This window comes from Protopterus annectens, chromosome 17.part0 (genome assembly GCF_019279795.1).
Source record: "Protopterus annectens isolate FY-2018-M chromosome 17.part0, PAN1.0, whole genome shotgun sequence".
Taxonomy (NCBI): domain Eukaryota; kingdom Metazoa; phylum Chordata; order Ceratodontiformes; family Protopteridae; genus Protopterus; species Protopterus annectens.
The window spans coordinates 479,512,421-479,656,599 of NC_056751.1; positions in this window are offsets into that span (position 1 = coordinate 479,512,421).

Consider the following 144,179-nt stretch of genomic DNA (forward strand, 5'->3'; position numbering starts at 1 on the left):
TCTCGGTGTAAGTAAGCTGTCCTCTGTTATATTCTGATGGACCTTCAGGAGAGCTGGATGATGATTTGCTTGGGTAGCTATGATGTTCCTACATGCATGGACCCTCTGATTGTCGAGCTTTTCTGGATTTGTGGACTGTGACCATGTGGTGTCCTGTAACCACTGTACAGTTTATATAATGGGATCAGCCTCAGTATTTTAGTCATTGTGCTGTGAGACATGTTGGCCCTTAAACCATATTACTGTGTCATTAATTTTGCACTGTAGGCTTTATTGCAGCTTGTCTTCACATTGTGGACTCAAACTATATTCTCGTACATAGAAGACAAATTCCTTTCACACATGTATCTGTTGACTGCCTGTACCTTTACATAACCCTGTCATTCAAAGTACCGTTTTTCCTTCATCTCTATTAGCGTAAGTTGTAGTCGACTGTTTGTCACCCTGGTATACTGTTTTTCATATAGAACTATTTCTGTAATTAATTTGGTCACAAAATTCTTGTGAGAGTTTTATCATCAAGAGTACCAAAGATTTGGTTACCTTTACTTGGTAAATCCCAGGAAAGCTTTATGAAGGTTACACTTTAGTCTTCCCATTTATGAATTGCAGCACATCTGTTAGGGTAGGCTGACAGTATCAATGAGTTTCGGCACTTTCTTTCATTACGTGGGGGGAAACATTTGTGAGGATGTATTAGTACTTTTTTGCAATGTTCAGTGAAATGACTTTTCTCTCCTATTTTATTAATTACATTAAAATATTATACTAATCTCCACTTCTAGTGGCTACATATGACATCTTCTCCCTTCTACTTTAGTTCTCATATGAATTGTCTTTTATCCCATTATTATGACATATTGTGATTAAAGTTTCTTGATGATGCAGACACATTACTCTTACTTGTATTCTTATCACTATTACTGTTTCTGTTACTAATACTATTACTGTTACCCAATCACCTAGATGGCTAGTGAAATGAAACATAATCATTTATGGAAATGTGTAGCCCTTTTTGATCTACAAATTTAACATTGGTTAGCAGTATTTTATCCACTTACTAAAGCAATAGTCAAGTCTAATATAACAGAAATGGAAAAATAATCGATAGATCAAGGGTTTAAATATATGTGATGTTTGGATATCAATCCAACCCAATGTTATGGTGGCTAAAAATTTAAATAAGCTATGGAATACCTTACTTTTGTAACTTCCAAATAGAAGAATTTGGACTTACCCTTTGAGGTCTCATTAACATTATCAAAATGAATGCCTTGCCTCAAATTCTGCCTCCTACATTTTTTGACCTCAGCTGATTCAGGCTGTATAGAGTTGATTTGCCTATTTTCTATGGAATGATAGGATACTGGTAGGTAGCCATACTCTGTTATTATTAGCATAAGAGGGAGGGAGGGTGATTCATTTACCTGAATTCTGGATCCATCTTTAAGTGCCAGGCTAGTTTAGCAATGTTGGGATCAATGTAAAACTATGGAAATTATTCTGTATTTAGCCGGACTGTAAAGGTATACATTTCAGCATTCCTTGGCATCTCCGTTAAAGCCCTACCTTTTTGACTCACCACCAACTTCCCAAGACTGTGCATAGGGTCATAGATGAGTACAAGCCTTGCCAAGTTTCTCTCAAAGGCTAGAATCAGGTCCTGTACCTTGTGCATGTAAGGTGAGCACCTTAACCATTATAATAAAAAACAACCAATATCTGCCAGGTAGAGCACCCTCAGTACGAAAGACCACAAATGTAAAAAGATAACAGAGGAATGCACCATGAGCTGCGTGACTGAAAAACTTCAAAAGAGTCCATAAAATCCCAAATTTAATGCAGTAAAGACAGAGAAAAGGACTGCAGTAGGTTAGCGCTTTCACGTTAGCATTAACGCTTCATCAGACATCAAGAAGGCAGTCAAATCACATGTGTTTAAATACAAGAGGTGACATCACTACTAATTCAAAAATAACAAATCACAAAACTATGACTAATCAGAACACCATCTCTATGAACTAATTAAATAAATTAGTATAATCATGTAAAACACATTCGTAAAAGCACTTGTAAAAACTATAAGAAAATCTTTAACATGCACTTTTAGCAGCACAGACAATGTTGTCAAATCTATAAAACAAGCTTATAAAAACTAATATCAAAATCTACTATATAATTGTAAACAACACAAATAATGTTGTCAGACCTATAAAACACACTTATAAAAACTGATATCAAAATCCACTGTATAGTTAGTGTCTCAATGGTCTACTAGCTAAAAAAGGTTTAAGGGTGATCCTATCATTCAGCCCATTTTTATGGGCTTGTAATTTCAAAATCCATTTGCCTTCCCTCTCCTCAGTATAATTTCTGATGTTGCCCAATCTACCACTTCTCATAACAAATTCTAAAATCCTAAATCTAAAAGTGTGTGAGGATCCATGTTCTGCAACATGTCGCGCAAAGGCATTAGTGGTGTTACATCTCTCAATGGCATAAACATGCTCCCTTATCCGCTCACGTAAAGATCTATTGGTCTTACCAACATAAAATTGCTTACATAGTTGACACTCAGCAACATATACAGCATTGATGGATCTACAGTCTGCATAGTGTTTGAAAACATAGACACGTCCAGTAACAGGATGTGTAAAACTATTGGAGTCGGCTATATACCTACACTGATTGCAGGAACGGCATGGAAAGGTGCCATGCCTTCCAGATTGTCTGTTGCTCTCATGTTTCCTATCATAGCATAATAACCTGTTAAGTGACTGCATGTTCCTATATGCTATGTGGGGTCTGTCATCTATCAGATTCTTAATTCTATCGTCCATCAACAAGAGCTTCCAATTGTTATTAAGAACTCTTGTGATGTGGCTGTTCCTGTTGGTATAGGGGATTGTTATCCTATTAATAGGAACAATGTCACGGTCCTTATTGGGTAGTGAATGAAAATCTGATCATCTGATCAATGGGGCACCAGAACCTGATCAATGCCGGTCTCCTTCAATGATATCATTGTGGACCTCAGACCTATTGTATCCTCTAGAAATAAAATTCATGGTCAATTGTGTCTTATGATGCTCATATGCCATATTTTGGGTGGTCAATCTGGACATCCTCATGATTTGATTTTTCACTATATTCTTGTGAACATGCTTGGGATGCATGCTATTACGGTGCAAAAGATTATTCTTCCAACAGGGCTTCCTGAATAATTCTGTGTCAAAGCCATTGGATACCTTGATAATTTTGACATCTAGAAAATCAATTGCATTTGCAGAATGAGAGCATTCAAAACAAAGAAACCCTGTGGTGCCATTCAAATATGTCACAAAATCCAACAACTGTTCAACAGTGCCTCCCCACACAATAAAAACATCATCTACAAACCTATTGTAATACTTTAGGTGCATTTTGAACTCAGTATTGTTATTAAGGACAAAAATGTCTTCCCAATGTGCCAACACCAAGGTGGCATAAGCATTGGCACATGGGGTGCCCATTGCCACCCCCTTGGCTTATTTAATTAGTTCATAGAGATGGTGTTCTGATTAGTCATAGTTTTGTGATTTGTTATTTTTGAATTAGTAGTGATGTCACCTCTTGTATTTAAACACATGTGATTTGGCTGCCTTCTTGATGTCTGATGAAGTGTTAATTCTAACGTGAAAGCGCTAACCTACTGCAGTCCTTTTCTCTGTTTGTCTTTACTGCATTAAATTTTGGATTTTACGGACTCTTTTGAACGTTTTCAGTCACGCAGCTCTTGGTGCATTCCTCTGTTATCTTTTTACATTTGTGGTCTTTCGTACTGAGGATGCTCTACCTGGCAGATATTGGTTGTTTTTTATTTTGCTGTTGTTACTTTTCTGCTGGGACATGGCTGCTACATCGATTAATTGACCTGGCGTTTTTGGAGCTGATAAATCCTTTAATTTGGAAGATTTAGTTGCCATGACTGTTAATCCACTACTCAAGCTGACAACCAGCAACTTGAATAGTGTGGAAGGCACCGCCAACAATTTTAGACAAAATATGAACGTTATACTCGTTACCAGGAAGTTGGAGAACAAGCTGCAGAAGCTGCATAATGTGCAATGGCAGAAGTTGCACATGGAAGCGTGTCTCAGCTTCAAACTAGTTCCTAGGGGCTTAAGGGTTTTGAAAATGCCCACGTTTGGTACAACGCAACCTGAGCTTCTAGCCAAGTGGCAGAAATTGAACTTGGACACTAGCTTTTCATATATTAAAATTCTCATTGAGCAATATGAGATTGCTGCCAGTGATTTGGTCGCTGAAGTTAAAAGCCTAGAAAACGAGCTATTAGAGCTTTTGGGGCACCAAGAACTGTCTACGCTATCTACTGACCTTAAGCTTATGTTAACATCTATCGACACCAAGTCCTTACAGGACAAGAAAAGGAAGCTTGAGAGAGACTTCTTGGATTTTCAAAAGGGTCAGGTCTTCTCCTGGCCCCGTGACAAATTTCATTCCAACACTAACAACGCCAATAATGTTAAGAATGCTAATTCTGTGCCTTTAAAACCGGCTATTATTCATCGAGACCCTGAACAGGGACCCGCCCCCTTGACGACGACGTTAAGAAGCCCATGTGAAGTGATTCAGTCACCTATCTCAGCGCGCTCGAATTCTGATGACAGGAACACCACTTCAGTGGCTTTTAAACCTTGACAAGTAGTTGTCTAAGCCATTGTGCATGCTGAGAGCCATGTTAACACTGAAATTCAGTCGATACCAGATGTCCCTTTAGAACACAAGGGGAATGATGTACACAGGAAGCAGTTATCTATAGACCCCTTTGTCATTCCAACAGAAGATGAAGTGTTTGGTGTGGGTGAAGGATTTCCTTCTTTTCTGCTGCCTTTCAAACCCTTCGAGAGGAGGACTTGGTCTCCACAGGGCAGGGCAGTAAAGAGGAAGAGTACCGAGGAGGTCTTCCAACAAATGAAGAAAGCATTGAAGCCACTTCCCAGGACTTAGTAACTAATATCTCTAGGTATGTTTTAAGTACACATGAACTATCTGTTTTAAATAAAGGGTTGGGTTTTATACCCTCTAGCTGCAATGACCTTACAGACGTCATCATTGACATTAAGTTTTTTACTAGGAATTTAGGCTTGAAGTTGCTATACGGGCAGGATGCCCACAATACTGGGGGAAATGATTTTGATTTGTTTAAGAAACCTTCCACTTTTATGCCCCAACAACATCCTTTATTAGAGGCATTTGAGCAAGCCTGTGAGAGTGAGATTTTTGAGTTATATAATAATAAACATGTTAAACCAGGTTTTTTTAACACAACATTAGAAGAAAGGGATGCAATAGTCAGCTTGAGAAATAATGATGAAATAGTGATCAGACAAGCTGACAAGGGAGGAGCCGTGGTCATTATGGACAGATCTGTGTACTGTAAGAAGATGGAGTCTATGCTATCGGATAGTGAGACATACCTTCCTTTACACTATTATGACCTTAATAACTTGATCAAAGGTGTACATGGGTGCTTATATGATTTGTTGATAACTAATGCCATTGATAATGATCTCTACAAGTATTTTTTAATTGATAATCCCTTAGTTCCCTCTTTTAGAGGTCTCCCTAAGATTCACAAAGAACCTCTAGATCCACCACTGAGACCGATCGTATCCAGTAGAGGATGGCTCACTGAGCCCATGTCCATCTAATTAGACAAGATGTTTAAACCAGTAGTTACAGATGTTAAGCAGATCCTGAGAGATACGACTCATTTCTTGGAGAATCTTTCCATCTTTGTTAGTTCTCCTTTCTTTTGTAGTGATGACCTTTTAGTCGCACTCGATGTTAAATCTTTGTTTACCTCAATACCGAATGACATTGGTAATGACAAAATTTAATGCAGTAAAGACAAACAGAGAAAAGGACTGCAGTAGGTTAGCGCTTTCACGTTAGAATTAACGCTTCATCAGACATCAAGAAGGCAGCCAAATCACATGTGTTTAAATACAAGAGGTGACATCACTACTAATTCAAAAATAACAAATCACAAAACTATGACTAATCAGAACACCATCTCTATGAACTAATTAAATAAGCCAAGGGGGTGGCAATGGGCACCCCATGTGCCAACGCTTATGCCACCTTGGTGTTGGCACATTGGGAAGACATTTTTGTCCTTAATAACAATACTGAGTTCAAGATGCACCTAAAGTACTATAACAGGTTTGTAGATGATGTTTGTATTGTGTGGGGAGGCACTGTTGAACAGTTGTTGGATTTTGTGACATATTTGAATGGCACCACAGGGTTTCTTTGTTTTGAATGCTCTCATTCTGCAAATGCAATTGATTTTCTAGATGTCAAAATTATCAAGGTATCCAATGGCTTTGACACAGAATTATTCAGGAAGCCCTGTTGGAAGAATAATCTTTTGCACCGTAATAGCATGCATCCCAAGCATGTTCACAAGAATATAGTGAAAAATCAAATCATGAGGGTGTCCAGATTGACCACCCAAAATATGGCATATGAGCATCATAAGACACAATTGACCATGAATTTTATTTCTAGAGGATACAATAGGTCTGAGGTCCACAATGATATCATTGAAGGAGACCGGCATTGATCAGGTTCCGGTGCCCCATTGATCAGACGATCAGATTTTCATTCACTACCCAATAAGGACCGTGACATTGTTCCAATTAATAGGATAACAATCCCCTATACCAACAGGAACAGCCACATCACAAGAGTTCTTAATAACAATTGGAAGCTCTTGTTGATGGATGATAGAATTAAGAATCTGATAGATGACAGACCCCACATAGCATATAGGAACATGCAGTCACTTAACAGGTTATTATGCTATGATAGGGAACATGAGAGCAACAGACAATCTGGAAGGCATGGCACCTTTCCATGCCGTTCCTGCAATCAGTGTAGGTATATAGCCGACTCCAATAGTTTTACACATCCTGTTACTGGACGTGTCTATGTTTTCAAACACTATGCAGACTGTAGATCCATCAATGCTGTATATGTTGCTGAGTGTCAACTATGTAAGCAATTTTATGTTGGTAAGACCAATAGATCTTTACGTGAGCGCATAAGGGAGCATGTTTATGCCATTGAGAGATGTAACACCACTAATGCCTTGGCGCGACATGTTGCAGAACATGGATCCTCACACACTTTTAGATTTAGGATTTTAGAATTGGTTATGAGAAGTGGTAGATTGGGCAACATCAGAAATTATACTGAGGAGAGGGAAGGCAAATGGATTTTGAAACTACAAGCCCATAAAAATGGGCTGAATGATAGGATCACCCTTAAACCTTTTTTAGCTAGTAGACCATTGAGACACTAACTATACAGTGGATTTTGATATCAGTTTTTATAAGTGTGTTTTATAGGTCTGACAACATTATTTGTGTTGTTTACAATTATATAGTAGATTTTGATATTAGTTTTTATAAGCTTGTTTTATAGATTTGACAACATTGTCTGTGCTGCTAAAAGTGCATGTTAAAGATTTTCTTATAGTTTTTACAAGTGCTTTTACGAATGTGTTTTACATGATTATACTAATTTATTTAATTAGTTCATAGAGATGGTGTTCTGATTAGTCATAGTTTTGTGATTTATTATTTTTGAATTAGTAGTGATGTCACCTCTTGTATTTTTACACACGTGATTTGACTGCCTTCTTGATGTCTGATGAAGCGTTAATCCTAATGTGAAAGCGCTAACCTACTGCAGTCCTTTTCTCTGTCTTTACTGCATTAAATTTGGGATTTTATGGACTCTTTTGAAGTTTTTCAGTCATGCAGCTCATGGTGCATTCCTCTGTTATCTTTTTACCTTAACCATTATGCCAACCCCATCCCCATGTAAATCTCCCCTGTAAATGCTGTAAATCAGACTCTCCGGTATAAACATTTGTGTTCTGCAGAAACTAAGAATGTGGTATAAATTAAAAGTCAATGGAAGTAATTGTCCTCCCTGTTTTATATAAGAAATTATTGTTCTACCTTTACACAATCTCAGTGGCTTAGTTTGAGTGACTTAACAGTGAATAATTTTTAATGGATAACATATGTTTATGCCTATAAGTTACAGGGGAGCTTTTGTCATCAAATAATTTCTTGATTTAACTGGTATTAGTGGATGATGCTACTGCTTTCAGCAGTACTGCCCTCCTACACACACACACACACACACACACACACACACACACACACACACACACACACACACACACACACACACACACACACATACACTCTTACTCACTCACTCACTCACTCACTCACTCACTCACTCACTCACTCACTCACTCACTCACTCACATAGCACAGCTGCATAGTGGTCAGATCTGCTTGCTACTTTAGATTTCTAGAATTCACACATGTTGTTATACCATTTCACACTTAAACAAATCCACTTCAAAAGGCAGCTACTATACTTGCAGAAAGAGTATGGAGTGAGTGTTACTGATGTTTTGATATTTGGAGAATATACATGGTGGTACTCAAACACATCCACATTGTCTGCCCATGTTAGACTCTGGCACAACATTTATCACTCTTTTGTTGATCAGTCACATCAAAGCAGAGGGGATGGCATGCAGCAGATTACATGGAATTTTCTGAAAATGCACCCTTTACATAAAGAGTTTAATATGGACATGTAACTGTGGGTTATTTTTGAGATGCCATGAATTATTGAAATAAGGGAATATGTATCTTGAAAATGCTCTAAAAAAGGATATCCCAAAACCATAACAAGTTTCTGTCCATATTAACTTTCTCAGCATACTTGTCTGTTCTACAAAAAAAATGACATTGGACTTATTCCTCATCAGGGATAGCTGGTAAGGTTGAGTTTTTACATGATATAAGAGTTGTAGACGCAGAGAGATTTAGACTCTTTGCTGCTCTCACCATGATAACACCTTTCTGAACAACAACTCCATACTGCAAACAGCCCTAAAAAGAAAGAAAAGTTACTGTTAGCATATAGACTAAATTGTCTAAAGCATACAAAAATGTACACCACAATTTAGGTAGTGGATTACAGTTAGGGTCTGACATTTTAGCTACATGCAGTCTGCTAATATAACAATGCAGATTCATGTTGAAGTCCTTACTTAGAAATTCTATTGCTGAAAAATAATAGCTGTGACCACTATTTGCATCTGAAGCATCCATTTTTATTCCAATCTAGGTAATTCTGATGGTTTAGATATAATGCCCAAAATTCAAAAATTCTTATCTGTCATCAATGGAATTCTTTTCCTTAAGGCATAGGATGCTGCACAATTAACCTTTGTCCATATCACACAGCATGTACTACATATCTAGATCAAATGCAAGTAGCCTGCCACCATGTCCTCACATTCTTAGAGTTTCCCATTCCCTTGACCTCTATGCTTCAGCTGAACTAGGGTAATATGCCAAAAGTTTAACTAGTTGAAGTGCATAAAGTAAGGTGGATGGGGCAGGTGCTGAATGATGTGTTCAGCAGTAGTTCTTACCTTCCAGGTGGTTGCATCTATTAGTTCAGGTGGGGGGAATTGACCACTCAACCTTGTCTTTCTAAAAATGTGTCTGACTATAATCATCCATGTCCTGGCAGATGATATAACATATGCGAGACAATAGTTTGGTTTCTTTTTTCACTACCTTTATTCAGTTCCCTGAAGCCATCGATTGTGTATCTATGCTGCTACTAAGTCTACATCACTGTAATTATTTGGGATCTCTGATTTTTTGCTGAGGAATTGCTAACGTTAATTCAGATTCAATCTCTGGTGCCTTTGCTGTCCTAGTTCAAGTAAAAGAAATGTCCCAGTGATACCTTATTTCCTGCATTTGCACTAAACCAGTCTGTACTAATCCCTTAAAATATACAGTATTTAACGAGGCATGCAGCTGAAAAAGATTTAGTGTTGACTATCCACAGAATAATAGGTAGCATTAACTATCCAATGCTAAACTTTAAATATGGCCGTAATGGCAAATGCATTTCCACATATTTCCAGTCATGCCATAGAATAAATGATATCATATCTCATCTAATATGTAGAGTTTATGCATAGTAGCTGCACATACCAATTTTTAATATCAAAACAGTTAACACAAGCAAGTGGTGCCTTGATAGACGTTCTGAATTTAAGTATTTTATACTGATAGTGGATGCATTTGGAGATGGTGCCTAAGACAAGTCAGGTATTTCAAAGCCATAATCTGGCACATCTGAAATATCAGGGGACATGGAAGAGTCATGGATTAGATAAATATATAAAAAGCAGTTGTATAATTTGGAAACAGTCTCTTTACTAGGCACTTGTCCCAGTTTTTGTTACAAATTCTCTGCGTATGGTAGCCTCATTGGATAGTCATATCTCGGTACAGACGGCTGTGCAGTCAGGTACAGACATCTTGTAAGTATCAGCCTGTCTAACGACCAAGCTTTGTACTGCTCTGAGTGCTTGCCATGTGTGCGTTACAAATTCAAACATATTCTGGCTTAAGTGCAGATAGTTTGCTTCTCCTCCACATCAACAATTGAGAAGGTGACAGCCTCACTAGCTGCAATGGAGAATTTCTGTAATAATGCAGAACTAAATAACAATCTTTATTGTGTCTGGTAGGAATTTTTTTTTGTTTTGCTGTTGCCTGTTGTCAGTATGCATAGCTCTCTGAACTTTTGGTTCTTCACAGTTAAATGGGTTGCATATTATGCCTTAATTCCAAGTTCTGTGAATATAAATTAAATTCTTGACTTGAAAATTTGTATCATAGCCAGATATAAGCTTGTATGGAATATTCCAATAATTTCTTTAAGAAGGATTATAATTGAATCTGATGATGTATTGTGCAACTTGGCAACATTCAGGATACTAAGAATAGAGATCACATTGTCTTGATTAAAATCAAAACTCACTGAAAATTTATCTCTAAATGGATATCTGACTTTCTTCACAGGATACTAACATATATAGCAGGAATTAGATAGTATAAATGTTTTTAGTAAGATAAAGAGATGCCACAGACAGTGTTCGAGAGCTCTCAAATTGAGGTTAGATGTTTTATCTCCAAAGTGTTCACTATGCCAGCATGCAGGATGCTGTTAAGGCAGATAATTAGAGAGTATGACTGTTTGCACTATTGAACATGGGAGAAGTGTTTAGAACTTGTAGGAAATTGATTATACCAGGCAAAGAAACCATCTTTGTGCTAGGACAGATATCATCTTATTTCAGAAAGGACTACTGTGCTCATAGCTGGGCTGGAAAGGTTAATCTCATTCATAATACCTTAAAACTAAGAAGAATGGGAAGGCTGACTCACAGGAGTAGTAATGATGATAGGCAGGCATTTAAACAGTAGACAAAATGAAAAAATAGGCATCAGATATAGCATGTGGATAAGCAGGGGTGACGATGCATGGTTGGGTGGAAGTGCTGAGCAGTGTGAGGGTTGAGGAGTTGTAGTAGAAGAATTTTGGAATTGCAAGTTATAATGGATAAAGATAGGATGAAGGGTATTTGTTAACTCAGTCACATCTATAGCACCTTTTCATATACTTTTTAACCCTGATTATTCCTTATGTCCTCATTCTTTCCATCTAAAAAAAACTCCAGCTATACTCTGTGGCATATCGTCTACTCATAGGTGTTCTCTGCTTAACATACAAGGCCATGTCAAACCCTGAGCTGTTGGACATGCTCCACATAAAGAAATCCCAATCCCTCAGAGACACATGCTCCAGGGATCTAAACATTGTCATCACAATAAACAAAACATGCTGGAGGGATAGGTTCCTGACCCAGAGACTTCCTATACTCTGGAACAGACTGCCCATGCATGTCAAGCAGAGCATCTCCTTGGCCCTCTTCAAAAGGAACCTAGATGATTGGATGGGAGATAGGAAATTCACCCCAGTTATCATGTCAGTCGCCCTGCTAGACAGGGGTCCAGGGAAGTAACTATTGTGGGAAGAAATATCCAGGGAATTGTTATGGCTAGGTTTGTATAGGCCCTAGGACCTATAGCCTAGTACCATCCTATGAACCTTTGAACCTATGTTATCATGTATTGGGGATGGCTTAGCAGTTAGTAAGCAGCAGCAGAAGAAAGGGCATGGCATAAGTAATCAAACAGCACTAAGACTGTGAACACATGCTGTCCAGTGAAGATATTATTCACTGGTTATTATAATTTATTTAGTTGTCACATTTGTCAAATTTATTTATTTTTTTTTTCATGTTTGCATTCATCTTAAATGAGAGAGTTTGTAATTGAAGGGCATCATATAAAACATCTTGGTGGAAGAAAGAACATTTCATACTCACTGTCCGTAGTAAACATGCAGTGTTGGAAATATTTATATTTCTTTGTTAGTAATTAAGTAATGCGGCATTTTCATATGTAAATAAATATATCAGAAACCAAGCAACGTACAAACAATTGTATGGTATCTGGTGAAACCATAATTGTTGTTGAAGAAAATTGTTGTTCATGTTTGCATTGTAAGTTGTGCATCTTGAGAAATATCTAGTGCTATTTATATCGCTAATTATGCAAATAAGCATAACATTCCTTATCTTTGTAAATATCTCAGTAAACAAGTACTGAAAAAGCAAAGGCTCAAGTCAGCTTGAAGAAAAGTATCTCTGACATGGTATATCTAGGTGGGAGGGAGGCCTGTTTTCAAAGCACTAGTTTGATAGACACTCATTTTATTTTATTTATTTTATTTTATTTGCATTGTGGTTACTGGGGTAAAATGTCTTGTGCAATCTTTAGTATGAGACTGACAGGGTTGGTATAATAACTAATATGTGACCACCCACCTCTTCTCTAGAAGGGCAAATGACAGGTTTACCAGGGATATCAACCCCTTTGCCTTTAATGATGTAAGTAGGGAGATGGCATGTATAAATAGCAAAGGAATGAGGAATACAGCTTTTCCCATATCAGGAGTGGAGTGCTGGGGAAGGGTTTGTCCCCAGAAATATCACTTTCCCTGTGTTTCTTCTACTCCAAAGTGATGTTCTCATTCATTATATGGTTGTACAAATAGAAGTATTATATATATGAATACAGCACAGGTAGAGAATTATGCAGCAGTTTATGCAAGTCTGTACCAGACAGGTTAAGTTTAACTAACTGCATTTTTTAAATTAATGATAAAGATTTTTTGGAAACACATACTTAGATTACACATTTGAAAATGAGAATGTTTATCTATTCTCCACATAAATTTTACAAGTAGTTTCAAAGACATGCAGTGAATGAACTGGTATTCTTCCCAATTTCATATAGGTCTGAGTAGGCTATTTGAGAGTGGACGTGTCCTAAAATGGATTGGGGCACTATACAATATTAGTTCTTCTGTCTTGCAACAACTGATTGCCAAGAAATGCTCCGGATCGCATGCAACCCTGATCTGGATTAAGTAGGTAATCAAAACATGGGTCAATGAAAGACTGATGAGGACATAATCCTTTATTAAATGTGGGAAACATGGGTTTATTAATTATTTCAGTAGACAATAAGTTCAAAGTTGCTGGTGCTGTTTTACATTTAGAAAACCTTTTCAAAAGCAGAGTAGATCAGGGCTTAATATCAGATATGTTGCTGGTATCTTAGAAGTTATTGCAATGAATAAAACTGCAGCTATTGGCAAGACAGGGCAGACATTCAGACATAACAGATGATAAAGCCATGAAAGGAAAGCAGTATGTCTAGTTCATTAAGAGGAAGGTAGCTAGGACTTGAAATTATTATGCAACGATGTTGGACACAGGCAGAACTATGAATCTACACATTTTATTTAATGTGATCTGGAGAGTGGTTTAAGAAGTGTTAAGTATGATTAAGGTAACGGCATGCATAGCTTCATCATCAGAACAGTATAACCAATTATTCATTGTAAATATGCAGTTATACTAATGGTTTTAAAAGTTTTAAATTAGAAATTGAAAGAAGATTTTTTTACTTGGAAATCAACATGATAATTGAATTCTAGAGGTGGGCAAGAGTATTAAAAGGCTGGATAAAAGAGGTGAATTCACACTGGGGTATGTTAATTTTGGGGGCAGAAGCAAGACTTCTGGAAAGTCTAAAGGGCTTTGATTTTTTTTCCATACCATTCACAGTAAGTCTGGATGTACTACTGTAAGGAAAGAGATAGTTAAGACCGGATTGTATCCAAGCTTGCATCTGTAGAGAGGCCATGTCTTCTTATAACATAAAAAAGTTATCAATGCAATGTTTCAGCTGCATTTTGTGAAGCACTAGCACAAAAGTACTAATGAATATAGAAAAATGCAAGGGATCAAGGACAGTCTTAGGGGACTGAAGCACAATGTAGCTGGATCGGAGAGAGATTTATCAAACTACATTGTATATGCCAAATGAAAGTGTAAATTGAAAGCCATAATTAGCACCTAAAGAAGTTATCCTGCAAAGGAGAAATGGAAAGTTCCAAGCATCAGGGGTCTGAGATCTACAAACAATGCTTCCATAAGCATAACTTTGCCCATTTCATGCTCATGAAGATAAAATTGATGACCAGGAGACAATAGTTAAACCAAGCCTGTAGCCATGCTAGTCATTTAGATGAAGACTATTATCTTATACAAATGAAAGCATTTGTTAGTATGCATTATTTTCAAGAATTTAAGCAAGGATATGGAAATTATCTATGCATCTATAAACTTCAGGGCTTGCAAATATATTGCATTTTTGGCAGTGAGATTATGGCTACAGACTTCTAGGTACTAAAATAATCCCCACCCAAACAGATAAGTTGAAAAGATAAGACAAGTGTCCTACATATGTAAGCAAAACAACATAATCAAGATGGATTAATTTTTAAGGACTGACTTGTTAAATCATGTACTGGATATTGCATAGAGGTGAATTTGGGAAAATGTTTGCATTTTTCAAAGAAAATGGAAGACAAGGAGAACAGAAGTTTAGTAAATACAAGATGAGACAAACCTGTAAAGTGAAGAAAACAGTAGGTACTTCTGTACTCTTGCAACATGCAGAATCAGAGTTTCTTCCAAATAAGGGGTTAAATAGAGTTTTTCCAGATTAGCCCAACAGATTCTTAATTTCAGCCCACTGTGATTCTAGTTTGCCAACAAGCTGTTTTTGACAGTTTTTATAAGAAAAATTACCCTATTTAACTTCTTTTCACATCAAACATTATAACTAAGATGGGCAGCAGTGTATATCAAGAGCCAAGAACCTTTCTAAAGTTATGAACACGTGCCTCTTGTATATGATGGCTGTTTGAGTTCACTAGTAACCAATAGGCACCTGCTTCCAAGGCCACAGTGACTACTGGATAGATTACACTTTAGATGGGAAATAATACATTAGTAAAGAGTTCAAAAGGTTTTAAAAATATCCAGACTGCAAAAGTGAGACTATTCAAAGGATGTAAGGAAGGGGGTATCAAGGAATTCTTATTTTGAGGAAATGGGTAACCAGTTGCCATCACTGGGAAATTATGGGAGATTTGAATGTTAGAGTTGATAAAAGTGGGCAGTGTTCATTGAGAGAGTTAAGGGAATCAATGTCCACTGGGAGCTAAAAGCCCTTATCAGAGTATTAGGAATGATTATATCAAGGATAGAATATTTGGCTGTAGCTAGATTCAAAATAAAAGAAGACTGGACAATTTTAGTGAGTCTGTCGAATGATTTTTGTTGAGTTTATTACTAAGGAGAACAAGGCAATTGGGAGTCAAATCTCTTAAATATAACATTACTTTTGTTAGCCTGGTTAGAGTTTTCAAAAGATTATCAAGGAAAACCACAGACCAAGTACAACTAAATTCAACAACTGGAATGCCCATAGAGATACCTTACTAAATGGATACAAAATCTAAAGAATATGGCCTACATGGACCATCTGAACCCATCACTATAGTTGGTACCTAACAGGCTGCTATGAGATGACCTGTGTCTGGCAAACAAGGCATTCTCTGACCCAATACTGATGGATTTACTGCACATCAGGAAGTCAAATGGCATTAGAAATACTTGGTCTAGGGATTCTAAACATTGCAGAGAATGTTGTTTATTTAGCTACCTGCTCACTATGTTCTGCTTTTTATATAAGGAAGTGTAGTAAAAAGTTCAAGGATAGAATTATTGAACATATGTCAGATATAAGAAGAAATGTTCCAAATAATGCTTTATCTAAATATCATATTGAAAATAGTGTGCGATATAATTTTTAGTTTTAAAGTTGTACAGGTAATTTAATCTAATGTGAAAGGGGTGATTATGAATAATAAACTGGAACTTGCAGAATATAAGTGAATTCTGAGATTAAATGCAGATAAAGTTTCTGGTCATAATGCCTCTATAAGCATTAAATCAGTACTGAAAAAAAACAGATGCAGACATAACTTTTAGTGTAGGTAATCCAAGAAAAAAAAGAGACGGAGACAGCTTTGGAATCCAGAACAGGCCTTTACTTGGTGCAAACACAAGCACTTTCACAATTAAGCTTCTTCAGGTGTATACATATTTGCATGTACATTGATGCATCTGCCCTGTTCATACATCCAAACCTGATGGCCTGTTGCCATCAATCAACCCTGCATGTTGTTGGACTGTGTATTGCTGTTCAAAATATGCATGTGTTATGCTTGCTGTTCAATGGTTTGAATATCTGGGTGTTTGGTTAATGGGAATACTAATGCATGCTGTTACAACTAATTGTGAATGGTATTGTACGTTACTAACCCAAACTGTCATGACATAATGCAAAACATAGGACAACAGGGAAGGTAGGTTCCAGCGGACCCACCTCTCCCTCCTCAGCTGGCGAGTGCACCTGGCAGTAGTGCCCAGGCTGGACCCTCCCCCGGTGGCCCTGTGCCACCTGAAGGTGGAAGCGCTGCACGGGATGGGGCTCATCCCCCCTCTGCAAGTGTGGCCGGAGGAGAACATCCACTCACCCTCCATAATGTCCGGACTGTGGTGCGTAGGGAGATCCAGGAAGCTGCTCTTGAGGCCCTACGCCAGCTTGAGGCACGGGTGGCACAACTAACGGGCGTGCCTGCTGCCTGGCCTACACAGCCCCCAGCACAGCCCCATCCTGGGCAGTGAAGGCACAGTTGCAACTGCTCATGGGTGGGGATATCAGTTCCACTGTTGCCATCTGTGGGCTCATGGGCTCTAGATATTCAAACATCCATCCCCGTCAATTGTGTAACCCCCCCCACATGTGTCATACACCGCCCCTGTATGCATCTTGTTTGTCTTGTCTGTTAACCAACCCAACCTACCTCCCCAGCTATACTGACTTCCTATACCTGGCATACCACTCTCACCTAAAAAAAAAAAAAAAAAAAAGGGCATTCTGTACCCACAAAAATATTACGCCCCATACATAGCTGCCCATTTTGCACACATGTCTGCTGGACATGGAAACTGTCAATTACAACTGGCTGTACAACAAGTATTATTGTTGTCCTTACACCTCTCATAGGGGTGGAAGGTTTCAAATGTCACACCAAATTACAAACATATGCACAGCTGTTGCTGATGAAGAAATGGGCAGCTATGGTCCTTACCTACATCCCTCCTGCAAAACCCAAGCTTGTTTCCCTACTGTCTTACCCTCCTTGTGACCCCTTTTTCACCACTTTCCTGTCTCCCCATTTTCATTTCTTTCAAAGAAATTAGCGCGTGTGTGCGCAAGAGTAAGCACTTTTAAGCAGTTTTAAGCGGGTGTGCGCGGAGCTGAACGCCAGTGCGAATGCATAAGCTCCGCGCAAACCAGCGCTAACCCGGTTACAACTGCTTAAAAGTGCCTTAGTCACTCTGAATGACAAGGCCTGTAGTCTGCTCAAAAGCAAAATAAAATCTCACTGTCAGTCCTGAACCCAGGACCTTGGAAACAGTAGTCTGCATGACTTACCACTAAGCCATGACTGTTATATAAAAACTTTGTGCTACAATAAATATATCATGTAATAGTAGAAGTGAATGTAAAGGGAATATAGGATGTGTAGTACACAAAGCATGTCATGTATATTTACTGTCAAATGTAGTGGATTTCTATAATAGTAGTGTGTGAACAGAAACAGCCATGCTAGTTGGTAGCTAGTAGGTAATAATGTCACTGTAGCACCTTGCAAGCCACACACATACTCACAGCAGGATAATCACTGCCCATACCCCACAAACTCTTACAGCAACACATCTGGACTAAGTAATAAAAAATGTGGAGCAAAGGCCCAAAAACAGGGACACATTCCAAATATTGCTCCAACAAACTTAGACAGTTGAGAGAGTAACAGGTTTTCCATTATGTTGGATGTTTGGAAGGGTATGAAGTCTGAAACTGAAATGTTTGTCACTATAGTCTGACTTGAGCCCAGAGTGATTTGCCAGAAAAAGCTGTTTATGAGATATGGAACAAAACATGAGGCAAAAATGTGGACATCCTGCAAATATCTGTACACTTGAGAGGTCTGACACTGCCATATCTGAATAGTTAAGAGCCTAGACATAGCAACAGTGACTGAGTTACAGGGATGCCCCACAGACTCCCTGTGAAATGTGCAAACAGTAGGCAGAAAGGTGTTACAACACATGCAATGGTAACTATGAAGCACTGAAAGTATGCACCACTTGCACGTAATACATATGCTCATGCTAGCCCACAGTCACAACTGCAGAATACCAGGCAATTTAATGGGTGTACCCCACTGATATGTACCATTCCATGAGGCAGATAAAAGATGCACCTGAGAGTCTCTGGGGCCTGCTCAGCAGCATACTCAAATACCCTAATAGATGTCAAGGCCCACACCATGGCCAGACCACACTGCATGCAGTAACACCCTAGCAGATATAGCAAGCATTCCAAGGTGTGAATGTACATGGAAAATAGGAAAGCCACAGCAACACACTACAGTCAAGACACCTAGCAGGCATACAAGTAGTAAATGTAAAGGGCAAATATTGAAGCCATAGCAACAAAGTGCAAGAGCCACTGCTATATACCAGTTACACCACATGTCCCACAGGAAAGCACACACACCCACATTAACAGTAGTAGTAGTAGTCTTAGGTGTCAGTGTACATACACACTTAGTACAGGAAACTGGAGAAATGAATGGAGAAATGTTAATCTACAATACAGCCAGAAATATGAGAGAGATACTAACCTTTATACTCACAGAACAGTGTCCACAGCATACCAGCATGGTCCCTGCCCTTAAACTCTGAAAGGGCTACACCTATCTCACATACTTTTTTATAGCACTGTCCTGGAGTCAAAGTGAGAACTGCAATCAGTACACAACTGGCTGCATGCAATTAGCAAATGCTGGCTAACAACTGGTGCAGAGGCCATCACATGGACATATGCAGATACCTACAAAAGCATGCTGTACTCCCAGTCCACACATGCAATACTTTCATTGCACCCTCTGGAGGTAGGGAGAGAGAGAGAGAGAGAGAGAGAGAGAGAGAGAGAGAAAAAACATACACAAACAAAAACACTCATCAAAACCGACAAGAAAGCTGGCATCTGCCAACTGGAGCAGCAGCAGGACACCAAACCAAACAGCAACACAAGCAGCTGTGACAAACACAGGTAATGTAAAGTAATACTTTAAAAGTCTACATACTGTGAACCCTCCATATGTGTCATTGGTCTGTATCCATATGTATATGAAGATGTGCATAGGGCAGGGAACATACAGCAACTGTCAGTGAAGGCTGTACATACATATGTATGTGAGGGCATCTATGTGCACATATCAATGTAGGTTGAATGTAGGTTGTAGTGCAATGTACAAAGTAGGTTTCACAGTTATGTATGTTTAGCAGTATGTTAGTGTGTGTATACAGTTTTGTAAACAAACATGTTGATATACCTATCTATCATATGGATACATATGTATGTCAATATATGTATGTATGTGTATATATATATATATATATATATATATATATATATATATATATATATATATAATATGCATATATGTATGCATACATAGAGAGGGATGTAGGAATACACAGACAGATGTAGATAGAATATGTAGAAACATATATATGTAATACACACATACAGATATAGATATATGTAGATACATATACATAGACAGACAAATCTGACTATCTACAGATATGACTGTATATGACGATTTCACACTCCCCCTGTCCCACCCCTCTGTCACTCACCCCTCTCTGTCACACTCCCCCCTCTCTCCATATCTATAGCAATATATGTACATCGAGATATATATATGTGTATATGTATACAGATATATATATATATATATATATATATATATATATATATATAGACATATATATATAGACATATATATATATATATATATATATATATATATATATATATATATACATACACATATAGATATATTTATATATATACATATATATATATACATATATATATATATATAGAGAGAGAGAGAGACAGAGAGATGTATATATTTTCTGAGTGAGGCACATGTGTACAGATGTATTGCAACAGGTGTCTGGTGACAAATGCATGGAGTGAACACCAGTGTCGAAACTGGAGTACCATATCCCATTTCAAATCACCTACACCAGTAACCACCAGATATGTGATTGGCTGCCCACCACTGCATGTGTCAGGGGTGAACAGGGTCATAAATGTGTACAATAGTCCCCCCAATGATAGCCACAGTCGCACACTATTCCTGGAATACCTGCACATGGTATGTGTCAGCAGACATGGTGTGTCAGCTACGGACATGTAGGTCAGTGTATCCCTCCACACCACACAATGGCTGCCACTGTATGTACCTCACATGACAGCTACAGATATGGAGAAGGACACAGTGACATGTACAACACTGTGACAATGCACTCAAACAACATTACCAATGCACAGTGACTGACAACACCACAGAGTACACACATACTACCCACATAGAGGTTACCACTCCTGGATTTACATACTTAAGTCACACCCATGACAGATGTCCCACTCCTGGATTTACATACTTAAGTCACACCCATGACAGATGTCCAACAACCATAGTAACACCTCACACCATCCACAACCTAAATGACTGCTGTGTGTCGTCCTTGACACCACAGTAGAGAGCACATGGCAGAGGTACATGTTCCTACCAACAGATAAGACATACCCTGCAATAAACCACACAGCGTTAAGAAGCAAGACTCCCCATGAGTACATGTCACACATACCCCTGCTGAATGTTAGTCAAATACGTAATATGCCATATGAGTCACCCTGTGTAACTGTTTGACAGGAGCAGGTATCATCACATCACATGTGTCACAATGGTCAGGGTAGCAGAACAGTATGCTGCTGTAGTCCCAGGGGCAATTGCATATTGTATTGTATTGTATTGTAATGTATTGTATTGTGTTGTATTGTATTGTATTGGTATGTAGAGGTGCCTTCTTCATGGAGTGGAACCACTGCTGCTGTATGCCAGTGTACAGGTACATATCCTGCAGTCAGGCTAGTGTTACATAGCACTTCTATATGTGTGTTTAGCTCCTCTTGGAGTTCATGTAGCATGCAACCGGGGATACCATCAGGTCCCATTGATGCTGTGTTTTCTGCTTTTCTGTGGGCGGCTCCCACTTGGACATCTGTGATGAGAGGGAGGTTACATTCAGCTGGGATGAGTATGTCTTAGTTTGGGAGAGAGGGAGGGGGGAAACTTGCAGTGAACCTGTCTGCCACAATGTTGCCAATATCTGTGGGTTCAGTGAATTATTTGTTGTTGTGTACAAACTATGAGCATATTGGAGGGTTTCTGACCAGTTTTCTAACATAACTGAAGAAGGCCTTGTGGTTATCTGTAGTGTCCCCGGTGATTTCCCTCTCAAAGTTGCCCATGGATGTTTGTATGAGAGAACATAGCTCTTTACTAGTGCTGATCAGACATGCCTTCCCTTTATGGAATTATGCTCTGTCTTGCAGTAGCTTCCATCTTTTGTTATACAATTTGTCTATGGCTGGGGTCCACCAGACAGGATGCTTTCCCTTTGTGGAGAGTGTCTTGGTCTTATATGGGATTGCATGATCCATGCATTCTCGGAGATGTCTGCAGAAATCATTTGTGAAGGAGTCAGCATTGTGGGTTGTGTCTTCCACTGGCCCAGTGGGCTTAAAGGATACCATCTCAGTGTTATGAAGTGTAAAGTTTGCATTTGAAATGTTATTCACTGTAGTCGTTTGTGCTGGTGGTGGAGGTGGGATATGTATATCCAGGGCAATTAGTTTGTGGTCAGATCACAGTAGTTGATGATGTACCCATACAGTACCTCAATACAAACCCCCAGAGTGAGGAGGTGCTTTGGACCTGAATCAGTGTTCTGACTGCTGGGGTTTGGTAGTATGTCGTATGGAGTGTGCCAGGTACTGTTGCACAGTTGTTGGCTGAGCACTGATAACTGGCCATTTACATGTGTATCCACCAATAGACAGACAGATGCTATATATGTGAGATATGTTGTATCACAACAGTCGAGTAGCATAGGCACGCATAATAGAACATATGAGCAGGTACGACATCACTGCAGTGATTTAATCAGAAATGTCCGTCAGCGTGCATCGGATATCCACAGCCAACAGGTTGCCACAGGTGGTGGGGTGGCTAGACATCCCCCACTCAACAGACTGGGGGGACTACTCATAAGTGTTGTGGCTCCAGCCTGCCAACAACAACAACAGCAGCAGACCTGCATTATGATGGAGGCTGGAGCCACACAGCACCAAGACTACGAGCGTGCAGGTAATATGCCATATGTATAGTTGACTGTTGTGTACACTGGTAGTTAATGCATGTGTGAGGTGTGTCCTTGGTTTGTAGCTGTCACCATAGTATTTAATGTGCAAGTGTGATATTCTCAATATCAGCAGCTGACCTGTGAAAGGCAACTGTTGTACTACTGACCTGTATCATACTCAGTAACAATGGCACAGTTGTGCCCACTGACATTAATTTCCTCACTTCTGCAGGTCCCTCCGGTGTAACAGCAATGCAGCCTATGCATGCTGGTGAGTGTGTATTAACAATACCTTTAATAGTCTTGATAGTAATAGTAATATTAGGCTCACTTAGTAGTGCTCTGTGTATGCATGCAGGTGTGTCTGTGTCTGTGTGTTGATATCTCGCATACTGAGTAGTGTGCCAGTGTGCAGCTGTGTGCAAGTGTGCAACTGTGTGCATGTGTGCATATGTGCATGTGTGCATGTGTGTACCTGTGCATGTGTGCACCTGTGCACGTGTGCATGTGTGCATGTGTGTACCTGTGCATGTGTGCAAGTCTGCACCTGTGCATGTGTGCATGTCTGCACCTGTGCACGTGTGCATGTGTGTATCACTGGTAACATTGTGTTTCCCTCCCACAGGTTCTGGTGCTGCTCTGGTGTCATGCAGCAGGGAACCTGAATCAGGTGCCACGGGTACTGATAATGATGACATCTGTGTAATGGCACAGGAAGGTGTGCCAGGGTCCGTCATTGGTCAGCTAATTGATAGTACACAGCTGTCAACCCCATCAATGCGCACAGTCATCCTGCCAATATACCCTTTGTCACCAATGTCCCTAGGTGATGGACAGGATAAAGTGGGCATTGACCAGGGTAATGTGGTATCTGTGGCACATGCTTCCCCACACAGCAGCCATGGGCATGGCCCTGAGATGGTACCACACAGACAGATGTCCAGGGGTTCTCGTGGGAGCATCCGTGGGCATACTGCCCCTGTCAGATGTGCCCACAGAGGTCTTACAACCTCAGCTATGTTTCGGGCTGTCATGCAGGCACAGTCACATATGGAACGGTACACCAGACAGGGTCTGAGGGAGCTGACAGCATGTCGCACAGCCATTACTGACAGTATGCGTGACATTGCAGCTGCCATCCGTAATTTCACCGATGTCATAGACAGACGTTGTGGAGACATATTAGATCAGTTCCACAACTACATGTCCATGAGCCAGGGCAATGGTGGATGGTTGAGGTGTCGACGTGGGTGTATGCCAGCAACAGCAGCAGCTGGCAGTCATCGCAGATGACAACAGGGCCGTGGCCGCCCCCATAGTGCCAGCAGCAGCCCCAGCAATGCTGGGTCTGTGCTGTCATCAGACCACCCCAGGCGACCACGTGCACGTGGCTCTGGACAGGCCCAACAGGGATCTGTGTCCAGTCAATGAACACCTGCTTCTGATGACAGTACCTAGTCTAGATTGGTACTGGATACGGTCCATAGCACCCCTGCAAGGCACAGGTACCGTGTCTGTGGCCAGAGACACTGATCTGTATGACCTGGCAGGTACAGTCTGTGGCTGTCCACAAACACCGGCATATGGCAGCCATGAGGTGGAACTGTGTGCATCCATACACACATGCAAATTGACAACACCTAGGGCTACCGCATACACGCACACACTGCATCAACATTGCCCCACCTTGTACTGCTGTCCCTCACCAACACACATACACATACATGTCAATTGGTGGTATCAGTGGCAGACACAGGCATACCATGTTCACACCCTGTGCATATGATGAAACTGTGCCACCTCCTGCAATCTGTAACATCAATGCAGGTACAGGTTAACATGTTGCTGATGCACAGGGTGACTACATAGACGTGTAGTAATAGTATCATGTTGTTAACAGTACTGTGTGCTGATATAATTGTGGGTATATCCCAGCATGGCTGATGCAGTAAGGGTATGATTGTCTTGTACTGTTTTCCACACCCATGGTAAGTACCATAGTGTATCATCTGCACATGTTGGCATAATGGTGGTAAGGATGTCAACAGAAAGCTACATACATAGGTAGCACAGGGGATAAGGTAATGAAAGTATTGATACGCAATGATGGACATGTAAACTGCAAGTGGCATGTTGCCCACACTGGACTCTGCAATGTGGATGTTTGAGGATGTTGATATGTGTGCAGTACTACACGACTGGTACAGGACACACAGGAGCACCCTAGCACTGCAAGCTCACATCTCATACCATGCCAGACAGCCCCGACACACAAAACTAACTTTCACAGGAGGGAGAGTCCCCATAAATGTCAGAGATACTGTGGTGGTAGGACAGGTAGCATACATCCTACTAAGTATGGAACCACTGAGTGAAGGCTCAGTGTCTGTTATTTGACATGTGTATTACTGCAGATATGAGCACCTGGGTTTCCATCCGGTTATTGTACATCCTGACGGTACATGGTCTGTACACTTGTGTGCGCTGAGACTAGACCCTGGCCATCTGACCTGTGTATTTCCATGTACATGTGTATAGTGCCTGCATATTTGCACTGTTACCTGCTGGAAGTGGTACAGCTTGTTTGTTGTACAATGGACTACATGCAGCCCTGCTTACTGTAGCTTTGTTTGCATGCATGTTTGCTTGCAGTTACCCTGGAACACTGATCCCACCTGCAATGCAGATTTACAGAGCTTCTGTGGACTCCTAGTGACATCTGCATAGCTTACTATATGTATGTCCATGTCTCACTTGACAGAACATCACTGTTTGTCCTGTTCGCATGTACGTTGCCTGTGACACATTGCATGTGACTTACCTGGCATTTGACCACGTGAGCAGTCATATATGCCAGTGCTAACTAATCACAGGCACTACACCTTCACATATTCACCTTCTGTACCTTGTTCCCCATTGGCCCTATGTGCTGTTAATCAGCATGGCAATCACAATACTATGGTAGCATGTGCAAAGGTCACTTGTCAGTCACCTCTATGGTACAGTTGTGGAATATGTGAGTCATGTGGCAATGTCACAGCTGCCACATGTACACAGTCAACCCTCTCCCCTACACATGGACGTACAACACATGTATGAGATGCAACCACATAGCCAAACTGGGGACTAAGCACTCTAAACCCAGTACTGGCATAACCTGTCAGGTGGCATGAAATACTACAGTGACTACAATACCAGTCTGATGTAGACCTACACTGACAGCAATCCAAACACATGAACACACTGGGGCATTCGTGGATCCTCAGAATAGCATCCTGCCTGAGCAGCAGACACCTCTGCAGCTGGCACACAGGCATACGTTAAGCCAGAACACAGCACGTGCAACACATAGCACACAAATCCTGTGTGCCAAAAAGTCACAGCCTGTACGGCTAGACAACACACCTGCTACAGTTGTGTTAGGTACCTTTATTGTCTGGTACAGTGAGGTCCCGCTCACCAGGCTGGACAAGGTGAAGGTCACAGTGATATGCCCGTGGGGCACTATGGTCCACCACATTACACAAGCATACAGGTCAGTCAGAGTCATGGACACATATGACTCAGTCATTGTCCATGCCACTATGGCTGACCTGTGATGTACCTCCCTGGACTACATGATAGGGAACATAGAAGAGCTCTCTGAGCATGTGGCACAGGCTGGTATGACCCTGACCTTGGTTGGCATCATACCCTCACCAAGAATGCTGAAGTATTATTGAATGCTGATGAATTACTGTAGCTACAACACCCTAGCTGAAAGGTTCCTAGCATGTAGTCACTGCATTGCTATGGAACAACTTGTTACCACTCCCACAAGAGGTGAAAACATGCAGCACCTGTTCATCAACAACATGTAGACTATATGCCCCAGACCAGATGTGTATCCCTCGCTGCTAGGATGATACCATATACAGTTCACACTGTATATACACATACCACATGCAGCACCTGCACAGAAGACCACAGTCATAATGTTATCCAGTGCAAATACCATATATTCACATGTGGCAGGCGTCAGACATGGGAACTATTGAAGGTCATAGGTACATATGTGTATTTGGCACACACATACATCATCTGTGTCCATTGCCATTACTGGTTTAATTGATGTCATGCATTATTGTGAACAACAACCCACACACATGGGCATTCTGTGTGACAAAAACACACATGGCATGTGTGGAATTCAAAGCCATAACTAACTGTGCTATGACAGTAGTGAGAGACGCAGTAGCAAAGTGTGCTATTTGCATTACTGGGAGATTTTCCCTCTTCTGCTGTACTTGTAGGGTGCTGACATCATCTCTGTGTAGAGATTGGAATATGCACCAGCTGGTGTGTTGTACAGGTTGGCAAAAGGGTCAGTTCTCTCACACATGTAATTGCACACACCCTACTTCCACCCCCACACATGTAATTGCACACACCCTACTTCCACCCCCCCACACACACTTGCAGGATTCAAACCCCTACCTAACTATGTTATGAAACGCAAGACGGATGCATTAGCGAAGCATGCTATTCGCATTACTGGGAGGTTTCCCTTCTCCTGCTGTACTTATAGGGTGCTGACATCATCAGTGTTTAGAAAGGGGAATGTGCATCCTGTAGTGTGTTTTCCTAGTTGCCAAAAGGGACATTTTTCTCACACAGAATTGCACACACACTAACCCCCCTCACGCAAACACACACACTTGCCATTTGCAGGATTCAAACCCCTACCTAACTATGTTATGACACTCAAGATGGACGCATTAGCAGAGCGCGCTATTTGCCTTACTGGGAGGTTTCCTTTCTCCTGCTGTACTTATAGGGTTCTGACATCATCAGTGTTTAGAAAGGGGAATGTGCATCCTGTAGTGTGTTCTCCTAGTTGCCAAAAGGGACATTTCCCTCACACAGAATTGCACACACACTAACCCCCCTCACCCAAACACACACACTGAGCATTTGCAGGATTCAAATCCCTACCTAACTATGTTATGACACTCAAGATGGAAGCATTAGCGGAGCGCGCTATTCACATTACTGGGAGGTTTCCCTTCTCCTGCTGTACTTATAGGGTGCTGACATTATCAGTGTTTAGAAAGGGGAATGTGCATCCTGTAGTGTGTTCTCCTAGTTGCCAAAAGGGACATTTCTCTCACACAGAATTGCACACACACCAACCCCGCTCACCCACATACACACACACACACTGAGCATTTGCAGGATTTAAACCCCTACCTAACTATATTATGACACTTGAGGGAGACGCATTAGCAGAGCGCACTATCTGAATTACTGGGCATCTGTTCTGCACCTGCAGTATTTATAGGGTGCTGACATCATTATTTCTACAGAGGTATGTACATCTTTTACTACCTGTCAGGTGGGGGATAGCATATATATGCATTTGCAGCCACCTACTTCAGGGTCAGATATGCACATCAGCACTGGCAGGTTATGCTCTATACCATGCTTCATGACCACAGGACCTGTAACACACAACACAACCAGTTTGGACCACCCCTCCCACATCCAGGACATACACTTTGCTTCCCTGGGAACAGTGCCAAGATATGAAGGTGTTCACATACACCATTCCAGTTGTTAACGTCAGGTACAGGTATATTGTGTGTGGGAACTACTCAGGCCTCAACAACATTACCCTACAGCCACTACAATTTGTGAGTCCATGTGCTATGGCAGGGCCACTCACCACAGCCACAAGGGGAAATACATATTGCACCTGACCATCTGCAACATGGGTACTCACTGTTCCACACCAGAGGTAGACCACCATTGTTGATATCTGATCATACCCACCTTTCCCTGGACATCCATATCCCATCCCCACCCCCAGGCAAGGTTGTCACTGCAAACAAAGTGTATTTATCACAAGCAGACTTTACACTTGTGAAGACTGGGGTGGAAGACTTCAAAGGACCCATGCTGGTGGAGTATACCGGCCACTCTGCATAATCCTTGACAATTGCATTCTATGAGCATGTGGAAGGTTTGCATTGATCATGCTATCCCAAATATACTCATGACTCCTCCACAACAGGACACCTGTCAGGTCTACACCATCCATATATGAGCTGTTCAACAGACAGAGTGAGCTAATACATTGCAGAGCAGTAGCCCACAGAGGGAGGACATCTCTGAACAGTACTGGCACGACACTTCAATCCCTCATAATCATCACAACAAAGTGTTGACAGTGAAATTGTCCAGACACTGCAGATAAGGCTCCCCTCAGTCTGTTATTGACGCCCACTTACTGTTAGAGGTCCTCACCAACCCTCTTCCAGCACACACCAACAACATGGATGTGGCTTAGCAAATTCAACCCCTGGGATCTCCACTGTGTCCCTGCTTGACGGAGGCACAGCACACTAGCCTCAAACGGTGCCTTATGTAACCTACTTTACAGTGGCACAGTAGCCTACTGTACTGGGGAGGCAGACGCCAAGCACACTCTGGCTAAGCTTTCATTCCCTAGGGCAAACAGCCTAGTGTTTACCTCTACACCCATATGTTTAATTGTCAGATGCACAATATTTGTTGCTGATAGACTGTTTGCAGGTCTTTATTGCCATAGCATTCCCTGTTTCTATGAACAACTTGTGTATCTTTGGAAGATGTTTGAATATGAGAGGGATCCACTATATCACTTATGTCTCTGGAGTCACTTAACTGTGTGCACTGGGCAGATTGCTGTAATGTGGTTGGTTCCTGGAATAACACGTACAAATACCAGATATGTGTGACCAACTGCTAAACTTGATAAATGGCCTAAGTGTGTGAGCATGCCCAGTTCAGGCTTTCCATGGCATGTTGTCTGACATATGTCTCATTTATCAAAGTATGCGAGCATGCCCAGTGTGAGCTTTCCATATGTTGAACTCTGCAGTCCACCACATTTGTGGATGAGTGTGAACTTCAACAATATCTCACGTTTATGGTTGTGTGTTGTGTGTCATGTTGTGTACTTACTGTCCAACTGCTTTGTGTCTGAACACAACAGGGATTATACTGTGCCTGCAGGGTTTGCATGGGATACTTTGCATACAGTTGTCAACATCCTTTCATACTGACCTAACACTGTAGTACCGTATAGTGTACTGGTTCAGTACTTTCACTGTGGTGGACAGTATCCTGGGCTTTAGTCCTATCACTGCTTTAAATTTTCATAGTGAGCACAACAGACTGGTTAGGGGCCAGTTGTGCACATATGACCATGTTGCATTATGTTCAGATATGAACTACTTAAACCAGGCTTGTCCAACACTGGTAGTGTATTCCACAACATAGGTGTACATTGGCAAACACTAACGATGTGCCCTAGGCCATTTCTAATGCTAGTCAGAGAGTGTGTTTGTCCTTTGACACACATTGTAACTGGAGTTTGCCATGACATATGTCATGGTTAGTATACTGTGCCTCCCTCTACCCGTGACATAACAGTGATACCCAGGGTAAACCTACCATCTCCCATCCACTCATCAAGATTCCTCTTGAGGAGAGTCGATGAGTGACTCTCTGGCTAACCTGTACTGGGAGTTTACTCAAGAGTGGGGGTGGCTTCTGTGTTATGGATCATTCAGTACAGCTTGTCCTATGTATGTCAGTGCTGGGGTTCAGGTCTCTTATGTGCATAGCTCACTGCCATTCAGATTGTACAAGGTGCAGCATGTTCATTGATTCCAGCTTGGACATGGCTTTATACATCAGGCACAGCTTGCCTCTGGGTGGGCAGTATGGCAGTGTGTGGAGCTGCAGTTTGTTTAATCAGGCAACACATGGCATCTGTTCAAGCTCTTTGATACTCCTGGTGAGGTACTTTTGGGGTCTTTCCAGTTGATGGAGGTGTCTGCTGAGGTACATCCCACAGGGGTCATTGTAGTCAATTGTAACGCTGATGAAGGATGACTGCAGAGCCACAATGACCTCCCCTGATCTATGTCTGACAACCTTCATGATTAGGTGGGTATATGGTATGTTTCTGTAACCACTACAGCCACATGCTTGTCCAATGCAGGATATCTATCAACTTGTGTCCCCAGGTCTCTTATTACATGTTAAGTACTTAATGGGTTAACACCTCTGTGGTAATTGGTGGGCACTTACTGTATATCCACAGGGGATGACTATACACTTTTCTGCAATTAGCTTGCTGACATGGCTATGGCACCAGTTGTCTGTTTCTATGTGGCCCTTTTGTGGGATGCTTGTGTCAGCTGGAGTGTCAGATATGGTGGCCAGTTTGTAGTCCTCTGCAAACTTGTTCAGACACAGTCCTTCCATGTTGGCCTGTACGTATGGGACATATATACCAAACGAGGGAGGTCCCAGGACCATGCCTTGTGGGATGCCAGTTATACCTGGTTTGTAGTCTGACATGGCTGCAGCATTTCTGACCATGTCAGTTCTGTCCTTGGTCTGGTTTGCAACCCCTCTACTGACATAGGGGTTTATATTTCAGCTGGTGAGCTTATCTATAATGAACACATGGGGTATTGTATGGAAGCCTTTTGCAAGGTCCAGCTATGCTGTGTGGACCGCATTCCCCTCATCAATGACCTTAATGACTGTTTCAAATGAGTCAAACATGTTTAAGGGGCAGGATCTGCACTTAAGAAAGCCACACTGGGTAGGGTCCAGTGTCAGTAGGTCCCCAATATCTTTATGTCTGCGGTACATGCTGATCCTTTCCATAGCTTTGCAGACCAAGCTTGTCAGGATTCTGGGGTGGTAGTTTGCAGTATCCATTCAGGCAACACAGTTGTGGAGAAGGACCGCTGTTGTTGTACACTGCTCTTTGGGTACATATCCTGTGGTAAGGCTGACATTGAGCAGTAGTGTTATTTGGCATTCCATTCTTCTTGGAGTCCATGTTGGACTCAGCCCAGGACACCATTTCATACCACTGATGCTGTGTGTTTTGCTTTGTAGATGCTGGCTGTTACCTCAGCATCTGCAATGTCAGGGGGCCAGCACTCTGCTGGGATAGATATTTTGCATTTTGGGGGGGAGGGAGTTGCACTGCACCTGTCAGGTTGGATGTTGGCAATATGTGTGTGTGTTTGGTATGTTGTTTGTAATATTTGAGTGATTCAGAGCATATCTGTGAATTCCCAACAAGGTTCCTACCATCAGTTAAGAAAGCCTTGTGATTATCCTTAGTGTCCTGTACAATTTGTATCTTCATAGGTTCATAGGTTCATACCAGGCTATCCGCCCTAGGGCATTTATAAGCCTAGCCAGAGTGTGTGTGGCTTTTGCCACCCCTTGCTATGTGAATATTATGGCCATTTATGATTTACTTTACTGTGCCTCTGTCTGGACGTGACACAGTGAAGACCCCCAGTGTAAATCTATGATCATCCATCCACTTGGCAAGATTCCTGTTGAAGAGAGTCAGTGAGGGGCTCTGCCTAACATGGAGTGGGATTCTGTTCCAGGGTGTAGGGAGCCTCTGGGTTATGTATCTGTCCCTCCAGCACATCCAATTTCATTATGTGTTGAGGTTGACATCTCTCACTCTCACAGCTCCGATGGATTTGGGTTTTCTGGGGTGGAGCATGTCCATTACTCCTGTGTTGGACATGGCCTTGTACAACAGGCATACAATGCCTCTGTGTAGGCAGTATGCGACTGCATACAGCTGGGGTGTCTACAGCCAGGCAGCATATGATATATATTTCAGACCCTTTATCCTCTTGGTGAGGTACCTTTGAGGTCTTTCTAACTGCTGCAGGTGTCGGGTAAGGTACATCCCAAATGAGGCATTGTACTAGATTATGGGTCTGATAAGAGAACAGTATAGGGGCACAATGACCTCTGTTGACGTAGATTTGAATCCTTTCATGATACGGTGTCCAATATCGACAGTCTTCCTAGCCACGTTGGCAATGTCAGTGTCACATAACAGGTTACTGTCCACTTGTGTCCCTAGGTCCCTGATTACTCCTTCCATACATAATGGATTACCACCTATGTGGTAATTTGTGAGTACCTTGTTTGGTATTTGGTGAGACATTCATACTGTCCAGTGTCTTCAGGATGGCTGGGTGGGGTTCTTGTGTGTGAGAGTGTGGTCTGTAGCATGCTACAGACTGTACAGCAGTTTTGCCTACGGTTAGTTGCACATGGGTGGTCTCTGATGCTCTGTGCATTGTCAGTTACCTGGATGTATGGGTGTCTGTGCTGAATATGGATACTCCCCCTCCTTTTATGTTTTGGTCCAGGTTTTGGGGCCATAGCGCATGATATGAGGTATAACCTGGTAGTGCTGGTGTGCTGTCAGGAGCCTTGCTGCAGGTTTCTGTCACTGCACGGACATGGATGTTCTCCATACTGGGGAGGGCCTAGAGAGCATGCATATTGAGGTTTACATGTCTGGCATTGGGCAGCATTACCCTTATGTTTCTTTCCACTTATGTTTTCTAGGGAGGTGGGTTAGTCTTTTCAGCCTTGCCTACAAAAGGCTCTATGGAGGTGGCAAGAGCCTTATCCAATATCCAGATGCCCAGGGGTAACATGTGCAAGCCATCCCTGGAACAGCAGCGTGGCTTGTCAAGCATGACATCCCAAGCAGACAGACATTGGATCCCCTTGGAATGACACCAGTAATTGTGCCACTTGTTAAAGCTGATCATTCTGTGTTTGTACTGTGGCATCATTCTTGGTGAGGGTAGGATGCTGCACACGGTCAGTGTCATACCGGCCTGGACTACATAATCGGAGAGCTCATCTATGTCTCTTTTCATGTAGTCCGGGAGGTACATCTCAGGTCATTCACGCCAGCATGGACAATGACTGCATCATATTTCTACTTGCTTTGGGGTGACCTGCATACTTGTGTTATGTGGTGTATTGTAGCAGCCTACAGGCAGCTTACTGTACCCTTTCCCTTGTTCAGTCTGGTGAGCGGGACAGCAGTGTGTCTGACTATGGAGTCACCTATTACAACTGTATCAGGCATGTTGTTTCTCCTTCTGGCCTGTGACTGTTTGGCACACCAGCTTTGTGTACTATGTGTTGCATGTGCTATGTTTGGAGGTAGTGGTTGCTTGGGTGTCTGCTTTGGAGGCCTCTGTTGATGTGGTGTGTTTGTAATTAGGGCCTCCGGGAATGTTTTTCTGTGTTTATGTGTTTGGTTTGCAGTTGTGATAGGTCTATGTGAGACTGGGTTTGTGGTGTGTGTGGTTACCTTCTCCTCCTGACTAGTTTTGACAGTACTGAGTTGAGAGAGCTCAGCCTCCGGTTTGGATAAATGGTTGCATCTCTCACATATATTTGTATTTCTTGGGGGGAGGTGAGGGTTGTCTGTGTACATGGGGCAGGTGGAACATTGCCTCAAGATTCACAGATTCAACTTGTTGTAGCTGGCCTTAGTGGATTGTATGTGTGGACATATTTTATTGCCATACTACTGATCAGTGATTACTTCCCTTTTTATGTTTGCTCTATCATGTAGTAGCTTCCTCATTCTCTTGCATGGTTTGGTAATGGCTGGAGTCCACCATGCCAGATGCCTGCATGTGTGGCATTGTGTCTTGGTTTTATTTGGGATTGCATAATCCATGCATTCCTGGCAGTGTTCATGGAATGCCTGTATAACAGGTTCTGAGGTGTGGCCCATATTTTGCACCTGCACAGGGCCTTTAATGGATTCCACATCAGTTTGGAGGAGTGCAACTTTTGCTTTACACATGTTTTTCACTGTGGTTTTCTGGCCAGGGACTGTGGTCAGGATGTGTATATCTGGTGTGACTACTCTATGGTCTGGTCTTACCAGTGAGGGATACACTTCTCATCTTGCCATCCAGTACCCATGTTGCTGATTATCACATCCAGTATGCTTACCCCTCTTGTGGGAGTGGTACGTTGTTCCTGGGCATTTTGGTTTATGGATTCTAGGAACTTTTGTCCTACAGTGTTGGAGCTAGTATAATGCTCCCAGTCTATGTTTGGGTATTTTCAGTCACCCAATATAATGTGGTTTGGAAGGCTTGATATATTCATGTATTCCAACATAGGCCAAGTGCATTCCTGGTGTTAGGACAGTAGTCTGTAGCAGGCTATAAACTGGGAGGCAGTTTTAGCCACAGTTACTTGAACATGGCTAGTCCATGCTGCTTCTTGTTGTGGTACCAACATGGGGGTATGGTTATCCTTGACAATTTTTGCTAGTCACCCTCCTTTTGTAGCTTGTTCCATGTTTTGAGGCTGTACAGCACAGTATGAGGTGTAACCTGGTAGTGTTAGGGTGCTGTTGTGAGCCTTGACCCAGTTTTCTGTTACAGGACAGATATCAACATTCTCCATACTGGGGGAGTTTAGACTGCATGCATCTTGCTGTTTAGACTTCTGGCATTGGGTAGCATTACATCTAGGTTCTTATCCCTTGTGATACCTATGGAGGTGGGTTTGTGTTTTGAGCCTTACCTATTCAAAGCACGCTGTGGGTAACAACAGCCTTTGCCAGTATCCATAAGGCCAGGACTGATAGGTGCACACCACCCCTAGCAGGTGGAGCATCATGTCATGCTCAGCATGTCATCCCAGGCTGGCACACATTGGATCCCCTTTGACTAACAGCAATACTTCAGCCAGTTATTGCAATTGATCATCTCATCGTCATATTGTGGCATCATGCTTGGTGAGGGTAGGATGTTAGTCAGGGTCATCAAGTTTGCATATACTACATGGTGTTACATTGCTTAACACGTGGCATTCATGCCTCAGGTGGTGCTGCAGGGCTGCCTCTGTCGGATGCACATACTACACTCCTTGTACATGTTTGAGAGCAGGTTATGTCATTTTAGGCACCCCTGTTATTATATGAGTGAGTCAGAGAGGGGTATCATTCCCAGGGTTCCTACTGAGCCAGTGTATGTGCTATACATTGCCTCTTTGCCAAGGCCAGGGCATACTGGGCATGCCTCCTTCTGCCTACTGGGGCAGGCTCAGGTTGTTCCTCCTCCGAGTCACGCTCTGCCTGTGATGGCCTTGGCAATGGTTGGGGGCTGTTTGGCCCGGCCCTATGCTGGTCCTGCTGCAGCTGTTTTCGCAAGATCATATTATGTAGCATAGCGCATACCATGACAATTTGGGTACATGTAGTTGGTGAGTACTGCAAGGCTCCACCAGATGTGTCCAGACACCGGAACCGTGACTTGAGCAGCCCAAACACATGCTCTATTATATTACGTGTTTGTGCGTGTGCCTCATTATGGCATTCCTGTTCAGGTGTGTGTGCATTTCTGATGGGTGTCATCAGCCACGGCTCCAGTGCATAACCTGCATCCCCGACTAGGTGTCCATGTGGGATGTCCCCATTGGCAAATGTCTGGTACAGCTGCGTCAAATGCCAGATATGGGAATCATGGTAGCTCCCAGGGCAGCGAGCTCCCACATTCATTATTATGCCCTCGGCATCACACACAACCTGGCAGTTGATGGAGGGGAAGCCCTTGCAGTTAATGTAGGCCCTACCCCGCTCACCGGCTGGTGCTTTGATGCGTATGTGCGTGCAGTCTATTGCAGCCACTACCTCAGGGTATTCCGCTATTTGCTGGAAGAGACGCATATTGCTGGCCAATACCTCACGGGCATTGGGGAAATATACATGATCACCAATGTGCTGACATGGCATCCAGGAACTGGTGCAGTACCCTGGAGGCTGATGCCTGTGATATCCCCATCATATCACCAGTTGGTCTCTGGAAGGTACCTGTTGCTAGTATTCTTAGGCCAACACATACCTTGGTTTCCACTGGGATGGGTTCCCCTCTGTTGGTTCTGTGTGTGAGGCATGGCCTGCACAGCTCAACAATTTGCTGCAGGAGGTCTCTGTCCACTCTATAGTGCTCCACTATCTCTAGCTCATGTAACCCGTGGTAGGTGACCCTGGGCCTGTACACTCTTCTCCGTCTCCTCACTGTGGATTGTCTGGCACCATTTGCATTGTCACCACCCTCAGCAAGTCGCCTATGTCTCCTTATGACAGCTATGGCAGCCCCTAGCATTTCTGTTCTGAGTTCAGCTTTTTCAGTTTTCACTTCTAATAGCTTACTCCTGTCTTGCAGTGTCTCTTGAGAGAAACATCCTGCACTGCTGTTTGCAGAGTTTTAAGTGCTTGGCTGGGCTACTATTCTGCCTGTGTAATTGCCTACTTCTAATTGTTTTCAAATGCTAGCTCCAGCAGTATTCCCTGGTAGCTTCCTACTAATTCTGTTGCTTCCTTTTTCCTCTCTATTTCCTCAGTGGGGAGCAACGCGCATACCAGCAGAAACACGCTCACAGTGGCTTACACGCGTGCACACATGCTTACACGGTTTAGAATCTTCTTATTTGGGTTAAAACACCCGCACACCAGCACAAACAGTCTTACAAGTCTGCCAACAGGCTCCCACATGCTCAGTCTGCCTTACACGCACGCACACTGCCCTACTCGCGCCTCATGGCGCGCACAAGTGTGCATGCATGCCCAGCAAGAAACTTTGGTGTAAGCAACAGTGTACACCTTCCATTTCTTGACTTTCCCATGCTTATCTTGTGGCACTCCTCTTTCCATGATATGTGTCTGACATCTGTCATGTAACACTGACCTCCAATGATCTGCATTTCTTTCTGCCATTCCCCCCTGTGATGTCACCTATCTCCTACTTTGTTCCTCCCCCTTATGTAACTCTTACACTACTCAGAATGTGCTCATTTGCTATGTGACAGTGGGATTCAGTATCCTAACACTCATTTACATCAGATTGCCTACTAATGCTTAGTTACATGTCTTAGACTTAGCTTCCCCCCTTAGCAACCACTAAACGGTGGCCATGTTGTTTTTGGTCTGCTGGTCCCTGCATTGTAAATCCATGTATTGCATAAAACCCACATTTGTGGGTTTATAACCTTCATTTTTATGTTTTATATAGAGCAGCCCGTTTGCGCGGGGCTGCGCTGCGTTTAACCATCGGCGATCGCCGAAAAAAAAAATATTTATTTCTCAAATTTGCATCAGGGTACCTTGCCAGTGGCCACATATTTGGCCATTGGCATGCTGCCTGACACATATGCACCTTTTATTTGGAGCTGACATGGCTCCATTGTGTTTTTTGCAGAAACGTACTCAGTTGTCAACTGAATACATTTCTGCAGCTAAAACGGCTCTTACACGGGCTTGTTTGGGCTTCGTGGATCGCTAATCTACCTCATTTGCATGCCTTTTGGCTGCAAGTGAGGTGATTAGCATATCCACGCCCACTCCGTGTAAGAGACGTTTTAGCTGGTCTCTTACACGGAATTTCGGGCTGTTCCTGGATCGCGAGGGCTGCATGGAGTCTTACACTACTCTTAGACTCCGTGCAAGCCTTCGTGAATCCTGCCCATTGTCTGACAAGTTAAAAGACTGCAACCCAGAAATATTTGCCAACAATATGAGACACATAGATGGACATTGTGTATGAATCTGGATACTGGAGAAGTGCTACGCAGGGTCAATTAAAATGGGCAATCCACAAACAAGGATGGTGACACATGAAAATGACAGCAGTCATGACATCCCAAGTCAAAGGTAGCCATTGCATGCATTAACAGGTGCAAAGTCAGCCACATCGTCTCATCAGAATAATGTGAAGAACATAACGTGGACACATAAACACCAAACTGGACGTCCACTAATACTTCGCACCAATAACCAAAGGCAAACACAGAGCACTTGACAGTACGCTTTAATAAAGAATTATGTGTTGTGTTTTATTGTTTTTATTATTTTATTGTTTTTATTGTTTTCATTCTTTATTAAAGCATAGTGTCGAGTCCTCTGTGTTTGCCTTTGGTTATTGGTGTAATGTGGACACATACCAAACAGAATGGAAACAATAGAAAAGGAATGATCAATGACAATGTGATGATGGATGGAGGATGGGTGTAACATAAAACGTACCTGAGTAATGGCACAAAACTTGTTAGTCATACAAAGCATGGAACATTTACATATCAGAGACATCTAAGGCCCATTATGTCAATATATCCCATCTGTCATATATGGGAAAATATGTTCACCGACAACCTGCATCTGTAACAGAGTACCTGACATACAAAATTATACACCCATATATGCCTACATATACCACATGACACACAGCAGGTGACTGCACTGTCGAACCTGAATTACATACCTATGGAAAACACTCCCAGTTACCTGACTATTCACTGCAATTGGTAAATATTCTTCAAGTATTACAATACTAGAACATCATACATTTACCTGTCCAATGCAGTAAACAATAGTGAAAATGTAGTCACAAAATCCACACATGATCAGATGAAGATATGTTTAATCCACAATGGGCAGCACTGTCCAAGCACTGATGGTAATAGAGTAATGAATGCAAATTAACAAATCTGCAGGACCTCTTCATATATCACATCCACAGTGAGCATAAGGCCATGTTGTCCGACCATAATAGCAGAACTTCACGTGTCCATATTAGATAGCAAGGCAAAGAGCCTAGAAAAAATAATGCCATGCACACACAGTCTCCACATTGAAATATGCTTTGGACCATTGTAGACAGAAAAATATTGTTGAAGGGATTCCACTGAAGAACCATACTGCAAAAACAATATGTGGGGGGGAGTGATGTCCTGTGGAATAATATAACTTAAGGTACTGCAAACCTTAAGCATTAGCTACTAAGGAGCTAGAAATGATAATAATTTACTAGAGTGTAAGGTCATGAATGGCCTAAATACTTAGATGATGGGAGAAAAGTCTTCATGAAATCAACAGCACTGTATTTGCCCATCATTTCCAGTATCTGGCAAAGGTAATCTCTTCACTATATTCATCAACTCCTCTTTGGTGATGTTGGTAAGCCATGCAACACAGTCACACTGAGCCTGTCAACATGGTCTTTTGCCATCACCAGGATGCATATCAGATGAAGCAAATGCACTGTGCTTTCTCTGCAAAGTGCCCTGAGACAACAATGCTAATCCTCAGTATAGTTCTGCATGCATGACAGTGATATGGATGCAAGTCCTTTCAAGGGCCAGAATGTAGGCAGCAAAAGTGGTGAGGAACAGTGAGCATGAAATGTATGGCTGTCAGAATCTTGTATCTTACCATGGACATAGTGGAAAATGAATCACTCATGAAGTCTATTGAATGTTTGAGAAGCAGGAAAATGCAGGTTTTGTAAAAAAGAACTGGAAACAGTTGTGATTCTTGTTGCTGGGTGTGATACACTTATGGCAGAGGGCCTGAATACTGATAGGTACAATAATGTGGCATCGAGGATTATGTAAACATTACAATATTGAAGAAGTTGAGAAGCATTGAAAACATGAACCACAAAGCATTGTAGAAAATGATGAAGTTTATATCATGTGGGCTCACCCATTGCCAGCAGTTGAAAAATAGATACAAGAAAACTAGATATAGTAGTCCATGAAAAATAGCATTAATCCTCGAAATTTCATCACCCAGTGATTACAGTGTCTTACATAAAGAGAGAGACTCAAACTTATAAAATACCAGGATTTTCAGACAGAAATGAGAGCAATGCAGAAGAAAGATACCCAAACACGTCCAATGGTAGTAGAAGCAGCAGGTCTAATAAAAATAGAATTTAAAAGTCATATTTAGATATACTACTGATACATGTAACTCAATATGAATGACATAAGTACTCAATTCCAAGTACTTTGTGGGTACTGAGGAGAGCACTTTGGCTGACATAAGAGATTGAAACAATGCTAATTTCATGAATTTTCATCAAAACTTGACTTAAGAATTGGGTCCATTCCCTACATGATATTAGAAAGCCAAAAGACTTGGAAAAGTTAAACAGGGATTGATTTACCTGTGCACTGCTCAAAGAGACTATTATAAACATCACCTATCTCATCTGGTGGGAGGTAAGCCAAGCCAGAAGCTGTTTCACATCTGTAGTCAATGAGAGTACAGTCTCATAGCGAATTTGCAGATCTAACTGCTGCACATGATGCCATAAGATCTGACCCAGGTGGAACAGGCATCCATCTGCATTGGCCTAAGGATATTCCTGATGTTTGGCATTAAATGAAATCCACAAACTCCATCATGACAAAACATGATTGCAATGTACACCCACACCCTCTGACAATATCTACTACCACACGAAGCAATGACTCATAAGAAGGTTGGCTTTTGGTGCTCATGAGGCAGCTATTATGACAAAATCACCCACACCTATACTGCCATGGATGGCATTCAATTGCCTTCACACCATTGTTCATGTTGGAGATACTCTCTCCATAAACCACATCACACTTGAAGACAGATTTTCCATATTTTTCATGTTGGTCAATACACAAAGATGAAGTTCCCTGCCATCATTTGAGGCATGCCTCCATATGCAGCTGCTAGCCTTGAGTTGGATGATATCCTCAGAAATGTCCCTTATGGCATGAAAGGTCCTATTCTCTGTGCTGTCTCCTTTATGATGTGCTCTTTAAATTAAATATTGTAAGTCTCATTGCCTGGGCATATGTTGCAGTTCAGCCTCATGATCCCAGTTCACAAATTGCTCAACAATAGCAAAAGGAATGTTACTGGATGTTTTTACTTCCTCTTATGCTGCTTGTGTGATTTTTGCAGCTGACACCTTGTCTGAGAGTGGTAAATAGTGGTACGCTATGCACATTAACAATTCCTTGCCTTGCTGTGTTGCAATTGTCATTGCTGTTTCATGGCAGGCAGCTTTGTTTTCGTTTCAACACATATCCTCAGTATGATATGCTATTGCTTTGCCTTTCCCTTTGGAATATGTACCCATCCATCAATAGCACTGGTTTCCTACTTTGACTCATAGTTATGCCATATATATTTCCAATATCACCAAGAATGTTTGCATTGCTTTCAATTTTAAAGTCAGCACTTTCTGCCTTACTGATAGTACAGAATGGAATATGGGACAACTTTTTTATGTACTATCTTGGAGGGGCAGTGAGTTGCTCATACTTGCTGCATGTATCATGAATGTCACAGAGGACAGATGTGCAACCAGTTTTAAATCAGATAAATCTGTTGCTCAGGCTGCTGCAGAGAGATTGACATATCGCCAGCTGGGATATTGAGAAAAGATAAGTATTTATTCTCATTTTTGTCTGCATTTTGATTTAATATCTCTGTAATCTGTACAACTGTACTTATTCTTCTTCTTGTGTGTTATAACTGTATATCTCTTAGTGTTGACTTCAGTTGTAGTAAAATCCTTTGTCTGGAGGCCTTGTCTATTTTCTTAGTGGCAGTAAGTTTTCAGAACTAGTTTCATTCAGCCAAAGTATTCCTGCATCTGTATTGTTTGGTTTTTGTCCTGTGTTTTAAATCCGATATACCTGTTTCTCAGGCTGCTGCAGAGAGATTGACCTACTGCCAGCTGTGATATTGAGAAAAGATAAGTGTTCGTTCTCATTTTTTGTCTGTATTTTGATTTAATATCTCTGCAATCTGTACAACTGTACTTATTCTTCTTGTTGTGTGTTATAACTGTATACCTCTTAGTGCTGACCTCAGTTATAGTGAAATCCTTTGTCTGCAGGCCTTGTCTGTTTTCTTAGTGGCAGTAAGTTTACAGAACTAGTTTCATCCGGCCAAAGTATTCCTACATTTGTATTGTAAGTATTGCAAGAATTATCAGCTCATTACATATGTTTTAGTTCTTTGTCCTACTTAAGCTGTGTTCAGTTCTAGTCTCCTCTCCCTTTCACTTTCTTTCCTCAATTTCCATGCATAATCACACCTGCATGCTTTGCTAACCCTATTTTCAGGGTTTTATGACTTATTTACTTCTTTACTTCCTCAATTATTAATCCTCCCTTATCGCTCTCAATCACTGTATTCTAATAGTTATCCTTTTTTTTCTATTCTCCTTTACAGCCTGCTCTACAGTAGTCCTACCATCACGAGCACCTCCTATTGCCCTAAAGAACACCCTGCCCCTTAAAGCTATAACATACAGGAATGCTGCACCACCATTAAACCTTAGTGTTCCATCTAGAACAATAATTGCTGGATCCTTCCTGTGTCCTGACAGAGTGCTCATCAAACTATCTGGAGATATACAGAGCTGAGTATATTTTTCTGGCACTTCAGAGTTGTGTACTGGTAAATGTTGTTTGACTAATTTTATATAATTGCTGGCTGACTTCAGAGTTGTGCACTGTTATTTTTGCTTCACTGTATAGTTTTTCAGATCTCTGCTGAAAGTGTTTTTCCCCCCTCCCCCTATTTCTCTGTGTCTTAAGTTGGTATAACTGGTTTTACATACTGTGTGTTATCTATCTCAAGGATTACTTGCATAAAATTAGACCCTCTTAGTAACAGCCTGCATATCATTGCTGGAGCCTTCCTGTGTCCTGACAGTGTGCTCTTCAAACTATCTGGAGATATACAGAGCTGAGTATATTTTTTCTGGCACTTCAGAGTTGTGTACTGGTAATTGTTGCTTGACTAATTTTATACCATTGCTGGCTGACGTCAGAGCTGTGCACTGTTATTTTTGCATCACTGTATAGCTTTTCAGATCTCTGCTGAAGGTGTTGGTTTTCCTATACCCACACTCCCTATTCCTGTCTTGTTGTTTAAATTTGGAGGCTTTTGTAGTTGCCCGCCCCCACTGTAGATTTGATCTGTGACACTCTCCCCAGTCTCATCTCTTTACCTCATTCTACGTAATAGACTCCTTCTGCACTTGTTTTTAGTCATTTTTAATTTAATTGCATATTTTAAACTGTTTGCTTATTCGTGATCAGCACTTGTTCAAAACTTGTAAGCATTAAATAACCTACTAATTACTACAGCACTTAACCTTCCTCATTACCTACAGGAAAACTGTTTTGGTACTTACTTTCCTCACTTGCTTAGAGAAAAACAACTCTTGTACTCACTTTCTAGAGGAAAATTGTCTTTTTATTCAGGCATGTCCAAGGGTCCGCTCCCAGTGTTCTCTCCTGTCTATCTGATGAATCTGGGCATCTTGGGGAAATGTAGAAATTGCCTCATGTACACAGACAACCCTCTCGTCCTACCACCCAACACTACAACCTGTGAGACATGCACTTATCTAGCCAAACTGGAGGTAAAGCTCTCTTCGATCAAGACTGAACTTGACAGTCAAGAGGAGAAGGTAAACACTTCCACCACACCACATTCATCACATAGTCTCACTAAATCTACACCACCAAAATCCACACATAGAAACACAAAAACATTCACGGAGGCTCTCAATAATAATCTGCTCAAGCAACAGAGACCTCCAAAGCAGAAATGCAAGCAACCTCAACCCCCCCTCCCCCAACATGACCCAAATGACACATAGCCCGCAGACTCAGTGTGCCACTCAACCACAGCCATTAAGGCAAAATAATGTACCCAACACACTAGTCATAGGTGACTGTATAGTTAGGCACACTGATGTCCCACTCACCAGGCTAAACAAGGAGAAGGTTACTGTCAGCTGCCTGTCGGGTGCCAGGATCTGCCACATAATGCACGCACTCAGGTCACTCCACAACAAGTACAAATATGACTCTGTCATTGTCCATGTTAATGTGAACAACCTGAGATGTACCTCCCTGGACTACATGAAAAAAAGACATGGAAGAGCTCTTTGATCTTGTCGCCCAGGCAGGTATGACCCTAGCCCTGAGTAGCATTCTGCCATCACCCAGAATGATGCCACAGTACAAGGGCAAAATGATTGACTTTAACAATTGGCTAAGCTTCTGGTGCCATTCTAAAGGGATCCAGTATCTGTCTGCTTGGGATGACATGGTCAACAGACCACAGTGCTTTGCCAGAGATGGCCTGCACCTGTCACCCCTGGGATTCCAGATACTGGTTAAGGTTCTTGCCGCCCCTATAGTGCCTTTTTTAGGCAAGGTTCAAATGATAAATTCACCACCATAACAGGAACAGGAGCCGGCATCGGCTTCTGAGGGTGTTTTCAGGCCTACACAGTTATATGTGAAACCAACTTCAGCTTCAAAGGCAAAGACTAAGGCAGCCCTGATGACAAAGAAACAAGTGCAGCATTCTCCTGGACAGGCCACCATGCCTAAAAAACAGATGCTTAAAATGGCTGAAGACCTAATTACTTTGATCAGGGGTTCCCATTCCCCTCCTGACAAGAGGCCTAGGCAAGAGATAGAATATGAATCTTCAGATCAGGTTTCCATTTCCTCTGATTCCTCTTCTGAACAAGAATATTCTTTTCCTCCCTATGAGGATTCTGATGCTGAAGAATCTACCCCTTCAGCCTCTCCTGAGGATTATTCTTTTGGGGAGACCCTGCATACTATGAGGGAGCATTTCCACTGGGAAAGCCAATATTACCCAGAATCCAAGAAAAGGCTCAGATACTTCCTTTTATTACCTCAGCACAGGCCCTTGCTATTCCTCCTGTTTTAGACATTGTAGATGATGTATTTTCAGAGTCCAGCCTGTCTCCTGACTCTTTACCACCAGCTCCTGTTAAGCCAGACAGATACTACAGGGTTCCTGATTCACATAAATTTCTTCATAAAAACCCTGCTGCTGACCCAGAAACTCTCTCTCAGGGTCCCAAAGGGGTCAAGGCTTCCACTGCAAAAACCCTATCCCCTCTGATAGGGATTCAAGGGCCCTGGACAGATGGAGGAAAAAGCTTTATACTTCTGTTACCTTGGATGTAAGAGCTCTAAATTGCCAGTTTCATATCCTTAAATATCAGCAATATCTTATGTCACTGCTTAAATAGAAAATGTTGACAAATTCAGAATGTGCAGAAAACAAATTAATGCCGGATGTATTGCATGCAGCTGAACAAGTGGGAAAGCATACTTTGCAATGTGGTTTTGATTCTCTAGAGGCCTCCTGCAGGGCTGCTGTTACAGGTTCTGTCATTAGGAGGCATGCTTGGTTAAAAGAACAGAATCTGCCTGATCATGTTAAAGCAAAACTATTAGATGCTCCATTACAGCATGATACCTTGTTTGGTGTTAAAGCAGAAGAGTTGTTGAAGAAAATGGAGGACAAAGCTAAGTCTATGCAAACAGTCAAGTATTTCTTGCAGGTACAGCCTCCCAGATTTAGCAGGAACTTGCCTACAAAGAATTGGTCCTTTCCAGTGTCAGACAGGCCACAAAGAGGCAGATACAGATGCCCCAGAGGCAGATCACAACCCCAAAGCTCATGCAGGCCTAAACAATGGGGTGCTTTTACCTCCAAAAGTGAAGAGGAAAAATCACAACCATACAGGAAACAGTCTCAATGACTTTCTTCTGCCAGCGCCAAGGACTTATCTTCTGGCAGCCTCTTTAGGGGGAGAACTAGCACTTTTTTCACAAAATTGGCACATGATCACCCAGGACAAATGGGTCTTAAATATCGTATCACAAGTCTAAAGGTTCCCCTTTCACACCCTGCCAAGTCCAAACGGTATGCCAGACCTGCCACTCAATCAATGGGCAGAGGCACAAAAACAAGTTTCATCCCTCATGGACATGAGAGACATTCAGCTAGTACCACAGCAAGAGCAGGGACTAGGATTCTACTCAAAGCTATTCTTGGTGCTCAGAAAGGACAAAGCCTGAAGACCAATACTGGACCAGTCTATCCTAAACACATTCCTGTATATTCCAAAATTCAAAATGTTAACTCTGCAGCAGCTTCTGCCCATGCTGGGCAAGAAGGCTTGGCTTGTGAATTAGACGTAAAAGAGGCATACCTGCATGTCCCAATCAGACAATCATGCAGAAGATGCCTCAGATTTATAGCTGGCTCAATGCACTACCAATTCTCTGCACTGCCCTTTGGCTTATCTGCTGCGCCCAGGGTCTTCCCAAAATGTCTGGCACCAGTACTTGCATTTTGCAAACAAAGAGGAATACAAATATATCCTTACTTGGACGACTGCCTTATTCAAGCAGAGAACAAGGACATTCTACTACAGCATCTGGCTTTTGTAAAAAGATTACTAACAGGTCTAGGGTACACAATAAACGTAAAGAAATCAAAACTCATACCCTCTCAAGAGATAATATTCCTGTGTGCAAGCTTAAATACAACTGCCCAGATGGCTTATCTCACGTCAGACAAACACAGACAAATGACTACTTATTTCAAAATGTTGGCAACAAAGGCCTAGTTATCTGCAAGAAAAATTCTGCAGGCCTTGGGTTTCATGGCATCCTGCATTCTGCTAATTCCATATGCAAGACTGCATATGAGGAAACTTCAATGGTATCTAAAAAGTGCTTGGAGTCAACATTGCCAAAGCCTGGAAACAATAATTACCCTCATTCCCTGCCTGCAACAGGATTTTCAATGGTGGCCAAAAGCTTGTCACCACAACACGGGACAATCATTTACCTTACCCACAGCCAGGCAGACATTGACAACAGATGCATCAGATTATGCCTGGGGGGCCCATATGGCAGGAAGATTTATTCAGGGCACATGGTCCGCAAGTCAAATGCATCTACATATCAATCAAAAAGAGATGCTAGCTGTTCAGAATGCCCAGACAGCCTTCAAGGATTTACTTCATCTAGGACAATTACTGATAAAGACGGACAATACTACAGTCATGTGGTACATAAACAAGCAGGGAGGCACACATTCCTACTCCCTCTGCAGGCTAGCCATGAACTTGTGGGTCACAGCATTGACTTACCAAGTACATCTGCAAGCACAATTCCTGCCAGGAAGGACAGATACTCTGGCAGATGAACTAAGCAGAAACCTAATGGATCCCCACGAGTGGAAATTGGATCCACAAGTCTTCGGCATGATAACAAGGACCTGGGGATGCCCGGACATAGACCTATTTGCCTCCTCTCACAACTACCAACTACAGAGATTCTGCACAAGGACTTATCACAAGCAAGCATGGAAAGTGGATGCTCTATCTTTCAGCTGGAAAAATCTAACAGTATATGCCTTTCCACCTCTGCCTCTCCTCCCCAAGGTACTCCTCAAGGTCAGACAAGAGAAACCAAAAATGATACTGATTGCCCCAGACTGGCCCTGCTGGCACTGGTACCCAATCCTAAACAGCTTGTCTCAATGCCCAACTTGGACATTACCTCAAATTCCTCACTTATTGACCTAACAAGACAGTCAGATACTGCGCAGCCAACTCAGGACCTTAAACCTGGCAGCATGATGGATAATGTAGCCATTCAAGACATACCTCTCTCTAAAGCAGTGATGAATGTTATTATGGAGGCCAGGAGGCCTAGCACCAGAAAATCTTATGCAAAAAAATTAAAGAGATTCTGTGCTTGGAACCAGGCACAAGGTATTGACACGGTTGTTCCAAATATTCCTCAGATTTTGCAATACTTAACTGAGATGCTTGATAAAGGCCTTTCCTTTTCATAAATTAAAATTCATGCCTCTGCCATTTCAGCTTATTACAATACAGAACCACCTATTTTTGTCTCATCCATTACTAAGGCAGTACCTCAAAGGGGCCAAAAACATAAGACCTCCAAGGAGAGCACCAATACCTGTATGGGACCTCAACTATGTCTTGGAAAAACTCACACTGCCTCTGTTTGAGCCAGCCTCTGCAGCTGATATAAAATTCTTATCCTGGAAAACAGCTCTGCTCCTAGCAATAACCTCCACTAGATGAGTCTCAGAGTTACAGGCACTCATGGCTGTGGAGCCTTTTATCATTTTCCATCCTGACAGGGTTTCTCTGAGAACAAACCCTACATTTATGCCTAAGGTAGTGTCCACTGTGGCCCTTAATCAAGCAATTGATTTGCCTAACTTTTATCCATACCCACAGAACAGGGGTGAGAGAATTCTGCATTCTTTGGACATTCACAGGCAGCTAAGCTTCTACTTGGACAGAACCAAAGCTTTCAGAAAAACTGAACAACTTCTAGTGGCATATGCTGCAGGATCACAAGGAAAGCCTATCTCAAATCAGACTATTTCAAAGTGGATAGGCCACTGCATTCTTTTCTGCTATTCACAGCATGGCAAATCAGTGCCTAAGGGCATTGGACCACATTCAACAAGAGCAGCAGCCACTTCAGCAGCCTTCCTCAGAGGAGTACCAACCAAAGACATCTTAGAGGCTGCAACTTGGAGTTCAGTGCATACTTTTACAAAGCACTATCGCTTACCTCTCTACTCTAAATCCAAGGCAGGCTTTGCTACTGCAGTTCTGCAGGGCCTGATAGCCTCTCCTAATCCTATTTAGCACCAGCCTCCCAACCTTAGCTTTGGGATTCAACCCAATTGTAATGACTGCAACAGTGAAACACAAGCAAAGTGCAGTTGTGTACCTACCATAAATGTAGATGTTCGAGTATATTCACTGTTGCAGTCCAGGTTACCCTCCCACCATCCCCCTTTTTCTTTGCTGGGGCTTATCTGTACTTCTCTATTGTATAAAAACTATATGGTGTATTTGCTTGTAGATGAATGAAAAGTTGTTTTTTGTGCATGCATGCTTACTGGCATAATTTAGCCTACCATTTTAGGGGTACCTGATATCAGGGGCAAGAAAAACTGAAGAAAATGGCATCGGCTGCATCTTTTATATCCCTGGTGAACTGACATCAGGGAGGAGGTGACAGCAACTGACGCCGGACCTAGACTTTGGAACCCGGGCCGACTGCGGCTAGCCTGCCAGCAGGATAACCCAATTGCAATGACTGCAACAGTGAATACACTCGAACATCTACATTTTTGGTAGGTACACAACTGTACTTTTCATCTGACCAAAGTATTCCTGCATCTGTATTGTTTGGTTTCTGCCCTGTGTTTTAAATCAGATATACCTGTTGCTCAGGCTGCTGCAGAGAGATTGCCCTACTGCCAGCTGTGATACTGAGAAAAGATAAGTGTTTATTCTAATTTTGTGTCTGCATTTTGATTTAATATCTCTGTAATCTGTACAGCTGTATTTATTCTTCTTCTTGTGTAATATAGCTGTATATATCTTAGTGTTGACCGCAGAAGAAGTGAAATCCTTTTTCTATAGGCGTTGTCTGTTTTCTTAGTGGCAGTAAGTTTTCAGAACTAGTTTCATCCAGCCAAAGTATTCCTGCATCTGTATTGTTTGGATTCTGTCCTGTGTTTTAAATCAGATATACCTGTTGCTCAGGCTGCTGCAGAGAGATTGCCCTACTGCCAGCTGTGATATTGAGAAAAGATAAGTGTTTATTCTAATTTTGTGTCTGCATTTTGATTTAATATCTCTGTAATCTGTACAGCTGTATTTATTCTTCTTCTTGTGTGTTATAGCTGTATATCTCTTGGTGGTGACCTCAGTTGTAGTGAAATCCTTTGTCTGGAGGCCTTGTCTGTTTTCTTAGTTACAGTAAGTTTTCAGAACTAGTTTCATCCGGCCAAAGTATTCCTGCATCTGTATTGTTTGGTTTCTGTCTTGTGTTTTAAATCAGATATACCTGTTCCTCAGGCTGCTGCACATAGATTGACCTACTGCCAGCTGTGATATTGAGAAACAATGTGTTTATTTTACATTTCTTGTCTGCATTTTGATTTGATATCTCTGTAATCTGCACAACTGTACTTATTTGTCTTCTTGAGTGTTGTAGCTGTATATCTCTTAGTGTTGACCTCAGTTGTAGAGAAATCTTATTTCTGGAGGCCTTGTCTTTTTTCTTAGTGCCAGTAAGTTTTGAGAACTAGTTTCATCCAGCCAAAGTATTCCTGTATCTGTATTGTTTGGTTTGTGACCTTTGTTTAAAATCAGATATACCTGTTGCTCAGGCTGCTGCACAGAGATTGACCTACTGCCAGCTGTGATATTGAGAAAAGATACGTGTTTATTCTAATTTTTTCTGCATTTTGATTTAATATCTCAGTAATCTGTACAACTGTACTTATTCTTCTCCTTGTGTGTTATAGCAGTATATCCCTTAATGCTGACCTCAGTTGTAGTGAAATCCTTTTTTCTGGAGGCCTTGTCTTTTTTCTTAGTGGCAGTAAGTTTTCAGAACTAGTTTCTTTCGGCCAAAATATTCCTGCATTTGTATTGTTTGGTTTCTGTCTTGTGTTTTAAATCAGATATACCTGTTTCTCAGGCTGGCTTAGGCTGCTGCAGAGGGATTGACCTTCTGCCAGCTGTGATATTGAGAAAAGATAAGTGTTTGTTCTCATTTTTTGTCTGCATTTTGATTTGATATCTCTGTAATCTGCACAACTGTACTTATTTGTCTTCTTGAGTGTTGTAGCTGTATATCTCTTAGTGTTGACCTCAGTTGTAGTGAAATCCTTTGTCTGGAGGCCTTGTCAGTTTTCTTAGTGGCAGTACGTTTTCAGAACTTGTTTCAACCAGCCAAAGTATTCCTGCATCTGTATTGTTTGTTTTCTGTTCTGTGTTTTAAATAATATATACCTGTTGCTCAGGCTGCTGCAGAGAGATTGACTTACTGCTAGCTGTGATATTGAGAAAAGATAAGTGCTTATTCTCATTTTTTGGCTGCATTTTGATTTAATAACTCTGTAATTTGTACAACTGTACTTATTCTTCATCTTGTGTGTTATAGCTGTGTTAGTGCTGACCTCAGTTGTAGTGAAATCCTTTGTCTGGAGGCCTTGTCTGTTTTCTTAGTGGCAGTAAGTTTTCAGAAAGAGTTTCATTCGGACAACATATTCCTAAATCTATATTGTATGGTTTATGTCCTGTGTTTTAAATGAGATACACCTCTTGATCAGGCTGCTGCTGAGAGATTGATCTACTGCCAGCTGTGATATTGAGAAAAGAAAAGTGTTTATTCTCATTTTTGTATGCATTTTTATTTAATTTCTCTGTAATCTGTACAACTGTACTTATTCTAATTGTTGTGTGTTATAGCTGTATATCTATTAGTGTTGACCTCAGTTGTAGATAAATCCTTTGTTTGGAGGCCTTGTTTTTTTTCTTAGTGTCAGTAAGTTTTCAGAACTAGTTTCATCCGGCCAAAACATTCCTAAATCTGTATTGTTTGGTTTCTGTCCTGTGTTTTAAATAAGAGATACCTGCTGCTCAGGCTTCTGCAGAGAGGTTGAACTACTGCCAGCTGTGATATTGAGAAAAGATAAGTGTTTATTCTCATTTTTGTCTGCATTTTGATTTAATAACTCTGTAATCTGTACAACTGTATTTATTCTTCATCTTGTGTGTTATACCTATATATCTCTTAGTGTTAACCTCAGTTGTAGTGAAATCCTTTGTCTGGAGGTCTTGTCTGTTTTCCTAGTGGCAGTAAGCTTTCAGAACTAGTTTCTTCCGGCCAAAATATTCCTAAATCTGTATTGTATGGTTTCTGTCCTGTGTTTTAAATCAGATATACCTGTTGCTCAGGCTGCTGCTGAGAGATTGTCCTACTGCCAGCTGTGATATTGAGATAAGATAAGTGTTTATTTTCATTTCTTGTCTGCAAATTGATTTAATATCTCTGTAATCTGTACAACTGTACTTATTCTTCTTCTTGGGTGTTATAGCTGTATATCTCTTAGTGTTGACCTCAGTAGTAGTGAAATCCTTTGTCTAAATGCCTTTTCTGTTTTTTTTAGTGGCAGTAAGTTTTGAGAAGTAGTTTCATCCTGCCAAAGTATTTCTGCATCTGTATTGTTTGGTTTCTATCCTATGTTTTAAATCAGATATAACTGTTGTTCAGGCTGCTGCAGAGAGTTTGACCTACTGCCAGCTGTGATATTGAGAAAAGATAATTGTTTATTCTCAATTTTTTGCCTGAGTTTTGATATCTCTGTAATCTGTACAACTGTACTTATTCTTCTTCTTGTAGGTCATAGCTGTATATCTCTTAGTGTTGATCTCAGTTGTTGTGAAATCCTTTGTCTGGAGGCCTTTTCTGTTTTCTTAGTGGCAGTAAATTCTAGTTTTATCCGGCAATAGTATTCTTGCATCTGTTATGTTTGGTGTTTCTGTCCTGTGTTTTAAATTGGATATACCTGTGTCTCAGGCTGCTGTGGAAAGATTGAACTACTGTCAGCTGTGATATTGAGAAAATATAAGTGTTTATTCTCATTTATTGTCTGCATATTGATTTCATATCTCTGTAATCTGTACAACTGTACTTATTCTTCTTCTTGTGTATTATAGCTGTATATATTTTAGTGTTGACCTCAGATGTAGTGAAATCCTTTGTCTAGAGGCCTTGTCTGTTTTCTTAGTGGCAGTACGTTTTCAGAACTAGTTTCATCCAGCCAAAGTATTCCTGCATCTGTATTGTTTGGATTCTGTCCTGTGTTTTAAATCAGATATACCTGTTGCTCAGGCTGCTGCAGAGAGATTGACCTACTGTCAGCTGTGATATTGAGAAAAGATAAGTGTTTATTCTAATTTTTGTCTGCATTTTGATTTAATATATCTGTTATCTGTACAGCTGTATTTATTCTTCTTCTTGTGTGTTATAGCTGTATATCTCTTGGTGGTGACCTCAGTTGTAGTGAAATCCTTTGTCTGGAGGCCTTGTATGTTTTCTTAGTTGCAGAAAGTTTTCAGAACTAATTTCATCCGGCCAAAGTATTCATGCATCTGTATTGTTTGGGTTCTGTCTTGTGTTTTAAATCATATATACCTGTTCCTCAGGCTGCTGCACATAGATTGGCCTACTGCCAGCTGTGATATTGAGAAATGATGTGTTTATTTTCATTTCTTGTCTGCATTTTGATTTAGTATCTCTGTAATCTGTACAACTGAACTTATTCTTCTTCTTGTGTGTTATAGCTGTATATCTCTTAGTGTTGACCTCAGTTGTAGTGAAATCCTTTGTCTGGAGAACGTGTCTGTTTTCTTAGTGGCAGTAAGTTTTCAGAACTAGTTTCATCCAGCCAAAGTATTCCTGCATCTGTATTGTTTGGTTTCTGTTCTGTATTTTAAATAAGGTATACCTTTTGCTCAGGCTGCTGCAGAGAGATTAACCTACTGCCAGCTGTGATATTGAGAAAAGATAAGTGTTTATTCTCATTTTTTGTCTGCATTTTTATTTGATATCTCTGAAATCTGTACAACTGTACTTATTGGCCTTCTGAAGTGTTGTAGCTGTATATCTCTTAGTGTTGACCTCAGTTGTAGTGAAAGCCTTGGTCTGGAGGCCTTGTCTGTTTTCTTATTAGCAGTAAGTTTTCAGAACTAGTTTCATCTGGCCAAAGTATTCCTGCATCTGCATTGTTTGGTTTCTGTCCTATGTTTTAAATCAGATATACCTGTTGCTCAGGCTGGCTCAGGCTGCAGCAGAGAGGTTGACCCACTGCCAGCTGTGATATTGAGAAAAGATAAGTGTTTATTCTCATTTTTTGTCTGTATTTTAATTTAATATCTCTGTAATCTGTACAACTTTACTCATTATTTTTCTTGTGTGTTATATCTGTGTATCTCTTAGTGTTGACCTCAGTTGTAGTGAACTCCTTTGTCTGGAGGCCTTGTCTTTTTTCTTAGTGGCAGTAAGTTTTCCAAACAAGTTTCATCCAACCAATGTATTCCTGCATCTGACTTGTTTGGTTTCTGTCCTGTAATTAAAATAAGATATACCTGTTTGCTAGGCTGCTGCAGAGAGATTAACCTACTGCGAGTTGTGATATTGAGAAAAGATAAGTGTTTGTTCTCATTTTTTTCTGCATTTTGATTTAATATCTCAGTAATCTGTACAACTGTACTCATTTTTCTTCTTGTGTGTTATAGCTGTATATCCCTTAATGTTGACCTCAGTTGTAGTGAAATCCTTTGTCTCGAGGCCTTGTCTTTTGTCTTACTGGCAGTAAGTTTTTTAGAACTAGTTTTATCCGGCCAAAGTATTCCTGCATCTGTATTGTTTCATTTCTGTCCTGTGCTTTAAATCAGATATACCTGTTGCTCAGGCTGGTTCAAGCTGCTGCAGAGAAAATGACCTACTGCCAGCTGTGATACTGAGAAAAGATTAGTGTTTATTCTCATTTTCTGTCTGCATTTTGGTTTACTATCTCTGCAATGTGTACAACTGTACTTATTCTTCTTCTTGTTTGTTATAGCTGTATATCTCTTAGTGTTGACCTCAGTTGAAGTTAAATCCTTTGTCTGGAGGCATTGCCTGTTTTCTTCTTGGCAGTTAGTTTTCAGAACTAGTTTCATCTGGCCAAAGTAGTCCTGCATCTGTATTGTTTGGTTTCTGTCCTATGTTTTAAATCAGATCTGCCTGTTGCTCAGGCTGCTGCAGAGAGGTCTACCTACTGCCAGCTGTGATATTGAGAAAAGATAAGTGTTTATTATCATTTTTTGTCTGCATTTTGATTTGATACCTCTGTAATCTGTACAACTGTACTTATTCATCTTCTTGTGTGTTATAGCTGTATATCTCTTAGTGTTGACCTCAGTTGTAGTGAAATCCTTTTTTCTGGAGGCCTTGTCTGTTTTCTTAGTGGCAGCTAGTTTTCAGAACTAGTTTCATCTGGCCAAAGTATTACTGCATCTGTATTGTGTGGTTTCTGTCCTTTGTTTTAAATCAGATATACCTGTTCCTCAGGCTGCTGCAGAGAGATTGTTCAACTGCCATCTGTGATAATGAGAAAAAATGAGTGTTTATTCTCATTTGTTGTCTGCATTTTGAATTTATTATCTCTGTAATCTGCACAACTGTACTTCTTCTTTTTCTTGTGTGTTATACCTGTATATCTCTTAGTGTTGACCTCAGTTGTAGTGAAATCCTTTGTCTGGAGGCCTTGTCTGTTTTCTTAGTGGCAGTATGTTTTCAGAACTTGTTTCATCCAGCCAAACTATTCCTGCATCTGTATTGTTTGTTTTCTGTTCTGTGTTTTAAATAAGATATACCTGTTGCTCAGGCTGCTGCAGAGAGATTGACTTACTGCTAGCTGTGATATTGAGAAAAGGTAAGTGTTTATTCTCATTTTGTCTGCATTTTGATTTAATAACTCTATAATCTGTACAACTGTACTTATTCTTCATCTTGTGTGTTATACCTGTATATCTCTTAGTGTTGACCTCAGTTGTAGTGTAATCTTTTGTCTGGAGGTTTTGTCTGTTTTCTTAGTGGCAGTAAGTTTCAGAAATAGTTTCATTCGGACAACATATTCCTGCATCTGTATTGTATGGTTTCTGTCCTGTGTTTTAAATCAGATATACCTCTTGCTCAGGCTGCTGCTGAGAGATTTACCTACAGCCGGCTGTGATACTGAGAAAAGATAAGTGTTTATTCTCATTTTTGTCTGCGTTTTGATTTAATATCTCTGTAATCTGTACAACTGTACTTATTCTAATTGTTGTGTGTTATAGCTGTATATCTCTTAGTGTTGACCTCAGTTGTAGTTAAATCCTTTGTCTGGAGGCCTTATCTTTTTTCTTAGTGGCAGTAAGTTTTCAGAACTAGTTTCATCCGACCAAAGTTTTCCTGCATCTGTACTGTTTGGTTTCTGTCCTGTGTTTTAAATAAGAAATACCTGTTGCTCAGGCTGCTGCAGAGAGCTTGACCTACTGCCAGCTGTGATATTGAGAAAATACGAGTGTTTATTCTCATTTTTGTCTGCATTTTGATGTAATAACTCTATAATCTGTACAACTGTACTTATTCTTCATCTTGTGTGTTATACCTGTATATCTCTTAGTGTTGACCTCAGTTGTAGTGAAATCCTTTGTCTGGAGGTCTTGTCTGTTTCCTTAGTGGCAGTGAGTTTTCAGGACTAGTTTCATCTGGTCAAAATATTCCTAAATCTGTAATGTTTGGTTTCTGTCCTGTGTTTTAAATCAGATATACATGTTGCTCAGGCTGCTGCTGAGAGATTTACATACTGCCAGCTGTGATATTGAGAAAAGATAAGTGTTTATTTTCCTTTCTTGTCTGCATTTTGATTTAATATCTATGTAATCTGTACAACTGTACTTATTCTTCTTCTTGGGTGTTATAGCTGTATATCTCTTAATGTTGACCTCAGTTGTAGTGAATCCTTTGTTTGAATGCCTTTTCTGTTTTTTTAGTGGCAGTAAGTTTTCAGAACAATTTTCATCCTGCCAAAGTATTTCTGCATCTGTATTGTTTGGTTTCTATCCTGTGTTTTAAATCAGATATAACTGTTGTTCAGGCTATGGCAGAGAGTTTGACCTACTGCCAGCTGTGATATTGAGAAAAGATAATTGTTTATTCTAATTTTTTGCCTGAGTTTTGATTTGATATCTTTGTAATCTGTACAACCGTACTTATTCTTCTTTTTCTTGTAGGTTATAGCTGTATATCTCTTAGTGTTAATCTCAGTTGTAGTTTAATCCTTTGTCTGGAGGCCTTTTCTGTTTTCTTAGTGGCAGTAAATTTTTAAAACTAGTTTTATCTGGCGATAGTATTCTTGCATCTGTTATGTTTGGTTTCTGTCCTGTGTTTTAAATTGGATATACCTGTTGCTCAGGTTGCTGTGGAAAGATTGAACTACTGTCAGCTGTGATATTGAGAAAAGATAAGTGTTTATTCTCATTTTTTTCTGCATTTTAAGTTAATATCTCTGTAATCCATACAACTGTACTTATTCTTCTTCTTGTGTGTTATAGCTGTATATCTCTTATTGTTGACCTCAGTTGTAGTGAAATCCTTTGTATGGAGGCCTTGTCTGTTTTCTTAGTGGCAGTAAGTTTTCAGAACTAGTTTCATCTGGCCAACGTATTCCTGAATCTGTATTGTTTGGTTTCTGTCCTGTGTTTTAAATCAGATATACCTGTTGCTCAGGCTGCTGCAGAGAGATGGACTTACTGACAGCTGTGATATTGAGAAAAGATAAGTGTTTATTCTAATGTTTTGTCTGCATTTTGATTTAATATCTCTGTAATCAGTACAACTGTACTTATTCTTCTTCTTGTGTGTTATTGCTGTATATCTTTATTTATTTTATTTTATTTTATTTATTTTATTTTACATTTGTTGGCTGGGCTAGTCTCGCTGGATACATGTCCATTTTCAGTAGAGACCCAGGGAGATAGGCTCCAAGCATTAGTAAATTACAAAAAAAAATTACAATAATTAAAAATGACTAAATTCAAATACAAAGAGATTAAAAATGTTTTGAGAGAATAAAAATTGTTTCTATGAATAATAGCTCGCAGTCTATACAAGGTTTAAAATGCAATATAAAAGTAAAAATTGTGTCTATGAATATCTCACAGTCTGTGCAAAGGTTAGAAATACAATTGAGTACAAGAACACTCAGAATTCTAAAGTAATGATTTGTAGGTCAGAGAAAGAGAAAGAGAGAAAAGCAGAAGAAAGAAAGACACAAGGGCTAGAATAAAGTTAGATTCTATTGATTAAAGCTGTAGAGTGGACAAAGGCCAGAAGGAAGGGGTATAGAAAGAAGAGCATTAAGGGGGAAAAAGTAGGATTTAGTCAGGTTTAGAACAGGGACAAAGCCAATGAAGTTTCAGATGTTCTTTGAGATGTTTCTTGAAGAGTGGTGTGGATGAGAGAGATGTGAGTGTGCTAAGAAGCTTGTTCCAGATTTTACCCACAATGTTAGTAAAAAGTGAGTCCCCAGCTTTATTGTTAGATTTAATATTGGAGATTAATAGCTTATTTGCTGAGCGAAGTGTTGCAAGATTTCTATATGGGGAGATCAGGTTAGAGAGGATTGGGGTATTATTTGCTGATAAAGAATATTATGTGAGATAACGAGTTGATTATACAGTAGATGGTTTTGTAGTTCTGACCATCCGAGTTGTTTAAGGTCTACAGTGTTGGGTTCTGAAGGAGGTGGCAGTGACAAATCTTGTTATGTTATTATAGCTAGTTTCAAGCTTGCTTAGATTGTGTTTTGATAGATTGATGTATATGGCAGAAGCATAGAATAGGGTAGAAATTAGGTGAGTCTGAGCAATGGAGGTTCTAGCTAGTGGTGTGAGGAAGGGTTTGATTCTATACAGGGAGCCTAGTTTTTTATTGACAGTCTGTATAGTATTGTTGATATGATCATCATAGCTAAGTTTATTATCTATGGTTATGCCCAGTAGATGTGTGGTAGTGTCAGGGGAAATAGTAGTTCCATTGTTAGAGGTAATTGTGAAGTGGAACTCTGGTGACTTTTGGGTGGGAGCAAAAAAGTAACAATTTTGTTTTTTTAGGGTTTAGGAGGAGGCAATGATGGGTGAACCAATTTTAAACAGTGTTAAATAGTCTTTGAGTAAGGTTCTGAAGAGAGATTGATGACTTAGCAGTACAGATTAAAGTAGAATTATCGGCATATTGTATGCATGTGGCTTGTGGAACAACAGTATTTGGATCATTAATAAAAATGGAAAATAGTAGAGGGCCTAGGATAGAGCCTTGAGGGACTCCAATGTTTATGGGGAGGGGTGTGGAGAGATTATTGTCCCAGAGCACTGCTTGTTGTCTATTTTTTAGATAGGATGTAAACCAAAGTATTGCTTGTGGGTCAAGAGATTGGGTTTTTAGCACATTGATTAGTAAGTCATGGTTAACCATATCAAAGGCTTTTGATAGGTCAATGAATAGTGCAGAAGATAGAAAGTTATTATTTCGATTCTTGTTTATACAGTCAGTAAAAGATAGAAGGGCGGTAGTTGTACTATGAAAGGGCCTAAAGCCATGCTGAATGTTGGCAAGTAAATTATTGTGGAGCAGGTGTTGAAGTAGTTGATGGTGAATACATTCTTTCCATTATTTTGGCCAATGGAGAGAGTAACGCAAATGGTCGGAAGTTGGAGATATCAGTGGATTTGCCTCCTTTATGTAAGGGGATTATATGGGAGACTTTCCATATGGACAGGATGTTACCTTCTATGATTATTTGGTTTATAAGGATGAATATGGGATATTCTATTGACTTTGGAAGCTATTTGAAGGTTTTCTGCTGGCAGGTGGTCGGCAGAAGGGGTGCAAGGTTTGAGTTTTTGAAGGAGTTTGCAGATAAATGATGTTGGCACAGGTTGTATATAGAAGGAAGGCACTGAACTGTTTGTGTTTTGTAAAGTGCTGGGGGAAATAGGAGATATTGTCTTTGCAAGAGTTTGTATAGTTTCTGTGAAGTAATTATTAAAGGCATCCGCTATTTGCAAAGGGTTATTATGGGGAACTAAAGATGGTGCTGGAGTTTTGGTATGTCCTGGTTGGAGAAGTTTATTAATGCCTGACCAAAACTTTTGAGGGTTTTTTGGGTGTGATTGTTGAAGGTGGAAATAATAGTTTTCCTTGTCTAAGATAATGTCATTTTTGGTTGCATTTCTTAGCTGTTTAAAGTATAGGTGGTCTGCAGAGCTCTTAGAGGCTCTCCATCTGGCCCATATTTTGTTCCGTAGGAGCATTTTTTCCCTGGTTTGTTTTGTGAGCCATGGGGCTGTTTTGGTCCTAACTCGGGAAGAGCGAAGGGGGGCATGGAGATCTAGGATTTGTAGGAATTTAGTATTAAAGTAAGAAACTGCTTCATCCAGTTTGAGTTGCTTCAGAGGTGACCAGTTACAGGCCTTTAGTTCATTTTGAAAGCTCTCTGCTTTAAAGTGTTTTTTGGAACGATAGATTATAAAAGTGTTATTAATAGGAGTATGAGCCTTTTGCTTTGTTATGTAGGTAAGAACATGGTCACTAAGGTCATCTGGAAGTGTTCTTGAAGTATAGGTTTCAGGATGACTATTTATAAGTATCCAGTCAAGAGTGGCTTCTTTATTACTAGGTTTGTGGATTCTTGTGGGGGGTGTTTATTATTTGAGTGAAACCATAAAGATTAATGTGGGTGTTAGGATTAGGCAGTGGAGGCTGGTGACTTCAAATCAAAGGGGGGCTGCAGGAGACAGCTGAATGGGTGGGGTCAATGGGGAAGGGGTATGGCCAAACAGAAAGGGGACAAGCTATGTTCAAAACCACAAAAACTAACTTTAATTAAATACACTGCCCTGGGTGCCAAACCATCATTATGAGAGTCCAATCTAGACAAAAATAAGTGTAGAAGAATTAAAATATTTCAATGCATTGGCTGCATGACAGCTTACTTAATATCTAGATGGAAACAAAAGGTTGCGAGGCATGAAAAGATAAATTACTTTTTAAATACATTACTGGAATGCCAGTCAAAATCAAGTATAAGAAAAACAAGAAGCACTCAACTCAAACCACTTCTCCTTGCACTGCAGTTCTACTTATAATTTATATTCAGCTTTATTAAAGTACCAAGTAACATGCTGAAAGTAGAAATCTCGGTGATGCCCCCACTTGTAAAAATGTTTCTTATCCAAAAAAGACCTGCTGCCTGACAACTATCTACTTGTTTCATGGGGAAAACATGATCAAAGTAAAAACTGAAAAGCAAACAAGAAACAAGCTCAAGATACATTGCTTAAAGGATTACTGTACAGGTTATGGACCACACATGATTGGCATTCTATTTAGTTTACGGGTAAAGTCTGTAGAGATGACTGGAAGTCTCCAACAAGTGTAATGAGCTTTTTAAAATAATGGAATCCTGTCCTTTAATACCCAAGGCTTATACATTATCTAGTCAAGTATTCTCTGCATGGCAACAACAGAAAGGCTTTCAATGTTGGCAATTCTTTAACAGTATGATTATTAAAGCTTACTTGCATCTTACGATCTCAGACAAGCTTACCTTATGGTCATTAAAGCATTGCTACTTAAACACAGCACAACAGGTACTTTCTGAGGTATAAGCATAGATCTGAGTAATAAGCATAAATCATCAGTACAAAAATATGACAGAAACCAGACCATTCTTCAAAATCAAGGACAGATGAAAAGCCACTGTAGTACTTGTGTCTACCTTGGATGGGGGGACACACTACACATTTACACTGCATAACTTCTCCTTGCCTTGCTTGGACATATCCAGAGTCACTACATGGGGGAGTGGGGTGCAACAAGTATGTCATAATTTGAAATGTCTCTGGCTGACTGTGATGGCCCTGACACATTTGTCATACCTCTCAACCTCAGAGCAAGAAATCTGGACAAAGCCATACACAGAAGTGGTACAAAGGCCCAAAAATAAGGACAATTTTTAAATATTGCTCTAATAAACTTAGAAAGATAATAGAATAGGTCTTGCATTAGTATGAATTTTCGGAAGGGTATACAATCTGAAACTCAAATGTCTGTCATTATTTTCTAACTTCAGTCTTTAGTGATTTGTCACTAATTTGCCAAAAAACACAATTTTATGAAAAATGGACCAAAAATGTGATGCAAAAATATAAAATAGCCACACAATACAGCTGGGAACCTGTCAAAGAAGGGACACTTTAATATTAGTATTGCTAACTTGAGCAGCTGACAAAATAAAAGAATCTACATGCATTTCAAGTAATCTATAACTTTGATTATTACAGTTATTTCTTAATTGTAAACCCTCCATGTTTTCTTCCAAAATTGCTATTTTGCGGATGGATTATTAGGGGGAAGAGCAACATTTTGAGCCAAAATCGGGGACAGTTGAGAGGTTGACTATGCCTAATTCTATAAAGCAATTTATTTGCATGTACCTCTCAACCTGTTAATGCAGTAAATCTGAACAAGGCCAAATATATTGGGGGAACATATAAACAGTACTAAAAATTGCTCTTGTATAAATTGAGACAGTTGATAGAATAACAGTTCTTACTTTAGCATGCATTTTTCTGAAGGTTATAAAGTCTGAAACTCAGTGTATCATTATTTAGTGACTTAATTCCTAAATGATTTGCCAGAAAACTACAAATTTTATGAGAACAAAATAAGAAGCAAAAATCTATTCATTCTTTGAAAATCTGGACAGTTGGGAGGTATAGTTCAGCTGGGCCTGTCTGAGTTTGCTGCCCTTCCCCCCTGACAAAATCATGGTTGAATGGAGCCTCTGCAGCCATTCCAATGAACCATTACTTGGCTATTTCACTCCATTTACCATAAACACTAATGTGCATACTGCTTTACTTCTATGATGAGTTGGACTTCATTTGAAAGTTTTATTTCATATTTTACAGCACAAACACTAAGTCATCTGCTAAACAAAGCAATGCAGTCTCACAATGAAAACTTAGCATTAAAACTTCTCTGCCCTTGAAACTCACATTCATTGAAACAGCATTGAAACCCACATTCAAAGAAAATACATTTTGCCAGTGGCAGATAAAGATTAATTTTGGGCTGTTTTCAAATCATAGGCCCCTTGCATATGAAACATACATGTGCTCTTTGATACACCTTCCTCATTGTACTAAATTATATTCCTTGTACAATACAGTTACAGTTGTTAGAGGGCGTTTTAAATTTGTTTTGAACATTTTTCCAGTAAGCAATGAAACAAAATGCATGCACCTATAATGGCAAAACTGCCCAGTTCAGAACATTTATCATGAAAGTCTACTCAGACTTCCACAGTCCACCATTTTTAGTAAATATGCACAATTCTACAGTCCATTATCAGTAAATATGCACAATCTCTGAAGAAGTAAAAGTAATCTAAATAATTCCACATTAAAGAAATCTGTAACTAATGAAGAGGTTGCTGCTAGCAAACACCGTTATATTTCATTGTTTCATTGAAAAATAAAGTGTCTGTTGCCCCTCAGGAATAAATTACCTATATTACATAAAAAAATAAGCTAGTAATATTGCAAGAGGAAATGGATGGCAAACTGTTAACAGACTCATAGTTAGTATCTTCACCAAGGAGAACATTCTTAGTACGGCAGCATCCACTCCTTGTGGGATTAGAACCCACAGCCTTCTGCATCAAAAGCAAGTACACAACCTGTTGTGCTATTAACAAGGCAAACCAACTTCACTTAAGCAACACTAAACTTGTGTTCCCCTGCAGCTCTCATCTTCGCAGCACAAGAAAACTGGAAAAAGCCAAAATGTATTGGGGGGGGTTCAAAAGCCCAAAAACTAGGGACACATTAAACATTGCTTGTATAATCTTGGAAAGTTGCTAGAATAAAATGCTATGTTACCACCATACATTTTACTGCCAAGGTCCCTGTGCAAAACAGTCAGAGCAACATACCACTATGCCAAATCAGCTGCTTTGTAAAAGAGAGGAAGACTGAAACTTAAATGGCTATCATTTAGTGAATTCAGTTCTCACCATAGCTGTCAACCTCTTAGTACAAAACACCTGGACACACCCAGTAATGAGGGAATACAGCCCTCAAACATATTCAGTGAATTCAGTTCTTGCCATAGCTGTCAACCTTAGCACAAAAAACCTGGACACAGCCAATAATGGGGGAATACAGTCCCAAAAATAGGGACAAATTTCAAATATTCATCTTATAAACTTAGAAAATTGCTAGAATAAAAGGTTGTGTTACGGTTGTATTACTATGTATTTTCTGAAGAACATGAAGTCTGAAATTCAAATGCCTGCCAATTTTACTGCTGACAGAACAAAAACAATTTTCAGCAAAGACCCAGGGAGAAATACTGCAGACACGTCTTTGTAAAATGACAGGGCACCAGAGAAAATCCACACAAACACAGGGAGGAGATGCAGACTCCACACAGAAGGCACCCCAGCCAAGAATCAAACCAGAAAACCTATAGTTGTGAGGCAACAATACTACCACCGCACCATCAAATATGCAAGGAATTAAACATTCAGAAACCTGAAGTCTGAAATTCAAATGCCTGTCAATTTTATTTAACATTTGTTAATCAGGACAGTCTGACTTGGAACAAAAAAAAATTTTAGCAGAGGCCCAGGGAGAAATAATGCAGACATGTCTTTGTAACATGGGAGGACACAAAAGCAAACCCACACAAAGACAGGGAGAAGATACAGACCCCACAAAGAAGGCAACCCAGCCAAGAATCAAACCTGCGAACCTGCAGCTGTGAGGCAACAATGCTACCACTGCACCATCAAATATCAAGCATTGCAGCATTTACAAACCACAGATATTATGAGGAACAGATCAGATGAAATATGAGGCAAAAATCTGCAATTTTTTTTACAAATGGTGGTGGGTAGGGAATCCAGGTCTTTAACACCTGCATACAAGGTACAGGGTTCAAGCCTGAGGTATTCCCTACCACATGCACACACACCTGTAGTAGTAAACCACAAAAACTAAATATACTGCCCTGGGTGCCAAACCATCATTATGAGAGTCCAATCAAGACAAAATGAAGTGTAGAAGAATAAAAATATTTCAATGCATTGGCTGCATGACAGCTTAATATCTAGATAGAAACAAAAATGGTTGTGAGGCATGAAAAAATAAATTACGTTTTTTAAATACATTAATGGAATGCCAGTCAAAATCAAGTATAAGAAAAACAAGCAGCACTCAACTCAAACCACTTCTTGCACTGCAGTTCTAATTATAATTTATATTCAGCTTTATTAAAGTAACAAGTAACATGCTGAAAGTAGAAATCTCTGATGCCCCCACTTGTAAAAATGTTCCTTATCCAAAAATAGACCTGCTGCCTGACATCTACTTGTTTCATGTGGAAAACATGATCAAAGTAAAAAATGAAAAGCAAACAAGAAATAAGCTCAAGATACATTGCTTAAAAGGATTACTGTACAGGTTATGGACCACGCGATTGGCATTCGGTTTACGGGTAAAGCCTGCAGAGATGACTGGAAGTCTTCAAGTGTAATGAGACTCTTAAAATAATGCAATTCTGTCCTTTATTATAAATACTGGCATATGCATTTCAATACCCAAGGCTTATACATTATCTAGTTAAGTATTCTCTACATGGCAAAAGAAAGGCTTTCAATGTTGGCAATTCTTTAACAGTATGCTTATTAAAGCTTACTTGCATCTTGCAATCTCAGCCAAGCTTACCTGATGGGCATTAAAGTATTGCTACTTAAACACAGAGCAACAGGCATTTTGAGTAATAAGCATAAATCAACAGTACAAAAAATATGACAGAAACCAGACCATTCTGTAAAAATCAAGGACAGATGAAAAACCACTCTAGTACTTGTGTCTACCTTGGATGAGTGGGATTCTCTGCACATTTACACTGCATAACTACTCCTTGCCTTGCTTCGACACATCCTGAGTCACTACATGGGGGAGTGGAGTGCAACAAGTATGTCACAGTTTGAAATGTCTCTGGCTGACTTGTGATGGCCCTGACACATTTGTCATACATCTCAACCTCAGAGTAAGAAATCTGGACAAAGCCATACAAAGAAATGGGACAAAGGCCCAAAAATAAGGACAATTTTTTAAATATTGCTCTTATAAACTTAGAAAGCTAATAGAGGTCTTGCATTAGTATGAATTTTCTGAATGGTATGAAATCTGAAACTCAAATGTCTGTCATTATTTTCTAACTAAAGTCTTTAATTATTTGTCACTAATTTGCCAAAAAAACACAATTTTATGAAAAATGGACCAAAAACGTGATGTAAAAATATAAAATAGCAACACAATACAGCTGGGAACCTGTCAAAGAAGGGACACTTTAATATTAGTACTGCTAACTTGAGCAGCTGACAAAATAAAATAATCTATATGCATTTCTGAAATAAAAGTAATCTGATTATTACAGTTATTTCTTAATTATAAACCCTCCATGTTTTCTTCCAAAATTGCTATTTTGCAGAGGGATCATTAGGGGAAGAGCAACATTTTGAGCCAAAATCAGGGACAGTTGAGAGGTTTGGCTATGCCTAATTCTATAAAGCAATTTATTTGCATGTACCTCTCAACCTGTTAATGCAATAAATCTGGACAAGGCCAAATATATTGGGGGAACATATAAACAGTACTAAAAATTGCTCTTGTATAAACTGGGACCGTTGATAGAACAGGTCTTACTTTAGCATGCATTTTTCTGAAGGTTATGATGTCTGAAACTAGTGTGTCATTATTTAGTGACTTCATTCCTAAATGATTTGCCAGAAAACCACAAATTTTATGAGGAACAAACCAAAAATAAGAAGCAAAAAAATCTATTAATTCTTTGAAAATCTGGAAAGCTGGGAGGTATAGTTCAGCTGGGGATGCCTAAGTTTGCCGCCCTTCCCCCTCACAAAACCATGGTCGAATGGAGCCTCCCCCTGCAACCATTCCAATGATCCATTACTTTGCTATTTCACTCCATTTACCATAAACACTAATGTGCATACTGATTTACTTCTATGATGATTTGAACTTCATTTGAAAGTTTTATTTTGCATTTTACAGCACAAACACTAAGACATCTGCTAAACAAACTTGGCATTAAAACTTCTCTGCCCTTGAAACTCACATTCATTGAAACAACATTAAAACCCACATTCAAAGATAATACATTTTACCCGTGGCAGATAAAAATTAATTCTGGGCTGTTTTCAAATCATAGGCCCCTTGCATATGAAACATACATGCGCTCTTTGATACACCTTCCTATTGCTTTGAACATTTTTCCAGTAAACAATGAAACAAAACTGCCCAATTCAGAACATTTCCATCATAAAAGGCTACTCAGACTTCTACAGTCCACTATTATCAGTAAATATGCACAATTCTACAGTCCACTATTATCAGTAAATATGCACAATCTCTGAAGTAGTAAAAAAGTCGTCTAAATAATTCCACGTTAAATAAATCTTTAATGAAGAGGTTGCTGCCAGCAATCACCTTTATATTTCATGGTTTCATCGAAAAATAAAGTGTCTGATGCCCCTGAGGAATAAATTGCCTAAATTACATTAAAAATAAGCTAGTAATATTGCAATAGGAAATGGATGGCAAACTGATAACAGGCTCATAGTTAGTATCTTAACTTTCAGTACGGCAGCATTCACCCCTTATAGGAGTAGAACCAATAACCTTCTGCATCAGAAGCAAGTACACAACCTGTTGTGCTATTAGCAATATGAGCCAACTTAGCATAATCAGCACTAATCTTCTCTTCCCCTGCAGCTGTCAGCTCCTTGTAAAATCTACTCAATACTCAACTGCATTTCAACTTCACAGCACAAGAAGTCTGGAAAAAGCCAAATTTATTGGGGTGGGTCAAAAGGGCAAAAACCAGGGACACATTAAACATTGCTTGTATAATCTTGGAAAGCTGCTAGAATAAAATGCTGTGTTACCACCATACATTTTACTGCCAAGATCCCAGTGCAAAAGAGTCAGAACAACATACCACTATGCCAAATCACCTGCTTTGTGAAAGAAAAATGCTGTGTTACCACTGTACATTTTGCTGCCAAGGTCCCAGTGCAAAACAGTCAGAGTAACATACCACTACGTCAAATCAGCTGCTTTGTGACAGAGAGGAAGACTGAAACTTAAATGGCTATCATTTAATGAATTCATTTCTCACCATAGCTGTCAACCTCTTAGCACAAAACACCTGGACAAACCCAGTAATGAGGGAATACAGCCCTCAAACATATTCAGTGAATTCAGTTCTTGCCATAGCTGTCAACCTTAGCACAAAAAACCTGAACAAAGCCAATAACAGGGTATTACAGTCCAAAAAATAAGGACAAATTTCACATAGTCATCTTATAAACTTAAAAAATTGCTATAATAAAAGGTTGTGTTACTATATATTTATTGCTAGAATAAAAAGTTGTTTTACTATGTATTTTCTGAAGAATATGAAGTCTGAAATTCAAATGCCTGTCAATTTTACTTCTGACGGAACAAAAACAATTTTCAGCAGAGGCCCAGGGAGAAATACTGTAGACACATGTCTTTGTGAAATGGCAGGACACCAGAGCAAATCCACACAAACACAGGGATAAGATGCAGACTCCACACAGAAGGCACCCCAGCCAAGAATCAAACCAGAAAACCTACAGCTGTGAGGCAACAATACTGCCACTGCACCATCAAATATGTAAGGAAGTAAACATTCAGAAACCTGAACTCTGAAATTCAAATGCCTGTCAATTTTATTTAACATTTGTTAATCGGGACAGTCTGACTTGGAACAAAAAAAAACAATTTTCAGCAGAGGCCCAGGAAGAAATAATGCAGACATGTCTTTGTAACATGGGAGGACACAAAAGCAAACCCACACAAACACAGGAAGAAGATACAGACCCCCCCACAAAGAAGACACCCCAGCCAAGAATCAAACCCAAGAATCTGCAGCTGTGAAGCAACAATGCTACCACTGCACCATCAAATATCAAGCATTGCAATATTTACAAACCACAGATATTATGAGGAATAGATCATATCAAATATGAGGTAAAAATCTGCAATTTTTTTACAAATGATGGTGGGTTAGGAATTCAGGTCTTTAACACCTGCATACAAGGTACAGGGTTCAAGCCTGAGGTATTCCCTACCACACCACCATGAGTCTAACCACCAGTATATTCCCCCGACGAGACTGCAGCAAACTCCAATCTAGACCCTGCCCATCACACGAGATCCTAACTTCCTGACTGCTGACATTGCAATCCAACCCCGACGCGTTTCCCCAGCGAGTTCCCAGGACAGTCTATGCAGTTTAAAACTGCATAGACTTCTGGGAGCTCTGTTCTCCATGTTTCCCAGTCAGGACTGCTGCTGAGACAATCTGCGTATGCTCCAGACTGTCTCAGCAGCAGTCTGGACTAGTGCGCATGTGCGAAGTCCGCAAATTTAAAAAATTTTTTTTTCTATTTATTTCTTTTTATTTTTGTTAATTTAAAGTTGAGGGGGCTGCAGTCCGGCAGTCCAATAGCACGGGCCGCCCCTGGGATTAAGAGAGTTACAGGTAGTCCAGTCAATGTTAAAATCACCTAGTACAATAGTTTCTTGAGGTAGTAGGGTGGAAAGGCTACTAAGAATATTTTCAAGAGTGTTAATATTATTTCCTGGAGGAATGTAGGTGCAGATTATATAAACAGATTTAGATTTATTTAGTTGGAGTTTAACGGTAAGGGTTTCTGCATTGGTATTTGAGGGTAGTAACACATTAAAGGATGAAACTAGAAGTTCAGATTTATACAAGATAGCTACACCTCCACCCTTCTTGGCTGTACGGACACATCTTAGGATTTTTTATCCAGGTGGGGTTATTTCTAGGTCATGAGTAGAGGGTTTCAACCAAGTTTCTGTAAGGCAAAGGATATCAAATGCATGCACTTGTAAGGGAGCATGCAGTTGACCAAGTTTGTTGTTAATGCTACGGATATTGAGTTGAGCTATTCTAAGATTGTTACCTAGTTTTATAGAGGTAGAGACACTATTAGATATATTTTTTTGTAGGTTATTTTAAATTGGAGGGTTTGGGCCTGGATTAGGATGAATATCGCCATCTAATAGAAGTTGAGTGGAATGTTTTAGTAAAGTCTTTATACTTTAAAGGTACTTGGGTGGGCTTATCTTGCTGGAGAAGTAAGTAACATGGGAAGATCTATGGAACCTTGGGAGTATGTAAATTGAAGTAGAGGTTATATTGCTATAGGAGAAGAAGCTGAGCTGTGTGATTGGTAACGTTTGTTGATGGGAAGGTTCATTATTAACTAAAGAGAAGTGTTCATAGAAGGTTAGGGCATAGGGTTAGTGATGAGCTCAGTTATAGTGAAATCCTTTGTCTAGAGGCCTTGTCTGTGTTCTTAGTAGCAGTAAGTTTTCAGAACTAGTTTCATCTGGCCAAAGTATTCCTGCATCTGTATTGTTTGGTTTCTGTCCATGTTATAAATCAGATATACCTCTTGCTCAGGCTACTGCAGAGAGATTGACCTACTGCCAGCTGGATATTGAGAAAAGATAAGTGTTTATTCTCATTTTGTGTCTGCATTTTGATTTAATATCTCTGTAATGTGTACAACTGTGCTTATTCTTCTTCTTGTGTGTTATAGCTGTATATCTCTTAGTGTTGACCTCAGTTGTAGTGAAATCCTTTGTCTGGTGGCCTTGTCTGTTTTCTTAGTAGCGGTAAGTTTTCAGAACAAGGTTCATCCAGCCAAAATATTCCTGCATCAGACTTGCTTGGTTTCTGTCCTGTAATTAAAATAAGATATACCTGTTGCTTAGACTGCTGCTGAGAGATTTACCTACTGCAAGTTGTGATATAGAGAAAAGATAACTGTTTATTCTCATTTTTTGTCTACATTTTGATTTAATATCTCAGTAATCCGTACAACTGTACTTATTCTTCTTCTTATGTGTTATAGCTGTATACCCCTTAATGTTGACCTCAGTTGTAGTGAAATCCTTTGTCTGAAGGCCTTGTATTTTGTCTTATGTGCAGTAAGTTTTTAGAACTAGTTTTATCCGGCCAAAGTATTCCTGCATCTGTATTGTTTCATTTCTGTCCTGTGTTTTAAATCAGATATACCTGTTGCTCAGGCTGGCTCAGGCTGCTGCAGAGAGATTGACCTACTGCCAGCTGTGATATTGAGAAAAGATAAGTGTTTCTTCATATTTTTTGCCTGCATTTTGATTTAATATCTCTGTAATCTGTACAACTGTACTTATTCTTATTCTTCTTGTTTGTTATAGCTGTATATCTCTTAGTGTCGACCTCAGCTGAAGTGGAATTCTTTGTCTGGAGGCCTTGTCTGTTTTCTTCTGGGCAGTAAGTTTTCAGAACTAGTTTCATCCGGCCAAAGTATTCCTGCATCTGTATTGCTTGGTTTCTGTCCAGTATTTTAAATAAGTTATACCTGTTGCTCAGGCTGCTGCAGAGAGATTGACCTACTGCCAGCTGTGATATTACGAAAAGATAATTGTTTCTTCTCATTTTTCATCAGCATTTTCATTTAATATCTCTGCAATCTGTACAACAGTACTTATTCTCCTTCTTGTGTTATAGCTGTATATCTCTTAGTGTTGACCTCAGTTGAAATGAAATCTTTTGTCTGGAAGCCTTGTCTGTTTTCTTAGTGGCAGTACGTTTTCAGAACTAGTTTCATCCCACCAAAGTATTCCTGCATCTGTATTGTTTGGTTTTTGTCCTGTGTCTTAAATCAGATATACCTGTTCCTCAGGCTGCTGCAGAGAGATTGTTCAACTGCCAGCTGTGATATTGAGAAAAGATAAGTGTTTATTCTCATTTTTTTGTCTGCATTTTGATTTAAAATCTCTGTAATCTGCACAACTGTACTTATTCTTCTTCTTGTGTGTTATAGCTGTGTATCTCTTAGTGTTGACATCAGTTGTAGTGAAATTCTTTGAATGGAGGCCTTGTCTTTTTTCTTAGTGGCAGTAAGTTTTCAGACCTAGTTTCATCCGGCCAAAGTATTCCTGCATCTGAATTGTTTCGTTTCTGTACTTTGTTTAAAATCAGATATACATGTTGCTCAGGCTGCTGCAGAGAGATTGACCTACTGCTAGCTGTGATTTTGAGAAAAGATAAGTGTTTATTATCATTTTTTGTCTGTATTTTGATTTAATATCTCAGTAATCTGTACAACTGTACTTATTCTTCTTCTTGTGTGTTATAGCTGTATATCCCTAAATGCTGACCTCAGTTGTACTGAAATCCTTTGTCTGTAAGCCTTGTCTTTTTTCTTAGTGGCAGTAAGTTTTCAGAACTAGTTTCTTTCTGCAAAAGTATTCCTGCAACTGTATTGTTTGGTTTATGTCCTGTGTTTTAAATAAGATATACATTTTGCTCAGGCTGCAGTAGAGAGATTGACCTACTGCCAGCTGTGATATTAAGAAAAGTTAAGTGTTTATTCTGATTTTTTGTCTGCATTTTGATTTGATATCTCTGTAATCTGTACTCATTCATCTTCTTCTGTGTTATAGCTGTATATCTCTTAGTGTTGACCTCAGTTGTAGTGAAATTCTTTTTCTGGAGGCCTTGTCTGTTTTCTTAGTGGTAGTAAGGTGTTAGAACTAGTTTCATCCCACCAAAGTATTCCTACATCTGTCTTGGTTGGTTTCTGTCCTGTGTTTAAAATCAGATATACGTGTTCCTCAGGGTGCTGCAGTGAGATTGTTCAACTGCCAGCTGTGATAATGAGAAAAGATGAGTGTTTATTCTCATTTTTTGTCTGTATTTTGATTTAATATCTCTGTAATCTCTACAACTGTGCTTATTGTTCTTCTTTTGTGTTATAGCTGTACATCTATCTCTTAGTGTTGACCTCAGTTGTACTGAACTCCTTTGTCTGGAGGCCTTGTCTTTTTTCTTAGCGGCAGTAAGTTTTCATAACTAGTTTCATTCTGCAAAAGTATTCCAGCATCTGTATTGTTTGGTTTCTGTCCTGTGTGTGTTTTAAATCAGATATACCTGTTTCTCAGGCTGGCTTAGGCTGCTGCAGAGAGATTGACCTACTGCCAGCTGTGATATTGAGAAAAGATAAGTGTTTATTCTCATTTTTTGTCTGCATTTTTAATTTAATATCTCTGTAATCTGTACAACTGTACTTAATCTTCTTCTTGTGTGTTATAGCTTTATATCTCTTAGTTTTGACCTCAGTTGTAGTGAAATCCTTTGTTTGGAGGCCTTGCCTGTTTTCTTAGTAGCAGTAAGTTTTCAGAACTTGTTTCATCTGGCCAAAGTATTCCTGCATCTTTATTGTTTGTTTTTTGTTCTGTGTTTTAAATAAGATATACCTGTTGCTCAGGTTGCTGCAGGGAGATTGACCTACTGCCAGCTTTGATATTGAGAAAAGATAAGTGTTTATTCTCATTTTTTGTCTGCATTTTGATTTAATAACTCTGTAATCTGTACAACTGTACTTATTCTTCATCTTGTGTGTTATAGCTGTATATCTCTTAGTGTTGACCTCAGTGTTAGTGAATTCCTTTGTTTGGAGGCCTTGTCTGTTTTCTTAGTGGCAGTGAGTTTTCAGAAATAGTTTCATCCGGCCAAAGTATTCCTGCATCTATATTGTTTGGTTTCTGTCCTGTGTTTTAAACAAGAAATACCTGTTGTTTGGGCTACTGCAGAGAGATTGACCTACTGCCAGCTGTGATATTGAGAAAAGATAAGTGTTTATTCTCATTTTTGTCGGCATTTTGATTTAACAACTCTGTAATCTGTACAGTTGTATTTATTCTTTATCTTGTGTGTTATAGCTGTATATCTCTTAGTTTTTACCTCAGTTGTAATGAAATCCTTGGTCTGGCGGCCTTGTCGGTTTTCTTAGTGGCAGTAAGTTTTCAGAACTAGTTTCATCCGGCCAAAGTTTTCCTACATCTGTATTGTTTGGTTACTGTCTTGCATTTTAAATAAGAAATACCTGTTGCTCAGGCTGCTGCAGAGAGGTTGACCTACTGCCAGCTGTGACATTGAGAAAAGTTAAGTGTTTATTCTCATTTTTGTCTGTATTTTGATTTAATAACTCTGTAATCTGTACAAGTGTACTTATTCTTCTTCTTGTGGGTTATAGCTGTATATCACTTAGTGTTGACCTCAGTTGTAGTGAAATCCTTTGTCTGGAGGCCTTGTCTGTTTTCTTAGTGGCAGTAAGGTTTCAGAACTAGTTTCATCCAGCCAAAATATTCCTAAATCTGTATTGTTTGGTTTCTGTCCTGTGTTTTAAATCAGATATACCTGTTGCTCAGGCTGCTGCTGAGAGATTGACATACTGCCAGCTGTGATATTGAGAAAAGATAAGTGTTTATTTTCATTTCTTGTCTGCATTTTGATTTAATATCTCTGTAATCTGTACAACTGTACTTATTCTTCTTCTTGTGTGTTATAGCTGTATATATCTTAGTGTTGACCTCAGTTGTAGTGAAATCCTTTGTCTGAAGGCCTTTTCTGTTTTCTTAGTTGCATTAAGTTTTCAGAACTAGTTTCGTCCTGCCAAAGTATTCCTGCATCTGTATTGCTTGGTTTCTATCCTGTGCTTAAAATAAGGTATACCTGTTGCTCTGGCTGCTGCCGAGAGATTGACCTACTGCCAGCTCTGATTTTGAGAAAAGATAAGTGTTTATTCTCATTTTTTGCCTGAGTTTTGATTTGATGGCTCTGTAATCTGTACAACTGTACTTATTCTTCTTCATGTGTGTTATAGCTGTATATCTCTTAGTGTTGACCTCAGTTGTAGTGAAGTCCTTTGTTTGGAGGCCTTGTCTGTTTTCTTAGTGGCAGTAAGTTTTCAGAACTTGTTTCCTCTGGCCAAAGTATTCCTGCATCTGTATTATTTGTTTTCTGTTCTATGTTTTAAATAAGATATACCTGTTGTGCAGGCTGCTGCAGAGAGATTGACCTACTGCCAGCTGTGGTATTGAGTAAAGATAAGTGTTTGTTCTCATTTTTGTCTGCATTTTGATTTAATAACTCTGTACTCTGTACATTTGTACTTATTTTTCGTCTTGTGTGTTATAGCTGTATATCTCTTAGTGTTGACCTCAGTTATAGTGAAATCCTTTGTCTGGAGGTCTTGTCTGTTTTCTTACTGGCAGTAAGTTTTCAGAATTAGTTTCAACCGGCCAAAATATTCCTAAATCTGCATTGTTTGGTTTCTGTCCTATGCTTTAAATCAGATATACCTGTTGCTCAGGATGCTGCTGAGAGATTGACATACTGCCAGCTGTGATATTTAGAAAAGATAAGTGTTTATTTTCATTTCTTGCCTGCATTTTGATTTTATATCTCTGTAATGTGTACAACTGTACCTATTCTTCTTCTTGGGTGTTATAGCTGTATATCTCTTAGTGTTGACCTCAGTTGTAGTGAAATCCTTTGTCTAAATGCCTTTTCTGTTTTCTTAGTTGCAGTAAGTTTTCAGAACTAGTTTCATCCTGCCAAAGTATTCCTGCATCTGTATTGTTTGGTTTCTATCCTGTGCTTTAAATAAGATATACCTGTTGCTCAGGCTGCTGCAGAGAGATTGTCCTACTGCCAGCTGTGATATTAAGAAAATATTAGTGTTTATTCTCATTTTTTGCCTGAGTTTTGATTTGATGTCTGTAATTTGTACAACTGTACTTATTCTTCTTCTTGTGGGTTATAGCTGTATATCACTTAGTTTTGATCTCAGCTGTAGTGAAATCCTTTGTCTGGAGGCCTTTTCTGGTTTCTTAGTAGCAGTAAATTTTCAGAACTAGTTTTATCTGGCCATAGCACTCCTGCATCTGTTATGTTTGGTTTCTGTCCTCTGTTTTAAATCAGATATACCTGTTGCTCAGTCTGCGGCAGAAAGATTGACCTACTGTCAGCTGTGATATTGAGAAAAGATAAGTGTTTATTCTCATTTTATTGTCTGCATTTTGATTTAATATCTCTGTAGTCTGTACAACTGACTTATTCTTCTTCTTGTGTGTTATAGCTGTATATCACTTAGTGTTGACTTCAGTTGTAGTGAAATCCTTTGTGTGGAGGCCTTGTTTGTTTTCTTTTTGGCAGGAAGTTTTCAGAACTAGTTTAATCCGGCCAAAGTATTCCTGCATCTGTATTGTTTAGTTTCTATCCTGTGTTTAATATCAGATATACTTGTTGCTCAGGGTGCTGCAGAGAGAGTGACCTACTGCCAGCTGTGATATTGAGAAAAGATAAAAGTTTATTCTCATTTTTGTCTGCATTTTGATTTGATATCTCTGTAATCTGTACATCTGTACTTATCCGTCTTCTTGAGTGTTATAGCTGTATATTTGTTAGTGTTGTCCTCAGTTGTAGTGAAATCCTTTGTCTGGTGGCCTTGTTTTTTTTTTCTTAGTGGCAGTAAGTTTTCAGAACTAGATTCCTCCGGCCAAAGTATTCCTGCATCTGTATTGTTTGGTTTCTGTCCTGTGTTTTAAATCAGATATACCTGTTGCGAAAGCCGCTGCAGAGAGATTTTTCAACTGCTAGCTGTGATATTGAGAAAAGATAAGTGTTTATTCTCATTTTTTGTCTGCATTTTGATTTAATATCTCAGTAATCTGTACAACTGTACTTCTTCTTCTTCTTGTGTGTTATAGCTGTATATCCCTTAATGTTGACCTCAGTTCTAGTGAAATTCTTTGACTGGAGGCCTTGTCATTTGTCTTAGTAGCAGTAAGTCTTCAGAACTAGTTTCATCCAGCCAAAGTATTCCTGCATCTGTATTGTTTGGTTTCTGTCCTGTGTTTTAAATCAGATAAACCTGTTGCTCAGGCTGCTGCAGAGAGATTGACTTACTCCAAGCTGTGATATTGAGAAACAATGTGTTTATTCTCATTTTTTGTCTGCATTTTTATTTAATATCTCTGTAATCTGTACCACTGTACTTATTCTTCTTCTTGTTTGTTATAGCTGTATATCTCTTGGTGTTGATCTAAGTTGAAGTGAAATCCTTTGTCTGGAGGCCTTGTCTGTTTTCCTTTTGGCAGTAAGTTTTCAGAACTAGTTTCATCCGGCCAAAGTATTCCTGCATCTGTATTGTTTGGTTTCTGTCCTGTGTTTTAAATAAGATATACCTGTTGCTCAGGCTGCTGCAGAGAGATTGACCTACTCCCAGCTGTGATTTTGAGAAATGATGTGTTTATTTTCATTTCTTGTCTGCATTTTGATTTAATAGCTGTGTAATCTGTACAACTGAACTTCTTCTTCTTCTTGAGTTTTATAGCTGTATATCTCTTAGTGTTGGCCTCAGTTGTATTGAAAGCCTTTGTTTGGAGAACTTGTCTGTTTTCTTAAAGGCAGTAAGTTTTCAGAACTAGTTTCATCCATCCAAAGTATTCCTGCATCTGTATTGTTTGGTTTCTGTCCTGTGTTTTAAATCAGATAAACCTGTTGCTCAGGCTGCTGCAGAGAGATTGACTTACTCCAAGCTGTGATATTGAGAAACGATGTGTTTATTCTCATTTTTTTGTCTGCATTTTGATTTAATATCTCTGTAATCTGTACCACTGTACTTATTCTTCTTCTTGTTTGTTATAGCTGTATATCTCTTGGTGTTGATCTAAGTTGAAGTGAAATCCTTTGTCTGGAGGCCTTGTCTGTTTTCCTTTTGGCAGTAAGTTTTCAGAACTAGTTTCATCCAGCCAAAGTATTCCTGCATCTGTATTGTTTGATTTCTGTCTAGCATTTTAAATATATTATACCTGTTGCTCAGGCTGCTGCAGAGAGATTGACCTACTGCCAGTTGTGATATTGCGAAAAGATAAGTGTTTATTCTGATTTTTGTCTGCATTTTGATTTAATATCTCTGTAATCTGTATAACTTTACTTATTCTTCACCTTGTGTGTTATAGCTGTATATCTCTTAGTGTTGACCTCCGTTGTAGTGAAATCCTTTGTCTGGAGGCGTTGTTTGTTTTCTTAGTGGCAGTAAGTTTTCAGAACTAGTTTCATCCAGCCAAAATATTCCAGAATATGTATTATTTGGTTTTTGTCCTGTATTTTAAATCAGATATACCTGTTGCTTAGGCTGATGCTGAGAGATTGACCTACTGCCAGCTGTGATATTGAGAAAAGATAAGTATTTATTCTCATTTTTGTCTGCATTTTGGTTTAATATCTCTGTAATCTTTACAACTTTACTTATTCTTCGTCTTGTGTGTTATAGCTGTATATCTCTTAGTGTTGACCATCAGTTGTAGTGAAATACTTTGTCTGGAGGTTTTGTATGTTTTCTTAGTGGCAGTAAGTTTTCAGAACTAGTTTCATTTGGCCAATGTATTCCTGCAACTGTATTGTTTGGTTTCTGTTCTGTGTTTTAAATCAGATATACCTCTTGCTCAGGCTGCTGCAGAGAAATTGACCTACTGCCGGCTGGATATTGAGAAAAGATAAGTGTTTATTCTAATTTTTTGTCTGCATTTTGATTTAATATCTCTGTATTCCGTACAACTGCACTTATTCTTCTTCTTGCGTGTTACAGCTGTATAGCTCTTAGTGTTGACCTCAGTTGTAGTGAAATCCTTTGTCTGGAGGCCTTGTCTGTTTTCTTAGTGGCAGTAAGTTTTCAGAACTTGTTTAATCCGGCCAAAGTATTCCTGCATCTTTATTGTTTGTTTTCTGTCCTGCATTTTAAATCAGGTATACCAGTTGCTCAGGCTGCTGCAGAGAAATTGACCTAATGCCAGCTCTGATATTGAGTAAAGATAAGTGTTTATTCTCATTTTTTGTCTGCATTTTGATTTAATATCTCTTTAATCTGTACAGCTGTACTTATTATTCTTCTTGTGTGTGATAGCTATACTTCTCTTAGTGTTGACCTTAGTTGTGGTGAAATCTTTTGTCTGGAGGCCTTGTCTGCTTTTTAGTGACAGTAAGTTTTCAGAACTATTTCTATCCAGTTTAAGGATTCCTGAATCTGTATTGTTTGGTTTCTGTCCTGTGTTTTAAGTCAGATATACCTGTTTCTCAGGCTGCTGCTGAGAGAGTGACCTACTGCCTGCTGTGATATTGAGAAAAGATACGTGTTTATTCTCATTTTTTTGTCTGAATATTGATTTAATAGCGCTGTATTCTGTACAACTGCACTTATTCTTCTTCTTCTTGTGTGTTATGGCTGTATACCTCTTAGTGTTGAACTCAGTTGTAGCGAAATTCTTTGTCTGGAGGCCTTGTCTGTCTTCTTAGTGGCAGTAAGTTTTCAGAGGTAGTTTCATCTGACCAAAGTATTCCTGCATCTGTATTGTTTGGTTTCTGTCCAGTTTTTTAGATCAGGTATACCTGTTGCTCAGACTGCTGCACAGAGATTGACCTACTGCCAGCTGTGATATTGAGAAAAGATAAGTGTTTATTCTCATTTTTTGTCTGCATTTTGATTTAATAGCTCTGTAATCTGTACAACTGTACTTATTCTTCTTCTTGTGTGTTATAGCTATGTATCTCTTATTGCTGACCTCAGTTGTAGTGAAATCCTTTGTCTGAAGGCCTTGTCTGTTTTCTTAGTGCCAGTAAGTTTTCAGAACTAATTTCATCTGGCCAAAGTATTCCTGCATCTGTATTGTTTGGTTTCTGTCCTGTGTTTAAATCAGATATACCTGTTGCTCAGGCTGCTGCAGAGAAATTGACCTACTGCCAGCTGTGATACTGAGAAAAGAGAAGTGTTTATTCTCATTTTTGTCTGCATTTTGATTTAATATCTCTGTAATCTGTACAACTGTACTTATTCTTCTTCTTGTGTGTTACAGCTGTATTTCTCTTAGTGTTGACCTCAGTTGTAGTGAAATCCTTTGTCTGTAGACCTTGTCTGTTTTCTTAGTGGCAGTATGTTTTCAGAACTAGTTTCATCTGGCCAAATTATTCCTGCATCTGTATTGTTTGCTTTCTGTCATGTGTTTTAAATTAGTTATACCTGTTACTCAGGCTGCTGCAGTGAGATGGACCTACTACCAGCTGTGATATTGAGAAAAGAGAAGTTTTTATTCTCATTTTTGTCTGCATTTTGGTTTAATATCTCTGTAATCTTTACAACTGTACTTATTCTTCTTCTTGCATGATATAGCTGTATATCTCTTAGTGTTGACCATCAGTTGTAGTGAAATACTTTGTCTGGAGGCCTTGTATGTTTTCTTAGTGGCAGTACGTTTGCAGAACTAGTTTCATCTGGCCAAAGTATTTCTGCATCTGTATTGTTTGGTTTCTGTCCTGTGTTTTAAATCAGATATACATGTTGCTCAGGCTGCTGCAGAGAAATTGACCTACTGGATGCTGGATATTGGGAAAATATAAGTGTTTATTCTCTTTTTTGTCTGCATTTTGATTTAATATCTCTGTAATCTGTACAACTGTACTTATTCTTCTTCTTGTTTGTTATAGCTGTATATCTCTTAGTGTTGACCTAAGTTGAAATGAAATCCTTTGTTTGGAGGCCTTGTCTTTTTTCTTATTGGCAGTAAGTTTTCAGAACTAGTTTCATCCGGCCAAAGTATTCCTGCATCATTATTGTTTGGTTTCTGTCCAGTATTTTAAACAAGTTATACGTGTTGCTCGGGCTGCTGCAGAGAGATTGACCTTCTGCCAGCTGTGATATTGCGAAAAGATAAGTATTTATTCCCATTTATTTGTCTGCATTTTGATTTAATATCTCTGTAATGTGTACAACTGTACTTATTCTTCATCTTGTGTGTTATAGCTGTATATCTCTTAGTGTTGACCTCAGTTGTAGTGAAACCCTTTGTCTGGAGGCCTTGTCTGTTTTCTTAGTGGCTGTACGTTTTCAGAACTAGTTTCATCCATCCAAAATATTCCTGAATCTGTATTGTTTGGTTTTTGTCCTGTGTTTTAAATCAGATATACCTGTTGCTCAGGCTGCTGCTGAGAGACTGACCTACTGCCAGCTGTGATATTGAGAAAAGATATGTGTTTATTCTCATTTTTTGTCTGCATTTTAATTTAATATCTCTGTAGTCTGTTCAACTGTACTTATTTTTCTTCGTGTGTGTTACAGCTGTATATCTCTTCGTGTTGACCTCAGTTGTAGTGAAATCCTTTGTCTGGAGGCCTTGTCTGTTTACTTAGTGGCAGTCAGTTTTCAGAACTAGTTTCATCCGGCCAAAGTATTCCTGCACCTGTATTGTTTCGTTTCATTCCTGCATTTTAAATCTGATATACCGGTTGCTCAGGCTGCTGCAGAGAGATTGACCTACTGCCAGCTCTGATATTGAGTAAAGATAAGTGTTTATTCTCATTTGTTGTCTGAATTTTGATTTAATATCTCTGTATTCTGTACAGCTGTACTTATTCTTCTTCTTGTGTGTTATAGCTGTATATCTCTTAGTGTTGACCTCAGTTGTAGTGAAATCCTTTGTCTAGAGGCCTTGTCTATTTTCTTAGTGGCAGTAAGTTTTCAGAGCTAGTTTCATCTGGCCAAAGTATTCCCGCATCTGTATTGTTTGGTTTCTGTCCAGTTTTTTATATCAGATATACCTGTTGCTCAGACTGCTGCAGAGAGATTGACCTACTGCCAGCTGTGATATTGAGAAAAGATAAGTGTTTATTCTCATTTTTTGTCTGCATTTTGATTTAATATCTCTGTAATCTATTCAACTGTACTTATTCTTCTTCTTGTGTGTTATAGCTATATATCTCTTAGTGTTGACCTCAGTTTGTAGTGAAATCCTTTGTCTGGAGGCCTTGTCTGTTTTCTTAGTCACAGTAAGTTTTCAGAACTAATTTCATGTGGCTAAAGTATTCATGCATCTGTATTGTTTGGTTTCTGTCCTGTGTTTTAAATCAGATATACCTGTTGCTCAGGCTGCTGGAGAGAGATTGACCTACTGCCAGCTGTTATATTGAGAAAAGATAAGTGTTTATTCTCATTTTTTTCTACATACTGATTTAATATCTCTGTAATCTGTACAACTGTACTTATTATTCTTCTTTTTTGTCTCCACCCCCCTCATTGTTATTGTTTTGTGTTAGTGTTGGTGGCTTTGGAATTTCCCGCCCCTCCTGTAAGTCTGTATTTGAACAGTCCTCCTGAATCCATCTCATCTGCTCATTTAACCAAATACAATGAGATCATATTCTGAGTCTAGTCTTCACTCTGCATAATACAGAGAGAAGATCTGAGAAGGCCCACCCACTTAGGTTCTTCCTTCCTTTCTCCTTGCACTTTTCTAACAAAAAAAAATAATCTGCTTTTACTGTATTTGTGTTTCATCCTACTTTATTTTGCTTTTGCCTCTTTTTAAAAGTATTCAGTTTTATTTATTCTGCTGCACTTATTGCTGCTTGGTAGTAGCCTGATTAAATTGTAACTCTTATTCTAAGTCTTTTGGTTTAAGCACTTGGACTTCATACCGGTTGTTTTACATTAAGAAAGTTTGTGGTCTGCACTGTTGTGACAGGACAGGTAGCTTACAACCTTCTAAGCTGGAAATTGCTGATTGAAAGCTCAGTGTCTGCTATTCTAAAAGGGTATCAGTTCTGGTTTAAGCACTTGGGCTTCATGCCATTATTTTACATTAAGAAGGTTTGTGGTCTGCACTCTTGTGGGAGGAGAGATTGGATTCTGCCCTTTTGAGCTGGGAATTTTTGGTCACAGTCTTATTGTGCTTGCTTATTCGAACTGTTTCTTTCTGAAATTGGTGCACCTTGTTGCTGTAGCATAGGACCAGATTCAGGCCTGCTGAATCTAGCTTTGTTTGCATAACTTGAGCACTGATCCAGGCCATCTTTTTTGGAGAAGGTTCCCCTGCACCCTAATACCAGGAGTGTGCAGTTAGAACTTGTCTGATTGAAGATGCTGGAACAGGGCTCAGTTTTGAGTTTTTTCTGGTTAATTGGGTAACTTGTTTAAATCAGATTGTTTGTTTTATATTGTTTTATATATATATATATATATATATATATATATATATATATATATATATATATATATATATATATATATATAAAATTGCACTTTAGTCATCTGCTTTTGCTGTATTTGTGTTTCTTCCTACTTTATTACTAGGGGCATTGACTACATCTCTGAACTGAGATGTATAACAATAAGCATTTTTTTAGGCACATTTAAAGTGTTTTTTGATTGTATCTACTTTATTTTCTGAAAAAATATATATACTTGCTTCCCGCCTTTCTAAGCTAGTATAGTCCAGTTTTCAGGTTAGTGCTGAATTCTGGGCTGTGTTACAAATCTCTGTGTTTGCCCATACCATACTTTGATAGAAGGAAGTTTCTCTGTTCACCTGTGAGAGAGGAGAGCATTGAGCAGCCTATCTGTCCCTAGAGGAGTGGTTTCAGCCCAGAAAGTAGTAGTGTATTGGTAATTTTGGGCTAATTTCTATCTCTTTCATTTCCTTGCCATAAAAAAAACACATTTGCCTGGTTTTCTGCACCGGGCAGAATTAGCTAGGGTATAACTATTCCTGGCTCCACAAAGTCTCCTCTTCAATTTTCCCCTTGGAACTAGACAAATTTTAAACTTAGGCACTCAAGCCATTCATTTCTCAGCCTGGAACTTGCTCAATACTCATAGCAAGCACTTATAAACCCTAGCAGTACAGAAGGACAAGGTTCTCTATTTGATCTTACCAGCCATTCAGTAAAACAGTTTACTGTACTTATCCAGGCATGTCCAAAGGGCAGTTTCAGGTGTACTCTCCAGTCCAACTGGTGAATCTGGACATTTTGAGGCAATGTTACAACTGCTTCATGTACACAGACAACCCTCTCCTCCTACCACCAAACACCAATACATACAAGAGATGCAATTATATAGCCACATTGGAGGCTAAGCTCTGTCAACCTAAGACTGGATCAGAGGAGAAGGGAAATACTGGCATCACACCACCAGTCTCACATAGACCCATTAAACCAGCACTGACAAAAAACACACATAAATACACAAAAACATACTCGGAGGCTCTAAATAAAAATCTGCAAAGGCAAAAGAGCCCTCCAAAGCAGACATCCAAGCAACAACCACCCCCCCCAACACAAACCATGAATCACATACTTCACAAAACCAGTGTGCCACACAATCACAGCTCTCAAGGCAAAATAACATACCCAACATACTAGTAAGAGGTGACTCTATAGTCAGGCACACTGACGTCCCACTCACTAGGCTGAATAACAGGAAGGTTACTGTTAGCTGCCTGTCAGGTGCCAGGATCCACCACATAACACAAGCACTCAGGTCACTCCAGAACAAGTACAAATATGACTCTGTCATTGTCCATGTTGGTGTGAATGACCTGAGCCATACCTCCCTGGACTACATGAAAAGAGACATGGAAAAGCCCTCTGATCAAGTAGCCCAGGCCAGTATGACCCTGTGTAGCATCCTGCCCTCACCAAGAATGATACCACGGTATAAAGAAAAAAAAATTCTGGTGTCATTCAAAGGAGATCCAGTGTCTGTCTGCCTGGGATGACATGCTCGACAAGCCACGCTGCTTCACTAGAGACGGCTTGCACCTGTCACCCTTAGGCTTTCAAATATTGGCCAAGGCTCTTGCCACCCCATTAGTGTCTTTTTAGGCAAGGCTCAAAAGGCAAACCCACTGCTGTAAATAGCACAAGTAACAAAAATCTGAGGGTAATACTACTCAATGCCAGAAGTCTAAACCTCAAAATGCATGCACTCGAAGCACTCCTCAGTATGGAGAAAATCGATATATGTGCAATAACAGAAACCTGGTTTAAGCTCCAGAGAGCACCCCAGCACTACCAGACTACAACTTATACCATACATTTCAGCCACAGAACCCAGACCGAAATACAAAAGGTGGGGGAGTATCCATATTCATCAAGGATACCCACACCTCCAGGTTAGTGGCACAGCACGATGCTTCACAGATTATCTACTTGCTACTAACAACGGGCAAAACTGCAATCAAATTGTAGCTTGCTACAGATCACCCACAATGCCCCAGGACCCCAATTCCGCATTTCTGGAAACACTGGGTAACATAAATGTCCTACCAAACACCCTAATATAGAGTGATTTCAACTACCCAAACATTAACTGGGAGAACTACTCAAGTACTAACTCCCTTGCCCAACATTTTCTAGAATTTATAAACTCAAATGCCCTGGAACAACTAGTCAACACTCCCACCAGAGGTGACAGTATATTGGACCTAGTCATCTCCAGCATGGGGTACTGGTATTCCACACTGGAGGTCATCCTCTTGCTAGTTAGATCTGACCATAAACAAATCACTTTGGATATCCACATTCTGCCCCCACCCCCGGACAAGGAAACAACTGTGAAAAACTTTTCAAAAGCAAACTTCACGTTACTTAAGATGAAGGTGGAAAGTTTCAAAGCCCCCCATTAGTAAAGGATAACACTGTCCAAGCTGCAAAATCCTTTACTAATGCATTCTATGGCCACTTACAAAAATGCATGGATTGTGCTATCCCAAGCAAAACCAAGACTCACTCCTCTAAGAAAAGGGAACCAATCTGATGAGCCCCTGCCATAAACAAGCTATACAATAGAAGGAGGAAACTAGTACAGAAAAGAGTAAAATCCCAAGAAGGGAAGACATCCCTGATCAGTATCAGCAAGAAACTATGATCCCTCATAAAATCGTCCAAGGCGAGCTTTGAAAGAAATCTTGCCAAGGACTCCAAAGATAACCACAAGGCATTCTGTAGCTATGCCAAGAATCTAAGTGGCAATGCTCAGATCTGCTCAGAGTTAGTGCAGAATGGCACAAAATACACTGAACCAACCGATATTGCCAACATCCTGGCAGACAGTTTCATTGCAAACTTCACCCTGTCTCACCCCCAAAAGGGCCCATAACCATACCAGAAGAATGTAGAGCCCCTTGAAATCACAGACACTCAGGTTAAAATAACCCTTTCCAAAGCCAAAAACACAGCATCAATGGGACCAGATGGTGTCCCAGGCTGCATCCTACACGAGCTCAAAGACAAACTAACCCCTCACCTAAACACACTGTTCAAACTCAGCCTCTCCAGAGGCTACGTACCCATAGAGTGGTGCACAGCAACAGTTATTCCACTCCACAAAGGTGAAGCCACAACAGACCCCGGGAACTATTGCCCTATAAGCCTTACTAGCTTGGTCTGCAAGGCTATGGAACGCATCATCATGGAACTCATTAACAGAGACATTTGGAACCTCCAAACCCTGGACCCTACCCAGTTTGGCTTTGCTAAGGGCAGATCATGCCTCCTAAATCTGGTGGGCTTCTTTGAGACAGTTACCAAGGCTGTAGACAAGGGAAAGGTGGTACACACAGCCTACCTAGACCTCACAAATGCCTTTGACACCATTCCCCATTCTGGTATTATAGACAGGCTCACTAGCCTGAGCATAAACCCCTATATCACAAGATGGGTTGCCAGTTGGCGCAAGGACAGAACCCACATGGTGAGAGTTGTGGGAGATAGGTCTGACTCTAAGCTGGTTTCAAGTGGCATTCCCCAGGGCTCAGTCCTAGGACCTCTCCTGTTCAGCATATACTTTGCAGAGGTACAGACAAGCACATGAGGACTATGGCTGACCAATTTTGCAGATGACTGCAGACTAGGGGCTATAATTGGCTCATCGGCTGACACAGACATCCTCCAAAAGGGCCTCACTGAGACGGATACCTGATGTCAAAATCATGGCCTCAAGCTAAATGCCAAAAAGTGCATAGTTATTCCCTTTGGAAATAACAAAGTACCCACAAACTACCACATAGGTGGTAGTCCCCTAAATACAGAAAATGTAATAAGGGATCTGGGGACCCAAGTAGATAGTAATCTCTCCTTTGATAATCACATTGCCAAATTGGTTAGAAAATCCTTCTATGTGGCCCACCTAATCACAAAAGGGTTTTGATCCAGATTAAAAGAGGTCATTGTGCCCCTCTACTCATCACTCATCAGACCCATCATAGAGTACAACGCCCCATTTGGGATGTACCTTACAAGACACCTGCAACAGCTGGAAAGACCACAGTAGTACCTCACCAAGAGGATCACTGGCCTCAAACAGATACCCTCTGCAGCTCAACTGAAGGAATTCCAGCTGTACTTGGTTGCATACTGCCTTCTCAGAGGTGATCTCTGCCTGACATACAAGGTCATATCCATCCCAGAACTGATGGACATGCTCCACCTAAAGAAAACCTTATCCACTCGAGCCACATGCTCTAGGGATATAAACTTCACCACAACAATAAATAGGATGTGCTGGAGGGATAGATTCCTGTCCCAGAGACTTCCCATGCTTTGGAACAAGATTCCAATCTACATTAGGCAGAGCTCTTCGCTAGCAGTCTTCAAGAGAAACCTTGACGAGTGGACGGGAAACAGAAATCTTACCCCGGGGATCACTTCAGTGGCATTACTGGACAGAGGCACAGGAAACTAATCTAAGGTGTGGCAAAAGCCAACACATTCTGGCTAGGCTTATAAATGCCTTCAGGCAGATAGCCTAGTACCTCCCTACCTAAATGTTTCACTGGTCACCTGCCTTTTGTGGCCATATGCAGTTTGACATCATAATATCACACTGAGATTCCCACTTGGTGACCGGCATGTCAGATAGAGCTAATTTGTCTGATTTACTTTCATTTACTTATAGTGGAAGCATATGGGGTGACAGACTCCTTGACTGAGACAAGTAGGACATTTTAAAACTACCTCTGAGTTCAAAACCTTGAGTGGAAGTTATTGTGCTTTTTATTACAATCCAATTTGATTCTCTGGTTTGATTGATCAGGGTCTGAGAAACTGGTCAGTGAACAAATGTATGAGTATCCTTGCTTGTAATGCATGGAGATCTGAAGAAGAAGACCAAAGTATTTGTCTTTTTTTTTTTTACTAGAATATACGGACTTTGCAGTTTTTTTATCATAAGTAGCAGGGGTATGAAGGTATGTGTGTGGGAATGTTATGTATGGAGGCCACTAAAAAGCAGGATTTTTGTGGTTTCACATCATGCAACTCATTCTGGTGAACCACACTTACCACTGTGGGTTGATGAAATGCATTCCCTGAATCATGATTATGTCAAACATTGTCTCTATCCATAGGCAAACTGTTCAATGACTGTTTATAATACTGAAATTGCTCAATGGTACAGTGCTTGCATAAGATCATTTAATTTTTTTATGGATAGCATAAATTTGTAACAGGAAGGAGGAGAACAATTGTATGTGTGGACTTGTTTCATAACCTCATAAGCCTATCTTGCTCAGAAAAAAAAAACAAGATTCTTCTGATTCTCTTAGACTGGAACATTCACTTTTGTAGTATTTTAGGAATTTCATCTATTTTCATTTCAGTTTTGGATATGATTAGTTCAGTGTTATTTATTTATTTATTTTACATTTGTTAACTGGGTTAGTCCGGCTGAGCTTTTGGCTCATTTTCAGCAGAGACCCAGGGAGAAAAGCTCCTCAGGACTAAAAAACAATTTATTAAAATTTAGTAACATAGTAGTAATAAACAGCTATAGGATCTTTCTAGTTATCAACTTTGCAAGCTTCTTCAGAATGTCTGCAGATATTTAATCTGAAGGCCTGCCTGAGAGGTTGGGTGGAACAATTATTTTTTTAAATAACTGATAGTAACTTATCTCAGGGGTAAACCTGAAGCATGGATAATTTCAGCCTGCATACAAGATTCCAATACTATTTAGTTACTTTTCATATCGTTTTTGTTCCCCACTGCCTGACAGCAATTAGCCCCCTCTTGACCAATTGGCCCCTTGTTTCCCTTCACCTTTTCTCTTCACTGAAGTGAGGGCCAGCCAAGAGGAGTCATCATTAAGTTTGTCATTGATTGTGGGGTTCTGGTTAGGTTGCCCAATAAACCATGCATGTCCACTGAGAGTTCTTTAGCAGTATATGCAATGGGCATAGCAATAGACAGTCATCCACTTCTACAAGTGGTATAAGTCCACAAATGACCATACTGCTTAGAAAGATCACATTGTGAACATTTCTCCAGTTTCACCCATGAATCTATCCATCTATATATCTCTATCTATATATACACATACATATATACACACACATATGCATGCACGCATACACACATTATTTATATATACATACACACACACACACACACACACACACACACACACACACACATATATATATGTGTGTGTGTGTGAGTGTGTGTGTATATATATATATATATATATATATATATATATACATATATGTGTTTGTAAATATATATATATATATATATATATAAATCTATATATATATATAGCTTATATATATATATGTGTGTGTGTGTGTATACATATATATATATATATATATATATGTATATATATTTATCATTTGTTAACCAGGAAAGTCTGACTTGGAACAAAGCCAATTTTTCAGTGGAGACCTGAGGAGAAATGCTCCAGATGCATTTCTTTGTAATGTGGGAGGAAACCAGAGCACCCAGAGGAAACCCACATGAACACAGGGTGGACATACAGACTCCATGCAGAAGGTACCCCAAGAATCGAACCAGAGAACTTCTTGCTGTGAGGCGACAATGCTACCGCTGCACGACTGCTCCATCCGATGTCCATATATGGATGATTCTTGCATGAAATGTTGAAAACTCATAAACAGAGAAATGGTAGAACATACAAGGGGTAATCACAAAATACTTAATGACTATTGAGTGAATCATAAAACTCAGAATACTTTTCTCACAATAAAAAAGCCCTATATCACTACCCCAGCAAGAAAATTGTGACTAAGTTACATCCTGGTTGTGGTATTGTTAGGGAAATGATTTCAGAATGCAATATGTAGAGTTAGGTTTGGGGCAAGGTTAGGATTATGGCAAGGTTTAGCACACATGAGTAAGGTGGTGCAGAGGGACAGCCGTCTGCATTTCTTAAGGTGGTGGTATTTCAGATTGATATGATCACATAAGACTTGTGAATGGAGAGATTTGGTGATTACTCATTGTTGTAGCCAAAATTCAAAATCATCATGAAGGTCTTCTGAGAAGGTCCCTAGAATATATACAACTAAGATAGCTAATTAAATAAACTTAAAGAATAATTTAAAAAGCTTGTTTCTATTGTTAATGATTCAATGCACATGTAATACTCAGTGATGACATGCTGAGCATCAGTCACTTTAATATTAAAGTTCCTTCCCATAGTCTGTTATGTTATAAGCTATATAATATCTTTTGTTTAGTCTTGCACTGTATATGGGAGTTTGTTATTTCAGGCTTCTGCAGAAAAATGAGCTTTGCCCAGTCAGATACCTTTGTCACAAATGTAGAATAAAGATTGGAGGATATGCTATATAAGCATTTCCTGATTGCAAAAGGGTACTGGGCAATTCTGTTTTCTTTCCTAATCAATATTTGCCCTAAGCATTGTACCACTACGTACTGTTGTTATGGTTTCACCATCTAACATAAGGCTGACAATAGACAACAAAAGCTACTAATTGGCTCAAGTTGCAGTGATTTGTTTATGTCATTAAAAGTTTCAGAAACTCCTTTTCAAGCCAAGAGGTTAGCTGCAATTGTTTTACCATTCTATCTGAATATACAGCTCATCCTTATTCAACACATACTCCGCTCCCATATTTTAAGTACTCTGCTTAAAGAATGTGCACTTCTCTTCTTGGTCAGTATAGAACAGAAAGAAAACTAGGAGATACATTATCAATTTCTTTAAAATGCACATAACCGAGTAATTATGATAGCCATTGAGAACCTAATCTTTCCCTTTGCCTTTATATCCTTAATTTCTTGTACTGTGAGACAATCCAATTAAAGTCACTGCTCTTGTAAGTTGTTTAAATTTTAATGGTGAAATTAAATTGTCATATTTAGTTAAGCCAATAACTAACCCATTTAAAAGAGAGAAAAAATGTGGTCAACTTCATTTTTTTAATCACTTTAAGGAACTTTGTAAACTATCTGTACCTTTATAACTTATACATCTGTTGTGGTATGGCAAGACTGAAGGTGATATAGTGCCACTTTATGTGCTTACATTCCTCTCTGTTATTAAAGGATTGACCCATTTCTTACTGTTCTCTGCCTATGACAAATGGTCATTGTATAGCAAAGCTCTCTTTGGAGGATCCAAAGCAGCTAGCTAAACAGTCCTCTATGACATGCCAATTACTGCGTCTTTATTTAAAGAAACACAATGCTCCATTCAATAGAAGGGATCAGAATGTCTAAACTTTGTATCTAAAAGATATTTCAAACACAGTGCATCTCCTGGAGGAGAATGAGATAATACAGTTTCAATGTACATATTCTAAATGTCAAATTCCAACCAAATTGTTTGTTTTTTCTGCTAGCAAAAAGCCTATATTTATATAACAAAACCAAACAATCAATATTTCTCATTTTGTTTTCTGATTCTTCAAATCTAACATAGAGGTGATGTCCTCAGCAGTTGTGTCATCCTCAGTGCAAGAGAATTCTGCTTGGACATCACTATGATACGAAAGTGGGGGTAACCTTTACATACCTATTACAAATTGTCAAAAATTGCATCATTTTACTAAAGCCACTATCAGTACTACTTCAGTGGAGAACAATTGCTGGAAAAACTCAGATTCAGACATAATACACATCTCAAGGAAATACCCATAGGTTTCCAGTGGTTTACCTTTGTGTTAGCAAGTGATCTTGTTTTGAAGTACACATGCTTGTAACAAAGGTAATAATAAAAAAAAAAGTTTGATTGCAAAGAATACATCAATTTAACTTAAATATAGACTATGGTAACCAGTGCGGACTTGGAAACAGGCATTGTTATGGGTATTACAAGTCCAGTAAGTTAATATTCTAGATTGTAATCATGACAGTTTTCAATACCTTTTTTTGAAAATGTGCATTTTGATGAAAGAGCACTCAGTAATGCCAAAGTTAATGGTTTCTGTATAGGGTCCTTATTTTTGCCACTGGAAACAAGCTATAGGGAGCTGAGCTGTTGTGTGTGTGAGTGTTCTGAACTGACTGAATTCTTGCAAAAGTCAGTGTTCACAGTGATTTCAAAGTAATAGGAATCTCTTCCTGGTTGTCTCTACTCTTGCATTAAACAATCAAAGTATCTACTTTAAACACAGATGATGCTGGCAGTAGGAGAGCTATAGCTATTGAACAGAAGTCACAGATCACTGTAAGGCCATAAGTAAATTTGAAAGCTAAGGCCTTAAATGATAAGTATTCTTTCAGCTAGTCTTTATAGGTCTGGCTTTTATTTATAGCTATAGGTTTTATTTAACAGATACAAATAAATGTACCACCTCATAGTAATGTTCAAAAATCTCTGTTAACAAGTTGTAAATAGCTTAGCACTTAAACGTTCTATTTGATATGGGTGGAGTCTGTGAGTTACATTGTTATGGTGTGCAAAATATATTTAAAATCTGTCACTAGTGTCAATATTTCTTTGATTTTTTTTAATGAGAAAGAAAAGAATGAACTACCTCCAGTATCACAGGATGAGAAGGTCAAAATCTTCATGAGCATAGCTGTGAAAATTGAAATATGGAAGTTTTCACCCCAAAAGACAATTATCTTGAAAAGACTACTGCAGTATGACACTGGACTGACAGGATATCTTTCATCTTCTTTCGTCCCTGTATTCCTTTCCTCTACACTATTTTCATCACACTTGATGGATAACAACTATCTGTTTAAATGCATTTTAAATTACAAAACAACAGTATTCGCAACACATATGGCAGTGCAATGCAGTTAAGGGGGCTCTTTCAGACACTTATGTAACTGATTACTGCTTGACCACAGACACAGATAATGTGAGCTCTACAGGGCTGTCCTCAGGATTAAATACAACAATGGGGGAATGGAGGAAAAATGAAGTGTCCTCTCCCCTGATGTTGAAAATGTTGTATTTAGATAGTTTTCTTCCAGCAATACACCATGCAGTGGAACAACATGATTAGAAAATGGTTTTAAGGTATTTCACGGTTAGATATGACCTAATTTTAAGGCAAGAAAACAAAATTGCCTTGCTACGTATTATAAAAATTCAGAAGACTTAATTTATGGTATGCAGTTGCGAGTCACTACTGTAGAGTAACAGGCCTTGGAATTTACAGACTTGCTTTTTATTTCTGGTTTCTTAACTTCCAGCTGTTGTATTTGATTTTGCACGCCAGGATTTTCAAAATATTTTTCTTCCACTGACTTACTAGATTGGTGAGAGTAGTGTTCTATGTTGAATTCTTTCTGTATACCTATTGTAATAAATTTACACACACACACACACACACACACACACACACACACACACACACACACACACATATGCATACACTAAACATTTATATTTTAATGTTTGTTTCTTTATCCTTAGAATCAGTTCAAATATAATTTTAGACACTTTCAAGCAAAAATAAGATTAATTAACTTAAAATCTATACTCTCTTAATTTACTTTCTTGGCATGCAGTTCTAATATTTTACAGCTAGCCCTGTCATTCCTGTAGAGGACAACTGGTGAAAAGAGAATTAAATTTATCACAGTCCACGGATCACAATTGATTGCAAGGCAATTTCACTGAATGCTGGATAGGGTAAATGAGAATGTTGTGGGACTGGTTATAATTAGGCAGAAATGAGTGTACTACAACACAGAATTTTAAACAATCTCAGTCACATGTTTAGCTGCAGAAATGTATAAGCATATATCAGCCAGTGCTACACTGAGCAGTATAGGCACTGGGCGAGAAATGCATACTTTGTGCTAGGCAGCGCACAGTTATGGCTGTCACACAACTATGCTACTTCTCTGAAAATTATGGCAACAATTATACTGATTTAATATTTGTGAGATATGAATGTGATTAAATGCATCCACTTGAACTTAGATTAATTTTGTTCTTTTCTTTTATTTTTTTGTAAATTTTCTACGACTGTGTAACTACTGTGTGAATATACATTCCACTTCTTTCTTTCTGTCATGATGTTTAATTAGTTTTCATTAATTGATTCCATGCTGCATTTTTCTTGAACTATGATACATTTGTGACCCAGTTAACTGTCACTTTCTTTGTTTTGCCTTTCTTGGTGTTTTGGGTTGCATTTGAAACGGTCCTTATAAAGATCATGCATTAACTTTTCTTTATCTTTTCATTGTTATTGGTAGTTTATTTTCTTCCTTGTGTGGTTTATCTGTCACTATTACTTATGAAAGTGCATATTACACTCTTATGCAAATAGTGTAAGCAAAGGTAGGCAGGAAATAAATGAGAGAAGAAGGGGCCTCCAATAGTGACAATGCACATTATGATATTGTAGAATTAAAAAGTCATCCTTTTCCCTATAATTGCAGATGAAGAAGTGTGTAGGCAGAAATAGTTCTACTGCAGCAGAAAATTCTAAACCATCCTGCTTGTCATTGAAGAAGTAAACACGCATGTAGGTTCATAGTTTCATAGGATGATACTAGGCTATTATATGTAACAGTAACCTGGACAGCAGTCAGTAGAAGACTGTTAGGAAAATACACATTTCAGAATTGATGATAGTATTAATTGTCTCATGAATGAAGGAAATACTGAGGAAGAATAATTGGATTTGGTGCCTTCATAATAACAAAGCTACTGTTGGAATATGGTGAGTTGTTCTTGTCCTTTACCACTAATTAAAGCACTGATGAATTAAGTCACATTGGTCCCTAGATGGCTTTCAGGCCTTGAGCCTCCAATCCCCAGATGCACATTTTTAGGAGAAACCATTCATAAATGCAGGTCATTTGGGTTAATATTCCTGATTTAACAAATCTTGAATTGCTTTCTTTATAATACACCAGGATATTTACTCATCAATAAGAAGCGCTTGGCAGTGTACACCTCAGATGCCTGAAAAAAGTTAAATACAGTAAAGTATTTCAACTTACTTTATACAAATGCTTACTAGTCCTGCAAAGACAGACTACTGACTGACTGTTTACCTTGATCATGACAACAGAATAAGATGTTCTCATGCACAAACAGACCCCACACCTAGAAATCATAGCCCCATTGTTGACTGTGTACATCTCAGTTAACTGTGATAAAAATAACCAAGGAGACAGTAATGAATTTGTTTTACACTAGGACATAGTAGCCCAATTATCCCTTCTATCTTGAGAGAGAGAGAGAGACTACCAGTTTTGCCTGGTAGTAGTAATTTGCTAATGGCTGCCCAAAAATTTTTAGGGTGATTTTGGTGATTGATTTGAATGCTGGAGTAGTAATTAATATTGTCAAGTTTTACTCATTTCTTAGCTTTATTCCTAAGATCCTGATATTTTTGTTTTGCAGCTGGGGACTTAACAGCATTCCAGTGATCCCATGCATTATATCTAGCTTTGAAGAGGAATTTGGTTTCTTTAGTAAGTGATGGAGTGGGATTGGATCTGGTTCTTATGGCTCTGGGAGGAGCATGATGATTTAATACATTTAAAAAGGTGGTATTAAAGTAACTAACTGCCTCATTTAATTATAGATAGTTCAGGGAGTGCCCAGTTGCAATGCTTTTAGTTCTATGGTGAAACTGATGTGGTTAAAGCAATGAACTGGTAGACAGTGTTGTCGTAGAAGGAAGGTTGGCAGATGTTTACTTAGACCATTGGGGAGGCATCCTGCAAGGGAGGTGTGGCCTGGTTTATTAGTTAGAATCCAGTCAAGGATTGATTCCCTGTCAGTTGCCTTGTCAATTCTTGTTGGTGTTTGCATGGCTTGGGTAAAGCCATGCAGGTTAATGTGATTTGTTGGGGTGGGAGAGTTACAGGATAGCCAATCAATATTAAAATCTCCCAGCATGATGGTTTCATTTTGGAGAGATAAAAACAACTGATGGAGTAGGTTTTCTAGAGTAGATATATTGTTGCTGGGGGGCATATAGCATCCAATTATGTTTATTAGTTTTTTGGAATTGAGTTTCAGTTGAGTGAACAATATTTCTGCATTGTCAACAGAGGGGTATTTTATGCTTAATGCCTGTACTGTGAGGTGTTCTTAAATAGTATAGCAATGACACTGCCTTTTTTATCCTTTCTATTCTTCCTTAGTATATTGTATCCTGGAGGAATAATTTCATTGTCATTGATGTGTGCCTTTAGCCAAGTGAAACCTTATGGCTTACTGAGGAAAGAACAAGAAGGTAAAGTATGTTCATCTACAAACAACTGCACCCCCCCACCAACTAGTTATAAAGGCTTCTCTACCTGTGATAAAAATACAAGTGTTTGCATAGGTATTTTTATACCCCATGCAGACTTCAATTCATTTTTCCTTATATAAATACTAAATGTTGTAGTTGTGATCAGGAAGAAAGAGATAACTGGGAGCATATGTTTTGGGAGTGTAATGATTATAAACATACCCCACAGAGTGCTCTGTGAGAAATCTTGGATGGGCAACTGGCTGTAATTAAGGAGATGATTATTTTGAGCTAGGATACAGAATCTGAACTGCATAGATGTAATAACACCTTGTTTAATTATGTTGAATGCCAAAAAAAATAGTAGCAAATGGAAATCAAACTCAAACCTACCTGTATTCAAAGTGCTAAATATTATAAAAATGATAAAGGAGCTAGAAGAGGGATCTTTAGAAAAAGGAAGGAGGAAATTATATAGAATTAAATGGATATTGTGAAAGCAATACATGCAGAATAATGTTCAGGTGAAGGAGGAGTGAGGTTTAAGGGGAAAGTAGGAATTGAGCAATTTATATAATGTTGGACTAATCATACTTAAAAAGCAAAGATGTGTAATGCATAATGTATGTAAATAGACTGTGTATGTAGACAGGCTGTTTACAGACTTCAGCTCTTTATTTAATATGATGGTACCAATGCAGCTTACAAAAAAACTGGCACATTTAGTAATCATTAAACATCTCTGTAAGTGGATCCTGGACTTCCTGATTGAGAGATCACAGAGGGTGTGTTCAGGTTAGAACACATCAAATTGCATCAAGATTAACATCGGTGTTCCACAGGGATATGTCCTCAGTCCACTGTTATTCACCATACTGACCCAGGACTGCTATGCTAAGCACAAGACCAACCATATCATCAAGTTTGCTGAGGACACCACAGTCATGGGGCTCATCACAAAGGAGGATTAAAGGGCGTACTGAAATGAGGTGGCATCTCTGATTGGTTGGTGTGTGGGGAACAAAATTGATCTGAATGTAAACAAGACCAAAGGGATTATCATCAACTTCAGGAAAAGGAGAACAAACTACCCAGTGCTCACAATCAATGGTGAGAGTGTGGGGAGGATTAGGACTTACTGGGTGTACACATATCAGAGGATCTCTTGTGGTCAGGAAACACCAGCCAACTGGTCAAGAAAGCGTACCAATGCCTCCACTTTTTAAGAAGACTGAAAAAAGCTAAGCTTCCTCCTCATATTCTCTCCACCTTCTATAGAAGTGCAATAGAGACCATCCTCACCTGCAACTTCACAGTGTGGTTTGGAAGTTACACAGTTGCAGAAAGGAAGGCACTACAAAGAGTGGCGAGGGTTGCAGAGAAAGTAACAGGTTCCAGTCCTCCATCGATACATCTTTATAAAGGAAGAAGCATCCAGAAGGCCACCTAAATAATACAGGACAACCCACATCCTGTGGATGGACTGTTTAAGCATCTGGCATTGGACAGGAAATACCACAGCATCTACTGCAGGACTACAAGATTAAGGAACAATTCTACCCTACAGCGATTAGACGTTTGAACTTGGGCACTAGTCCCAAGGGTCTGGACACATAATTAGTTTGTAATGTTTTAACTCTATAGACTTGTCTAGATGTGTAGTATTTATTGCAATATCTTGTAGCATAGTTTATTTTCTTTCATCTTATTTTTGTATAGTATTTCTAATGTCACTTGTGTTGTATTGTACTGCATGTGGAGCTTTTCCTCTCTGGGCATCTGCTGAAAGTGGGTTCGGTAGACTCAGTCAGACCACCCCAGTAAACAAATGTCAAATAAATAAATAAATAATAAGTACATTTGTATTTATTTGTGCAATATATATATACGTACATATATTCTAAGCAAGTACAATATTTATTTATTATATCCATAGTCAGTATTATTGAACTCACTCAGGTGCAATATTAGGCAAATAACTTGGACATTTCAATCTGTAGTGTGTTTTGTATTACTTTAAATAGGGTTGTTAATTTAAGTCAGGGGAGGGTATTATTTTCCCATATAAGTTTTGGTAAATGTCTCTGCTCTTTCTTGTGTGTATTGGGAGCAGTAGTTGTATTTGTTAGTTATGTTTATTCCTCTACTTGTATGCGTTGTTTCATTTTCCTTTGTAATCTCAAGAATTGAGCTGATGCACAAAATTTCATTCAGGCTACACGTGTGTAGTTCTAAATGACAATAAAGTTTACTTTGACTTTGATTTTGACTTTGAAATGGAAAATGTTAATATGGCTATTATGGCTTGCCATCTTTTCTGTAAAAGTATGTTTGTCTATTAATAAATGTGTTTAAAAAAAGAAAAGAATCAAGGACAAAACCAAACAGTAATGAGTGATAACATTCCCAAACCAGAGATTAGGTTCATAGGTTCACAGGTGTTTACTAAGCTGATGACCACAATGGACATTTTAAATGTACCCATGCATCCCAAATCTCTGAAAAGTTCTGGTACCCTTGATAAGTGTAAGGAGTGGCTTGGGAAATAAAACATTTACAACCAGAGGCCTGAGAGATGAACCATTTGCAGGCTGTCTGTGTCTATTAGAGACATAAGTGCCAATCCAGGGATGAATTTCTTGTTCTCCATCCAATTGTCCAAGTTACACTCGAATTGGTTTAGGGAGGAACTCTGCTTCACATGGATGGGGAGACAGTTCCAGAGGCAGAGTAGTCTCTGGGATAAACCAGCAGTCCAAACATCTCAGTAAAAAGGTTTATTAAAGGACAAAGCTTTCAAGTTATCAAAACTCTTCCTCAGTGTAATACAAACTAACTGCAAAACCATTTTAAATAATCAAACAATTAAAAGCCAGCTTATCAAAATAAAGTAACAAATCACATCACCTAAAGCATAAAAAAAACAAATAAATTTTAAAGAACATATGTTTGCCTGTCTTTTAGTATCGGTTTTATACTATTAACTGAGTTAAGATCTGGGGGGTGGTCTGCTGTAAAAAAGTTTATCCACTTATATTCTTCTATTTCAGTTTTGTTAACTATATTACCACCTCTTCTGTCCAAAGTAATTTTCTGTAACACCCTAAACCTAAAACTATGGTCATTGCCATTAGTGGCAATATGCTTGATTAAAGTATTACATTCTACTTGCCTTCTAATTTGATGAAATCCTGGCTTTAAGTCTCTGGTTGGTCTTGCCAATATAAAAACAGGAACATTTTTTGCAGTTTGCTAAAGAGATTAAATTTTCAGTAGTGCAAATAGCATACACTCTAAAATAAAAAAATATCATGTGTAATAGAATGTATAAACTGATTTGAAGGAGTTATATATTTACAAAAAACACAGTCTAAACAAGGTATAGTCAGCTTTGTATTGATATGCATTTCTAATGCCTTAACATTAGATAAACTATCTTTATAACATAAAAGATGTTTTAAATTTAAAAATACAAAAAAATGACGTTTGTCACAAATTAGCTTATTAAGTTCACCATCTGACCTTAGCACACACTAATTATTTTCTGTTATTGTTTTTATCTGAGAAGTTCTTTGGTTATACTTCATAATATAGTTCAAATTACCATATTCACTATTCTTTTTTATATTATCAACAATATTATACTCCCCTGAAAAATATGGTTTATCAATACCGGTTCTCTCAAATTTTATAAAGGATTTATTAGAATCGACCAACCTCTGACTACTTTCTTAAAGAAAAATCATCCACCATATTTTCTACTTTTGAGTGCTGGACTGTGCTGGATTTCTGTGTGTGTATATAAATGTGTGTATATATATATATATATATATATATATATATATATATATATATATATATATATATATATGGATTTCTGTGTGTGTATATAAATGTGTGTATATATATATATATATATATATATATATATATCTATATATATATATATATATATATATATATATATATATAGGTCCACTTCTAAATCTTGAAAGCTCATAATCTTGAAATTCAAAATACTGAGTCCAAAATCTTGAAAGTTCAAAATACTGAAAACTAAAAATACTGAATTTCATAATATTGAAAAAACAGAGTACACCAACACTTACAATCTTCCAACACAACTGCATAACAAAACATATTACTCTTCTCCAACTATAAGCAGGGGGCAAGCACCTCCACACCCCCCCCGTACTTAAATATATCAACTCCGAGATCACACTCCACAGAAGAAAATGGCAAACGTACCATTATGTGCTTCATGACTGCCTTTTGTAACTTTAGTCATGTTCCCTTTTAATTTGCTATACAACAACATAACTTATCTTAGTGTACCAAAGTGCGATCTCAGAGTTGATATATTTAAGTAGCAGGGGGTGTGGATGGTGCATGGAGGCTTGCCCCACTGCTAATAGTTGGAGTAAACTAATATGCTTTGTCTTTTATTTGTTTCTCTATGTACTTCTGGTGGAGTATAGTAACTGTTAGTATTCTTTAGTTTTTTTTAATATTATGAAATTCAGTATTTTGAGTTTTCAGTATTTTGAACTTTCAAGATTTTGAATTCAGTATTTTGAATTTGAAGATTATGAGCTTTTAAGATTTAGAAGTGGACCCATATATATATATATATATGTATATATAGGGTCTATATCACATTAGCGAACATTTTAATATAAACAGAGCTCTGTCAGATTTCAGTTTTTAAACTGTAAATTGAACTGTTAAGATTAGACATGAAAAACTACAGTATGCATTTTTCATAGCAATATGGATAGGAAGTGCAGATACTGAACTCAAAGTTCTTGAGATTCTCTTTTTATGGGTACCCTGCATTTGATCTAAAGGTAGGCTTGTTGACACCTGTTTAATCGACCGCATTTGAATGATATATGTAAATGGTCAACAGGCATGTAAGATCAACAGTCCCTGTGTAGGGGAATATTCCCTTTCCCAGGGGATGCATGATCTCAGAGATACATAATTAGTAAGGGGTCTAAGGTACAGGGGGCTTGCACCCCTGCAAAAATCAATATTGTTTGGTGTGTTTTTTTTTTTTTTTGCTTGAAAATTGCATGCACTAAGGTTCTTTTTTGGCACATGCTTGGATGTTCAGTTTGTCAACCTTGTGGTTAACATTTCGGTGGTTCATGTATGGGTTACTCAACTAAAATGAGTAGACCCATGTGTGCATATAGATAAGTTGTTTTTATTCTTTTACTGACAGCTAAACTTTTTTTTTTTTTATGGGATTCTTTTCTAACACCTGTTTTAATGAGTACATAGTGAATGTTTGAAGATAGAAATCCTAGCCTCAAAACTGTGAAAAAGCAATGAGTGAATATGTGAATGCATATTATCACCAACACAGATTTCTGTATATCAGATATTTAATCTAATTTATAACAATCACTGAGTAAGTGTATCCTGGGGATTCAATAAACTAAGAGTTTACATGCTAGTGTGAGGAGCTATAGTGCTAATTGCATATTTGTGCTGCTCATCACACTACATGTATAGGGTTTAATGGCCAGCAGCAGTGCTGCTGGCCAGGAAACTGCAAAGAAGCAGAAGCACAGAAAAAAGATACATTCAAGTCTGCTTTATGAGCAAATTTGCTCTACGAGATTGTGCGGGCAGTCACAATGACTACTAAGAGGTACAAATACTGAAATAACATCAGTAATAACACAGTAAAGAAAAGTGTACCCAGTGCAATGTACTCTAAAAAAATGTTTTGTAAAATGAAATAATAGAGTGGGTGGGTAAATTAAATGGGTAGGGTAAATACAAGGAAATAAGTACTGGGCAGGGAAAATGAGCTGATGAAAATGGGCACAGACGTGAATAATAGAAATGAATAAAGAGTAAGAGGCCATGCTAAGTATGGCAATGTCCCCAGAATAGGATATGTTAATGTATGTGCACTTACAGCAAAAAAACAGAACTCAAGACGCCAAGTGAATTTAAGCAAATATACCCTATACTTTATTCAAAGAACAAGCAAAGCTTTTGGGACATCACCCTTTTGCAATGTTAATACAAGACTAGTGCTATGCACTCCCTTTTAAATAAAGTCACATGATTATGAACACCAATTGTTTTTTTTTTATTTGTTCATTTTCCTTAGCTAATAGTTTTAAAGCTATATTATAATTTAAAACACTTATATATATGTATATATATATATATATATATATATATATATATATATATATATATATATATATATATATATATATATATGTATGTAAAATGTATACATAAAAAATGTATACAGTGCCTTTTTTAGGCGGTGTTCCAAAGACCAATTTACCAGGTTCCCTGTCAGAAGAGTGAACGCTGAAAATAGTGAACACTCTTCTGTCGAACTGTAAAGTTCGAAAGCTGAGAATGTCGAAGTCACGGAACAGCGATGTTTTTTCCCAGGGGAAAAAAAAAATCACTGGACAGTTCTCAGGACTTCACTGTTTTCTCCACTTTGGTGTGATCTCAGAGATGGTATATTTAAGTTGGGGGTGGGGGGCACAGCAATCTGCATTGAGGGTGTAGGGGATGAAGGCCCCTACTTTATTTTGTTTGTGTATATATATATATATATATATATATATATATATATATATATATATATATATATATATATATATATATATATATATATATATATATATATATATATATATATATATATAGTTTATATTACCCTATTGTACGATTTAAATAGCAAACGATATTTCATCATGCCTAAAATATCTTAACCACAAAATATCGAACATACAGAACAGCAAATTTTTTCCAGGGAAAATATTTGCTGTTCCGAAACACAAACACACAACACAAGCACACCAAAATAAATAAACCACACACGTCCACTTAACAAAACCATAATTCTAACCCTACACTACTACCTATCCACTCACCTTAACCCAACCCTAACCCTAAAGTCCCTAACTACCGCACACTCACTCTACCCGCTCCCTAACCCTAAAGTCCCTAACTACTGCACATTCACCTTATCCGCTCCCTAACCCTAAAGTCCCTAACTACCACACACTCACCTTACACAATCCCTAACCCTAAAACCCCTAACTACCGCACACTCACCTTACCCGCTCCCTAACCCTAAAGTCCCTAACTATCGCACACTCACCTTACCCGCTCCCTAACCCTAATGTCCCTAACTATCGGACACTCACCTTACCCCGATCCATTCCCACACTTACCTTAACCCAGTCTGTAACCTCCATTCGCATACTTACCTTACCCAGGTCTGTAAGCTTCCCACCACAGTAGAGTAAATAGCAAAGCCATGGAACAGACAACCGAAATCTTACCCTAGGTAAGATTTTGAAGTTCCATGGCTTCTCTATTTTTGGTTTTCGACAAAAACTGGTCGATATTATAGCATTCAAAGTTTACAAACTTTGATATTATAATATAGACCCTATATATATATATATATATATATATATATATATATATATATATATATATTTATTTATTTATTTATTTTTTTTTTGGATCAGTGAATTTTTTCCCTGGGAAAAAAAATCACTGATCCATGACTTCGACATTTTCGGCTTTCGAACTTTATAGTTCGACAGGATAGCGTTAGCTATTTTTAGAGTTCGCTGTTCTGATATAGATGCAATTACCACCGTAACAGCTGCAAACAAATGCAATCTGAGGGTCATGCTGCTCAACATTAGAAGTCTAATTCTCAAAATGCACATACTCGAAGACCTCTTTAAAATGAGAATATCGCCATTTGTGCTGTAACAGAATCCTGGTTCAAGGCAGCAGAAAGCACCCCTGCACGAGCAGGCTAAAAGTCATTCCACACCTTTCAGCCCCAGAAGTTGGACCAAAGCTCCAAAGGCGGTGGTGTTTCCATATTTATAAAGGATGCACACACCTCCAGACTGGTAGCCCAACATAGCGCATCAGAGGTGCATCAGAAGTGCAGCTAACATTGGAAGGACAGCGATTCAGATTGTAGCCTGTTATAGGTCCCCAACCATGTCCCAAGACTCCACATTCCTAAGCACCCTGGAGATTATTAGGGTCCAACCTAACACTGTCATACTGGGCGACTTCAACTACCCCTCCATTAACTGGGAAAACTACTCATGTACCAAAACACTCGCCCAATGTTTCTTGGAATTCAATAATTTCAATGCCCTGGACCAGCTTGTTCTTACCCCACTAGCGGTAGCAACATCCTTGACCTGGTCATTACTAACATGAGCTACTGTTTCTCTGCACCAATAGTCAAGTCCTTCCTGGTTAGATCTGACCACCAACTAATCACCTTGGAAATTCACCCCCCCCCCCCCACAAAGGTAATCACCATGAAAAACTTCTCCAAAGCAAGCTAACTTTGGGCTCCTCAAAACAGAGGTGGCTAACTTCACGGCACCCATACAAATGGAGAATAGTTGCATAACTGCCAAATCATACAGCAATGCATGGATTGTGCCACACCCAATATAACTAAGATAATCTCCTCCAAAAAAAAAGGAAGCCAATCTGGTGGTCCTCTGCCATAAGCAAACTCTACAAAGAAGGAGGAAACTGATGCGGAATAAGGTGAAGTCCCAAGACTGGAAAAACTCCATTATCAGCCTCAACAAAAAGTTGAGATCCCTCATTAAATCCTCTAAAGCTTGCTATGAAAACAGAATTGCAGCAGATAGTAAAGACAACCACAAGACCTTCTATAGTTATGTAAAGAATCTCCATGGTAATACCCAGATTTGCTCTAACCTACTGCACAATGGTACCTCCTATACCGAGCCAACAGATATTGCCAATATACTGGCCGACAAATTCTGTGCCAACTTTAACCCTCTCCACCCACCCCCACAGGACCAATCCCAATACCAGCAGATTGCCAGGCACCCAATATTACTACTGCACAGGTTGAAACAGAACTGTCCAAGGTTAAGAATACAGTTTCTATGGGACCTGACAATATCCCTGGCTGTGTTCTACATGAACTACAGAGTGAACTGGCACTTCACCTGTGTGTGGTGTTCAATCACAGCCTCACCTCAGGCTTTGTCCCTACTAAATGGTGCACTGTTATAGTCATCACTCTCCACAAAGGAGGAGTGACTACAGACCATGGGAACTATCACCCCATTAGCCTGACCAATCTGATATGCAAAGCTATAGAATGCATCATCATAGACCTAATAAACTCTTTGAAGTTCCATGCTTAAAACGTGCGCTTTTGCGCAATTTTGCATGAAGTTGCTCATAGCGCAGCATCGGGCAGCTCCGGTTAATCTAGTTTAAACTATTTCTGGCTCCGCAAAGTCTACTTTTCGGTTTTTCCCTTAGAACTGCTCTACTTTCAATCTAAACATTCTATTCTCTATCTAAAAAGCCCAGCACTTGCTCCTAAAGCATTTTTACACAGGTAACGCACTCTTAAACAAAAAAGAAAGCACTACATCCACCTACAATCCCCTTGAATACCCATTTCCCTATAGGTCCCTTCTGACTCAGTTACACAGCAATCCCTTACACTATTCTAGCATTTCGAAGGTTCAATTACTGGCATCCTCTCCAGTTCAGTTGGTGAATCTGGGAATCTTGAGGCAATGTTACAACTGCCTCATGTACACGGACAACCCTCTCCTCCTCCCAACAAATGCAAATATATGTGAGAGATGTGACTATATAGCCAAACTGGAGGCTGAGCTCTCTCGACTCAGTAGTGGCAAAACCAGTCAGGAGGAGAAGGTAATCACACTCACCACAAACCCAGTCTCACATAGACCTATCACAACTGCAAACCAAACACATAAACACACAAAAACATACTCGGAGGCTCTAATTAAAAATCTACCAAAACAACAGAGGCCTCCAAAGTAGACATCCAAGCAACCACTACCTCAAAACACAGCACATGCAACACATAGTTCACAAAGTCAGTGTGCCAAACAGTCACAGCCCTTAAGGCCAAACAACATGCCTGATATACTTGTAATAGGTGAGTCCATAGTCAGACACACTGACGTCCCGCTCACCAGACTGAACAAGGAAAAGGTTGCAGTAAGCTGCCTGTTGGGCGCTAGAATCTGCCACATAACACAAGCACTTAGGTCACTCCAAAGCAAGTACAAATATGACTCAGTCATCGTCCATGCCGGTGTGAATGACCTGAGATGTACCTCCCTGGACTACATGAAAAGAGACATAGAGGAGCTCTCTGATTTTGTAGCTCAGGCAGGTATGACCCTGACCCTGAGCAGCATCTTACCCTCACCAAGAATGATGCCACAGTACAAAGACAAAATGATCAGCTTTAACAATTGGCTCAATTACTGGTGTCATTCTAAGGGGATCAAATGTCTGTCTGCTTGGGATGACATGCTTGACAAGCCACGCTGCTTCGCAAGGGACAGCTTGCACCTGTCACCCCTGGGCTTCCGGATATTGGCCAAGGCTCTTGCCACCCCAATAGTGCCTTTTTTAGGCAAGGCTCAAAAGACAAACCCAATTCCCTGGAAAACACAAGTGGAAAAAACTAAGGGTAATGCTGATCAACGCCAGAAGTCTAAATCTCAAGATGCACACTTTCGAAGCCCTCCTCAGTATGGAGAACATCAATGTCTGTGCAGTGACTGAAACCTGGTTCAAGGCTCCTGAGAGCACCCCAGCACTACCAGGTTATACCTCATATCATGCTTTTCGGCCTCAAAACTTGGGCCGAACCACAAAAGGAGGGGGAGTATCCATATTCATCAAAGTTACCCACACCTCCAGGTTAGTGGCAATGCACAAAGCATCGGAGACCATCCAGGTGCAACTAACCATAGGCAAAACTGCCCTACAGTTTGTAGCATGCTACAGACCACCCTCTCAAACTCAGGAACCCCACTCAGCCTTCCTGAAGACACTGGAGAGTATGAATGTCTCTTCAAATACCATCATATTGGGAGACTTCAACTACCCAAACATAGACTGGGAGCATTACTCAAGCCCCAACACCCTAGCCCAAAGATTCCTAGAATTCATAAACTCAAATGCAATGGAACAACTAGTCACCACTCCCACAAGAGGAGATAATATACTAGACCTGATCATCATAAACATGGGGACACAATGTTCCACACCGGAAGTATACCCCTCATTGGTGAGATCAGACCATAAATTAATCTCACTGGAAATCCACATCCCGCCCCCACCCCCAGCACAAAAGACCACAGTGGAAAATTTCTCAAAAGCTGACTTCACACTTCTTAAGACTGAATTGGTATCCTTCAAGGCCCCTGGGCCAGTGAAAACCACAGCCCACACCACTGAATCCTTTATAAATGCTTTCTACGGACACCTTCAAGAATGCGTGGATCATGCAATCCCAAATAAAAACAAGACCCATTCCCCCAAAGGCAGGCATCCTGTCTGGTGGACCCCAGCCATAAACACGCTTTACAACAGGAGGAGGAAGCTACTACATGACAGAGCAAAATCCCCTAAAGGGAAGGCATCTCTGATCAGTACTAGCAAAAAACTACGATCACTCATAAAATCATCCAAGGCCAACTTTGAGAGAAAAATTGCAAAAGACACTAAAGATAATCACAAGGCCTTCTTTAGTTATGTTAGAAACCTGGGTGGAAACTCCCAGATATGCTCAGAATTAGTCCAAAATGACAAAAAATACACTGAACCCACAGACATTGCCAACATACTGGCAGACAGGTTCAGTGCAAATCCCCCCCCTCCCCCCCAAAAGGAGAAATATCTATCCCAGCAGAGTATAGCCTCCCTGACATCTCAGATGCCCAGGTGAGAGCCGCCCTCTCCAAAGCTAAAAACACAGCATCAATGGGACCAGACGGTGTCCCGGGTTGCATGCTACATGAACTCCAAGAGGAACTAAACCCGCACATAAGGCTGCTGTTTAATCTTAGCCTTACTACTGGATATGTACCCAAAGAATGGCGTACAGCAACAGTGGTCCCACTCCACAAAGGAGGTGCTTCTACGGACCCTGGAAATTACCGCCCCATAAGCTTAACAAGCCTGGTCTGCAAAGCTATGGAGAGGATCAGAACTCATAAACAAAGACATTGGGGACCTACAGACACTGGATCCTACCCAATTTGGCTTTGCCAAGGGCAGATCCTGCCTTTTGAACCTGGTCGACTTTTTTGAAACAGTCACTAAGGCCATTGATGAGGGTAAGGCAGTTCACACAGCCTACCTTGATCTTGCAAAAGCCTTCGACACAATACCCCACTCGGGCATCATAGACAAGCTCACCAGCTTAAATGTAAACCCATATGTCATAAGATGGGTTGCAAACTGGCTCAAGGACAGAACGCACAAGGTCAGAATTGCTGGAGCAATGTTAGACTCTAAGCCAGTCACAAGCGGTGTCCCTCAGGGCTCGGTCCTGGGACCCCTCTTGTTCGGCATTTATTTTTCCGAGGTGCAAGCAAACATAGGAGGATTGTAGCTAACAAAGTTTGCAGATGACTGCAAACTGGGTGCCATAACTGATACTCCAGCGATCACAAGCATCCTTCAGAAAGGCCTCATAGACACGGATAACTGGTGCCAGAGCCATGGCCTTAAACTGAACGCCAAAAAATGTATAGTCATACCCTTTGGGAAAAACAAAGTACCCACAAATTACCACATAGGTGATAATCCATTAAGTACGGAAGAAGTAATCAGAGACCTAGGGACCCAAGTTGACAGTAACCTCTCATTTGACACTCACATTGCCAAGGTGGTTAGGAAGACCTTCTATATTACCCACCTTATCATGAAAGGATTCACATCTAGATCAAGAGAGGTCATTGTGCCCCTATACTCTTCCCTTATCAGGCCCATAATTGAGTATAATGCCCCATTCGGGATGGACCTTACCCAACACCTGCAGCAGTTAGAAAGACCCCAAAAGTACCTCACTGAGAGGATCAAGGGTCTCAAACATATGTCATATGCTGCCCGGCTGAAGAAACTCCAGCTCTATTCAGTCGCATACCGCCTACTCAGAGGCGATCTATGCCTGACGTATAAGGCCATGTCCAGTCCGGAATTAATGGACATGCTCCACCTCAGAAAATCCAAATCCACCAGAGCCACAAGAGCGAGAGATTTGAACCTCAACACAGAAATAAATAGGACGTGCTGGAGGGACAGATTCATAACCCAGAGGCTCCCTACACTCTGGAACAGAATCCCAGTCCATGTTAGGCAGAGCCCCTCACTGACTCTCTTCAAGAGAAATCTTGACGAGTGGATGGGAGATCATAGGTTTACCCCGGGGGTCGTCGCTGTGTCACTGCTAGACAGAGGCACAGTAAACTAAACTCTAAATGGGCATAGTATTCTCATTCCAAGGGGTGGCGAAAGCCACACACACTCTGGCTAGGCTTATAAATGCCCTAGGGCAGATAGCCTAGTATGAACCTATGAACCTATATACAGAATCTCCAAACTCTGGATCCCACACCATTGGTTTTGTGAAGGGTAGATCATGCCTGCTCAACTTGGTCGACTGCTTTGAGTCATTCACCAGAGCTGTGGATGAAGACAAGGTGGTTCATACAGCCTACCTTGATCTAGCCAAGGCCTTTGATACCATTCTCCACTCAGGAATCATAGAAAATCTCACTAAGCTAGGCATCAACCCCTATATCACTAGGCAAACTGGCTCACAGATAGAACCCACAGTGTGAAAGTAGCTCACTCCAAGTCAGACTGCCGACCAGTCACGAGTGGAATCCCACAGGGATCGGTCCAGGATCCTCTCCTGTTTGGTATCTAATTCTCAAAAGTCCAGGCCAACACAAAGGGTCTCTGGCTGACAAAGTTTGCAGACGACTGCAAGTTGGGAGCCATTATTAACTCCCCAAGTGTTGTTGACATCCTACAGAAAGGCCTCACTGACACCAATGACTGGTGTCAGAGCCATGGCCTTAAGCTCAGTGCCAAAAAATGTGCCATCACCCCCTTTGAGAAAAACCCTCTTCCCATGAATTACCACGTTGATGGTAGTCCACTGAACAGAGATGGTGTTATAAGAGATCTGGCAACACAGGTTGACAGCAACCTCTCTTTTGACCACCACATTCCCATTGTGGTCAGAAAGCCCTTCTATGTGGCACATCTAATTACTAAGGGTTTTGCATCCAGGAAGAAAGAGGTTATTGACTCCCTCTACTCTTTCCTCATTAGGCCAATCATCGAGTACAATGCCCCATTTGGCATGTACCTCACTAGACATCTGCAACAACTGGAGAGGCCACAAAAGTACATCACAGAGAGGATTCTAGGCCTTAAACACTTGTCCTATATGGACAGACTCAAAAATCTCCAACTATTTTCTGTCTCATATCGCCTCCTTAGAGGTGATCTCTGCTTGACTTACAAAGCTATGTCTGCCCCAGCTCTGTTAGAAATGCTACATCTAAAGAAATCCCAATCCCTCCACACCAAATGCTCCAGAGACCTCAACCTCATTACACACACCTATTAACCTATGAACACACACACACACACACACACACACACACACACACACACACACACACACACACACACACACACACACACACACACACACATATATGTGTTATGAGCATTGAGAAAGGGTGATGTCCCAAAAGCTTTGCTTGTTCTTTGAATAAAGTACATTTGTCTGAATTTCCTTGGTGTGTGGTGTTCTGATTTTAGTTGTTATTTTTGGAATCATTCATCACTGAGCTCCTATATGCAGCCTTGTCCCATGGTGTTGTTGTTTCAATTTTTGTACTCTTCCAGAACAAGTCAGTAGCATAACAATAAGCACATATATATTCAGCACGGTATGCACTGCTCTTTACACCTCTTGAGCAAAGTATAATATGACATAAATACACACAATATAAGCACACTTGATAGTGTATATGTGACGCTGACACAAGGTTACTACAACAGATGTGATACACATGACTAAAGCATTACCGGATGACATAGGTATCGGCCATATGGATAACAACAGATACAAACACCATGCTATTATGAGAGGATTCCCAATGCACAGCTGGGTATTGCATGCATCTGACACATGTAATACCAATGGATATTGTCTGAAGCATCAGTAATTGATGTGTGAATTAATAAGTAATCCATTATAATTTTTGGTACAGCAATATGTGAGAATGATGGCAATGCATTGATTATGCACATGTGCACAGAAAGTAAAGCAGTGCAAAATCAAGTGTCAATGATTGGGGAAGCTGTCATTGTAATATTGTACACATGCCAACAATAAATGGAGCACCCTCTATAAACATATATCAAACCTCAAGACATATGCCATGTAATCACTGTCCCCCTGACACTGCCAGTCAAAATATTATACTGTCGTGAAATCCTGATATACATCCATATGTGTTCATGCAAACTATCAAGTGGTAATACTGATGTGATGTGATATGTCCGTGATGCAGTACAATCACCCTGTAGCTGTACTGAGGCTACAATTGCCCTTCATAGGTTCATAAGAGAGTAGTAGGCTAATGGCCCAAGAGCCATTGCAAATCTAGCCAGATTTAACACAAGTTTAACATTTTTCAATAGGTAGGTGTACAAAGTTCACAGAGGTATGAGCCTATGCTATGTTATGTAATACCACCTGCCTCTGTCCATGAGGGACATAGGTACCACCCCAGGGGTATATTTATGATTACACATCCATTAATCTAGGTTGCACTTGAAAAGGGTCAAGGAGGGCCTTTGCTTTATGCGAATGGGAAGCTTGTTCCAGGGAAGGGGTAGTCTCTAAGAGACACACCTATCTCTCTAACATGATTAAGTTATGTCAGAGGCTAGGTTAAGATCTTTGGAATGAGTGACCCTTGTGCAGTTTGTTTAACTAATGTGCAATATTTCCACCAGACACAGAGTGTCTCTTAATATTCTGTAGGAGACAAAATACAATGATAGTACTTTCAATCTTTCCACAGAGAACTTATTTTTCATAACCTTTATCTTCCTGGTTGTACAAGACAGTGGTGCAATCAGTACTACTGTATGGTACAGAAACCTGGGCAGTAAAGGTAGAGCAGTTGAAGAAGTTAGACATGATGGAAATGGAGTGCCTGAGAAAGGTGGTAGAATGCACACTGTGAGATAGACAAAGAAATGAGAACATAAGAGCAGATGCCAAAGTAGCTTCAATTGCAGAAAAGATGAAAGAGAACAGGTTACTGTGGTTTGGGCACATATATAGAAATGCAAAAGACAATCTGGTGAGGAAGATATGGGACAGACAGGAAGAAGGTAAGAGGAAGCAAGGATGTCCATCAAAGAGGTGGATGGATTGTGTGAAAGAAAATCTGCGACAGTCAGGCATGAGTGTTGAAGAAGGCAGGAGTGTGGCACTAAATTGAGAGAGTTGGCGAAAGTTAACATGATACCCCGACCCCATGTAAAAAAATGGGAAAAAGGGGACTGCTGCTGATGATAATAATGATATCTTCCTGGTGAGAAAAGTCTGGGTTCACTCCAGCTGTTGCAGTTGTCTGGTGATGTACATGCAAAGAGCTGCATTGCTCTCAATTAGTTGTGTGATGAGGGCCAACCACAATGGAATTATAATGTCATTTGATCTGAATGCCATGACCTTATTTAGGAGCTGGCCACATAGAAGGACTTTCTCACCACTATGGAATCAGGATGGTCAAAGTTCATATTAATATCAACCTGAGTAACCACATTACATACCACTAGGCCTACTCTTGGGGGGGTTGTCTATATTGTAATTAGGTGGGGTATTTTCTTTACAAAAGGGAATAATTATGTTTTTAGTTTAATTTATTTTCTCTGCATGTCTCTCATAGCAATCATTTGTATACATTAATATTTCTGCAGTATTTCAGTAGTGTTAATGGATTACATGATTGATCCCAGTTTGCAGTCAGCTACAGTGTTGGTCAGACAAATACTGATTACATTTGCTTTGACTTCTGAGAAATAAGTACCAAACAGAAAAGGGTCTAGTACAGAAACCTGTGGTACACATCTGGCATCTGGCCTCTTGCTAGAGGTGAATTCACCAACTTTGACAGTATGTGCCCTGTTGGTGATCCATTTGGCTACCCACCTGGTGACATAGGGTTTTGTGCCCAGTTGAGAGAGTTTCTCTATAATACCTGAGTGGGGAATTATGTCAAATGCCTTTGCCAGGTCAAGTTAGGTGGGATTCATAGTCTTTCCCTCATCCATGACCTTGGTGACCTTCTCGAAGAAGTCAACCAGATTTAACAGATATGATCTATCATTAATGAATCAAAACTGGTTTTGTTCCAGAGTTGTGAGATTACTTATGCCCTTGTTGATAAGGTCCATGATGATTATTCCCATGGGCTTACTGATGAGGCTATTTAGGCTTATGTGCCTATAATTCCCTGGTTATGTTGATAGTCTCCCCTTGTGCAGAGAAATGACTGCTACTGTCCACCATTCTGCTAGAACATAACCTGTCTGGAGGATGTTGGTAAACAGGCATCCAAGTGGGTCTGCTAAGTTATGTTTGACATTATTTAAAAGGCAACATGGGAAGTTGCCAGGGCCCATTGATGCCATGTTTTCAGCCTTAGAGAGGTCATAAATGACCTGCTCTTTTGAGATAATAGGCTGAGAAATGGTGGCAGGCATACTTATGGTGATGACAAGTGGGGGCAGGGATTTAATTTTGATCCAAATCTGTCAACTAGTTGGCTATTTCCTGTGATTGAGTATGGCTGCTGCCACCACAGCTAGCTCTGCACATAGCTGGGTATCCCCCTTAAGATTTCAGATTTATTTGCAAAATGCTTTGTGGCATCACCTCCAAATACAACATTGTGTATGAATCACATGCAACACAGTAGAATTGTTAACGCAGTCATACAACTCAACCCATTTAATTTCATTACATCATTTGTACAGCATATGCCTATACGTTTATCAGTCGAAATATGTAGGTGACAACTTTGACACCATAAATGGACACATTACAGCTGTTGTGGATGCAGTTCATGCCATACAGTTAATGATGCAAATGCTGACAGTCCCACAGTGCTTCTGTGAAACACCTGAATAATCCTTGTGAATAGTAACACAATTGTGCATACGACTTTCCCAAGGTTGAAAGTGAATCTTTACATGTCATATGTTTCTGTATATAAGAGCATTACAACATGTGGATGAACCCAGGTGTATGTGTCCATGTAATCAGTATGACAGTATGATGTAATATTGCTATATGTCAGATAGAATTTCCAGATTCTATGTATACATTTGCACACCTGTGTCATACTTCAGCTGTCACTGTGATGGTTAAATGAGAGCTGTGTAGAATGCTGATATATATTCTACTGCAAGAACACATGCCTTAGTAAGGCAACAATACACATAGCATCATCCCATATCCTCAGGAGGCATATTGCTACAACTGTTATGGAAGGAACATGCAACCAAATGGCAGCAGCGGACATCAAGACATTAGCTTTAAATCACAGACTGGAGTAGACTGTTGTAGGGATTCAATACATTCACACCTCAACATAGCTCATGTGGATTAAAACAACATTGATATGTGCAATCTTCAAAGGGTCATAAGGCATTACTAGGCTAATGGTCAAGACCACATAAAATCCTAGCCATTATTTTACCATTTAAAACAAAATTGCTATATCTATGTGAGGGGAAGACAGAAGTAGTATGTGCATATGTGTGTATCTGTTTGATTTTATTACAGACTGCTTCTATCCATATGTGACATGTGCACCCCACATGATAGAATTAGCAATCACATACCCAGTGATCTGCAGATGACTTGCACAAGGTGATGTAGAGACTCTGCTTCATGATGTGTGCATGCATTTTTGAGATAATAATATCCTCAGTGTTCCACAGAAACAATTATTTATGTAATCAAACTTTGGACATTAAGTGCCAAGCAACTGTGGTTTATGGGGTTATATAAAATGTCCTCCTGAGTGGAAACCAAATGAAACGATTCAACATCATGCAATGACTGTAATATACTACCAAACAAACACCAACACACACACACACACACACACACACACACACACACACACACACACACACACACACACACACACACACACACACACTCACACACATGCGCACGTGCGGGCACACACATACCAGTTGATTGAGGTCAGATTCAAACATACCTATGTAACTATACAAGCTGGATTACATTAAACATCAGACTAATATAGATGCCTGACTTTAACAGTCTCATAGTGCACTTTATAGAGGATGACATCAGTGTATGCTGAGAAAAAAAGATGTTGGGAGAATTGCGTAACATAGATGTTGTCTTGCATCCCAGTGGAAAATTGTTTCCAGACTGAAAGTTGAATGAACACACACACACACACACACACACACACACACACACACACACACACACACACACACACTCAATTTGACTGATATGAGATTGGAACACCTTCCTCTCTAGTTATAAAAGGTAGGGAACACAGTACTTAATGCATCTACAAAAACAAGATATCTGAGTTTCATACTGTCATAGTGCACTTTATAGGGGATAACATCATCAGTGTATGCCGAGAAGAAGATGTTGAGATAATTGCGTGGCACAGATGTGGACTCGCATCTCAGTGTAAGATTGAATGAAGAGACGTGCCCACTCAAGTCGACAGCTGTGAGATTAGAATAGAACCACTATTTATCAAGTTACACAAGCTGGAGAACACAGTTCTCAATGCTCGTATCAAAGCTCAAGTCTCTCTTTAACTCTGTCAGAGTGCACTTTATAGAGATGACATCATCAATGTATTGTGAGAAGATGATGTCGGGAGGTCTGTATGAAATTTCTGTGGAGTCATATAACAGTATTTTCTGAATGATACTCAAGTCAGGGCAGCAGGAACTGGAGTCAAGCTCTTCTAACTGCACGTGTATTGAGATTCAGTCACCTGATTAAGTAGTTTCACAAGCTAGAGAACAGAGTACTTAACACTAGTGCCATGTACAAGCCTGACTTTAATTCTATCAAACTGTACTTTATAGAGGATGATATTTTCAGTGTATGGTGAGAAGATGATGTTGAGAGGCCTGTATGAAATTCCTGTGGAATCATGTACCAGTGTAAAAGTTTTTTTTGAATGATACTTAGTGAGGGCATCAGAACCTGGAGTCAACCTCTTCTGACTATGCACACACACACACACACACACACACACACACACACACACACACACACACACACACACACACACACACGCACACACGCACACACACACACACACACACGCACACAAACTGTTGTGCGATTCAGTCCCTTAACTAACAAGCTACAGAAGCTAGAGGACACAGTACTTAACACTCATGCCATTGCAGACATCTTATTTTGTCATTGTCTCGGTGCACTTATTAGAGGATGACATCATCATAGTGTTGCAGGCAACATATACTGTTATGAGACCTATCGGCAAATGCAGGACTTGGGATATGATCATGACTGCAGTTTGCAAAAATACATTTAAATACATCCTGGTAACCTAGGTGAAAGAAGCTGTCGTGAATGCATGTTGTAGAATTGAGCCATACATATACCTGTTTTTCACTATGTTGTTTAGATAACACACTCACATGCATACACACACAGTTTGGAAACACCAGTACTGCAAGGGTAGAGGTATGTGTCTTCATATTCAGATGAAGTGGTGTCCACATTAATAAAATTTACTGACAATATCATTATGATATGATCATGGATGATCAATGTCCAGTGTCAGTATAAACCCATACCAAATGTAACAATGCAGTTATGCTCTACATTTCTGTAGTATGCTTGACAATGGCCCAAGTACTGATACATCATTTGCAAGTGCATTGCTGCAGGGCACTACGTATCAGAAAGTATGTGTTCAGTCAAGCATACATGTCTCTGTCTTTCTATTGTGTTTATGAATGCCTTTCAATGTCATGGAAGATAACAGCCCAGTAACTAGAGTAAGGCATGCTAAACACCTGTTTACATAATGTACTACTAAGAAACTTATTTGCGATATTGAGTAACTGTTAGCGCATATATAATTTGCATTTCATGAATACAACTTGTACTTGTGAAGTGGTTTGCAAGATATGTTGTGGAAAAATTGCTAACAGATGCTATGATGTCATAGTGTAGCCTTGATTTGAAACATTGGTTCTAAAGTGTTTTTTATTTATTTAGTTATTTACTTATTTGACATTTGTTTACCGGGGTAGTCCGACTGGGCAGATGCCCATTTCAAAGGGGGTGTGAGGAGAAAAGCTCCTATAGGTACAAAATCAGAACATTACAAAAAATATAACATAAACATAGTTGGTACAAAGTAGAGCAGTCAAAAGTACAGATGGATTTATTTGTACATAAAAATAGTTAAAGATGCATAATAATATCAAAGGATTTACATACAGTGGATAAAACAGGATATTCTTGGAGTGTTGTGAGTTAGGTAGATATACAAACCTATTTTATAGAAAATAAACAATGTATATGTTACTGTAATAGTATTAAGAAGGGTAATTTACATATTACATAGATCCAGGAGGATAATTAGGATTAGAGTAAGTGAAGTAGGTAGGTGGTTCAGACAGACAAAGTAGGTGGAGTAGGTAGAGGGTTCAGAGAGAGAAATAGAATAAAGTTTTAAAGGGAAACAGTAGGTAAGATGAGGTAGATTACATCAGATGGAAATTATAAGAATCTAATGAGGAGGTAATAATGGAATAAGTATGACGTGTGCAGCATGGTAGGGATGATGATCAACCAGGAGTTAGACAAGGGTGAAGCCAAGACTTAGCTAGGTGAGCCTTGAGAAGTACTTTGAACTGTGAGAGATTAGAATTTTTAAGGATGTTCTGGGGGTCAAGTTCCAAATCTTGGAGATCTGATTGGAGTAGAGAGAATCCTCATTGTTATTATTAGTTTTTGTGACTTGTAGTAGAAATCTGTCAGAGGATCACACGTGTCTTTTACTAGATTGAGGCTGGAGTGGGTTGTGGAGTGCTGGGCATTGTAAGTTGGGTAGCTCTACCCAGTTTAGTTGGCATAGAGCAATGCAGTGAGAGAATCTATATGGGGAGTTAGTGGCAATCTGGCAGTCTAATTGTAGCAGGCATCTAGTCTTACTAGGTCTGTTTTCTTCAAGTTGGTGAAGTTAGGAGAAGCATAAAGTAAGGTAGAAAGTAAGTGAATCCTGGCAATAGATTGTCATGCAGTGTCGGTGAGGAAAGATTTGATTCTGTATAGAGAACCTAGTTTTATAGGAACTTTTTATGTATAAGGACAGGTGTTTATCAAATTATATGTTATCAATTGTACCACTGAGTAGCTTAGTATGTAATACTGGAGCTATATTGGTATTGCTCGATGAATGTATTTGAAAAGAGGACAAGGGGTCTGAGGTTTTGTTATTTGAAAAGAGGATTAGCTTAATTTTATTGGGGTTGAGAATTAATTGAGAGTGTAAGAGCCAATATTCTACAACTGAGAAGGACTCCTGAGTTATTTTTTGAAGTTACAAGAGTGAGGGAGCTACACAGATGAGTGTGGAGTCATCTGCATACTGTATGATTGTGGCGAGGTGAGTAGCAGTGTAGAGCTTGTTGGTGAAGATAGTGAATAGGAGTGGGACTAGCATAGGACCCTGAGGAGCACCTGATATGACAAGCAGGAGGAGGATTAATCATGTGTCCCATGCCTTTCCCATTTGTCAGACATTAAATGCCAAGCAAACGCGGTTCTCTGCTTATTGAAAAAAATGTAAGATTTAATTTGGTTTGCCTTCCCTCCTGCAAACAGGCTATGTGGCGATGCATGGCCATCACCACTCCAGACAATAATGAATGTGGAAAATACACCTGCTTCCTAGCTTTCTCTATGGTACAGTGTGTAAGAGCAGTGATGAGACCACAAGGGAGTTAAAGTTCAAATCTAGATTATTCATTTTTTTTATTTACTAATGATGTTAGGATGGCATTAGCTAAGTAAATGGGATCAGTAGGGCAAATGTGACTACCAGTGGCTACCCTAAAGGTATGTGTTTTTCCCAAATGTTATCAGTAATGCCTACCTCAATATAGTTGCCCAGCTAGTAGTTGCTTTGCAGGCCTCACTGCAAATCACAAGTTAATTGTATGTATTGTATGTGCAGTTCTCTAGAAATGGTAGGGAGTGGTACACCTTTTGAAATGACTATTATGACTCATCAGATATGCTAACTATTTATGTAGGGTCAGATATCCTGAAAAATGTGTGTACTATGCTTCTTTACATTAAGGACAGTTTCCACATCACATTAGATGAACATTTTATCAATCATCACCTGAACATGACAGAGAGGGAATCCTACAGCAGATTTTAAACCTTGCATAGTACTGGAGCTCTGATAAACTATTGAATCAAGGTAACATGATTGTATTATCCATCAGCGGAGTCATGTCAGTATGCAGAAACCATGAGATGGCCTGTACATCCATCAGCCTAATAGCCATACACACGTAAAGAGTGGTGGGAGTGAAGGGGTAAATACAAGGAGAGATGGACATACACATAGCAATGTTTGGTTTAATGGAACATTCTTTGACATGTTTTTGGTCTATTCTCATTATTAAGCTGCCATGCTGTGTAGCATGAAGTGACTGACACAGGGGTAAAAAAGGGTTAGTAGAGGGACAACAGGCTTATGACAAGCAGAACAAAGTTTGATTATTATGTCATAGTTGTGGTAGTGGCTGTCACTTCAAATACTCATTTTGACCAATATTCAATATACCTCCATGAAAACTCATGACTGTTACAGATGTTAATGTGTAGGTGATGAAACATATAATACACACATAACATCACACTAAGAAATGATGTTAGATGCATCTGGAATCAAACCCTTGATGCTATGGGCAAAAACTCAGATCTTCAGTGAAATGATTTATGTCAACAGTCAACACAGGATGTTGCAATTTGCTACATTCAGCAGTCTAAAGAACTGTCAGAGTAATTGCTTCAAAGTGGTGGCTTTACTTTGCTGTAATTAATTATGTGTTCCTTTAGCACAGCTAGTTTAAGCAGTAATGCAGGGAGATAACCAGACAAGTGTGGCAGATTGCAAACACTCACCAGGTTTTGCCATAGTATGTGAACAGCCATTCACCACTGCTAGGCATTACGGCTCAATGCCAAACTCCATGCAAATGTAGAGGTCAAAAAGTGAAAGTTTTTTATGTGCCATTTCTGGCCATGTGTGTTATGTATGATTCTATTTTTTGACCAGATTAAAGGTGTGAAAATGTGGTTGCTAGGATAGTGGTGAAAAGGGGGGGGGGGCAAACAGAAGAAAGAACAAAGGGGAAGCAATAAAGGAATTTTCAGGAGGGAATTAGGAAAGAACCATAGCTATCCACTTCTTTGACACTGTAATGTGAACATGCATAGAAAATTGAATGAATTTGGACTGTCACCACAACACAGATAGGTGACAACAATGCAATAATGTTGTATAACCAACTGGACCAAATCAAGTGCCTCGATGTATCGAGAAGACCCATATAGAAAGTGGAGAGCTATGTATAGGACATTTTTTTTTTTTGTGGAACAGGCGTCCATTTTTGGGGGGGATTTCAAGAAAAGAGAAATGTTGGGGAATGGGCAAAGGGATGTGAAGGAAAGGTAGGTAGGGTAGGTGAGGAAGCAGCTGCAGGCAGACAGACAGAACAAGCAGAACACACACAGGGATGGTGATGGATGCATAAGGCTGGTCAACAACAATATTGAGGATAGGTAGGGGACATCAGAGGCATATGCCCAACAAGAGTAAGAGCAGTGAGAATCTAGTCTTCACCCTCAGAACTATCATAACTGTCCCCTTCCACAGTTCCCTGTGAGACTGCTTGACATGGGGGTCTCTTTTCTATTTTAATGCATAACCTCTACAGGCGGCTGACTTGGGCCCCAAGGCCAGTTTCAATAATATCACACACCATCCCTGGCAGCTCCTGGCAGATGACATAATCACCACCTCTAGCAATACTCCTGGAGGGTACCAATGCACCAACAGCCAGAGTAATGCTACCTGATGTGGATGGACCAGGTATTGCAGTGGCCGCAGAAGCAGTACTACCCTGTTGCATCTCAGATGTGCTGGGTGCTGGTTTATCAGCTGGTGGAGGGTTGGAAAACTGAGCCACAATGGTTGACCTATCTCCCTGTACTGAAAAGCATTTAGTTTGTTGGCAGAAAGGTATGACATCAGAAAGTGTGTTTCCTATTAAAACATAAAAAAAAGAGAGAGAGAGAGATGGGGTGTGGTGAGACAAAAAAAAAAACAGATAATTAAAACCATTATATGCCACATTCATGCTTTATTACAATAAACATACTTTTATTATTATATTACCTATAATTATCTTCCCAGTCCTAAACATAATTGTGAATTGTTACAGGTAATCTTTGGAATATGCACATATTCCATATATGCTTTTAAAGATACTACAGATTAACTTAACAACATGGCATCAAAGCCAATATTGCTGCAATTAAAATTTAAAAATGATAATTGTCGAATGTGACAGCACAGGTTACTTTTGTGAACTGAACACACCTAATCGGAATATAATATCACACTTGCCTAATACAATTACCAACAGCAAGAAAAGAAAGCAGGCATGTCTGCTGTTACAATTAAGATCTGCATTCTTAAGTTGTTACTGATTATAAAATCCCAACATATATTTAACACAATCATATTCATTTGTGCTGCATACACACCCCTTGCCTTTCTGAGTCTCTCCAGTCTCTCATCATGTGCGCCTCTGTTTGCTGAGATTTCCTCTGCAGCTGTAAAATAAAGAATTGGAGAAAAAGAAACATGAAAGTATTATGCATACAGTCTTGCCTATCTACACCATTCCATATCATCTTACTTATACAGTTGTGGGATGTCAGCAGTTCTAAACTCATCTAGCCCATGGTTGAGTCATACCTGCTTGTGCCATTTCTGGTCAATATAATGGTGGCTGCACCCCCCCCCTCCAGTATGTGGTATGCCAGTTGCACTGGACACAGTCCTGACTAGGCTGTGCCAATGGTCAGCGTTAAACTAAGACACAGTATAGTCCCCCTGCAGCAGTCTACAGGTGTAGCACTTCATGAGGGGTGCAACAGATATTTTTGACTCCTCTACACCCCAACTCTGTGCTCTGAATTTTGCACTATCCTGTCCATCTCCTACCATGACTGCAAAGATCCTACAACAACAGTACAAGCGTTTTCCCTCCAATTTGTGATATCACATTTTATTACCAATGCACAAACACCACAACCATGCTAACCATGTTTGCATGATTGTAAGTGAAAAGAAAAACAAGGAGTAAGGGAGTTTATGAAACAAAGGAATGTTGATCAGAGGCTTGGCATTGATTTATGGCACTTGTGTTGTAATACCTAGTCATACTTTGTCTAGTGATCAACAGTGAAATGCTAAATGAGTTGGCTCTAAAGCCATGACTTAGGAGGGAACAGGGTGATGTGACACATATTTTGTGTGGACTTGCACACTGTTGAGAGTCATTTGTATAATGTGAGATTCAAACCTATGTAAAAAAGGAATGTATACATTTCCATAAAGATGATTATTCCTCATTGCCACAGATGTGTTTGCCAATTGTGGACATCAAAGATATAAAGTTTAAAGAGTGACCAGTGCCATATTTCAATTAACAAGAGCTGTCTAATTGTTTACCCTTTGGAATGGACATAGGAATGTGAGGGTAAGGTAGGTAGGGAGGGTGAGGAAACAGGTACAGACAAATAGGACAAACAAGACAGACAGAGGGATGGTGATGGACACAAAAGGTCCTGGCTTATGCATTCTCACTTGTGATGCAGAACTAATGCTTGAAAATATACCGGAAATGGATAGAGTTGCATTGCTTTAGTAATGGATTTGTGATTTGTGGTATATACCTCACAATACATTCTGCTTTACACTTATACGTGGGTTATGGGAGGGGTGTGATGATTGTGGGTAAACTGGTGTTCCCATCAAAGATATGCAACTGCATTTTTATTACATAATCATCATTGTCATGATAAATCAGTTACACAGGATACGTATGATACCTACAAAAGTATGTGTATGCTCTATCAACATGCTATACATAGCTATTGGTACACTCTTACTCAATTAAATGAAGTGTGCTGGATTAGAAGCCTGGCTTACTTGTGTACTGACCATGAACTCATTGCCCATACACCTGGTACCACATGGAAACCTAGGCAACAGGTGCATTTTCCACACTCAGTGTTGTCCAGAGTGCTGACAGCCATGCATAGCTGCTTAGCCTGTTTGTGCAAAAAAAGGGAAACCAAATTTAATTTTTCACTGGTTTCATTAAGTAGTGAACTGTGTTTGCACACAGGCAGCAAATGTGCAGATGTAAAAGGCAATACCTAATATATATTCCTGGTGTAAATACTTAATATGACCCATCCTCAGTAAGAATAACTACTGTAGGACTCCTAACCTGCTTTACTATGTTCTCTCTTTTGTTTTGCCTCAACTTATGTACACATTGTGCCACACAGACAGTCAGGTAACAGGTGGAATTTCGGCAGTCATTACTATCCATGTTGATGACTGCTGTGCAATGCCACTAAATGTGATTTCACTTTGTAAGGCAACTGAAATTACACTTTCATTTTAAAGTTGTTAAACATTTTTGCACTATGCCATGCATTGAGCACATGGAAAAAGAAAAAAAGGAGTGTAAAAGAAGAGAAACAATTAGACAGCTCTGTATTTGAACCATCTACTGCATTTACACAGCAGAGTTATCTCTATTTGCCACAGATAAAGTATTCCATTAAGCTTTGCAATATCAATCAATTAATGTGCATATGAGCAATCAGCATTTCGTACCCAGTAATAAATATTTCATACATTTGGACACTCTCAGTTGATTATATATCTGTACATAACATATTTAGTGGAATGAGGGATCACACATTATTTATTTATATGGTTACAAAACTTCCGCTCTCCCTTCTCTTTGTATTCTAGCAATCATTCTCTTATCTCTGCTTTACTATTACATATGCAATCTGTAGTGCATATTCTCTCATTTTTTTTTCAAAGTGTGATACAAATACATGGCAGTCAACCACAGTTTTAAGAAAAGGCAGGAAACTGTGCTATTATGCCAATGAAATATACATATGGGATGTTTGGTTTAAAAGATCACTGCAGTTAGTTCCATCTTTATAAGTTTATGCCCACTGACAGCCACTTCATTGAAAGGTGTCTGTGCATTTTTGTGCTTTACTTTAGTAATGGATAATCATTCACATTTGCAAGCCATTAGCATCTATGAATGGTGAAGAGGCTACACTATGTTTATATCTGATACACCAAGTCAAAAATCTGGTCTTCAGCAATACTAATGAGTTCACACTTAATTTGCATCTTCAGAGTACTCAAAGGGCTGAATCTACACTGAAAGGTAACCTTGTAGCCAAGAAACGGTTAGGGTAAGAGACTGTATGGGCAAAATATATAAAGTTACTGGCTTTCTGTAGCATAGCATTCAGAAATTGGTGTAGGATCCTGGATGGTGATGCCTGTGACAACCCCCAGCATGACCCCAGTGGGTCTCTGAAAGGTTACTGTAGCCAGTAGTCTAAGTCCACACATACCTTGGTTTTCACAGGTGTTGGTTTCCATCAGTTTGTCCTTGCTGTCAGGTGAGGATGACAGAGGTTGCAGAGTGCCATGAGTGTGTGTCTCTATCCATATTGTACAGCTGTACTATTTAAACAGCATCTAACTACCCTTCCCCTCCTTGCCTGAGGTCTATCAGCAGCAGCAGCAGCAGCATAGACATCAGCCTGTTGTGCATACACAGACAGCAGCAGCCCCTAATGTTTTTCCCCTCCAGTGCAGTTTTCATGGCTGTGTTCCAATATGTTTTGGAATACAAAGCAAAAGGGTACAATGTGTACATCATTGCTTTATAGGTTGTTGCATATCTCCTCCATCTTGGATTAATTGATTAGCATGAAATTCAGCTGCTTATGCAGTAATTAGCATGCCACAATGATTACCATGTTTGTGTTGCTCTACACATTGTGTAGAGCTGCTTATTGAATACCAGTTGGCACACTAGTATGTGTGCATCATGCTGTGACATGGCAATGGTTTCAAAGAGCCATGTAGTGTTTATTGAGTCCTGCCCTGTATCTACCTGTCTATATATAGAAAGATACATGTATGAGTGTGTTTGTGTGTGTGTGTGTGTGTGTGTGAGTGTGTGTGTGTGTGCATGTACACATCGATTTACATATATATATATATATATATATATATATATATATATATATATATATATATATACATATATAGATATACATATCTACACACACACACACACACACACACACACACACACACACACACACACACACACACACACACACACACATTGGCTAGACTTCTGTGTTACTAGAATATTCTAGTTTTTATTGTATTTAAACCCCATGTTTGAACTGGTTTGGGCTTGGATGAACCAGGCTCTGCTGAGGTGCATCACTGTTGGGATGTTTTCAAAATTTCTGATGCTTCAAGACCAGTCTAAGTGCTTTTCATTTTTTTTTTTCAATTATTTTATTGCATTTGCACTTACCTGTCATTTGTATCTGTACCTTATAGCTAATTTATCACATTTGCACTATTTTAAAGCAATTTACTGATTAACTGCATTTCATTACTGTTTAACTGTATTCCATTGCTATTTACTGCAATTTATTACTGTTTAACTGCATTTTACTGCATTTCATTATTGTTTAGCTGTTTTTTTTCATACTGTGAGTTCTGTTTTTGTCTGTAAGTGGTTGATCTGTGCTTTTCTGTTAGTTTTACTGTGTTCTTAACCCTTAAATTGAGTAGCATAGTCTGGATACAGGTTTGATACATCCAGAACTGTTTATTTTTGCCTTCTGTGTTTCTGGCAGCCATCTTGTGTTTGCCTTCTGTGTTTCTGGCAGCCATCGAGTGTTGGTAGGGCCCTATATTCTCTGCTAGTGAGAGTAGCAGGACTGCCTGGACCTTGTCTGACACAAGTTGATTGGTAAAAGAAGCAGGGGCTAGCAGGATTGGCTAGATTTTTGTGTTAGTAGAATCTTCTATTTTTTGTGGTATTTAAACACTGTGTTCAAGCTGGTCTGGGCTTGTTTGAACCAGCTCTGCTGAGGTGCATCATCTCTGCAATGTTTTACAAAATTCCTGATGCTTCAAGACCAGTCTAAGTGCTTTTCTTTTATTTTCACTTATTTTATTGAATTTGCACTTACCTATCATTTGTATATGTGTCTTATAGCTAATTTATCACATTTGCACTGTTTTAAAGCAATTTACTGATTAATTAATTTCATTACTGTTTAATTGTATTTCATTGCCATTTACTGCAATTCATTACTGTTTAACTGCATTTTTCTGCATTTTATTACTGTTTCTGGCAGCCATCTTGTGTTGGTAGGGGCCTTTCTTCTCTGCTAGTAAGAGTAGTAGGGCTGCCTGGACCTAGTGTGGCACAAGCTGATTGGTTAAAAAAGCAGGGGCTAGCAGGATTGGCTAGATTTCTGTGTTACTAGCATCTTCTTTTTTTTGTGGTATTTAAACCCCATGTTTGAGGAGGTTTGGGCTTGTTTGCACATCACGCACCATAGCTGTACTGTTATTAACCCATTGTGAGGTATTCTAGCTACAATTTTCCCTTAGTAGCACTTGTGTGATCAGCTTGTAGTACTCATCTTAGACCTTCCACCCTTTACATCCTTAGCTCTCTCTGGCCTCTCTCCTTCAGATTCTGACATATATGGATGGACAATTTCCTACAGTTTCTCCTGGCAGTTTGGTTGATATGGACATCCTGAGACAGTGTAGCAACTGCCTCATGTACATGGACAATCATCTACTACCACCACCTAGAAAATACAATTTGTGAGAGATGCAAGTACATTAAGAACCTAAAGTCTATGCTATCTCCCTCACAAGCCAGTATATCTGGCACTGAGAAGGTTGTCAACACAAACAACACACATCAGACACCACCCACACATACATAAAACCCACCCACGCATGCGGAGGTCCTCAACAAAAACATACCCAAACAAAAGAGACCTCTGATTCAAAAACACACACAAACTCCACAGCCCCCCACATCACACACCACAAATAGTCCACGTACCTGTGTCACACCCCACTACAGTCTAACCATAAACCCAATATATTAGTCATAGGAGACTCCATTGTGAGATGTACATATGTGCCCCTCACCAAGCTGGATAAGGAAAAGTCACTGTTAGTTGTTTGTCAGGTGCCAGAACCCACCATATCACACATGCACCCAAGTCTCTCAACAACAGGTATCGTTATGACTCTGTCATAGTCCACATTGGTGTGAATGACATGAGACATACCTCCCTGGACTATATGAAGAAAGACATGATCGAGCTCACTGAATATGTGTCCCAGGTAGGTATGTTCCTAGCCTTAAGCAGCATTTAAATGTCTTGCGGCTAAATTCTAGGAGTGTAAACATGAATATGCACTCATTGCAAGCATTCTTAACCCTGAATGATTCTGGCATTTGTGCGGTCACAGAAACCTGGTTCAAAGCTGTAGAGAGCACCCCAGCCATACCAGTTTACTCATCCTACCAAACATTCTGATTCCAAACCGTGGGCAGCAAAGCAAAAGTAGGTGAATGTTCAATATATACTAAAGACATACACACCTTCAGGCTGGTCAAACAGTATGGCACACAGGACAAACTCCAGGTACAGTTAACCATTGACAATACCACTACTCAAATCATAGCTAGCTACAGGCCCCCGACTTTGACTCAAGATGCCCACTCCACCTGTCTGGACCTCTTCAAATCTATTAAGATTTAACTTCTTACCCTGATCCTGGGTGACTTTAACTATCCAACCATATGCTGGAAGAACTACGCATGCCAAAACACACATGCCCAAAATCCCTTGATTTTGTCAATGCAAATGCCTAGGACCAGCTAGTCAACACCCCCACAAGATGTGATAATATCTTGGACTTGGTATTAAGCAATATGAATAACCACTGCTAGCATCCATACAGTGTCATCTTCCCTGGTAAGATCCATCCCCAAAGTGGTCACTTTCAAAGTCACCATCTCCTCAGCCCCCCCCCCCCTTGCTAGAGTCAAACATAAAAACTTCTCCAAAGCTGATTACAACCTCCTGAGGGAAGGTATAAACAGCTTCCCAGTGCCCACCCCTCCATAGGAACTGGCATAAATGTCCAAACCTACACCAAAGTACTATGGAAGCATTTATATAGCTGCATGGAATTAGGAATACCCAACAGGACAAAATCCTCCTCCTCAAGGAACAGTAACCTGTCTGGTGGACATCTGCAATAATTAAACTCTATAATAAAAAGAAAAAAATGCTGTCTAGGACCAAGAAGGAGTGGGTGCCTAATTGAAAGCAATCTCTCCTTATCCGGAACATGCAAATAAGAGTACTAGTGAAATCCTCCAAAGCAAACTTTGGTCCAAATTGGCCTCATCTACTAAAGACAATCATGAGGCCATCCTCACATATGTCTGCAATCTCAAAGTAAGCACTCAGATCTGCTCTGAACTGGTGGTCAAGGACACCACATACACAAATGCTGTAGATATAGCCAACCTGCTGGCAGACATGTTCACCAAAAATTCACCCATCTGCCCTCCCATCAGTAAATTAGGACATCGCAGCACCCACCCCCTCCTCTTATCTCTAGGGTCAAGTCATCGCTGCCCTTCAAAGGCAAAAAATACAGTCTCCATGGGACCTGATAACATCCCAGGCTTCATCCTGCATGAACCCAGGCAGGAACCTGCAGCACCATTAGGCACCCTTATTAGAATGCCTTATTAGAATTAAAGGAATGTTTGTGGCAATTGAGATTAAATGCATGTAAAAAACCCGGTATTAATGATCAAATATCAATTGCTAGTAAGTTAAAATTAATTGCACACACAATCTAGATTGATATATATTTTAATCAAATATTTAATTAAATATATATATATTTAAAAAGTAGGTATAATGTATATTATATTTATATTAATATGTGTTTTTAAATATTAAATGTTATTTATAGTATAAGTATATTTATAGTATATCTGTTTTTATATTTATATTTATATTTATATTTTATTAGGATTTATTTTATAACATTTATTAGTGTTATTTATTAATATATTTCATGAATTTGAAGTAATTTCATTGCTTTTATAGTATAGAGGTCAAGCCATATAACAACAATTATTAATTATTAATGTTATTAAAGTGATTCATTTAGTTGTCAATACATATTAATTGTTAATTACACATGAAATGAATGGACCATTGTTATTGGTCAAAGGTTGTATAAATGATATGCTGCTCCATTATTTCGTTACTCTGATGAAACCCGCATTGTGGCGGGTGAAAGCGCTCAGTGGTTGTGTTATTAAAGTTTTCTTCGTTCACTACAGTTGGGTCCGCTATTATTTTATTATTTTTACCATTAGGCACCCTATTCAACCAAAGCCTGAGTACTGGCTTCATTGCAGCTGAGTGGAGGACAGCAACTGTCTTCCCTTTGCTCAAAGGTGGAGCATCCACCGAACCAGGAAATTATAGACCCATCATCCTAACTAGCCTGACCTGCAAGGCCATAGAATGGAATATGATGAATCTCATTAACAAGAATATTGGCAACCTGCAAACACTCGATCCCACAGAGTTTGGTTTCATCAAGGGGAGGTCATGCCTATTAAATTGGGTCGACATCTTTGAGACAGTCAACAAAACCATGGACAAGGGAAGGCTGTGCACATCTTGACCTGGCCAAAGCCTTTGATACTATTCCCCACTTGGGTATAATAGATAAACCCTCTCAACTAGGTATCAATCCATGTTACCAGATGGGTAGCAAACTGGCTCTCTGTTAGAACCCACCTAGTCAAAATAGGGGAAGCCACCTCAAGCAGTAGATCCATAAACAGGAGTGTACCACAGGGATCGGTCTTGGGGCCTCTGTTGTTTGGGATATACTTTTCTAAAGTGCAGGCCAAAACCAGAGGGCTATGGCTGTCCAAATTTACAGATGACTGCAAGCTGGGCACTGTCATCAATTCCCCTAATGATGTGGACATCCTCCAAGAGGGTCTCACCCATACAAGTGACTGGTGCCAGAAAAAGGGCCTCAGACATAATGCCAAAAAATGCATCATCACCCCCTTTGGAGAGAGTGACATCCCCACAAATAATCACATTAATAACAAGGTCCTAAGCATGCAATTAGTTGTGAGGGACTTGGGCACCAAGGTTGATAGCAAACTGACTTTTGACCACCATATTGCCTGCTTGGAATGGAAAGCTTTCTACATGGCCCACCTTATTAGGAAAGGTATCTCAGCCAGGGACAAGGAGGTCATAACATCCGTTTATTCTTCCCTTATAAGACCCATTATTGAGTACAATGCTGCTTTTGGCATGAAATATTATTTAGCTAAACTGCCAGTTCATTGTAGGATGTTGGCATTTCTTTTGTTGAATCACTGTACAGTGTGGAGTTGGATTTGTGCCATTTCCACACTGTTTTACTATCTCATGGTAGATAGATAAAATTAGTATGGAATGTGCGGGTGCAGAAGGGCTTGCCCTGCAAAACCATTTTTTTTTCTTTTTCTTTTTCTTTTCTTTTTTGCTTGCACTGAGGTTCGTGCTTGGCACATACACATCAGTTTATTGATGTGGGTCAGCTTTGTAGTGAAATATAACTGTATATATAATTAGCAGAGTATGTAGGGGGTGCACACTGGCAAAGAAAAACATTGTTTTTCTGTTTTTATTTTACTTTTCTTAAGCAGCTGATTGACCAGTTGGATTTGATCATTCACCATTCAACATTTTGCATTTATGTCTGAATATATATCCATAAAACATATTTTATCTGACTCATACTTCTCTAAATCACAAATGTTTGAAGGAAAATTCAATTCATAGAATCACATTTGGCTGAAAGCTCAGCTGTAGCACCATACATACTTTGGTTGAATATTGTTTTCTGCGAAACAGTTTTTCATTGCTCCATCTGTATAGTTTAAAACATTTTTAATATGTGCGGGGGCTATGCCCTCCACATCCCCCAATGTGGGGGACTGTGGCCCCACACCCCCCCTTACTATATATTCTAACTCCAGGATCGCACTGCAGTGGGGAACAGGCCATATATAACTGTCAATGAAATGAGTTTCAGTGAAATGAGTTGTTACTGAAATGAACTTTCAATGAATTGGTCTTGCTGATTTGCTTGTCAGTGAAATGAGCTGTGTGTGAGTGTGTGTGTGTGTGTGTGTGTGTGTGTGTGTGTGTGTGTGTGTGTGTGTGTGTGTGTGTGTGTGTGTGTGTCTGATAAGTTTTTGTATTTTGTATTTTATATAGATTGGATATACATCTCTCTCTATCTGTGTGTGTGTATGTATATATATATATATATATATATATATATATATATATATATATATATATATATATATATATATATATATATATATAGAGAGAGAGAGATGTATATATTTTTATCTTTTGAAAGAGAGAGTGAGATGGATAGAGGCATATGTTTAAGGAATCAGGGGTCTGCTGTTAAAATGACAGTACAACAAAAAAGTTCTCTGATAAATGTTATTGCCACTCATTGCATAACTTCTATCCCTCCAGTTAAAGTACAAGATAATTTAAATGCTGAACTTCAGACTCCACACATTCTAATTATCTCTATTTTTTCATGCAAAATTTGTATTTTTCCCTTTTGCTTCATCTCCTTTGCAGTTTGAGACTTTTTTCTGATATATTAGCAACATCATTTCACATTTTACAGCTTGATAGGTACATAGATGTATACAACTCTAATGTCTGCAAAAGCCCTTATAAGCCTGACCATGCAAGTTGGGACATGATTTATTGACTGCCCTAGTCCATCAGAGATATGGGCACCAGACCAGGGATGAATTTCTGATTTCCTATCCACTAGTCCTGATTATGCTTGTATGGGGTTAAGAAGGGACTCTCTTTTACATGGATGGAGAGCCTATTTCAGAGAATTAAAATTCTCTGAGATGTTCATCTCTCCCTCTCTAACATATCTTTTTTATGTCACAAGCAAAATTCAGGTCTTTAAATCCAGTAGTTCTGATACTGTTCATTTTGCAGACATAAAAGATTCATCAGAGTTGGATCCAAGGAAGCCTTGTATGGTAGACATAGGTTACCTCTCAGTAGTCTGTAGGTAACAGAGTGTAGACACGGGAATGAGCATAGGATACTGTGTTTATGCCCTGCATTCTTTTTGTAAGGAACTTTTGTGGACATTCCAGTTGCTGCATGTATGGTCACATACATACCCAAAGGGGACATTATACTCAATGACAGGTCTGATAAGGACCAATTACAGTGGTATGAAGACCTCCATGGACCTAGATGTCATGCCACTACTTATAAGTTAAGCATTATAGAATGATTTCCTTACTACCTTCAGAAAATGTTGGTCAAAGGCTAGGTTACTATCTACACGAATACCCAAATCCCTGAATACTAGGTGAATTCTTGGGGTCATTTTGTCAATTACATAGTTTCCTGGGTTGATTGACATCCCAAAAGGTTCTGTTATGCAATTCCTGACATTGAGTTTAAGCTGTGACTTTGTCACCAGTCATTTGTCTGTTTTAGACCCTCTTCTAAGATGTTAATATCATGGGGATATTCTATGAGTGCTCCTAGCTTGCAGTCATCTACAAACTTAGTCAGCCAGAGGACCTTCATATTGGCCTTGACTTCCAATAAATATATAGAGAAGTAGGCCCACCACGGAGCCCTGAGGGACTCCACTGGTGACTAGTCTCTGCATGGAATGGGTTTCACCAATCGCAATTTCCTCTGTCCAATCTGTGAGCCAGCTGGCTATCCAGAAAGTTATTTAGGGATTTATACCCAGTTCCATATGTTTGCTTACAATTCCTGAGTGTGACATTGTGTCAAATGCCTTAGCCAGCTCAAGGTAGACAGTAATAACCATTTTACCCTCATCCATTGCCTTGTTGACCTTCTCAAAGATGTCCACCAGTTTTAGTAGGCATGACTTTTCCTTGACAAAACCAAACTGAGTTGGATCCAATGTTTGGAGGTGCAAGAGATGGCCAACAAACTTTCATGGGGCAAATACTGCACTGAATGCCAATTCAGAAAGTTGAGTTGTCCAGTTTAAAAGGTGCAGCATATTTAACCCTTCTCGTAGTGAGCTCTGCAAAGGTAGTGCAACAGCTTGTATAAAATGGTGAAGTACATATCATGCCACCAGGTTTTTACATGCTGAAACTAATACTGAAAGTTAATCCAAGAAATTGTGTTGACCGCTGTAGGAAAAGCAGCACAATCAAACCCTTGTGGAGACAAGCACTACACTACATTTTGATGTAACAAGTTGTTTTGACTAATGCAAGAAACCATACAAGACCAACATTTTCACTGGAACACAGTAGTGTGCTGGATGGCTAAGGACTTTTAGCTTATTAGGTTATTTAATCAGATTTGATATGTTGTAGACATATCAGTTTGTGAAGTATTCAGAGCACAGGTGCACCTCTCACTCAATGTACTAGTATAGTGGCTTTATTTTTTTTTTTCGATAATCATTTTTATTGTTTTTCAAAACCATAATACAATTCACACACTATTTACATTATGTACAAAATTGCTTCCAGTAGTTAGCACCACATCAAGTATCAACATCATGCATTAACAATAGATACGGCACTAATCAGGGAAAAAGAAAAGAAAAAACAAAAAAGAGACAAATAGTAACAAACCAAAGCCAACAATCTGTATTATTTCTCTGTCCTCTATCTAATCTAAGATTGAGTTTGTTCTCTTCCTATATATCCTGCAAGTAAGTGAATAGGAACCTCTAGGCCATCACAATGTTAAAGATTTGCTCCCATATTTTTATGCTGTTTATACTTTTCTTGTTGTTACTAATTAATAACTTATGCGCTAAAATATGTCTTATTGCTAACAACCTGAAATTTTCCAACGATGTCTGGGCTGGGTTCAACCAATTTGTGGCTATGTATAATTTCATTAATAAGCTGATATTCATAATTACAATCCTCCTTGATTTATCTAAATTCTCCGGGGGGATATGGAGAATCAAAAATTCCCAAGAGAGTGTTGAGTTTTGGTAACCCATTTTTTGTAATTGCAATTTTATTGAGTTCCACAATTTATAAATGCACTTGCAACTCCAGAACATGTGTAGCAGGTCCGCTTTCTGATCTAAACACTGTGGACATTTGGGTGAGTTCTTCGAATCAAATTTATGAAGAGTGAGACGAGTATAATACGCGTTATTAAATATCATCAGTTGAGTAAAGACCAGTTTTTGAAGGGATACGGACTTCAATGTTAAGTTAAACACCTCTAATATCTTACTATCATCTAGCGATACCAATTTCTCTTTCCAGTATTTCGATAAAAGAATATAATTATTGTATTTCCTTTCTTTTATCACTTTATATGCTGAGGTTATATATTTTCTGTCTTGTAGCAAGGCTTCCCACAGATTGTGAGAAACAACTAAGTCCTCTTCTTTGATTTCAGAGCTATTAAAATAATTTATGGCCAAATCTTTTAGCTGCCTCATAATAATTAAATAAGAAGTAGAAAGATTCATCTCTTTTAAGATATCATGTACTGCTACTCCTAAGAAGGGGTATAAATCCAGCACAGTTAAATCCTTAATAAGGGGGAATTTCTTTAAATCTATCAATTGATTACCAATAGTCATGTTTGGATTCCCATGAAATGGTTGAAAAGCCATCATATAGTTTAGTAAGTTTAAAGAGGCAAACAGAGTTTGAATTGCCATTACATAAATCTTAATGTGCTCCATTAAATCATATTTGCTCAGTGTTCGAATATTTAAAAATGGTACCGCTTTAACGTTAATTCCCATTCCTCTTATGTGTTTACAAGTTAGAAGTACCCATTTGGGAATCCATTTTGTACTATTACTGTCCAAGTAAGAAACCCTTAAAATCCTATTAGCCTGAATCACTAAATAGTACATTTCAAAATCTGGTAGATCCAACCCCCCTTATTTTTTGGAGCCATCAATTTCTCATATGATATTCTCGTTTTCCTGGGTTCCCAAAGAAATCTCCCCAATTCTATCTGAAACTGTTTAAAAAATGTTTTCGTGATTTTAAGTTGTGCAGCTCTAAAAATATATAGCATTCTGGGAAGAACATTCATTTTTATAATCGCTGCTCTTGCCATCATCGGTAGCTTCAATTTGCTCCATCTTTTTAAATCCAATGTTATTTGGTCTCCAGTTGTCTTAATATTATTCATAAAGAAATCTCTGTTTTCAGTTGAGAATGCAATCCCCAGATATTTTATCCTTTCTTCCGTCATTACTTGTCCTATCAATGGTAGCAATGAAAAAGGTGTGGGTGTCTTTAAAGGGAATATTTTAGTTTTTTTGAAATTTAGTTTATAATTAGAAATTCTCTCAAAGTTTTGTGTTGCTGTTAATATTTTATCAGTATCAGAAACCGGTGTGGTACAGTATATGTTTAAGTCATCTGCAAAGACAGGCATCCTAACCTTTATCCCAAAAAGTACTGGAGAGTTGTAAAAGACATTTTGTTTAATGTGTAGGAATAAGGGCTCCAAATATAGATTAAATAAAATGGGAGATAATGGGCATCCCTGACGAGTACCATTTTTGATTTGTATCCTTTTAGAGCATTCGTGATTTATAGATAAATTAGTATATGCGTTATTGTATAATTTCTTTAATGTTAAAATAAACTCCTGAGGTATATTAAAATATGATAATATATCAAATAAATATACCAGATTACCTCTGTCGAATGCTTTCTGAGCGTCAATTATTAGTGCATATATGTTCATATTTTTATACTTCGCATAAGAAATTAGTGTATGAAGGGTTAATGTATTGTCCGTGGTCTGTCTCCCATCTATAAATCCCGCCTGTTCCTCTGATATTATTAAATTTATTACTTTTTTCAGTCTACTAGCCAGAATGGATGTCATGATTTTCATGTCAATATTCAGTAGTGATATGGGCCTATAATTATCTGGATTTTTGGAGTCGCTATTCTCCTTCAATATCAGGATTGTCCTTGAGGCATTAAAGTGAGGATCATTACTTCCATTCAGAATGATATAATTAAAAGTCTGTGAAAGTACACTGCTTAGAATCTCATTAAAAGATTTGTAAAATTCAGAGGTCATACCATCTGGCCCTGGGGCTTTATGGGGCTTCAACTTCTTGATTGCCTCTAAAACCTCCTCAGCTGTAATTGGTTTAATTAATTCTCCATGAGAGTCCTTGTCAATATTAGGGAAAATGATTTTCTGTAGAAAATCTTTCCTATCATTATCTTGCCAGTGTGCTTGCTGCTCCCCATAAATCTGATTAAAAATTAATTCAAAAGTCTTCATGATATCTGCCTTGTCAGTATATATAGTATTGTTATGATTTATTTCAGTAATTAATCGGGCTGATTTCGTCTGATTAATAATTCGGGCTAAAGCTTTCGAGGGAGTTTGAATATGATTTGCATATTTTACTAAACTTCTTTGTTCATAAAGTGTCAATTTTCTATTATGCAGTAGAAACAGCTCTTTTTGACATCTTAATAATTCAGTTTCTGTCTGTTCATTGTAGTTCCTCATCAACTCCTGGTCCAATAATTGTATTTTGGTTTCCAAATCCAGTTGTTCCTTATTTTGTAATTTTTTATAATATGTAGCTTTCTGTATAAATAATCCTCTTAACATCGTTTTGGTTGTAGCCCATTCTATATCTATTGGGTGTCTATTTCGGGGAATATTGTATAATAACTGTTTAAGTGTCTCCTTAACTTCTTGTAATATATCCTCTTTGGTCAATAAGTATGGGTTTAAGGACCAATTATATCCACGATGGCTTCTGGTGTTCATATTATTGGTATTCAGAGTTAAAGTTATCTTAGAATGGTCTGAGAGCTGCCTAGCTTGATTAGAAACCCTGGGGTCGAGTGAAATCAATACTTCTGAAATTAAAAAAAAAGTCAATTCTCGACCACATTTTATGGCAGCTAGAGTAAAAAGTAAAGTTCTCTGCCTTTGCTTGTAGGTGTATATGTTTAAAGGGGTCATACAGTTTGAAATCAGTTCTCAGCTCTTTCAACGCTACCATTGCCTGCTTATTAAAAACCGTAGAAGCCCCCAACTTGGTCAAGTTTAGGATCTTGGTATGAGTTCCAGTCACCTCCCATCACTATATAGCAGCTATTATATGACTGTAAAATGGAATAAATTGAGTTTATAAAATGATGTTGGTTCACATTAGGGGCATATACACACAAAAGCACTATAGGTTTATCATAACAGTTAGATTTGAGAACCACCAAACGCCATCTACCTTCTTTATCTATTTTAACATCCAGAATTTCTCCTTGAAAGTGATTCTTAATTATAATTGCTACCCCAGCACTGTTCGTTGTCCCTTCCACCACCACAATCTTCCTAATCCATTTCTTATCCTTCATTGTCTCCCACTGGTCGTTAGTCAAAAGCATTTCTTGTAATAAGATAAAACCTGTAGTTGATTTAAAAAATAGATGCAAGAACAGCTTCCTTTTTTTCATGTTCTGGAGTCCTTTAACATTCCAGGATTCTATTATCCACATTCAAAGCTACTTAAATATGTACATCGATATCTAGTTTTTTTTTGAGCACCTTAGATTAACAAGTGTTGGCCTATCATAAATTATTTGGAAGCAAAACTGCCATCCCATCCCTACCCAGTGCCTATCCACTATTCCTCTGGACCAGGATGAACATAGGCTTTTCACATTACTTGGAACCCTCCGAGTAGCTAATCTACCAAATCTACTAATTAACAATAAAATGTCATGCAAAAAACCTACACCAACTACGTCTACTTCTACAAAGCCCAACCCAGACATTCCCTACTAAACACTGCATACAAGCAACTACAGCTCTGTACATATTTTCCCCGATATACATATAAACTAATTGTGTTTGACATCCAAAATAGTTCACTTCTATCAGTCTTTATGTTCAACAATAGCATACAAGCATTATAATTTCTTGTTCTATACCATATTAAATATTAGTTAACATAATAAACATACAGTTGTTATACATTTTTGTTTAAATACTCTGACTATTATTGTCAGCTATATTTCTCCAAAACAATCTTACAAAGTTACATACTGACATTTAAAAATCATTGCAGTTAAAAATAAAACTATAATGCGCATTCACTTGGTGTAACCATAAGTAAAAAAGAGAAAAATAAAAAGGTTAAAGGAGCAGAAAGAGAGCACACACAAAGAGGAGAAGAAGGGAGGAAGATGTACTAATTCACACATCTAGAAACATATTATTGCATGTTCTTTATTGTTGTTACCATATCTTTTACCTATATTAATCTAAATGTGCTTACAACAATATCTAGTTGTAGAAGATACCCTCTCTCTAAAGAGAGAAAATATGAGAGATACAGAATAATTAAAAAGAAAGAAAAAGAATAAGAATAGAGAGACAGAAAGAAAGAGAAAGAAGATAAAAACTACAGTACCTTAATCTGCAACTATGCATTACAATCTCCTTCTTTAGCAATCAAGACATTCACTCAGCATTTACCTGACCCACTCTGGCTTCATTGAACATCCTGCAGTCTTTTTAACCCTAAATAAGTCCAGAAACAACTTTGTTTTGCTTCTCCAGCAGCTCTTCTTTCTTCCCAGCAGTTACATCAGTTAGGGCAGTCCTACTTCCTTCCATCGCGCTCGCGACGGGGGAACCAATTCACGAACGGACCTCCTGGCTGCACCATGCTAAAAACAGTCCCCCTGTTTCCTCTAACACATTTCCTGTTGCCTCGAGAATTAGAAGCGCTCGGTACAGTCATAAAACTTCGTGAAATCTTCATGTTTCAGCTGGGAAAACAAGATAAGGAGAAAAAACAGAGATTTTTCAGGCCTGCTGCAAAAGCAGAACAGACAAAGGATTTCAAAGCCTCGGATTGTCGCAAATGAAGAATCCCATTCATGCTGATGATGAGAAAAGCCTGGATGAACTGTTCACATTTCCGACGGTGGCAGAGCCTTGAAAAGCTTCAGAAAGGTAGGTCTTGCTTCTTTTTTCGTGTTTACAGAGTATTTAATGCCATCAACAGTAAAAATTAAATTGTTAGGATATTTCATTTGGAATCTAATATTTTTATCAATCAGAAACTTACAGTATGGAGCCAGCATTTGTCTAGACTGCCTTAATTGTGTTGGTAAATCTTGTGCTATGGAAACTATTCTTTTGCCATGTTATAGATCCACCAGATTTTTTAGTGGTTAGAAGTATTTTGCTCACATCTTGGTAGTTCAATATTTTGACATACACAGGTCTAGGTGTATTTGAAGCTTGAGAGTCTCTGTATGCTCTATGCGCCCTTTCTATGACAATCTGTTTAACAGCCTCAGAGTCCTTTAGCAGTATTTCAAATATTTGTGTAATGGAAGTGGTCAGATCGTTTTACTGAATTGATTCAGGGATCCCTCTGATAATTATATTGTTACGTCTCGATCTTGCCTCCAAATCCAGGATTTTGTTTTGCATCATTTGAATGTCTGCCTCATGGGATTCAGTTCTTTTAGTGAGCATTATTATGTTGTCTTCATTTGCTGCTATTCTGGATTCCGCTTTCTCCATTCTTGCAAGAATCCGGTTGCATGTGTCACTGAATGTCTGCGTTTGAGATGTTAACTCTTTTAAGGCTTCCTGTATAGGTATCAACGCAGATTTAATTTCTTCCATTGTAACCTGTTGATTGGGTTTTGTTGTTACCCCTGTTTTTGCAGTCTCTTTTTGTTTGATTATTTTCTGTCTCTTAAATATAGATTCTTTCTCCGGAGACTGCAATGCTGACAGCTTAGTTTTGGTAGTTGTAGTTTCCATATTTTTATCTTCTTTTGACATTTGAAATGCTGGAAATAAAGTTATTTTCCAAGGAAGAGTTTCAGAAGTAAGGTAGTTCAGTCCTTTGTTTGGTGCTCTGTGAGTCAACCTAACAATCAGTTTCAATCCTAATATCACCAAGTATTTTCTTTCAATTTTTCTTTCTCTGAAACAAAACTGACTTCTAGTAGTTTAATATTTGCTGCCAATTAGTAGATTAACTCCAAGTATAAGTCCACAGGGTTGATTTTTTTCTCAGGTATTTGGAGAGCTGAAGTACTGCAGTGCCTATAGAATGGCGGCCATCTTTGAATCACTAGTATAGTGGCTTTATATCCATCTGCATCAGGGCATCATTGTGACACTACCTCTTACTTATACCTATCGGGTAAAGTACCTACTTTGTCAAATCTCTTGCTTGGTTTGGGGTTATACACATATTGGCATTACTCAAGAGTGTAGACTTGTGCATCTCTGTCTCTTGAATTGTGTATAATCATTGAGTATCTGCTCTGACATGTTTTTTCTGCAACACAAGCTGTTATGCAAGGTCACTTGACCAGTGTGTGGAAGCTGTACATAGCTAACACTCTCACAAAGCAAAAGGAAACCATTGTACAGGTGCTAACCCAGAGAAACAAAAACTTGTGCATCATCTTGTTTTTCACACAAAGATACTGTTATAACTGACCTGCTGTGTCTTCCTCCATTTATTTGCATGTTGTAGTTTGGTGCAACAGCAGGTAATGGTATGGTGACTATGCTGTCATGTCAGAAACATCACATAACAGTAGTTTACAATTGGAGGATATTACATGAATGAACAACAAAAATAGTTGTTTGTTGCTCTTCCAAACAACAGAAATGAAGATAAAATGTTGCAGTAGTGGAACTTCACCATGCTTGCATCTTCATACAGTCTGCTTATTTAACTTCCTCAGCAATCCAAACCAGTTTGTGCATGTTGTGTCTGTTCCCCTGCAAGTAGGTGCTATGCCAGCTCCACAAACAAGAAGTAGTTACTGAAAGAAACAAAGTTGTTTCTACTTTACAAATAATTATTTGGGACTATGACTGCACAGAATTGCAATACAAGTCCTGATGTTTACTTTTCTTTAGCAGTATAGACCTAGAAATCAATCATGCACATAGATGGTGTATGTCTCAGATAGTACTTGTGCTTTAATAAAATACCATTGACACCTTCCCGGAATGAAATGATGAAAAGGCAGTCTACCTGAGAATCCCACCATTAATGGAAATTGTAGTTTGTGTAGCATGCACTTGATCATTGCATTGGGCATTGGCTGAGAATAGTGTTACTTGTGCCAAGTCTAACCTTTTTGTGGAGTGGCACTAGTGCCACTGAAGTGGACATCCTGAGACTGACACTCCAACTGACCTGGCTGCAGATAATAACCAAGCAAGCCCCACACAAGACAGTCATATGTGCGCGCGCGCACACACACACACACACACACACACACACACATTCACATAGAAACAAGGAAATATTGTTGCAGTTATATATTACACCATGTTTACCGCTAACACTTTCAATACCAACATTCTAAACCTGACTAAATACACAGTCTTTGGAGAAAATGGAATGTGTTTATTTTAACTAACTCCATTACCACACAGATGCAAATTAGAAATATTTTAAACCTGAATATTTTTGGTTTAAACATATAGCAGCACCATTAAATACAATTTATCATGCTGTTTTCTACTCTAAGTTTGCCTGCACTACATATAACATACTGCATCTTTGTCTTTTCATACTTATAGTTCTCTTCTTTCTTTATGATATATCATATTATCTATCGTTTTATGCACAACAGGCTAAGGAGGAAATAAAAAAAAAAATAAAAAAAAGTTTATCAAGCAAAAAGTGAGCCTGCAAGCAGAAAGAGACTCTGCTTCTCATTATTCTGAAAATAAAGCTCATAGAGAGAATGGGTCTGTATTAGATAATTGAACTTTCAAAACTTCAAGTGTCATATGGTCGATACCATATGATAGAATTTCTGAAAGTTTGAATGTTTTAACAGAGATCACCATACAGCGTGGAATGGGAAGTGTTGGTATATTTAAAGAGCGTGAGGTGCGTGGGGCCCTGCCCCTAACTTGGTGGGTGCAGAGGGGCTTGTCCCCCTGCTTAAAATGTTCAGGTAGGTTATTTGTGTAGTTTATTTTTTTTATTAGATATTCAAGATTTTAAATGTTTGATCATATGGTGTCGACCATATGACAGTCAAACTTTTAAAAGTTCAATTATCTAATATAGACCCAAGAAACTTTGCCATTGAAACATTGCTCCAAAGAAAAATGCTTGAGAAACAGAAAAAAGCACAGTAAAATCAGGATTTAATTGTACTTGAACCAGAATGTCATGCTGAGAAATGGAGGTGAACAAGAAGAAAACCAGCTACTCTGAAATTAGTGAATAAATGGGAGACTATAAAGCATCGATCACATTTGTGAAAAATGGCTTTGCAAGAAAACGTGGTTGAGAATGATTGGACTTTTGTTGACTTTGTTAAACGTATGGGTGAACTGTAAAGCATATGCTCCAACTTTATCTCATTAATGTTAAGAAAGACACTAAAAGGGGAGAATTAACTGCAAGAAAAACATTTTTTGTCATTAGTGTTTGTGTAAAACTTCATGATAAAAAATGCATGTTATATAAAGCAGTTTTGTGTAGTACATAGTCAGAGGTATGTCAAATGTGGGGGTGGCATCATTTCAGTGACTGTTTATGTGTTAAAGATATTAAAGTAAACAGGTATTTTTTTAGTTGTGTGAAGTATGAACTTTACAACATAACAAGGGTAGGAAGGCTTGACAAAAGCATGTTAACTGTATGTTGTGATCCTGGGCCAATGGGGTGGGCATGACATATAAAAGAGCACTTGATTATATCATATTATACATAGAATTACGTTGTTTTTTCTCTTTTTGCAAGGGTGAATGTTTAATCAGTGCTCCCGGCTTAACTATAAAAAGTGTCTTTGTAAGCATGTAGCCTTGAAAGACAGAATTATGAAAGCCATGGAAAATTCTATGTTTCACACATCTATAAACAAATTAGCTTGCTTTCTTTTCAACGCAAATGTTCAGTAGGAGTCAGGAAGTCTGCAGCTGAAGTCATTTGTAAATTCTGTTCTGAGTGAAATTGAAAAAAATCATTGCTGACTATGTCTACACAAAGACAAGCTGTCTGCAGGTGCAAGCAATTCATCGTGAGAGTTCTGAGCATTCTTTGCTAAGGAAAATTCAAATTTTAAAGGTACAATGGCAAACATTTCAGTAGGGAAAAACATGAAATCATGAGAAGTGAATAAGAGATATCTGCCTCCCTAGCAAGTTTAACACTTTAATGCATTTAATAGAACAATGTACAATTTAGTTTTATTTAAAGATAGGCTATGCACTTTCTCTTATGGCTAAAAAGTTAATAATTTTATTAAAGCATACATGTTTTTAACATGTTGGAGATTAGTAAAGATAAAAAAAAAAACAGAAAGTAGTTAGTGTAAATGGTAACACAGGTTGTAGCATGCAATTTTGCATGGGTAACCTTCATTCTAGGTTAGGTAATGCCTGTGGGTGGACCTGTCAATTTGGGGCAGTTTTTCTTATCTGGAGGGTTAACCTTTATTTTTTTAAAGATGTATATAGTTTTTGGGTTTCTACTCCATTAGTAGGGATGGAGTTGTGAAAATATATGTACTTGGTCGTTTGAGGGCTGTAATTAAAATAAAAAGTCTTGTGACATATGTTCAAACAAAGATGAGAAGAAGCAACTTATAAAATATTAGTCTGCCAAACATTAGGGTGTGCATGTAACCAAAACTTGGAAACACAAATTAAAATGAAAATTTTTAGC